The sequence below is a fragment of the Schistocerca cancellata genome, chromosome 4 (genome assembly GCF_023864275.1).
Source record: "Schistocerca cancellata isolate TAMUIC-IGC-003103 chromosome 4, iqSchCanc2.1, whole genome shotgun sequence".
NCBI classification, from domain to species: Eukaryota; Metazoa; Arthropoda; class Insecta; order Orthoptera; family Acrididae; genus Schistocerca; species Schistocerca cancellata.
Genome location: NC_064629.1, coordinates 133,451,236 through 133,595,414, shown reverse-complemented (window position 1 = coordinate 133,595,414; position 144,179 = coordinate 133,451,236).

Sequence of the window (144,179 nt, the reverse complement as noted above, 5' to 3'; positions counted from 1 at the left end):
CTGCAAATTAACTATATACAGATGAAAACAGCAAGTTTTAAAGTTTACAAACACATGGCGTAAATGCTCAATGTTTCGCTCTTCTGCTGTATAGCAAACATCTAAGCGGTACACGAACTCGTCTCACACGCGAATTACCATCTCTTGTATTACTGCGTTCCCTGCAGCTGTTACACAGTTCGACCAGAGTTGTTGTTAGAGCTGGAATGTAAACAGCCTCCATCACAAAGCCCCACAAGAAAAAGTCACATGGAGTGAGAGCAGCATATCTCTGACGTCAGAACGTATGACACACGAATTACCTTTTCATGCGATCTATCTATCGTTAAGAAAGAGACTGATACAAAAATGTTGACACCAAGGTGCCCATGGGGTGGAACTCCATCCCGTTAAAAATGGAGCTCTGTGGCTCTTCGGTACGATGAGATAAAAGCCATTGTTCTAACATCCCCACGTATGTTATTCTACTAACAGTTCTCTCCTCAGAAAACAATGACTCATAAACTCTGTTTTGAAGTAACACACTAAAACCCCATAACCTTCCTAGGTGTCTTTATCATGTTGCACTGTATCACGAGAATTTTGCAGACTACAGATGAGAACGTTATGTCTGTTCACCTTCCCACTAAGATGAATGGCGCTCGATGGCTTAAAATTTATCGCTGGAGAAATTACTCATATTCCACCTTTCTCTATTATTTTTTATTTAATTGTTGTTTCCATGTTGCTGCAAAATGTCATAAGCTGTTTTCTGTCATTTTGAACAAGAGCCTGAACAAGATGTATGGTGTAGGGCTTTTGCACCAAACATACAGTAGTTGACATATCCCAAGTTCTTCTCTGCCCCTACACCTACGCGACAACTAAATGGTTCAAATGGTTCAAATGGTTCTGAGCACTATGGGACTCAACTGCTGAGGTCATTAGTCCCCTAGAACTTAGAACTAGTTAAACCTAACTAACCTAAGGACATCACAAACATCCATGCCCGAGGCAGGATTCGAACCTGCGACCGTAGCGGTCTTGCGGTTCCAGGCTGCAGCGCCTTTAACCGCACGGCCACTTCGGCCGGCTACGCGACAACTCTGCAGTTCACAGATAAATACTTGGCAGAGGGTTCACCGAATTACCTTAAAGCTATTTCTCTACTGTTCCACTCTAACAAAGTCAGTGGGAAAAACTAACACTTAAACCTTTTCGTGCGAGCTCTGATTTCGCTTATTTTGTTAGATAGATCTCCCTATGTAGATTGGTGTCAACAACATATTTCCGCATTCGGAGGAGAACGTAGGAGATCGAAATTTCATGGAAAGATGTCGCCGCAGTGAAAAACGCCTTTGTTTAAATGATTGTCACCTCAACTCAAACCCGTGCCACATTCTACCCTCTTTTGCGATAATACGAAACGAACTGCAATTCTTTTAAATTTTTTGATGTCGTCTGTTTACATTATCTGGTAAGGATCCCATACTTCACAGCAGTACTCTACCAGAGAACAGACAAGTTTAGTGTTCGCAGTCTGCTTAGTAGACCTGTTATGTCTTCTAATTGTTCTGCCAATAAAACACAGTCTTTGCTTTGCCTTCCTTACAACATTACGTATGTGATCGTTCCAGTTGAATCTGTTCCCAACTATAACTCCTAGGTATTTAGTTGAACTGACGGCCTTTAGATTTGTGTGATGTATTGTATAACCGAAATTTAACGGATGCCTTTTAGTAAGCATGTGGATGACCTCACACTTTTCTTTACTTAGGGTCAATTGTCACTTTCCAAACCACACCGATATCTTGTGTAAATCATTTAGCAACTGGTTTTGATCAGTTGATAACTTTGCTAGACTGTAACTGGCAACATTATCCACCAACAATCTAAGATGGCTGTTCAGGTTGTCCCCTAACTCATCTATAAAAACTAGAAACAGCAGAGGAGCTATAACCCTTCCTTGGGGAACGCCAGATATCACTTCAATTTTACACGACGACTTTCCGTCAGTTACTACGAACTGTGACCTTTCTGTCAGGAAATAGCGAATCCAGCTGACACAATATTCCATAGGTTCGCAATTTGATCAGTAGCCGCCTGTGAGGAACGGCATCAAAAACTTATTGGAAATCTAGAAATATGGTATCAGTCTGAGATCCCCTGTCGATAGCACTCATTACTTCGTGAGAATGAAGAGCTAGTTGTGTTTCACAAGAACGATATTTTCTGGCTCCGAGCTGACTGCATGTTGGCATATGGTTTTCATAGAGATATTTCATAATGTTCGAACACACCATATGTTCCAAAACCGTACAGCAAATCGACGTCGGTCATATGGGTCTGTAAGTGATTGCATTACTCCTACTTCTTTCTTGAGTATTGGTGTGACCTGTGCGACTTGCCAGTCTTTAGGTACGGATCTTTCGTCGAGCGAGCGGTAGCATACGGTTGTTGGACACTCAGCTATTATGTAAGCATACTCTGAAAGTAATCGCATTGTAATACAGTCTGGGCCGGATGATTTGCGTTTATCAAGTGATCTGAGCTGCTTTACTACACCGAGGATATCTAAGTCTAAATTCCTCACGTCGGTAGCAGTTCTTATCACAAATTCTAGAATATTTACTTCGTCTTCTTTGGCGAAGGAATTTCGGAAAACTGTGTTTAGTATCCCTGCTTTAGTGGCAGAGTCATCGCTAACATTACCATCACTATCGTGCAGCGAAGGTACTGATTGTGTCTCGTCGCTTGTGTTTTCCACATATGACATGAATCTCTCTCGATTTTCTATCGGGTTTCGAGACAGAATTTTGTTGTGGAAACTATGGAAAGCACCTAGTATTCAGGTTTGCACTAAATTTCGAGACTCTACAACTCTGCAAGTCTACGGTCTTTTCGTTCTTTGAAATTTGGCATGTTTTGTTTGTTGCTTCCGTAACACTGCTCACCTGTTTTTGTGTAACATGGGAGGTCAGGTCCGTCTTTTATTAATTTATTTTTTATAGTTGTGTCTATTGCTGTCGATATTATTTCTTTGAATTAACGTACTTAGTTTGGAACGAAAGGAGACTGTCTCTTTGGAAGGTATCAAGTGAATTTATATTCCCTTTTTTAAACAGATATATTTTTCTTTTATTTTTAATGCATTTCTAAGTCACGGCACTCATTCTCTCTTCACCTATCTTATGGTCATTAATCCCTGTGTATCCGTCATAATACTCTGTATTTGCTCGGTTTAAAACAAATATACGGAGGTCGAGCAGCTTTTTCACAACCATTTACAGTTCGAGTGGGAGACTAATTGCTCAAAATAATTTTCGGAGAAACAATCTAGTACAAATTCCTATGAGTTTTATGCCTACTAAGGTGTAGCGCCTGGACACCTCTCGTATAGCTGTTATAATAATAAAGAGCGTCACGCACAGATGGGTCATAGTTCTACCGTAACACATGTGCTCTTGAGCTCCAGCAGCAGTTCCAGTTGGCTTTGGTACAGCGATGTCTCTGTTGCCCAGACAGGGAAATCATAAGCCGTCAAAACAATGTATTTTGCATTCGAAACTTCATCTTCTGTGCGTATTATTCTGCTATTAATTGTTGCTGATTGAATATATTAGTGTGAATGAAGGTGTGAATGCGAAGTGATGTAATAAACGTGGTAATAAACGTATAGTGCTGTGTCTGTTAACTGTGTGTATTGTAGTAATTCGAGAATTGTTTGTAATATCAAATAGCACGCAAATTACCAATGAGATCGCCCATATTGGGCGCCAGAAATGTAGTGTATAGGGAAATTCTATTCGCTGCTCTCTGGCGTGCAATAACACGTGAAAGACTAATAAGACTGCCCCACGTTGGGAGCCATTAATTAACATCAGTAATTAAATGAAATCAAACAGAATATGTTATGAGATTAAGGGACTGATAATCGAATGTAACAGATTATTTAGACGAATAAAACCTGAAACGACTGCATTTATTTCTGTAACTTTTACATACGGAACAGGGCCGATTCGACTGTGCGTGGACACGACTCGGTTATTAAGGGCAAGGAGGGAAGAATGAGTCATCTTAGCATTCTTCATACGCGTTTGTCGTGTGATGATGACGGCTGCAGATGCTGGCTCAGGACGCCGCGTTGCCTGGGAGCTTTGCGGCGCGTGTAGGCCGCTTTGCTCGTTGGCCCGTGGCTGTGCTGCGAGTGCTCAGAACGGCGTCCGTGTTGACAGGTCGCCGTGTGTTGCCGTAGTCGAAGCAGTGTAAAGCCGTCGGCACACGGACCGTGCTGTCGAACGTTAACGTCGAGCGTCCCAAGTTCAACGTGCTGCTCAACGCTCAGGAACGATGCGACTTGTGCATACGGTACGTGGCCCCAACGTGGTATACGCGATCGCAGCGCACTCCAGCGGCAGTAGAGGGATGTTTCTAGTTCGTAAATCACACTGTTTACTCAACGTAAAATTCCAACGTTAGCTCTATTAAAACGCACATTTCCTCAATCGTCCACGAAAAAGAAAGTACCATGTCCAATCAATAAGGACACAGGCTTATAAAAGTTCCATTACAAACAGTGCGGTACAAATTTGGAATACTTCTCCGCATAAGATAATCATTATTTCATCATTCCTACATTTTAGTAAAACCCCAAGGTCAGTCTTACTCGATCACTGTTCCTACCCAGTAGCAGAATCTTTGCAACATGTGAAATACGAAGCGTAAAAGAAAAAGGAGCAAAATGTCTTTGTACAAGTAGCGCAAGCTGTCCCGTAGATTAAGCCAATCTGACAAAGTCATCCCTCAAAAAAAGGTGAACTTATATTTACATAACATCAAATATTATAGTATATACTTATATTAAACTAATAATAAAGCATCAGAACCTAATAAAAACGCGAATGTTAGGAAAAAAAATTGGAAGGGTCAAGACGCGAACCACCGCCCCAACAAAGAACTCAGTGACGTTACTCATTACGCTAAACCAACAACACAAAAAAATGGCTCTGAGCACTATGGGACTCAACTGCTGTGGTCATAAGTCCCCTAGAACTTAGAACTACTTAAACCTAACTAACCTAAGGACATCACACACATCCATGCCCTAGGCAGGATTCGAACCTGCGACCGTAGCGGTCGTGCGGTTCCAGACTGTAGCGCCTTTAACCGCTCGGCCACTTCGGCCGGCAACAACACACTCTCGACATCTAATCATATTACCTTACCCTTCCTGAAAAAACCTTAATCGTAACTAATTGAAATCTAATTACAACAAACTGTACCAAGAACAATGCATTTTGGTGGATCTTCAGTGTGTCGCTTCCTTCAAATAGCCTACTCTCATAACACGCAAGTTACAATAATGATGTTTCTCATTATTTTATTGGAACGAATCACACAGTTAGCAACGGGTTTTCCAGTGATTTTCAATTCGCTGGTGCTAAGAAACGGCATATATACATATAGGCTTGAAATGAATGCCAATATGTCGCCTCACAATCCTGTACTGAAGGGAGACGGCGTGCGTGTGACGTAGGTGGCGTTGTGCCATCTCACTGGTCAACGCTCAGACGCACGCTCAGAATATCTGACATGCCAGATATTGCTCTGCACGTTCGGAAAGATTCCCGAACGTGCTATTCCACGCTATGACGTCAGAAACTCGGCACGCTCAACGCTCAGTGCTCGGATGCGCGGTCCGTGTGCCGACGGCATTACCGCAGTGTAGGAAGCAAGGCGAATGTTGGTGTAGGATGGAAGAGCCCCCACGTCCTCTTGCTTCCGTGCTGTCTACCTGCCAGCCGCGGTGGTCTAGCGGTCTAGGCGCTCAGTCCGGAACTGCGCGACTGCTACGGTCGCAGGTTCGAATCCTGCCTCGGGCATGGATGTGTGTGATGTCCTTAGGTTAGTTAGGTTTAAGTAGTTCTAAGTTGTAGGGGAATGATGACCATAGATGTTAAGTCCCATAGTGCTCAGAGCCATTTGAACCTTTTTTTTTTTTTTTTTTTTTTTTTTTTTTTTTTTTTTTTTTTTTGCTGTCTACCTACTGTCCTCTTCACTCCTCATCCATTTCCCAGCTCAACGACTCCTCGAACATGTTCCCCCTCTGAACATTGCCATTGCAGTTCCGCCCAATGAAATTTTTCAGAGTGCAATTTCCCCGTTTATGGTACTGGACAAACAGGATACATGTTACAATAGTTCAGTTACTTAAAGATAGAAGTAATTTGAATATTTATTGGGGGTTTCTAATTGTTTTCATTTAATAAACTGCTCATATGAGGGGCAATCAAATGAAAACCGGACACCCGCTGCAACGGCACCATAGAAACATTCCATTCAACAATAGTCACACATGTGTTAACACATTTATCCCACTGGAAGAGAAGACGATCATTTCCTGTTTCCCAGAATGCGGTCAGTCGCTGACGATTCCACAACTGCAACCGCACTCGTCTGACTGAAACCGATGGTCACACATGTCTTTCTTCAGGTCACCAAAGATGTGAAAATCACACCGTGAAATATCCGGGTTGTACAGAGGATGTTGCAGTAGTTCCCAACGAAATCGCTGAAGCATAGCCATTGTCTGATTGTGAGTATGGGGCAGTGCGTTATAGTGCAACAGAATGATTCTCTCCCACAGATCCCAAACATCCCCAGGGCAAACGTTGAAGTCTGCAGAGGAAACACCCCGCATCTCTCGCGCGAAACATATCCGAAGCTACACTGGTGCCCACACTTAAAGCAACAAACCACTGTTACCCCTTGTTCTGTACAATTCGCCGTATAATCATACAAAATGTCAGCAGATGTCAGTACAATCGTATTCCGCACGGAAGATTGCATTATGGTCAATGGACAACCACGTCAACGATGACGTCAGGCACTTATCAAACGGGTTAGTTCCACATCAAAAATGAATCAAATGGCTCTGAGCAGTAGGGGACTTAACATCTGAGGTCATCAGCCCCTAGAACTTAGAACTACTTAAATCTAACTAACCTAAGGACATCACACACATCCATGCCCGAGGCAGGATTCGAACCTGCGACCGTAGCGGTCGCGCGGTTTCAGACTGAAGAGCCTAGAACAGCGCGGCCACACCGACCGGCAGTTCCACATCCACAATCGCTGTGTATACAGTCACTGACGGTGCAGTATGGCACAAGAAGACACTTACCACACACTCAGCGCTGGAGGGCCATGGGGGGAATGGAAGCAGGGCAGTCGCAAACTCATGTGACCCGAAGGCTTAATGTGAATCGTTCTGTTGTTTCTCGGATGTGGTGACAATGTATAGAGGCCGAAACAGCATCCCGAAGACCAGGGTAGGGGCGACCATGCGTGATATCAAAAAGAGAAGGTCGTCATTTGGCCTTAAGGGCACCACGGTACCACCTTATTACTGCACTGCAAGTGGCATCTTACCTCGCAGCATTCACCGGACGTGTTGTGTCGAGAGAGAAACGGTGTACAGCAGGCTTTGGCAGGGTAGCCCTTATTGCCATACACCTGCTGTAAGTGTACCTCTGATGTGTTTTCACAGAAGGGAAGGTCTGGAATGGAGTCGTCAAAATGCCACCTTGACGGTCGAACGGTGGGCCAATGTTCATCGCGCAGATGAGTCCCGATTTGGTCTGCAGAGTGATTCTCGACGCATTCGCATCTGAGGGAACTTGGAATACGATTTCGGAATCCAAACATTGTGGAAAGAGACCGATATCGAGGAGGATCCTTAATGGTGTGGGCAGGGATTATGTTGACCGTTCGAACACCTTTTCATGGAATTGTACGGGTGAATCGGCAAGGTTTAACTGGTGTCAGGTATCGCGACGAAATGTTGGGACCTCATGTGCCATTGTTGCGAGATGGTGTGGACCCAGACAAAGTACGGATGGACGATCACGTTCGACCTCATAGAGCACGGGTGGGTGACGTTTTCTTAGAAACCGGAAAACACTGCACGCATGGCGTGGCCAGCTCGCTCTCCCGATTTGAATCCCATAGAGCATGCCTGGGATGCACTAGGGAGACAGGTTGCATCACTGCAGCATCCACCAACCACTCTCCAAGACTTTCGAGCAGCTCTGCAGGAAGAATGGGTGTTATTGCCTCAACATGAGACTGATGACATCACTCACAGCATGCCCCGTAGTTGTCAGGCCTCTATTTCAGTCAGACCATGCTGAGCACATTAACCAGTTGCCGGAATGTGTGTGCAAACTTGGAAAAAGGCGAAGAACATTTTTTTCTGCCGTTATGCATACTGCAGTTGTTTACGTTCTGTGATTCTGTGTTCCTTATGCGAGGGCTATCCACAAAGTACATTACGTTTTGGAATTAAAAATAAATAAAGTATTGGAAATTTTTTTTTATTATATACAGATGAAAGCCACACTTAAATACTACTTTTCTACATAGTTGCCATTTAAATTAAGGCACTTATCGTAGCGATGGACGAGCTTGGAAATTCCTTCGTCGTAAAATTCGGCCGCCTGCGCCTTCAAACACGTGGTTACCTCTTCTTGAAGCTGTGCGTCGTCATCAAAACGCTGCATAGCCAACCACTTCATCATTGCTGGGAATAAGTGGAAGTCGCTCGGTGCCAGGTCGGGACTGTACGGCGGATGAGGAAACAACTCCCACTTAAAAAATTCGAGAACTTCACGAGTGGCATTTGCCGTGTGGGCCCGGGCGTTGTCGTAAATCAGCAAGATCTTTGAGCCCAACTTTCCCCTGCGCTTGTTTTGTATTGCTCTTCTGAGGTTGTGCAGAGTTTGGCAATACCTTTGAGTGTTTATTGTAGTGCGTCTTTCCAGGAAATCCACAAAAATCACACCTTTTCTGTCCCAAAAGAGGTAACATGCATGTTTAATGGAGCTTCGGAATAATTTATTAATAGGAAAGAACAAAGTAAACACTGAAGTACACAGAATTTGGTAGATGGTTTAAAGGTAAATAACGAAAGAGTGTGCAGGGAAACTGCACGTGAAGGCGCAGGCGGCCGAATTTTACGACGAAGGAATTTCCAAGCTCGTCCATCGCTACGATAAGTGCCTTAATTTAAATGGCAACTATGTAGAAAAGTAGTATTTAAGTGTGGCTTTCATCTGTATATAATTAAAAAAATTTCCAATACTTTATTTGTTTTTAATTCCAAAACGTAACGTACTTTGTGGATAGCCCTCGTATTATTTCTACTTTACTATCACCGGTTTACGCTGTTTTGTGGCAAAATAAACGAAACCTTGCGAAATTTCTGATTGTTGCTCTAATTTTGGACACCAGTGTATTCACACAAGTTCCAGTAAGTTCATGATGACCTTCTACGCTGTGGTGGGTGTTCCGTTTTCATTTGACAGCCCCATGTATTAGCTATTAAGTTGTGATTGACCACAGAGTACTGGAAACTAAATCCTGCACAACGTGTAATAGTAATTTGAACTCCGTAGCTATATCCTTTGTATACAACAACAACCAAATAGTGGAATTATAATGTAATGACAGAAGTGATGCAACTGATCCTAGTGAGGCTGATGAAGTTAGAACATGCATGTTTAATGGAGCTTTGGAATAGTTTTTTAATAGGAAAGAACAAAGTAAACACTGAAGTACACAGAATTTGGTAGATGGTTTAAAGGTAAATAACGAAAGAGTGTGCAGGGAAACTGATAAGGCATCTTGTCGTGAAGTATTGAGGAACACAGATAATGAAGGACTGCAGGAGCTTAATGAGAAAAGGGTGAAGGATAGACTTGAGGCAAATAGTGTGCAGGGAAACTGATAACGCATCTCGTCGTGAAGAAGGGAGGAACACAGATAATGAACGACTGCAGGAGCTTAATGAGAAAAGGGTGAAAGATATACTTGAGGCAATTAATGAAGACTTACGTGCAGTTATGGTACATGCGCACTCAGGAGATGACCATTAAGGGAGCCAGTCAATTAGTGAGAATTTAAAGGAGAATGAGGGGGATAGTGAATTTGAGGAACTAGTGGAAAGACTGATTACTGTAAAAAGGGAGGTGTTAGAGTTAAATAAGTGCTTTGATATTTCAATGGGCAGAGTGAAAAATGTTAATAGGGTGAATGGTTACAGCAATCCTACAAATAAATGTCATCTCCAGACTCAGAGAAGGTTTTGATAGAAGGGAAACTGTACACTATTTAGTAGAGAAAGATGAAGTCAGTAATAGCGGAAAAGACAGGATAATCAGTGATTAACTTGTTGATAAATGGTGAAGAGGTGCAGTGTTTAGATGACAGCAGTAGTGAACATTGTGCTGTTAATTCAAAGTGGTTAGATGCCTTATCTGATAAGGAAGAATTGGTATTAATACCTGAAAAGGGTATCCAAACAATAGTTGCCAATGGAAAAGTAAAGAAGGCTGTTAAATAAGTAAGTATGTTACCCAATAAGATAAATGGTATCCAGTTCTATCATAACTTTATGATAATTCCTGGCTTGAGCGCTAAAATGTTGATTGATATAGACATATTTAATAGATATGAAGGCAAGTAGAATTTTAATGAGGATTCTGTGGGTCTGGAAAAAATGGGAAGAAGTGACGACTGAGGAAAGGGACAGTATTCCTCTAAGAAACTGTAGGAAGAGTGAAGAACTGGAAGAGTATGCTGAATGTGGTGAAGAAGTGGGGGTGGATTCAAAGGAATTAGAAACGATCTATAATAAAACAGTCTTTAAGATGGAGGATTTGCATGAGTTAGATAGGAGCCGAGAGTAAAGACCCCTGAGGCTGTTGCACTCTTCGCAATGCTATGTGACTGACGATCAACAGGCACTCAAGTTATTGGCAATATTATTCAATTTTGCTTGCATATTGTCAGTCTTCATCATCTATAATTCTGGACAATTTCTATCATTTGTAATCTGTTGTGTCTAGACAAGACAGTCTAGACACAGGGTGAGGTTACCGAGGGGCACGCGTCACACACGCCGACTGGCGTGAAGTCTGGAACAGGATAAGTTATGAATGCTAATAAGAAAAGTATGCAGCTCCTCGAATACTTAACTTTATTCCATCATTGTGGTACATCGCTCTTGACGATACAAGTGAGACTATCTCCAGATACGGTTAATTACAATCACTGTAAGGCTAATGGCGCCTTGCTAGGTCGTAGTCATGGACTGAGCTGAAGGCTATTCCGTCTCTCGGCAAATGAGAGAAAGGCTTCGTCAGTGTAGTCGCTAGCAAAGTCGTCGTACAACTGGGGCGAGTGCTAGTCCGTCTTTCTAGACCTGCCATGTGGTGGCGCTAGGTCTGCAATTACTGACAGTGGCGACACGCGGGTCCGACATGTACTAATGGACCGCGGCCGATTTAAAGCTACCACCTAGCAAGTGTGGTGTCTGGCGGTGACACCACATAATCCTCTTCGCTGTCTAGGAAGTGTAAAAATATTGAGGGGTGTTTTGCTGGATTCTATAAACAGAAATATAATGAAATTCAGAGTCAAGAAAGGTATGAAATGATTTTGAAGACTATAAATGATATATGTGGTTTATAAGGAAACTATCGGAGAAATAAGGTGACTAGTTGCAGAAGGGCATGTTTTTGTGTTGAAAAATGATTAACAGGTTTTGGAATAGTGACGTAAAACGTACCAGATGCGACTAATAGAATGAAGTACTAAGTGTATGGAAACTGTTTGGAAGAAAGGTAACTGACTGTAAAAGGATGGATTGTTCTGATGGGAAATGGATAATGGATTTTGCAGTAATAACGTGGAAAAATTACCTGATATGACTGCTGAAACAAAATACGTAGTGTGGAAATGTAAAAGATTTATGGAGAACTAGGAATAGACAACACAATATTAACATAACTGATACAATTGTTAGAGAGTAAGAACGAAAGAACGTAATATGATGAGTTTTGTTAATCACTTCATGATAATTTGATGTAATCTGTTCAGTATTAGACTAAAGGCAATGTGGCCTGCCTACAATATCTAGGGCTGTATATAAAACTGGATGTGGAATCTCTTAAAAATAATGGTAACTATGTAATGTGAATTTAATAAAGTTATTTGTGCTAGATTTAAGGTTTTTGGTAATTATGAAGAGCCAACATAAAATAAATACTCTGAACTACTGCTTTACCAGCATCCTGTTTTGCTGACATTATTAAAATTTTCTCATTGTATAAAGAGTTGTATTTTTTCCAGTATTTTCAATTTTGAGTCACTTTAGAACACCAGTTAAAGAAGAATTCTCTACTTACTTTCATTGAGGAGAGTAATTAAAATATATAAAGACGTAATTCATTATGTATAATTTTAGAGAAGGCGTGTACACTAATATCTGTCTTACAGGAACACACAACGTAAAATAATAGTCTTCGACGAAACTATGTTTACAGGAAAAATCGCTATGTAATTCAAGCTTGGGCTGTGCTTTAAGTGAAGGTGTAGAGTTATGAAAGCACATAAATAAGGCGCCATGACGATGTACGAACAATCATTCCAAATATAGAAGGGCATTAATAAAATGCTGATTATAAGGTAGGAATACTTTTATCCGTATACATGGATGCACTATAAATCGAAAAATTTATGACGGAATTAAATTGATTAAATTATAGAAGCTCAGCACAGAGCACATAAATAAAGAATTTGAGATTTCAAAAAACCGTAAATTCGAGGTTTAAATAAAGTGCTCTAAATGATTGTAAGTATTATGAAACACTGAAGGCAAATTTGTTGTTGGACAGAAATGTTGCATATAACTTAGCTTTGTAAAGAATGTTTGACAAAAATAAAAATTTTGTAAGACAATAGGATAGATTACTATTAGATCTGCCAAGTCTGAATTAAGCATTACGTACTTTAGTTTACTAACTTGTGTCTCAAAAAATTATTGGAATGTTAGAAAATAGTCAGAAATCTGTACAATTATTAAAAATCTGTTTGCAATTTTTTTATAATTGTATGAGGTGTGAGGCGTAGCGTCTTTTCATCATTTCTATAGCAGTTAACGACAGCAAGTAGCCTCCAGCACAAATGAGTCATAGTTCTACTGTAACAGATGTGCTTTAGTGCTTCAGCACCAGTTCCAAGAAGCAGCTGCTGTGGCCGAGCGATGTCGCTATCGTAGAGACTATAAATCTTAAGCCGTCAAAACAATGTATTTTGGTCATTCTTTCTGTTTTTCGTCTTTACTTAGTTTCTTTAAAATTCGTGGAGGTATCTTCTGTAGAATTCAGGGTCGCCAAATATTGAGAATACAGCACATCTTCCAACAGTTCGTACGTCAAATTTCTCAGTTTAACTACTGTCAACGCATTAGAAAGGTGCAGTGTCCTGATGAGAAATGGCCTGTCTCATCCAATTTGTTTCGAACGTTTGTAGTATTCCTTACCTGTTCGTGACGTTTGTTAAATAATAAGTATGCCGAATGTCTTCTGCTTCCTTGAAAGCAACAGTCTTTCTGGAAGGTAAATTCAAACGCTTCTTTTTGTGTGGGACAGCCGGCTTTGATTCAAGCCTTACAATGCCGTTTAGTTTCTGGAGCGAAGAAATTTTTGCACATTGTCAGTTGCATACATCATTAACAGATGCAATAACGGCTTAGAAATTCTTTTTCGCATTAATTAGTGATTATCTCTAAACAAAAGTGGCTGCTGTCTTCACAGTGATTCGCCGGCCGGTGTGGCCGAGCGGTTCTAGGCGCTTCAGTCTGGAACCGCGCGACAGCTACGGTCGCAGGTTCGAGTCCTGCCTCGGGCATGGATGTGTGTTACGTCCTTAGGTTAGTTAGGTTTAAGTAGTTCTAAGTTCTAGGGGACTGATGACCTCAGATGTTAAGTCCCATAGTGCTCAGAGCCATTTGAACCATTTCACAGTGATTCTTACAGTAAATTCTTTATTCACAATTTAGTGAACTCTTTCTCTTCAATCTATTGTGGCATGTGCTACTACGTACACATTTAATTTCCAATAGCCGATACCACACTGTGCACGTTTTCTATGTTTTAAAGTGTGACTGCAGTTTCTACACTTCTTTTTTGTAGTTTACCTTCATGGGAAGTACGCCACATTGAAACTAGACCACACGTTTCCTGTCTATTGGAAATGAAGAAATCAGTATCTTTTAAACCTTATGAACACACGTAGGGTAGTTCATTCGTTTGAATGAAACTAAAACAAATAGTTAATTTAAGAGATCTTTCAGATAAAACTATTCGCAGATTAGGTTTAAACACGACTTCCGTTGCAGTGCAATATGAACCGACATAATTACTTTTATATCAGCGCCATCTCTTGCGCAAGTCGAGTACTTTAATTCTCGCCCTAATACTCTTGTTCACAGTAAACATTTTTTTCGGTCTTAGGTGCACTGCAAATTAAGAATGTGTCACCAGATGCGTTTCGCTTTAATAGTGAAACCAAGACACGGATGATTCTATAACCATTTTCCTTATAACGCATGTTTTCCACAGATTTATTCTTATATACACTGACGAAAAGAAATCACAAAGCCAAGGAGTTGTGCGACATAAATGAAAGTTGGTAAGCATTTTTTCACATCTGAAAGATGATGTATATTCAAATTTCGCACCGGACGCATAAGAGTAGTATTAGTAGCACCACTATGAGTACGCAAATGAGGTATGCTTTAACTACACACTATAACGGTAGTGAGCGTTAAATACCTTTGAGATTAGACATTGTGAGTTGATGTTAATCAAGAAAGCCTTTAAGGCCACAAAAACGCCATTATCAACACCTCACTAAGTTTGAACAAGGTCGTGTAACAGGGCTACGAGATGCTGGATGTTCCTTCTGTGATGTCGCAGGAAGACTTGGCAGGAATGTAGCCACTGTACATGGCCGCAGGCAGTGGTGGTCAAGAGAATGTTCGGTCGCAAGAAGACATGCCAATGGGGGGCCACGTGTCATTACCGAGAGAGAAACGCATCGTGTTTGGTTTATGGCTCTGGCGCACTTGACTGCACCTGCTGCAGCAGTTTCAGCATGAGTTGGCACCTGAGTGACATAGCGAACTGCTGCAAATCGCTTCCTTCAAGAACAGCTCCGATCCAGACGCCCTGTAGCGTGAATTCTACTCATCCCAAACCACCGCCATTTGTGACTACAGTGTTGTCAATTGGGAACTCATTGGAGTGTCGGGTGGAGGTCCGTTGTGTTTAATGATGAAAGCTGGTTCTGTGTCGGTGGCAGTGATGCTTGTGTATGGTTAGAAGGAGGTCAGTTGAGGACCTAGAAACAACCTATCTCCATGCTAGACACACTGGAGAGAGTAGTATTAATAGCACCATTATGAGCATGCACATGAGGTATGCTTTAACTACACGCTGTAACGGTATTGAGCGTTAAATAGCTTTGACGTTAGACGTGATGAGTTGATGTTAATCAAGGACGCCTTTAAGGCCACCTGACCGAGCGAGGTGGCACAGTGGTTAGCACACTGGCCTCACATTCGGGAGGACGACGGTTCAAAGCCGCGTCCGGCCATCCTAATTTAGGTTTCCCGTGATTTCCCTAAATCGCTACGGGCAAATGCCGGGACGGTCCCTTTGAAAGGGCACGGCTGACTTCCTTCCCCAGCCTTCCCTAATCTGATGGGACCGATGACTGTTTGGTCTCCCCACCCCCCCGGCTACAGGCAAATGCCGGGATGGTTCCTTTGAAAGGTCACGGCCGACTTCCTTCCCCAGCCTTCCCTAATCCGGTGGGACCGATGACTGTTCGTCCCCACCCCCAAATCAACCAACCAACCAACATACTCCTGTCCGGGGTGCGATTTCGTATGACAGCAGGAGCACTTTCATGGTCATCTCAAGCACTCTGACTGCAAAACTGTGTGGTTAAAACGGCTTTGTTTGTGAATGTGGTGTTCTGTACACATTAATTACGGCGTGAAATATATTATGTGTTTTGAAGATAATCGTCTTTGTTTCTCATTGCTAGCAGAGTGTCCGGTTGAAATACACCAACGGAAAAAGACGCAACACCAAATGATAATTAATGTAGAGTCCTGTAATTTCTTGAATAAATTTGTCTGAGTAACATTTTCAAGTGATTAACACTGCAAGACCACAGATTAAGGCAAGCGCAATATAACGTATTGCGAATGTGAAATGCTGGTACTTTAATGACCGGTTGGTTGATTGGTTGGTTGGTTTGTAGATTAAATGGACTAAGCTGCGTGATTATCAGTCCCTTTTTCCTTAGTCACACAGGTCTCGAAGCAAACGATACTCCAAAACAATCCTATCGCCTGAAATCCGGGGAAGATACAAAATGCGCAAAACTGCGTGCGTAACCACACTGAAGTAGAAAGCGAAAGTAGGAAGCCCAAAATTTGAAAACATTAAATAAAAGCAAAAAAGTGGTAGAAACTGTTAAAACAATATAGCAGACGGCCTGGGCTGGCTGACCGGAAGAATAACAAAAAATTAGCCAGCCACTATGCAACACACACAAGGCGAGAAAAATATGGATGGTGGAAAGACGAACACCAAGTCGAACAGGTAGCACTAGAGGGAGCGAGAAAGAGTTAAAATACACGTAGGGCGAAGGCTTGATAGATATGGCAAGATGCCCACCCTAAGATTGGGGGCTAAAAAAAAACCAGTCGAATAAAACTTAAAACTAGATCAGCCGTTCAGGGATTGTCATCTAACACCATAGATAGTGCGTGAGAAAAGTTAATAGTCCGCCTCAGGTTGGCTAAATTTGGACCAGTGTCAAAGCGAAACTGATGTGGGTCCTTGCATCGTGGGAGGTGACTGTGAGGCAGCCAAGTATGGCCCATCCGCAGCTGCCAAACGACAATGGAGACCTTGAGAGACGCTCGTATGGAGGACCTCCAAACATCTGTCGTCTCCTTTCTCAAACGTAACCTATTCGGCAAAGTCAGAGCCCAACAATCTTCCCGCGTAATACCGATCGAAGATCAAATACCGGTATGCCGATCTCCAGACGCTATTTACAAGCAAACTCTTCAGCTAGCCTATCGCCAAATTCATTTCCCGGGATTCCGACGTGTCCCCTGGTACATACGAAGACCATTGACCATCCACATTGCTCGAGGATCTAAACGGACTCCAAAGGCATGGCGATGATAGTGGAGGTCGAAAGCATGTAAGGCACTCGAGGAGTCGCTACAAATGAGGAAGTACACCCTGGTGTAGGAACGGATATGCTCAAGACCGTGAGAGATACCTACCAACTCTGCAGTGAAACCACTGCAGCGATCTGGCAAGGAGCACTGTTCACTATGTCCTGCATGAGCACCCGGAAGAGAGGTGGTAGAGGGAAAGACTGGAGTTCAGTGTGAAGGGACCAGACACGTACTGAAATTGTAATCCCTGACCTGACCCGCCGTTGTGGGAGATGGTTCGCCATGTTAGGGAACAGGAGATGGTAATTCAGATGTTTAGGAGAGCTAAGAATGTGCGTGGTGTGATTTGCAAGCAGTTGTTGTCCCCCGATGTGCAATGGAGGAACCCCAGCTTCCGTAAATACGCTGTTCACAGGGCTCGTTCGGAAAGCTCCCATCTCAAGTCTATCTCCACAGTGTTGTATAGGGTACAGCATCCATAATGCTGAGGGCGATGCTAAACCATACGCTAGACTCACACAGTCAAGATGAGACTGTACAAAGGCATTGTACATATGCAACAGCGTAGGGCAGTCTGCACCAAAGTCGGTATGACTTAGACATCGAAGAATGTTAAGATACTGCCAACAATTTTGCTTTATCTGACGACTTTTGGTGTGCCTAGTTAAGCAGGCGTGTAAAACCAGTCCCAAAAAAACGGTAAGAGTGCCCTACCTTAAGGAGATGGTGATCAAGATGAAGTTGTGGTCGCGGGTGAACTGTATGACGGCGACAGAAGTAATGACGCAAGACTTGGTGGCTGAAAACAAAAAGAGAGCCCATGACTGCTCCTTTCGTATGGGTCCCTGCAGTCGACGTTCAGCTACACCAATAGTAGATGAGGAAAACGAAATTCAAAAGTCGTCACCATACAAGAAGGGTGATACTGAGGACCCCACAGCTGCCGCAAGACCGTTAATGGACTCTAAAAAGAGTGGGATGCTCAGTACAGACCCCTGTGGGATCCCATTCTCTTGAATATGTGGGTGGGGGGTGGGGGGACTGTGTGAAACACTGATTCGCCCTCCGAAGAGGCGGAACGACGAAAATCTCTCTGTATAAAAATAGGGAGTGAGCCCCAGAGACCAAGTTGTGTCATAGGCTTTCATCAGGTGAAAAAAGACAGAAATAAGGTGATGACGACGGGCATACTCCAAGTATACCAAGTTGTCAGTGGTGGAGCGACCTTGGCGAAAACTGCATTGGAATGGAACCAAACGGCCCCGAGACTCAAGGACACAGCGCAACCGCCAGCTCAACAAACGTTTCAACAGCTTGTATACGACGTTGGTGAGGATAATAGGACGATACCTGTCCATATGATCTAGCCTGTTCTTACCAGGTTTTAGCACTGCAACGATAATACTTTCTCACATTGCGATGGTAATTCGCCATCGCTCTGGATATGGTTGAAGACGGCAAGGTTTTGGCGCTGGTAATCCGCTGACAGTTAGTTAATCGTTTGGTGGTGGATGCAGTGTGGGCCAGTGGTTGTGTTTGGATGATGTGCAAGGGCACTAAGAAATTCCCAATTACTGAATGGAGCACTATATGGTTCAGGGTGGTGTGTAGTAAAAGATAGGTGTTGTCGTTCCTCCTTCTGTTTTAGGGTATGAAAGGCAGTTTGGTAATTCTCAGATAGAGAGATTCGAACATAGTGCTCAGCGAAATGATGTATGATTGCATCTGGGTCAGGATATACAAGCCCATGTGTCGAAATCCCAGGTATACCTTCTGGGGTCTGATATCTGTAAAGGCACCTGACCTTAGTCCAAACCTGGAAAATAGAGGTTCGTATTCCAGTGGTGGACACATAGACATACTCTTCCCAGCACACTGCTTCTGACTGTTTATTAGTTGACACGGAGCCGTTTGAAGGCAATGAGGTGCTCCATTGATGGGTGTTGCTTATGACATTGTAGGTTCCACCTTGATCCCTATTGGCCACAGTGATTTCCAGTGATCACCAAGGTACTGTCTTGTGTTGGGGGCATCCTGAGGAACAAGAGATTGCCGATTCAGCTGCAGAAACATTGGCTGTAGAAACATTCTGCAACACCACATCGATGTTACTAAGCAATGGGGATCCAACAGTGGTAGCAGAGGTGAAAGTGTTCCAGTCAACCTTGGTAAGAGCCCATCTGGGCAAGCGTCCAGGTAAGTGACTCTAGGGGATGGACAGGAAGAGTGGAATGTGGTCACTGCCACACAAGTCCCCACGTGCTCTCCAGTGTATAGATAGTATTTATTTATTTTATTTATTTATTTAACCTGATCAGATTAGGACCATCAGGCCGTCTCTTACATCAGACCAGTGTTCCACACATGCAGCATTTCACACATCAGAGTTACATCATGACCATAGTTTAAATGAGAAAATTAGCTTACTCTAGTGACAATATGAATAAAGAGTAGTGACTAAGACCTAATAAAGTAAATGCGGCAGTATTTTTACAACAGGTGCTATACATACAGATTATGATAAAAGCAATAATAATAACAGTAAAAAAAATCAAATAATAATGACAAACATGAAAAGGATTGGCAATAGTAATGAAGGTTTGTGCAGATGTACATAATATCTTGGTGAGTAAAGTAGATGTTTACTAGTGTAGCGAGTTTTGGGGAAGGGAGATTTAAGGAGGGGGAAAGAGGGAAGTAATGAGGTGAAGTGCATTCATGTACAGAGGAAGGCATTACTGTTGCTTAAGTAAATACGTCATTAACTGTTTTTTGAAGCCGGACATGTTTTTAAGTTATCTAACATAACGAGGGAGGTTATTCCAGAGTCGGGTTCCGGCTACTGTAAAGGACTTGGAGAAGGTGACTGAGCGATGCAGTGGAACGGAGAGGATTTTATTATAATGGGAACGTGTGTTTCTGTCATGCATATGCATATGCATATGCTGGTGAAATGTGATCAAAAAGTCGAACGTCACAGATATAGCGGACAGAAGGCCGGGACTGCAAACTGGAAGATCAGTGGTAAAGTATGTGCCATTTTCCACACTGTATCGAGTGGGGGCACCAGTATTTAGGAGACAAAGGTCGAGTTGAGGTAGTTGATTCTGTACATCTCCACCACAGGCACTAATCTTGGTTCGAAACCAAATGGGTTATGGGCACTGAAATCACCCAGACGTAGAAAAGGTGGAGGAAGTTGAGAAATTAGTGCAACCAATAGATTTTATGGTACTTCATCTGGAGGGAGGTAGATGTTGTAGATGGTAATTCCTGTGTTTTTCTCATTCTGATAGTGAGAGCTTCTAAAGGTGTTTGAAGGGGCACAAGTTCGCTATATACAGAAGTAACAACATACAATCATACTCCTGTTGTAGTCATTACTATGTTTGTAATATCCCCAATAGCCACGACGGGCAGGGTTCTGCATTGCTGGAAACCAGGTTTCCTGAAGAGCAACAGACAGCAGGTGTAATGCTTAAGAGTTGTTGTAGCCGAGCCAGGTGGTGGAAAAACCGCCACAATTCCAATGGAGGATGACGGTTTCTGTAGTCTAGTAAGGCATGAAGAGACCAAGTCACCCGCTGCCACCAGTTGAGTGCTCATATCTAATACCATAGCTGCTGAGGGGTCGGCGAGTTCTAGGTCATTGGTGAATGCTAGAATCTCCAACTCGTCCTCAGATGTGGAACTGGTATGGAGTGATGGTGTGGGGGCCACTGGAGTCTCCTGTTTCTTGACAGTTTTATTTTCTGGCTATTTGCCCTCTCGCTGCTCTGTAGGAGCTTACTGGGAGGGCTTCTCCGAAATAGCTTCAGGGACAGATGAAGACCATGAAGCCCTTCAATCAGCAGCTTGTGGCTCCTTCAGCCAATGGATTGTGTCCACTCTTGCATGGGTGGAGACCTTGGAGGGTAGAGTCCCAAGGGACCCCTTCCATCCAAGAGGAGCTAGAGGAGGCGGTTGCTTCTTCAGCTGTGGAGTGGGGACCGATATCCCTGGCGTTTGGGGCGGCATTCCTCCCAAAGAAGGTGCTGGGGGTCAACGGAAGTAGAAGTTCCTTCAACCACGAAGGGGGGATGTAGTCGGGCAGCCCTGAGGGCACACTGTAGGAGGCATAGACGACGGGACTACCATCACCAGTGAGGGCAACGTCGTTGTAACTGCAGCATAGGATGATATCAGTCTAATTGGGTTCAACCGGTCGTATTTCCTTTTGCCTCTTGGTAGGTCAGCCTGCCAAGCGTCTTGTATTCCATAATACAGTATTTCTCTCCTTTTGAAGAACTGTGCAGTCCAGCGATCATGGAGAGTGGTGTTCTCCACAGTTGACACAGGTGGGAGGAGGGGCATATGGAGTATTCAGATGCAATGGACGTCCGCAATCTCTACATGTGACGCTGTAATTGCACTGCGAAGACATGTGTGCCTGAAATTCCAGCACTTAAAGCACTGCACAGGGGCGGGACGTATGCTTTTACATCACGGTGGTATACCGTCACCTTGACCTTTCCAGGCAATGAATCACCCTCAAAGGCCCAGATAAAGGCACTGGTAGCAACCGTTTTATCTTTTGGTCCCCTATAGACGTGCCAGACGAAGTGAACACCCCATCGTTCTAAACTGGCCCGTAGTTTTTCTACGCACTACAGTAGGAGGTCTCGATGAAAAATAATTCCCTGGACCATGTTTATGCTTTTATGAGCAGTGACTGAAACAGGAATATCACCCAGCATGTAACAGGCGAACAACGCCTTTGTCTGGACTGGGTATGCTGTCTTAATCAGGACTGTCCTATTTCTCATTTTGGACAGCGTCGCCACTTCTCCAAACTTATCCTCTAGGTGTTCAACAAAAAATAGAGGCTTTGTACCCATAAAGGAGTCCCCATTGGTTCTGCTGCAAACAAAGTACCGAGGGGAATTTGGCTCTTTTGTTTATGTAGCCATAGATTCCTCCCATAGTGTAGCTAGGGAGAGGAACGATTTGAGGTCGTACTTCTCAGGATTGAACTGTAGCATTCATTTCTTAGAGACTGCTGTATACATTCACCCACCAGCAAAAGATTGCGGGTCATCTGCCCTGATACCTCCCACTCCGATCAGAGGTTCTCTACATGGGCACCATGCAGCCAGTTGCTCTGGCCATTGCCAGAAGTTCTGGTGCTCCAAGCAGACGAGTATCTACTCCTTCACCCATGTGGGGTGTTTGCATCTCAGGCATCAGCAGTGCGATCCCCGTGTTGTCAGGGGCTACAACAAAGAGGGTACATGATGACCCCTCCACGATGGATTGGCTTCTGTGCTGGATATTGGGTGTCAAAAGATCCATCGTTATCATGGGGGCAGAAGAGGACAGCAGACAATGGATGGTGATGATGCACACCACAAGGTGTCCTTGCCAAAATAGCTGGATTACAGGTGCAGTTGCGGAGCCATGACAATAATAGGTGCAGAAGGTCGCAATACATGATGAATATATGATCGACCACATAAGGCGTCTTTCCCCAAACGGCCTGAACTTTGGAAAAATTTTGAAAATGTGGAGGTCAAACCCTAAAAGGGAACCACAATAGATTAGGCCGAAAAGTAAGAGACTGTTTTTAGTCACCTCTTACAACAGACAAGAATACCTTGGGCCTGTCCTAAACCCTGAACCTGCAGGGGGTAATAACCTGTGTATCTGCCAGAATGTTCAATGCAAGCATGCAAACGTCCATTAACTGTGTTGTGGAGGTGTCAGGTGGCAGATTGTTGGATGGAGTTCCACGCCTGTTGCACTTTGTCGGTCAATACAGGGATAGTTAATCATTTTACTTGAATCAACTGTGGGTTCTTTATGAAACATTATAAATTAGCCAAGCAAACACTATTTTTGGCCTTGTTTCACAATTTTATTATTAATGTTATTTCACAACCTATGTTTCGGGTTATAAGCCCATTTTCAAGTATATTAATGATTCCGAAAGATGATAATGCACACATAAACATGACGACAACGCAAAGATAATCATCTCAACTTCTTAAGGTATCGATCCATAGCTTAATTTACGATTACGTCAATGACGATTTTTTAAAGAAATTACATACATTATTACACATTCAGCAATTAGACTGCAGTGACCAGACTAAAGCTATGCATCAGCCCAGAAGTTTTTATCTACGATGGACTGGGGCCCAGGCAATACTCATCTGCATTTTTCTTTTCTCTCTTTGGGCCTGTTACCCCCTGCAAAGCGGGGTCGGCCGTGTTATTACGGATTTGGCAGTGTTAGTTGCAGAGGGTGGCCGGATGCCCTTCCTGCCGCCGCCCCAAACACTCTGGGATGGAAGTCTGCATCTAGTGTAAGCCATGAAATAGTGTGAACGTTTTCAAATGTGTGTGAGTCATGTAACCGAGGCGGAAAGTGGGGACTAATCAAGTATTCACCTAGCGGGATGTGGAAAACCATCAAAAAACCACATCCAGGCTGGCCAGCATACCGGCCCTTGTCAGTAATCTGCCAGGCGGATTCGATCCACGGCCGGCGCGCCTACCCGAGTCCAGGAAGCAGCGCATTAGCGCTCTGGGCCACCCTGGCGGGTTGTATACACATCTATCTTTTAATTTCTAAAATTTCAAATTGGTTGACTTGTCCCCCTTTTCTTCTGTGTATAAGACTTGTACATCTATTAAGCATTTGTGGTTATTGTTCAAGCAATGTTCTGCAAAGGCTGAATCAGGCTTCTTCAATCTCCAGCTTCTGTTTTGTTCTTTAAGCCGGGTACAGATTAACCTCCCTCTCTGTCCAAAGTAGCAAGACTGACACTCACGGCATGTGATTTTGTAAACCCCACTTTTTGTGATAGGTGGTTGTTTGTCTTTTGCATTGAACAATAAACTACCCTATTGTCTGAGGGACATAGAAAAATACAGAGAAACCCTTTGCCTTCAAGATGTTACTCACGTTATTTGATGTTTTCCCTATAAATGGTAATCTACACAATTTCTTTTCCAGTTTGTCTGCGTTTTTTATTGGGGACAGTAGGTACTTGTCTTGCTTCTTCATCTTTTTACCTAAAATTTTATCAACGGTAATCGGGTCAAATTCATTATTTGTGGCTATTGTTTTTATTATCTTAAGTTCCTGATCAAAGTCTTCTTGGGACGTAGGGATAGAATGGCGACAGTGGATCATGTGATGGAATGCTGCGTGTTTGTAGGCTGTAGGATGTTGGGAAGAAACCGGGATGAAGTGTCAGTAAAGGAACCTATCCAGTAAATTTTAACTTTATGGTTAGTGTCTTCTACCTTTAAGCTAATGTCCAGGAAATTTATGCTGTTCCCCACCCCCCCCCCCTCCCAACTCCATGCTGACCTTTATGTTAGTGTGCCATTGGTTCACATTTTGCACAGATTTATGGAGTTGCCTACTGAAAACTTTCCACATACAAAGAATATCATCTACATATCTGTATCAAACCACATGTTTCGCCAGTGGTTCTCTCTTAAGAAAATCAGTCTCCCACTTGTCCTAGAACATTTCTGCTAGTAAGGGGGATAAAGGTGAGCCAATTGCCATACCATCTGCTTGCTGATAATAGCTCCCTTGAATGTTGTTTGTCTGTGATGCTGGAGTTATCGTTAGATGATGTCCAATATGCTCTCGATTGGAGACAGATCTGGAGATCAAGCTGGCTAAGGTAACACTCGGATAGTTTGTAGAGCATGCTGGGTTACAACAGTGATATGTGGTCGAGCGCTATCCTGTTGGAATGCTTTGCATGTATGGCTGCTCAACAGATCGAATCATTAGACTTGGCGTACTAACGTGCAGTCAGGGTGCGTGGTATAAGCACGAGTGTGCTCCATATGAAATCGCACCTAAGACCAGCGTGCCTTTCACGCAGACTGACTGGTAGCAGGCTCTCAACTGGTCTTCCTCCAACTAACACACAGCCATCATTGGCACTGAGGCAGAACCAGCTTTCATCAGAAATCTCAACAGGCATTCACCCTGCCCTCCAATGAGCTGTCCATTGGCACCACTGAAGTATCGAATGGCTATGAGTTGGAATCAGGGAGCTGGATGGGAGCTGTCCTTGAAGCAACCAATTTGCAACAGTTCGTTATGTCACTGAGGTGCCATCTGATACTGAAACTGCTGCTGCAGATGCAGTACAATGCGCCAAAGCCATAAACCGAACACGATGGGTTTCCCTCTCGGTATCGCGGAAGAAGCATCCAGCTTCTCGTAGCCCTACTACGCGACTTCGTTCAAACTCAGTGAGGTGTTGATAATGGCGTCTTTATGGCCTTAAAGGCATTGTTGACCAACAATAACTCACCACATCCGATGCCAAAGGTAACTAACGCTCACGACCGTAACAGCGTGTAGTTAAAGCATACCTGATTTGCATCCCCATGGTGGCGCTACTAGCACCACTCTTATGCGACTGCCGTGAAATTTGAACAGACATCATCTTTCAGTTTCAGAAACACGCCTACCGACATCTGTTTGCGCCGCACAATTCCTTCTTAGCGTTGCGATTTTTTTCCGTCGGTGTAGTTTGGTTGCACATTTACTATTCGTTTAAAGCAGGAAATATCAAACATTTCAAACATTAGTTGTTATACAACAGATATGTGGATGAACAAAACCTTTTGAAATGTGGTTCCACAGTAGAACCCTGAAGATTAATTGGATAACTGAATAACTAATGAGAAGGTACTCAATCGATTTGGGAACAAAGAATTTTATACCACATCTTGACTAAAAGAATGGATCGATTGATGGGAGACGCCCTGAGACATCAAGGAATCGTCAGTCGTCAGTTTGGTAATGTAGGGAAGTGTATGCAAGGGGGGGGGGGGGTCAAAAATTGTAGAGCTAGACAGCTAGACCAAGCCTTGATCACAGAAAGCAGGGTCAAATGGTTGTGGGATGTAGCAGTTATGCATAGATGAAGATGCTTCCACAGGATAGAATAGCAAGGACAGCTGTATCAAGCAAGCCTTTGGTCTAAAGACCACAGCAGCACATAACAGGTGCCGTGTCAGATGTTAATAAAATAAAAAGTTATTCTATTATCTGTTTATGAAGCTCTGTAAATAGCTACCTGACACTGATAAAATGTTACGTAGCTTATCCTACCTTCATTCAATACGAAACTTGTAACTGCATTGTAGATAATGACTGAAGAAGGGATTCGGTTTCCTCGCCCATGCTTTTAAAACATCATAAGGGGGAAAAGCACAAATACACACACACATACACACACACACACACACACGCTATATTCTGTCTACCTACCCACAAAGTTTCAATATCATGAAAAGGTCATTAACTTCCAGTATTACGGCAGTAGTCAATGCCTTTAAACAGAGAACTCGCGATGAATACAAACGGGCGCAATTTCATAGAGTGCCTTCCACGCTTCGCGAGCAACCGGTGAGAGGAAATCAACAGGTGCTTACAATCCAGCATTTGCCGAACGAGTTAAAGGGGAGGTCTGCGCGGTGAGGGGGCGCGAGCGACCGATTAATGGCCCGGGCTTTGATCTCTCAACCTTCGCTGCATTCCCACTGCAGCCCAACGCAGGAACAAAGGAAGCTTCTTTCTTTTCTCAGTGTAGCATTAGTTGAGCTCATGCCTTCTGCGGCTTGAGAGTGGTTGCTCTTTTTGCTCTCATCCTGCTTCTACGAATGCGAATGTTCTCATAAAATGGTTCTGAATTACGTTGCATCCTATGCACAGTCGTGTCCATGAACGTGGTCTTTTTTTTTACTAGACTTAACCGTGCTGTTTAATGCCCTCCATCTTCTTAAAAAGTTTAATTCTTCTTCCACAACGTACTTTATTGGATAAAACTTTCGTATGAAGTATGCTGTCAATATGACGAAAAGCGTGAGGCAAGAAAGCCTCTAACGTGCCAAAGACGCAATTATGAACACCTCACTGTATTTGAACGAGGTCGTGTAACAGGGCTACGAGAGACTGGATGTTCCTCCTGCGATACTGCAGCCGCGCCGGATTAAACAGGCGGTCTGAGGCGCTGCAGTCGTGGACTGTGCGGCTGGTCCCGGCGGAGGTTCGAGTCCTCCCTCGGGCATGGGTGTGTGTGTTTGTCCTTAGGATAGTTTCTACATCTCCATCTACATTTATACTCCGCAAGCCACCCAACGGTGTGTGGCGGAGGGCACTTTACGTGCCACTATCATTACCTCACTTTCCTGTTCCAGTCGCGTATGGTTCGCGGGAAAAACGAGTCTGAAAGCCTCCGTGCGCGCTCTAATCCCTCTAATTTTACATTCGTGATCTCCTCGGGAGGTATAAGTAGGGGGAAGCAATATATTCGATACCTCATCCAGAAACGCACCCTCTCGAAACCTTGCGAGCAAGCTACACCGCGATGAAGAGCGCCTCTCTTGCAGAGTCTGCCACTTGAGTTTGTTAAACATCTCTGTAACGCTATCACGGTTACCAAATAACCCTGTGACGAAACGCGCCGCTCTTCTTTGGATCTTCTCTATCTCCTCCGTCAACCCGATCTGGTACGGATCCCACACTGATGAGCAATACTAAAGTATAGGTCGAACGAGTGTTTTGTAAGCCACCTCCTTTGTTGATGGACTACATTTTCTAAGGACTCTCCCAATGAATCGCAACCTGGTACCCGCCTTACCAACAATTAATTTTATATGATCATTCCACTTCAAATCGTTCCGCACGCATACTCCCAGATATTTTACAGAAGTAACTGCTACCAGTGTTTGTTCCGCTATCATATAATCATACAATAAAGGATCCTTCTTTCTATGTATTTGCAATACATTACATTTGTCTATGTTAAGGGTCAGTTGCCACTCCCTGCACCAAGTGCCTATCCGCTGCAGATCTTCCTGCATTTCGCTACAATTTTCTAGTGCTGCAACTTCTCTGTATATTACAGCATCATCCGCGAAAAGCCGCATGGAACTTCCGACACTATCTACTAGGTCATTTATATATATTGTGAAAAGCAACGGTCCCATAACACTCCCCTGTGGCACGCCAGAGGTTACTTTAACGTCTGTAGACGTCTCTCCATTGATAACAACATGCCGTGTTCTGTTTGCTAAAAACTCTTGAATCCAGCCACACAGCTGGTCTGATATTCCGTAGGCTCTTACTTTGTTTATCAGGCGACAGTGCGGAACTGTATCGAACGCCTTCCGGAAGTCAAGAAAAATAGCATCTACCTGGGAGCCTGTATCTAATATTTTCTGGGTTTAGGTTAAGTAGTGTGTAAGCTTAGCGACTGAAGACCTTAGCAGTTAAGTCCCATAAGATTTCACACACATTTGAACATTATTTTGCGACACCGCAGAAAGATTTCGCAGGAATGTAGCCACTGTACATAAATGTTGGCAGCGGTGGTCACGAGAATGAACGGCCACGTAGAACTACCGAGAGGCGTATAGCTCTGGCGTATCATACTGCATCTGCAAGAGCAATCTGGGCAGCAGTTGGCACGTCAGTAACACAGTGAACTGTAACAAATCGGTTCTATGAAGGATGGCTCCGAGCCAGACACCCAATAACGTGCATTCCGCTAACCCTCAGCAAACAGCCATTTGCGACTTCAGTGGTGTCAAGCGGGAGCACATTAAAGGGCAGGGTGGAGGTCTGTTGTGTTTTCTGATGAAAACTGGTTCTGTATCGGAGCCAGTGATTGCCCTGTGTTGGTTGGAAGGGGGTCAGTTGAGGCCCTGCAAGAAATCCCTCTCAGTTCTAGACAAACTGGACCTACACGTGGACTTACAGTCTGGCGTGCGATTTCATATGACAGCAGAAACACTCTCACGGTTATCCCACGCACCTTGAGTGCAAAATTTGTACTTCAGTCTCGAGGTTCGACCTGCTGGCCTGCCATTCATGAGCAGCAGTCTAGGAGGTGGGCCGGCCGGAGTGGCCAAGCGGTTCTAGGCGCTTCAGTCTGGAGCCGCGCGACCGCTACGGTCGCAGGTTCGAATCATGCCTCGGGCATGGATGTGTATGATGTCCTTAGGTTAGTCAGGTTTAATTAGTTCTAAGTCTAGGGGACTGATGACCTCAGATGTCAAGTCCCATAGTGCTTGGAGGCATTTGAACTATTTTTTGTTTGCCTTCGCCTGCTCGATCAATGGTTCCATTTCCTATCTAGCACATATGGGACATCATCGTGTAACCTCCCCCTCACTTATCGACCTTAATGACAGTGAAAAATTAAACCGCGTGCACCTAATGGAAATTTGGGAAAAGCAATAGTCACCGAAGTTAATTTGTTGGTAAAGAGGGAGGAAAGGGTTACATCTAAATGAAAGGAAAAATGCAAATGAAATTGGTGGAAATTAATTTTGAGAAAAGGGTAAAAGTAATAAAGAACGTAAATGTGCTGTCGTTACGTTAACAATTAATTAGCGTTAATTATATATTTGAGATTTGGGGAAAATTACGGTCGCCAGTCCTATGGACAACTACTACAATAACTGAAAATGAAAGATTAATGCACATATAATTAGCACTAAAAGCGGGCCAACAGAAGGTTGACACGTGTTGTGTGAAAACTGAATGTTTGTCAGAAGTAATAAATTTCGCTACACTCTGACTTAATTTAGCAAAAGAATTAATAAAACCGGAAAATTGAAAGTTAATTTAGTGACTGATATTAATAGTGAACTTTGTTTCTGAAGCACTACGAAATTCAATAAAATAAGGTTAGTCTTGGGCTACCTCAACAATCATTTCAAAAGCTACTTGAATCTATGCAATTTAGAAATAAGAGATTTAACTTTGCACTTGAATTAAATGATTCTAAACAATTAACAATAGTAAAATTTAGTACGTACCAAGCTGAGCTGCAGTCACAAGTAAGCTAAAATATGGTAACAAAACTCACACTCTTAATTTCTGCTTGTGTAATCTAAATATTGTAGCCAGCTATGAATACTTTAACTGAACTTTGAAATTAAAGCAGTGAAATGGAATGATATTACTTTAATGCTGGCGTATGAATTTCAACGGCACTCGGGTTCATTCCAGAAAAGGAAGGGACCCTGCTTGGTAATGCAATTTGAACAATGAGCAACAAAGGTTCATGCTAAGTTGCTGTATTTTTCTGATGCAACAGTTTGAAAAGCTGACGTCTGCCATACAGTTCTAAAACTTTACTTGCTTTTAGTCTTCCTTGTCGGTTGATTGAAGGTTTGCAGTCGTCGATCGGAGAGGTGGCGACAGTCACTCATTGTCGGCCGTCGCTGTTGCAGAAGTTGGCGCGCCTCGCGCCTTCTTTTCGACACGGTCACCAGGCGAAACGGGCTCTTGATGTGCGCCAGCTAATGCTTCCCATCCGCGACACCGTGTCAGAAACTATCATAGCAAGTCGAGCGCAATAACATGCTGCCAAACTCCGAAAGCGCGGTAACTCGCGGGAGCGTCACACAACACACCTGCTCCACTGCCCTCCTCCAGCCAGACTCTCCCTGCTCGCGCTCCATGCGGCAGAGTTAACACTACCAAAGATCCTAAACACTGTGGTTCTCCACACGACCTATCGATGTAATCGTTCGATAGCATAGTTTTCCCTAGGCCAGACTCAGCGTAAACATACAAATAATATTTACAAAACAAACCAATTATACATCGCCATAAATGCATATATATATAGTAGAACAATTACAATATATAAAGACACAGAAATGTCATATCTTCAGGTAACAAAATAAGGAAAAAAATTTATAGTACAATAGATGGAAATAGGAGGATATGCATTTCCGGAGTTACAATCGGATGACAACTCCAGAGTCATCCACAACCGGCATTAACCGCCTCTGTATTGACCAACCAAGTGCAACAGGCATGGAACTGCATCCCATAACCTGACGTCCGGCACCTATAAACCACAATGCACGCACAGTTACATGCTTGCATTGGACATTCTGTCGGTTACACCGATTGTTAAAGCACCAGCATTTCACATTTGCAGTGGTCTTGCCATGATAATAACTTAAATATGTTACCTAGAGAAAAGTATTCTCCAAATTTCATTACTCTAAATTAATTATTTTTTGGTGTTGTGGTTTTGCCCGTCTGTGTATTTTGTTTGTTTGCAAGTATATGCCAGCAGTACTGGTGCGTACTGACATAACGCACCACGTCACCACAGCACGTCGCTACAGGAATGTGCAGACCATTGCTAAAGTGGATCACCACGCGCCCATTCATCTGCGGCAGAAGCGGAATGCTGCAACCGTGTAAGGCGAATTCAGACCGCTAAATACATGATCTGGAGTGGGCTGACAGAGCTACAACATTTCCGATTCTGTCGGAAACGAATCACGGCACGATACTTCACTTTATCAAACGACTGAGCCACTTTGTTTTCGATACTTTAGTGGTGTGCTGCAGAATTTCGAAGCTGATATTTCAATATTAACCACACTACAGACATTTACCAGTATGAAAAACGAAATATAACGTTTTCACAGAGATAATTAAAACTTCGTGACTGTTCTTCGCATAGTAGTTCCACGTAGGCATTGTAGATTTACCACTCATACTACGAAGTCGGGACGGAAAATTTGTACTGATTGGACGTCTCTGACGCCCAAAACAACAATAAATGAACACACCACCGCATCGTTCAGAGGCGTCTGTGAACATCCGTCGGTTTCTACATCTGTTTAGAACTAGACGACAAGAGTGTATTCTTAAATCCAGAGACATTTACTTAAATAAAAACCGATTCATAAAGCTAATAGTTTTTATGTATACAGATTGAAGCAGCGGGCGAATATTTGTACCGAAGCCTAGTGTCCTGCTGGCTAGGCAGGTGCTTTAGCCACCTTGCCACCGCGGTTCACACAATTGCACGGATTACCCCTACACGTCTCTCTTCTCGATCCAAATCTCACTGCCACTCCAGTCTACTTTAAATTCCTACTTAAACACGAACAAAATTGCCGAGGCTATCCATGTTCCCGAATAGCACCTCAGCATCGAAGGTAAAGAGGGATCCATGCTGAAACTAAAGTGCGGTTTGTAATCTACCCCTCCTTCCTACTTCCATCTATTGTAAAGAGGTTCAAAAATGGTTCAAATGGCTCTGAGCACTATGGGACTTAACTTTTGAGGTCATCAGTCCCCTAGAACTTAGAACTACTTAAACCTAACTAACCTAAGGACATTACACAGATCCATGCCCGAGGCAGGATTCGAACCTGCGATCGTAGCGGTCACGGGGTTCCAGACTGTAGCGCCTAGATCCGCTCGGCCACACCGGCCGGCTTGTAAAGAGGGATCCATGCTGAAACTAAAGTGCGGTTTGTAATCTACCCCTCCTTCCTACTTCCATCTATTGTGCAAATTAATAAGCAAAATATTTTATGAAGATTTGAGAGGAGCGAAGATTACAGTAAACGTCCTAGTTCATTTAACTAGTCATGTTGCGTTGGCTCCAGTTCTTGTATAGGGTTCTGATTCCTGAAGCTGAAAAAGTCAAATCAAGTCCTCACGGTTGGTTTGAAGTAAATAAATCAGTCGTTGTTGCAACATTTATTTTTCATTTACATTTTAGTACATCATACAGTCTTCTGATTTTTCACATTTACAAAGTCGAGATTTCATTGTTCGCACAAAAATGCATCCGATCACATCAGCCTGGCATCTGCTTTTCGTACTACTTGATTTACGAGGGTTGTTTTTTTAAGTAAGGGACGTTTTTATTTTTAAAAAAGATACAAATACTTTTGTAAAAAAAACTTTTATATTCTGATTCTACACACTTTTACCTATTTTTCTACATAGTTGCCATGTTTATTTAAGCACTTGTCATACCGTACAACAAAGTTTTTAATTGACCTGTCCAAAACTCAAAAAGTAATACTGGTATCGACAACTACTGTTGAGGAAAAGTAATGATAGATGAGGATGTCCCGTCACAAGGAACATATACAAATGAAATTATAAAATTTGAGAGACATCACTGGTCTCATACAGATATGATTTTATGTTTATAGACTGAGGTGACGAGTGAAGATTTTTAGCTTAGTGGCTAGCTCACCCGCCCAGTAAGCAGGAGAGCCAGGTTCGATTCCCGGCCTTGGTACAAATTTTCACTCGCCGTTTCAGTGTATGCACATAAAATCATATTTTTATGGGACCAGTAAAGTCTCTGGAATCGCGTCACTTCATTCTAACGGTTTTTCGTACTACACCAAACATCCTGCTTTCTAGTCTTAAATTTAATATTTCTACTGCGTAGACAAACAGATGGAACATTTTCAAAGATGTTACCAATGGAATGTCTTTAAAAGGAAAACAATATAAAGGTTTCCAGGTCACCCTCTTGCCGAGACGCACTGATAGCAGCGGAAGTTCGTCGATACAGCTGCATTCGGTTACAGTACTGATGCAATTTCCTGTTGCATGGAAGAGTGCGCCAAGCTAACGCTGTTACCGCTCTTCGACTTTCGTGACACTATTAGTAGTTCCGTATACCTCTTTTATTAATACGAAATAAAGTCTGCTACGACGTCGTCTCGCAGTCTGGGCGCCGAGGCGCGTCCCCACCTTTATCACATTAGACAAGCCCATTCCTCCCCTAGTTCTTCCACTAGCAAGTCCCCAACAAGATTCTTTCTCATTTCCTGAATTCTCGATGAGTAACATATCTCTACATTTTATACGTAAATATACGAAGTTACAGATGAGGAAATACACACAAAACACGTCTAAAAGGAATGAATACTCAACAACAGAGTAGCATTCTGATCATATAGGCACTCTCATCGATATTTGATACAGAAATCGGGGAATAAAAAGAAAAACCGATTATCGTTATTTGCTGTAGGCCTAATACGTAGAAAAATTGGTAGGCTCCTACGGAAACACGCCAGCCAATGATTTTCATTCGCTCCATCATAGACGAAAGATGATGTGGTTTACGGTGTTAGAAATTATCTGTTTTTCCGAAAACTAATGTACCGCATACGTCCCTTTAACGTTCCCTGTCATTCCAGTGACATGGAAACCCACTACAGTTATGCCTATTCTCCGTGAGACACAATGCGGTGTGTGGCGAAGGTTTCTTTCGAATGGGATGCACTCCCTTCTCCCCGCCTTTTCCTTGCACCATGCCGGCCGCCGTGGCCGAGCGGTTCTAGGCGCTTCAGTCCGGAACCCCGCTGCTGCTACGGTTGCAGGTTCGAACCCTGCGTTGGGCATGGATGTGTGTGGTGTCCTTAGGTTAGTTAGATTTAGGTAGTTCTAAGTCTAGGGGACTGATGACCTCAGATGTTAAGTCCTATAGTGCTTAGAGCCATTTGAACCCTGCATCATTTTTGAATGGTGTGGGAGAAGAATGACTGACGGTACATTTCCTAATGAACTGTATTTCCTTTGATTTTCCCGTCGTGGTCATTTGTCGAGGCGTGTATATGGGTGGAAGTAATATTTTCCCAGACTCTTCCCGGAACATACACTCTCGAAATTCCAACTGTAAACCTCTCTGTGATTCACAACGCCTCTTTTGTAACGCCTGCCACTGAAGTTTGTAGAGCTGTCATGCTCTCTCACCGAACAAACGATCCCGTGACGAAACGTATCACTCTTCATTGAATCGCTCTCCCTCTCTCACTCTCTCTCTCTCTCTCTCTCTCTCTCTCTCTCTCTTTTTTTTTTTTCCTGTTGATCCAACAACCCGCAAAGGGTTCCTGACTGATGAGCAAGAATCGACAGAACAAAGTGTTTGTAAGCCACTTCTTTCGCGGATGAATTACATTTACTTAAGATTGTGCTACAGCCTGGCATCTGCTTTTCCTACTACTTGATTTACGAGGGTTGTTTTTTTAAGTAAGGGACGTTTTTATTTTTAAAAAAGATACAAATACTTTTGTAAAAAAAACTTTTATATTCTGATTCTACACACTTTTACCTATTTTTCTACATAGTTGCCATGTTTATTTAAGCACTTGTCATACCGTACAACTAAGTTTTTAATTCCCTCTTCAAAGAATTCGGCCGCCTGCTCCGACAGCCAAGAGTTCACGGCCGCTTTCACTTCATCGTCGTCTTTGAAGTGCTGCCCGCCAAGATGGTGTTTCAGGTACCGGAAAAGGTGAAAATCGCTAGGAGAAAGGTCGGGGCTGTATGGTGTGTGGTGTCACCGCCAGACACCACACTTGCTAGGTGGTAGCTTTAAATCGGCCGCGGTCCATTAGTACATGTCGGACCCGCGTGTCGCCACTGTCAGTGATCGCAGACCGAGCGCCACCACACGGCAGGTCTTGAGAGACGTACTAGCACTCGTCCCAGTTGTACGGACGACTTTGCTAGCGACTACACTGACGAAGCCTTTCTCTCATTTGCCGAGAGATAGTTAGAATAGCCTTCAGCTAAGTCCATGGCTACTACCTAGCAAGGCGCCATTAACCATTTCTAGAGAGAGTCTCACTTGTATCATCAAGAATGCTGTATAAAAATGATGGATTAAAGTTAAGTATTCCAACAGCTACGTACTTTTCTTTATAGCATTCATTACGTATCCTGTTTCAGACCTAACGCCAGCCTGCGTGAGTTGACGCGTGCAACTCGGCCTCCTCTAAAAACAGTGTTGGCAATTCTGCCGACACTTAATGGTGCATGGTCCAAAACTTCTCAGCTAAAAGAATCAATCACATCCCGAATCTTTTGAGAGGTGCGAGGCCTAGCGTTATCGTGCAGGAGCAAAACTCCTTTTGTCAGCATGCCGCGCCTTTTGTTTTGAATTGCTCTGTGGAGCTTCTTTAGAGTTGCACAGTAGGCATCTGAGTTGATTGTCGTTCCTCGTGGCATAAAGTCCACTAGCAAAACACCGCGCCGGTCCCAGAACACAGTTGCCATAATCTTGCGCTTTGACAGCGTCTGTTTGGCTTTGGCCTTGACGGCTGAGGTTGTGTGTCGCCATTCCATCGATTGTCGCTTGCTTTCGGAAGTGATATGGGATACCCATGTTTCATCTCCAGTGACAATTTGACTCAACATGTCATCCCCTTCTTCCTCGTAACGAATCAAAAAGTCCAATGAAGCGGCAAATCTCTTTCCTTTGTGGTCCTCTGTGAGGAGTCTGGGTACCCACCGAGAACACAGTTTCTTAAAGTTTAGGTTTTCAGACACAATTTTGTACAAAACCGATCTTGAAACTTGTGGAAATTCCAAAGAAAGAGTGGAAATTGTGAATCTTCTGTCTTCACGAATCTTTGTTTCGACTGCAGCCACCAAATCATCAGTGATCACAGAGGGCCGGCCTGAGCGTTCTTCGTCATGGACGTTTTGACGGCCATTTTTAAACTCTCTAACCCATTGACGCACTTTACCTTCACTCATTGCATTCAAGCCATAAACTTCTGTTAACTGACGATGAACTTCTGCAGCTGATAGGCTTCTAGCGGTCAAAAAACGTATCACTGACCGTATCTCACACGCGGCGGGCGATTCAATAATCGTAAACATTATAAAGTAGCACAGCGATGCGTACACTTCAGCTACAGAGCTGCAACTTGCATCAGTGTGAACGGGAAGAATGCCGGCAAGTGGCGCGGTGGCTTGTTGCGGCGTCCGCGTGAACTACGGGACTATACGCGCGATCGGCCCTTACTTAAAAAAACAACCCTCGTATGTGGTAATTCCACTTCACGTCACTCTGGATAGTTACTCCTAGGTATTTTAAGGAAATTACAGTTTTCAATGATTTGTTACCAAGAGTGTAATCGAAAAATAGTGGGCTTCTCCACCTATTTATGTGGAATAGTTAAATTCATTGACATTCAGGATCAACTGTCAGAACCTGCACGAAACGCCGATCCACTGCAAACCTTCCTCCAGGCTGCACACGTCTTCTTGCGATGCTACATTCCTGTCTACAACCGAATCGTCTGCGAACAGCGAACGTTGACCGGTAGATCTACCCAGATACTTACCTGCGTGGCAGATAGGTACGCATGCGGCGCCAGCGACTCCCGGGTTGAGGGCAGGGGATGACTGTTGGACTACTGCTGGATCGTCAGTTCTTATCTTGTTACTGAAACATCCGGACGCTGATTCGCAAGTACAGCTCTTAACTGGGTTTCTAGACCTTGACTTTGATGTGGAAATTTGATTATGTGTGTTGTTGTTTAACATGTTTATGGTTTTCTTAATTGGTATTGATTTGAGCCCACTTTTCTTGGAGTCATAATATTCGCTGTCTTCTACGTGTCCCAGAATCAAATAGACATCGATCTTAGTTTCTACACGGAATATGGACGTCTGTCTAGTTTGTGACTGGCTACCACATCGAATGTCCTCGCGGTTCTAGGCGCTTCAGTGCGGAACCGCGTGACCGCTACGGTCGCAGGTTCGAATCTTGCCTCGGGCATGGATGTGTGTGATGTCCTTAGGTTAGTTAGGTTTAAGTAGTTCTACGTTCTAGGGGACTGATGACCACAGATGTTAAGTCCCATAGTGCTCAGAGCCATTTGAACCATTTGAATGTCCTCATACTACTTGTCGAATGGAGGAACCGTCGACGGAACCACGATAAACAACAGACTTACGCTAATATCTCGAATTTTTAGGCAAGTCACGTATCACCGAGCTCTACTGGGCGGGTAATCATCAAATGATAAATGAGTAGCCAAGTCTGGTGATTCAAGCAGTACGTTCTTCGGACAACGTCATTAAGACGTATAGAAGTAAGGGTAATGGGAAACCTAATGATCATGGCTAAGATTTCACATTAAGCAAGTCTTGATATCCAGCGTTCAGTTTATTAAGATCTAGCCGGTCACGTCATTGTATTGTATTGTATGGAACTGAGGACCTAGGAACGACAGAGAGGCTTCGTCCCCGCCGTAGCCCTTAGTGGTCCACAACCCTCATCAGGCTACAGCAGTCCACTCACCCCACCGCCGCCCCACACCGAACCCAGGGTTATTGTGCGGTGCGACCCCAGTGAACCCCCCCCCCCCCCTCGCCGGCCATGGTGGCCGAGGGGTGGCCGAGCGGTTCTAGGCGCTACAGTCTGGAACCGCGCGACCGCTACGGTCGCAGGTTCGAATCCTGCCTCGCGCATGGATGTGTGTGATGTCCTTAGGTTAGTTAGGTTTAAGTAGTTCTAAGTTCTAGGGGACTGATGACCTCAGACGTTTAGTCCCATAGTGCTCAGAGCCATTTGAACCATTTTTTTACCCCCCCCCCCCCCCCCGGCAACGTCTCACACCAGACGAGTGTAACCCAAAATGTTTGCGTGGTAGAGTAATGATTCTGTACGTGTACGTGGAGACAGTGTTTGTGCAGCAATCACCGACATAGTGTAACTGAAGAGGAATAAGGATAACCAGCCTGCATTTGCCGAGGCAGATGGAAAACCGCCTTAAAAACCATCCACAGACTGATCGGCACACCAGACCTCAACACTAATCCGCCGGGCGGATTCGTGCTGGGGACCGGCACGTCTTCCCGCCCGGAAAGCAGTGCGTTAGACCGCACGGCTAACCGGGCGGCCGTCACCTCCTTCCTCAGAAGCCGGCAAAATCGAGAGAATACGCGTCGCGCGTTTCTCAGAATAATTGCGCAGTTTCTTAAAAACAAAGTTATATCAAAATGGGTAGCGACCACCGAGAGCGGAAGAGAACATGAGCTTAGATTTCAACGTTCTACAGACAATGATGTCTTCGACACGTAGCTCTGGCATGTACTGGACTCGTGCAGCCTAGATCCAAGTTGCAACAGTGAAAATAATTATACAAAAACGGCGACTATGCTCACTCACCGGTATCTCTCTGCTGACGACTTAGGCCTGTTACACGAACTACACTACTGGCCATTAAAATTGCTACACGACGAAGATGACGTGCTACAGACGCGAAATTTCACCGACAGGAAGGAGATGCTGTGATATGAAAATGATTAGCTCTTCAGAGCATTCACACAAGGTTGGCGCCGGTGGTGACACCTACAACGTGCTGATATGAGGAAAGTTTCCAACCGATTTCTCAGACACAAATAGGAGTTGACCGGCGTTGCCTGGTGAAACGTTGTTGTGATGCCTCGTGTAAGGACGAGAAATGCGTACCATCACGTTTCCGACTTTGATAAATCGCCTATCGCGATTCCGGTTTATCGTATCGCAACATTGCTAATCGCGTTGGTCGAGATCCAGTGACTGCTACCCGAATATGGAATCAGTGGGTTCAGGAGGGTAATACGGAACGCCGTGCTGGATCTCAACGGCCTCGTATCACTAGCAGTCGAGATGACAGGCATCTTATCCCCATGGCTGTAACGGATCGTGCAGCCACGTCTCGATCCCTGAGTCAACAGATGGGGACGTTAGAAAGGCAACAACCATCTGCACGAACAGTTCGACGACGTTTGCAGCAGCATGGACTATCAGCTCGGAGACCATGGCTGCGGTTACCCTTGACGCTGCATCACAGACAGGAGCGCCTGCGATGGTGTACTCAGTGACGAACCTGGGTGCACGAATGGCAAAACGTCATTTTTTCCGATTAATCCAGGTTCTGTGTACAGTATCGTGATGGTCGCATCCGTCTTTGGCAACATCGCGGTGGACGCACATTGGAAGCGTGTATTCGTCATCGCCATACTGGCGTATCACCCGGCTTGATGGTATGGGGTGCCATTGGTTACACGTCTCGGTCACCTCTTGTTCGCACTGACGGCACTTTGGACAGTGGACGTTACATTTCAGATGTATTACGACGTGTGGCTCTGCCCTTCATTCGATCCCTGTGAAACCCTACATTTCAGCAGGATAATGCATGACCGCATGTTGCAGATCCTGTACGGGCCTTTCTGGATATAGAAAATGTTCGGCTGCTGCCCTGGCCAGCGCATTCTCCAGATGTCTCACCAATTGAAAACGTCTGGTCAATGGTGGCCGAGCAACTGGCTAGTCACAATACGCCAGTCACTACTCTTGATGAACTGTGGTATCGAAGCTGCATGGGCAGCTGTACCTGTACACGCCATCCAAGCTCTGTTTGACTCAATGCTCAGGCGTATCAAGGCCGTTATTACGGCCAGAGGTGGTTGTTCTGGGTACTGATTTCTCAGGATATATGCAGCCAAGTTGCGTGAAAATGTAATCACATAGCAGTTCTAGTATAATATATTTTTCCAATGAATACCCGTTTATTATCTGCATTTCTTCTTGGTGTAGCAATTTTAATGGCCAGTATTGTAGATCGTTGTAGTTAGTCAAGGAAACACAGTCTATGCCCACAGATAAAGCTACCCACTTAATTACCAAAAATTCCTTACACTCACGCATCAACAGTCACAGCTAACAATCACAAACCATTATCTGGCCTACTACTACACGACCACGCCGCCGCAAAGAATTTTTTCTCACGGCTTTCTGAGATACTTTTTCCTCCGCTGCAAAGTGGGCAATCGCTTCAAAACCTGAATAGAACAGAAACGGAAAAGGTGGCTGCAATAATACAAATCAGAGTGTCGAGGGGCTCCACATTAAACGTGGAAACAAAATCTCCTGTTGGAAACGAGTGGGGAAATAAATCAGTAGCGTTCATTTCAAATGAACCATCCTGACCTTCACTATAATTGTTTTGGGAAAGCTACGGGAAATCTGAATGTCGATAGGTAGGCGGCGATTTGGACCACGTTCACCCCAATGTGCAGCCTGTCAAACAACACCCACATATACTACATGCACATTTATACTCTGCAAACTACTGTAAAGTGCATGGCAAAAGGTACGTCCCATAGTATCAGTTGTTATTGTTTCTTCCCGTTCCGTTCACATGCGGAGCGCGGGCCGAACGAAAGTTTAAATGCTTTCGTGCATTCTGTAATTAACCTAATCTTGTCTTCACCAACCCCGTGGCAGCGATATGAAGAGAACCGTAGTACGAGATTATTACTAGAGTCATCCTTTAAAGCCGGTCTTTCTCAGGAGACTTTACGTCTATATTTTAGAGTCTGCCAGTTCAGTTTCTTCAGCATCTTGTGGCACTCTGCGACGGGCCACATTCGTGCTGCCCTTCTCTGTGTATGTTAAATAGCGCCTGTTAGTCTTACTTGGTATGGATCCCACACACTTGTACAGTATTCTAGAATGGATCGCTCGAGTGGTTTGTGAGCAATCTCCTTTGTAGATTGACTGCATTCCCCCAGTATTTTACCAATTTACCGAAATCTACCAATTGCTTTACCCACGACTGAGCCTATGTGATCATTCCATTCCATATCCTTCCAAAATGTTACTCAAAGATGTTTGTGTGAGTTGTCCGATTCCAACTCACTGATACTGTAGTGATAGGATACTACGATTTTTATGTTTTGTGAAGTTCACAAATCTACAAATCTGAAAAATTAAAGCAAGTTGTCAGTCGTTGCACCACATTGAAACCTTATCAAGATCTGACTGAATAGCCGCGCGAGATTAGCCGAGCGGTCTAGGGCACTGCATTCATGGACTGTGCGACTGATTCCGGCGGAGGTTCGAGTCCTCCCTCGGGCATGGGTGTTTGTCCTTAGGATAATTTTGGTTAAGTAGTGTGTAAGGTTAGGGACGGATGACCTTAGCAGTTAAGTCCCATAAGATGTCACACACATTTGAACTTTTTTTTTATCTGACTGAATATTTATGTAGCTTCTTTCACTCAGTACTTTACCATAGATAACTGCCTCATCTGCAAAAAAGTGAGACGTTACTATTAGTATTGTCTGTAAGGTCATTAGTGTACAAGATGAACAGCAAAGATCCCAACACACTTCACTGGATTACACCTGAAGTTACTTCTACGTCTGATGACGACTCTCCATCCGCGATAACATGCTGTGTCCTCATGTGTCCTCCCTGCCAAAATATCCTCAATCCAGTCATAAATTTCGCTTGCTACCCCATGTGATCGTATTTTGATAATAAGCGTAGATGAGGTGCTAAGTCAAATGCTTTTCGGAAATCAAGAAACACTGCATCTACTTGACCTGCTTTGTCCAATGCTTTCAGTATGTCATATGAGAAAAGTGTGAGTTTGCGGCGATGCGGGTCGCTCTCTCACTATCCTTTAAACAGTCAGTCCACCGACCTGGATAGGTTTCAGATCGTCTGCCCCTTCACTCTGCGATAGTAGATACTGGTTTAGCCGACAAAAGCAGCCCTGACGAAAAGTTAGCAAAATAACTGCCACCGAAAGGTCACATAATTCCTTTCCATGGGCAGCATCTAAAAGTTGGTTAAACTATCGGTCGTTCGGGATTCTTGCACGACTCGTTTAAAAATTGTCTAAAATTTCCTGTAAGCTGGTTTATTGTCTTTAAAACACAGAAGATGGCTATCAAGTCCTAATTTAATATCCCGACACTAATTATGCAATGTTACTAACTGCATCTGTAACAAGTTTACACACAAAAGCAGCCAGAATATATTTAGACCGACCCGATATTTTAAACGTCCTAAACAGTCACTGACCAACCACTGCTTGCGAGGTAACACAGTCAGTCGTTCTGTAGTGTTCTTGTACAGAAGTGCCCGCCATAATGTCTCGTAATTTGCACGAAACACGCAAGGCGGAGTTTATGTGCGACTTGAAATGTTCACAAGCGAAATTTCCTAAAATAAATCATTCACAAAGCTCAAACTTTCTCAAAATATTCAACACGGTAGTCGCTTTTCATCAACTACACGGTAACCGATCAAACGCTCGGATTTCTTCATTTTCGTACAAATTTTATCAGCACCATGTAACGTATGTGTTCACCAGAACACAGCTCCAGAGCGACTATTTCGATCCATATATCTGAGGTACAAAGCTTTTCTCAAACGCGCGGAAAATGTTGAATTCCTATTGGCTACTATGTTAAGCAACCAATCACATCATCTTGAGCATTTCTGTATTCGCGGTATTTCTAATGTCAGCCAATCAGATTACCACTCGTAATTTAGACTAGAAATTTCGTAATTTCGAAACTAGGTAAAATCTAATGAAACAAAATACGATTCCCTTCCACAAAATAAATTACTATTAAATTTAATACTCAACGCCTCTTCTGGCTGCCTTTTACAAAATCTAACTCACTCGGGCGTACGTTACAAATTCCCCTATTGCACAATAACTTTCTCACGCATACATTTACATAGTTTTAATACAAAATCACACTATCCCTTTACGTGAGTCCTCTGTTCACTCTCCCAGTCTCTCCAAAAACACTCATACAACCGAAACACGAATAATAATTTCCCAAAGTACTTTCAATTATGTCAGAAATCTGTGATAATGAGGATCAAAAAACTTCAGAAAACTAGATATTATGAACTTATCTTGTCAGTTATAGTTTCAATTAATCCTATAAACGAATACCTTGCAGTGCCTAACTCAGTTTCACAATGCATGGTTATTATGTGTTTTAGGTAAAAATTTATATCTTCCAAAACATGGAAGTTATTGATTTGAAATTTTAACAGTATGGTTGTGTTATCCACAGAATTTTGTCCATAAAGTATGAAAAACACCGATTATCATTTAATAGTACTTTTTCAGATTCAAAGAGAGTATGTGTAACGTAGTGCATGCAGTGTTAGGAAAGTACACAGCTCGGCCGGCCCAGTAGCCAGCGTCAGCTGTGCGAGCGTAAAAACCAAAATCTGCTCTCCTCTCGGCTCGGTTGCAAGCTATGCTTTCAATGAAGGGTGACGACTCGTAATAATTTGCTACCTTACAAATCGGATTTCGCATGTTCGATGTTTTCGAAATCCGGGCAGTCTGCCATGCAAAAGGTAATTTACACTCATGCTCATAAATTAAGGATAATGCTGATACATGGTGAAACAACGCTGTGGTGGGCGGTTTGCGTATTTAAATCACCTCGGTGTATGACGATGCGGTGCATCTGACCTGCGGTCGTCGCACCGTGGCGCTGGCAGCAGTCCACGTACGCAGAGGTGTGTTAGTGCATGTCAGAGTACGGTGCAGCGAGTAAGTATGGAGACGTTCTCAGACGCGCTAATGGTGACTGTGTTGAAAATGGCTCAAAGAAATATTGATAACGTTACGAGAGGTAGACTACTAGGGTGACTGTAGGCTGGTCAAACACAACAGGTCGCAGCACGGGCCCTCCGTGTTCCACAAAGTGTAATCTCAAGATTATGGCAACGATTCCAGCAGAAAGGAAACGTGTCCAGGCGCTACAGTACGGGACGTCCACAGTGTACAACACCACAGGAAGACCGATATCCCACCATCAGTGCCCGCAGACGGCCACAGAGTACTGCAGGTAGCCTTACTCGGGACCTTACCGCAGCCACTGGAACAGTTGTGTCCAGGCACACAGTCTACAGACGAATGAACAGACATGGTTTATTTGCCCGGAGACCTGCAAGGTGCATACCACTGACCCCTGGTCACAGGAGAGCCCGTAAGGCATGGTGTCAAGAACACAGTACATGGTCATTGGAACAGTGGTCCCAGGTTATGTTCACGGACGAGTCCAGGAATAGTCTGAACACTGATCTGACGTGAACCAGGAACGAGATACCAACCCCTTAATGTCCTTGAAAGAGACCTTTATGGAGGTCGTGGTTTGATGATGCGGGGTGGGATTATGATTGGTGCACGTACACCACTGCATGTCTTTGACATAGGAACTGTAACAGGTCAGGTATATTGGGACGTCATTTTGCACCAGTATGTCCGCCTTCCTTTTCAGGGGTGCAGTGGGTCCCACCTTGCTCCTGATAGATGATAACGCACGACCCCACCGAGCTGCCATCGTGGAGGAGTACATTGAAACAGAAGATATCAGGCGAAAGGAGTGGTCTGCCTGTTCTCCAGACCTAAACCCCATCGAGCACGTCTGGGGTGCTCTCGGTCGACGTGTCGCTGCACGTCTTCAAACCCCTACGACGCTTCAGGAGTTCCGACTGGTACTGGTGCAAGAATGGGAGGCTATACCCCAGCAGCAGCTCGACCACCTGATTCAGGGTATGCCAACCCGTGGTGCGGCCTGTGTACCTGTGCATGGTGATTATATCCCATATTGATGTCGGGGTACATGCGCAGGAAACAGTGGCGTTTTGTAGCACATGTGTTTCGGGACGGTTTTCTCAACTTATCAACAATACCGTGGACTTACAGATCTGTGTCGTGTGTGTTCCCTATGTGCCTATGCTATTAGCGCCAGTTTTGTGTAGTGCCACGTTGTGTGGCACCACTTTCTGCAATTATCCTTAATTTATGAGCATGAGTGTAGTTCTACATATCTCATTATGTTTCAGTTTAGGATATGTTCTAAGGGTCTTCAATAAACTGATGTCAATGTTATGGGATGGTAGCTATGTAGATCACCAACGCGACTCCTCGCTCATTCCCGGCGTCTGGACTCGGACTCGGCTATAAACAGGGACACAACACCTGAAATACCAGAAGTCGAGACATCGAGTGGATCTGACACCACAGTTCGCAGCAACTGTAGAACGGTCGAAGTAATTTGCGCAAACTGGAATCGTCAGTTTGGCTGGTGACCTGAAAACATACCTTCAATCAGTCACGGCGAATACACTATCAAAAGTCACAGCCTCCCTTGTCTTACATGGCGATGAATAGCAGTAAATCTTATCTTCCGTACCAGTAGCAGCTACAGGTGGCAAAGCCATTCCGCACGCGTTAATCAGGCTCGACTACGCTACCTGTTGCTACTCAGGAGCGGTAACAGTGTCTGTGAAGCAGTGAAGCGAAAGATAAGCGTTATGGCTGATACGGGACAATCGTACCAATAAAATGCACTTATTTTATAAATAAAACAGTTGTCTCATTTCAGTTTTTTTCAGGAGGCCAGCCAGGTACGAGATTCAGCTTTTACGCATAAAATTTCCGTTACTGTTCTTGTCATCTTCTTCTGGCACAGCAGGCAACGAAGTTTCGTGAGCTCGCTGCCTACGTTCCAAATAGGTTCATAATCATGATTCTGCAGTCTACCCAGTCATCTCGTACACAAGACTTTTATACAGGTTGATTTCGTGATTATGTTACAATCTTTCAGGTTTGAAGGGCAGGGTAAATGTTCCAATCCGAGTCGAAGGTGAAAATTCACACAAGTTGCTCCTCAGCGTAGCGCAGCGCTCAAATTAAGAGCCCCAACTTCCGAACCCTGATCATGACATACAGAATTCACTTCTCTTCAATGGCCACAGATTATTTCCTTTGTTTACGGACTGGAAACGGCTCAAGTACTTGAAGTCACGAAGACTGCAAATCCTAAGTCTACGGTAGTACAATAATGAATACTACTTACGTGCACAACTTTCGCAAGCTGCTACACTTACAACAGTTGTTCAGAATGGGGTCTCCCAGCGTCAATGCAGGCATGATATCGTCGCTTAAAGTTCTGTCACACCCATTCTAATATCCCCTGTTTCGTCTGAATAGTTTGGCACACAGCGAGAATTATTGCCAGGAGATCCTTTTCAGCCTCGACAGGCGTCTCGTACACAAGACTTTTCACATGAAGAAATCATGGGTGTTGAGATCAGGAGAACGTGATGGCCACGAAACAGAACTTCCTCTGCATATCCACCTGATCTAGGTGTTCACAAACTCTCAGTCAAAGTGAGCTGTTGCTCCACCATGGTGGTATCACATCCATTGGCGGATAACAGCTGAGATATCGTCCAGGAACCTGTATAGGACGTCTCTGATAAACACTGTGTTCATGGTGTTTTTAAGCGGGGAGCAAGAAGAAACTGCCCTAGTATGTATTCATTGAGTATGCTTTCCTTCACGCTGATTGATAATAATCTGTGTTGATGTGCCTTCACAACTGTTGCTTGGGTGGTTTCAGCGGTCAATGAGTGACTATTTAGCATTCCGTCTCTAGTGAAACAGGTTTCATCATACCCAGGCAAGTGAAGAGCGACTGCAAGGCATTGCTAGAATCATTGACAGAATACGGCACGAGGTCTGTACTCAACAGGAGTCAATGCTTGCACTTTGTGTGCATGGTAGGAGTGAAGTTGCATTTCCCATAATACTTGCCAAACAGTACTTTGCTAAACATTCATTTCACATGCTACTGATCTAGTGCTGACTGTAAGCACCTTATCCGCTAGAACAAGCACTGCATCTTCTAAGTCTACTCTTAGAGACATCGTCTCGAGATCCGATGTGAAGCTGATGCACAGTATGTAACAGTTCCGTTAGAACTGCTAGTCTGAAATTCCAAATAGCAACGCTATTTCGTGGCGGGTTGCGGCGTTTAGAAAGTCGAAGAGCTAGCACTGCTGCAGCAGGTATCCTGTCCGCGAATGTCGCAGTATGTGTCTGACACTCGTCGGAAAATGGCAGTGAAGCAGTAAGGCAACATCAAGTTTCTTGAGACCTCTAGCGTTTTTGGGCGAGAATTCGTGGAATTTTCCCCGGATATCGAGAGGCTGCTCCTCAATAACGACACTCCAGCCCACAAAACGAAGATTACGTACGAGTTTTTGGCCAGCAAATGGAATACAGTGCTGGATCAACCACCATATTCGCCGGATCTGGCCCCAGCCAACTTCTGCTTGTTCCCCAAAATGATGTTGGCAATAACAGGGCACCGTTATGACGCAGTTAAGGACATCCAAGAAAATTGTACTCCATTACTAAATACAACTCCAACAAAGGACTACAGTGGCTTTTTCAAAACACTTTTAAAACGATTTCGGCTCTGTTTGGTTAAGGAGGAGACAATTTTGAATAAATACAGTGATTTTGTGAACATAATCCATGACTTTTATCTTTCATAGCACAGTCCTAAGGAAACTGGGACACACTGTGTATGTCGGGATATGCAGCAGATGGTGGTGTCCGCTACGCTCCACTCATCTAAGAACTGAATATGATTAGAATAGCCACTTGGGAAAGTGAGGTGTGAAATTAACATTCTTTGTGGGTGTGCTCTTAGGATTAGCAACATTTCGGAATCCAATATCTTTCGCGAGTGATTGAAGGCTTATTAAGACTGGATTAGAAATCTCTGTTGCATGTGAAGTTTTTCAGTCTTGTGGCAGTTTCAGACAACCACTGGGCGACCACCGCGGGTTTTACCTTCCCATAATTCATGTTTAAATTGCAGACTTATCCTATTCATCTGAACCATCCAATTCTTGATTTGTGTGGCCATGTTGCCCGTAGTTGCTTTACAGTTGTTGAGGGTATTTTTCATCTGTCGTTGCAAGTACAAAGAGGCGCATTTTTGTAGTTGCGCCGGTTTCTAGTGGCCGAGCGGTTCTAGGCGCTTCAGTCTGGAACCACGCAATCGCTACGGTCGCAGGTTCGAACCCTGCCTCGGGCATGGATGTGTGTGATGTCCTTAGGTTAGTTGGGTTTAAGTAGTTCTCAGTTCTAGCGGACTATGACCTGAGATGTTTAGTCCCATAGTGCTCAGAGCCATTTGAACCTTTTTTTTTTTTTTTTGTAGTTGCAACGGCAGAACAAAAATACCCTCAAAAACCATCCAATCTTTGTCAATATTTTCACGGGTTGGATCAGTATTGACCCATGTCAACAACAATTAATTTTCTTGTTCTCTGCGAATCTTGTAGTCGCACAGACTCTGTAATAATCTGTTATTTATATATGCTAGCAGGGAATTTTGTAATATTAATGTGGACCACAGTTTCATATCATAGTTGGATGAACACATTGTTTGTTATTTTTTGTGACGTACAGTTGGTAGGGTCATCCCTCTCCTATTATGTATCCGTTGCACGACACCGTTTCCATTAAACGCGCATGAGTCCATGGAGAACGAGCGGCCAGTACAGCCGGTGTAGGTCATTTTGACATCCGCCAAGTCATGTCGAAGGCTCAGCTGTATCCTCACTCTACTTCTAATGTATAACAATAAAAATCAGTAAGATTCTTTTTAAAACGGTCGAATCAGCGCTTCTGGTAAACATTCAACAAAAGGCATCCAAGTCGTACAAAACTTATCATACTCTTCTAATATTGCAGTTGGTGTTTCATACATATTTCTTCATCGATCAACCAACACCACAATGTTTACCTTCTAAACGCTTTCATCTGCACTGGTAGTTTTAGATTTTACTTCACATGACTTTGCCTCAACATCTTTGAATTCATTCACCTAATTTTGATTGTTGTAAGTTGAAGAGCTGAATACTGATAAAACTTCGCCAATTTTCGAAATATTTCCGTTGATGACTATCCGTCGAAAACAATGATATGTCAACCCAAGTATTCTAATGTATTCATTTGAATGAAGTACATGCAGCGTTACTACTTTAAAAATCTGTGTGTACAAAACTGTTCCACAAATCAAGGTGACAAGTTTGCATTTCGTTTACATTACTGTGAAACAAGGAAAGTAACTTCGACGTTACAAATCCCATGTTTTTCTCTTGTGTGCAGAACTTAAGGGCCAGACTTTTGCGTGATGTGTCACTGACAAGGAACATAGCTCGTTGAAAATAGGAGCGTACATAGAAAAAAAACTTCTACAATACAGTACAGAATGAAAATGAAAGTAATACACAGTGTGACGAACAGAAATGACACTTTTGTTGAAAGACAATAATCACACTGATGTTACCACGATTTATGATCGTCTCCTAGACATTACACAAGGCAGGACATGGTTCTTAATAGTGAGTGATCACCTAGGAAAGCGATGCATGTTCTGGAACGTGCACCCACGCTTGCCATAGGGTTGTGGTAGGGCGCTCCATTCCTCACCCAGCGCGGCTGACACGCCTTGGTTTGCTTGGTGGGTTGGTTGGTTGATTTGTAGACTAAAGGGATTATAGGGACTAAAATGCATGGTTATTAGTCTCTTTTTCCTTAGGCCCTTATTGCACTAGACCGCCAGGCGGCGCAGCCAGCCACGCCAGATTGTTATGAGCTTATTAGACTAAGGCAGGCAGTGGCGCCGCCAGAAGCTGGCTGCCTTGCCCCGACACCACAGAACAAGAAAAAAGAGAAACGCAACTCCTGTGTTAAAAGTGGGAAACACAGACCGACAGCAGCGCCTCAAGTGGTATGGAGATGGACTAAAATATGAAAACATTGCGGGTTGCATCCCCCCCCCCCCCAGTTTACTTACGTTGTAGGTCTTTATTTTTCTTTTACTTCTATTACCTTATTTTTCTGGGCGTGCTATGTAATTATTTTGGCTGGCATCATAATAAAATAATTGAAACACAGCTATAGCACACTGTACTACAGCAGAGAGAAACCTATTCAGTAATATTTTCAGTCTATTTTTGACGTTTGCGTCTGACAGACAAGAAAACATGATAGGAGCAGCGACTGTCAGGCCTAGACGTCAAAAATAGACTTTTAAATTGACATCCTTATATTGTTATGTATCAACATGTAAAAGCTCCAGCATGTTTTATGGTTCATAAGAACTAGATGCAACACTTGAAACTGAGAGTAAGTCGAAACAAGCTTGTAGTGTAAATAATTGAAGCAAAAGAAAAATAGCATTGTAGCAGGTAAACTGGACTACAAATATTCCTGAATAATGTCATAATTTTTACGTCATACAAACTGCTGGATCAATGGAGAAAAAAAGCCTATTATTAAGAGAATAAGCAGCAGTTAAAGAGGTTTAATTAAGAAATATTTATCTCAGTATTAATTAATGAAGAATTCTAAAAGTTGTTACAACTATGTTTCAGGATTATAAGTTCTGAGTAACTGCCCAGCAAACTTGCACTACTGACCATTAATTTCTTAAAGGTCCTACATCTTTCTACTGTAAATCCTTCATCACAAAACAGAAAACGTCAATATCAAGTACCAAAAGCAGGAAAGGTGGATAAAAACAGTGAAATGAAAACAAAACTTACTTTTTATTTCTCAAGCACACAAGAAAAATTTTCTTTTAACTGTTCATTAACACCAGTTTCACTTCTGGTATTAGCAGCTGTAAAATGAACAGTTGCCATAGCACCACTGGTGCTTGGTAGGCCCAATTCATTATTAACAACAGTGTCACCTGATTCACTACCGATTTTGGCAATTTCACAAGCAACACCTGTCACATGTTTTGGAAACACACCCCTGTTCAGCCTATGCCTACTTTTATTCATAAAATCTTCTTCGAAAAAATGATCTTCACAAACAAAATAAGAAGCACAGTTCACATTTGCTGACAGTTTACAAACACTCTTCCACTTTAGAAGCAACTCTTGAGGTTGGTTTGGAAACCAACCTGTAGAAATGCTTGTTGCAAATTTCTTCCGTTGAACTCAAGTAATAGCCAGATGAACAGCCAGGCAACTCGCAAGAGTATTTCATTGTCAATCTGTTGTGTTGAATATTCTGCAAAAAACATAAAAGTCTTCATTAAATAAAACTACTACAGACATATCAAAGTTATTTAAATAAACAAACGGAAACCATACTGCTTAATCCACAATAGAAGAGAATACATTTCATTTATAGGCCACGAGATTATTTAATGAAAAATTAAATGTCTTACCTTACAATTAATTGGGGACGTTTTCCAGCAGGGAATCTCTTCAATTCCACGGTGAACTTTATGAATTTATGTTTATAATGAAGATGAGTAGTATGTAAATATGAAACAAATACAAAGACGACTGTAACCGAGGACCACAGACGTCAGTGCAGAGCAAGACGATAGAATATTTCAAAACAACCACCACTGGAGTTTAGACAGCTCTCATTGGTCAATGCCAGCTTCGTTTGACCCCTAGCGCCTCTAGTGGTCTGGAATGGAACTACGTGGCTTGTTGCCTCTTCACCCATATAGCTTTCACCCCCGTGCCCGCCACCACATCAGCCACCACTGGTGGCGCAGAGTCTCGGCGGGGCACTGAGTCAAATGGAGGCTATTACATTGGGTCGCCAGTCCTGCCACCACTACTCGGTTTGGCCACCGCGTCATCAGTTTTCCGTGCACTTGTGACCAGGGAACATGTCGCACAACAGCTATACATACATGTTCCTCCTAGCACTTTTAATGAAAAGGAGAAGTCGAAGGGAGAGGAAGAGGCATGTACACCCTATGTTATCGTTAAGAGAATCTAAAGCGTTGTATTATACTCTTTTTGATGAACTGTGTTTGAATGACAACAAGTTTTTTTAATTACCTACGAATGTCTAAACCGTCTTTCTTTGGGTTCTTTTCGTTAATGAAGGCTGATATTACCGGGAAAGAAACGAAAATGAGAAAGTGTATCTCACCAGAAGAAAAACTCGTAGTCATTTTGAGGTAAGTAAACCGATAAATTGTATTGAAAGTTATTAAATTATTTGCTTTAAATACTTACAAAGGCTATTCCTCTCAACCGAGTACCGCTTCTCAAAATCCGGTATGAGTTAACAAATAATTTCATTCCAAGCATTGTTTTAGCTGCTTATTACTGTAAGCTCCAGAACTGGTTTTCCAAACTGCGGGACGTTGTTCAACTGCACAAATGGAATCTTCGGTATTCACATGTGTGTCCAATAACTTCTAGCATTCGTTCAGTGCTTCTTCCAGCTTCATGTTTTTCCCTTTTGTCGTTTCTACACTTTCACTCCTTTCCACAGTGACACTCTGCAGTTCACTAGACACACTGAAGCAAATGAAATAGTGCGCAGAAACGTGTGCGAGGAAAACAGACTGCTCGATTAGCGGGAACTGCCCAACTACCGTAGCCTGAAACAACGAGTGACTGTTGCGCCACCGGTGGAGCAGATGACTACGGCCTAGTGTAAAGCCTAGTTTACACGACGACATTGGGTTGCGCCACTCGTTGCATGGAATGAGTTGCACGCAAACGGTTTCATATTTGACTGTAGACACGGCGAAACCAATATACACTTCAGTTTCGTCGTTTTGTGGGTTCCTGAGTCGCGTCTGAAATGAAAGTTTTGGCAGCTGCATGTCGCATGAGTTGTGATGGAGTTAAAGCTTGTTGCGTGGAATCGCTGCATGAGAAAAAAATAAGAAACGTGTTTCGATTCGTAACTGGATGAAGAAAAGACGTCAGCTCGGTTGCTCAGCATCCTTGTTGAAATAATTTATAATGGAAGACCCAAGAAGTTCTTTTAATCATTTTAGAATGTCTCCAGAACTGTTAACGTTTCTTCTAAATAGCCGGCCGGAGTGGCCGAGCGGTTAAAGGCGCTACAGTCTGGAACCGCACGACCGCTACGGTCGCAGGTTCGAATCCTGCCTCGGGCATGGTTGTGTGTGATCTCCATAGGTTAGTTAGGTTTAAGTAGTTCTAAGTTCTAGGGGACTTATGACCACAGCAGTTGAGTCCCATAGTGCTCAGAGCCATTTGAACCATTTTTCTTCTAAATAGAGTAAATTATGCGATAAGGAATAAAGATATTGTAATGCATGAAGCACTGTCGCCAGAAATGAAATTACATATATCATTGAAAGCATTATAATCGAGAACAGTCGGCATGCTATTAGATGCGGTTTTAGTTGGTAATGAAGCTTTTTCATTAACACCAATAATTATTAACAGTAATAATTATTAACATTAACAGCAGTAATTATTCGAATCAGGCCGCATTAAGAAGAGATGATTTGCAAACTACTCTCTTGAAGATAGATCTGTACAGTGGCAATATTTCAAAATTCAAACATATGTGATTGGGGAGCACTGCTGCGACGTTTTAAATAGATGAATATTGAATGAAGAATGTAGCTTCTTGATTTTCGTAGCCTTCCCTCGTGTCAACACTATTCCTTAAAAACAAGATCGGTCAACTCGAACGTGGGATTTTAGTCTTGTAGACAAGAGCATTCCTACAGCTAGAATTACATTTGCTCGTATTTTTCTTAATTCAGTTGTATATGTGCTTCTAATTCAATAACTTTTGCCCTGCAGCTCAGATATTGTCAAACTATCTGTGTTCTGATCGCACGTGAGTGTCTCAGAAGCAGCAATATGTTGCTTATTTCTGTAATCAGCATCATTGAAATCCCACAAACACCTATGCAAAGCATAGATATCCAAAAAGCGAACGTTATTCTCCGTTCCCCACTTCATATTTCAGGTTGTCTACACTCAACGAACACACATAACCTGAAAACTCATGCAACTAGTGTCGCCAAAGTGGGAACACGCCGAAACTGTTTAGTTTCACCGAAGAGTTGCACAAACGCGTGGCGGGCACGCGCAGTGGCCGGTTGCGCAGTTGCCTGCAACCTAGTGTCATCGTGTAAACTAGGCTTCATAGGAACAGCAGTGGCGTGGCTGGCTGTGCCGCCAGGCGGCCTAGTTTAACAAGGCCCTTAGTCACGCAGGTCTTGGATTAAAACGACACCCCAAAAGAATATTGTTTAACAACACCGAAGAAGAAAACGAAAGTAGCAAGCCAAAACTGAAAACATGAACTAAAAGGTGTTGAAATAACTAGAAGGTGTTGAAATAATATGTCAGACGGCCTGGGCTGGCTGATCACAACAATAAAAAGGATGACCCAGCCACTCTGCAACACACTGAAATATCCAGCCTAAAAACACAAGGCAAGAGAAAAACAGATGGTGAAAAGACGAACACCAAGTCGAACAGACAGCACCAGATGGAGAGAGAAAGAGTTAAAATGCAGGTCGGGTGAAGATCTGAGGGATAAGGCCAGGCGCCCACCCTTAGACTGAGTGATAAAAACCTCTCTCTCGAATAAAATTTAAAATAAGATCAGCCGTTGAGGCATTGTTATCTAACACCATAGCTAGTGCGTCAGGAAGTTTAGAAGTCCCCTCAGGGCGGCTAGTTTGGGACAGTCCAACAAGATGTGGACTACTGTCAACGAAATGGAAATGAGCGTTTGGCGTCATTGGCCGGGAGGCCCCTTACGGGGCAAGTCCAGCCGCCTTGGTCTTATTAAATTCGACGCCATCTGCGCGCCGGATGGGGATGAAATTATGATGAAGACAACACAACACCCAGTCACTGAGCTGAGAAAATCCCCGACCCAGCCGGGAATCGAAACCGGGCTCTTAGGAACCACTGTCAATGGAGAACGGCAGCGTCAGTGGGGCTGGTCAGCCAAGTATGGCTCCTGGGACCAGCTATTCGTGAGCTGACGCAGTGTGCTCGTCCAACGTCTTCTTCAAAGACGAACCTATCTCCAAAATATTGAATGCAGGACTCGACAGGAAGTTGAAGGATCCGTCCCGATTACGTACAGTCCTCAAATAGCGATGAGAAGCGTCCGAGATGATAATGGTGCGAAACAGGATTTATTCACCACCTTGATGGACAGTGAACTGAACACACTATCATTGATCAAAGTTTAATTCCAAGTATCCAGCAGTCCAACTTATTAGCGCACCACGTTGCTCGGTATTTTGTATTATTGGACGCCTAGAGGCCAAAATGATGAACGTATAGAGACTATTGTTTACTAGCTTGGTCGACACATCCCACGCGGTTGTCTCCGTTTTTACATGGTCTAAACTTGAAATTCCCTTTCAACGTAAGCCGTATTGTCTCGTCACGATTGGAAACACGACGCGCTCTGCTGGACTGGGTTAAGAATAATAAGAATTTCGTGTTGCCCAGTGGCCGGGAACAAGTCTTTCAATAGGACACCACTTCGGCGACTTGCATGTCTCTAATCTACTCAGTCATCGAATCGGGAAAGAGGACCTGCTTTTTAACGACGAATCCGAGCCACGTGTCGTTCCTGGTACTCCTCACATTGTCGAGAGATAAAAGCTAGATTAAATGTAAACTGAAAATTTCGTTATTCCGGCAGGTATTCCATTCCGAGACGTCTCAGTTTCCAGGCACGATTGCCACTATGCTACCAGATCTGACTCAACTACACTGTGAATGCAAGTTTACTTTCTGTTCTATTACACAGGAGTACATACAAAGATATTTTCTATGTTTAAAAGAGTATTGGCAAGGACGTTTCCGATAAAAAAATGTAATACGTAAGCGTTGTCAAGTACAACATTGTTTGTATATGATTGATTTAACGTATATTGGACCTGAAATCGTTCACCCTAATTCATTGTAATTGAATCAACTGTGGGTTCTTTTTGAAACATTGTAAGTTAACTAAACAAACACTGTTTTTAGCCTTGTTTCACAATTTATTATTAATTTTTTTGCACAACTTATGTTTCGGGTTATAAGACCATCTTCAAGTACATTACTGACTGATTCCCAAAGATGATAATGCACAGATAAACATGATGACAAGGCAAAGATAATCTGAACTTCTTAAGGTATCGATCTATAGCTTAATATACAATTACATCAATGAGCAGTTTTTTAACAAATTACATACATTATTACACATTAATCAATTACACTACAGTGACCGGACTAAAGTTTTGCATCACCCAAGATATTTTTAACTACGGTGGACTGGGGCCCAAAGTTTTGCTTCTATGCTGCGGTTGTGAAACAAGGCTAAAAAACAATGTTTGTTTAGTTAATGCAACCTAATTTGGACTGCTCACCTCACAAGCCTTATGTGGCGGAATAGCGGGACTTTTCTTCATCTACCCTTCACAAGGGATTTCTGTTCGGGGATTACTTTCGTAGTGTCTCCTTTCTACTATCTACGGAAAAAATATAGGAGACATTTTGCAGTCCGCGTGAACAACAGTAGCGCTACAGATTATGCCTGTAGCTTGCGGTAGGACACGTCATTCCTTCAAATCCCGATAACTCGAACGGTTAGATCCATTATTTCCCGCCTGTAAAGTTATTTAAAACGGTTATAATCGGCGCGTATTCACGATGCGCTAGTCACGTATCAGACTGTAAATTGAGGATATGCTGGAAAAAATTCTGAAAAAATTTAGAAATACTGGTAAATTCCAACGACAAGGTGGAGGTAGTAACGCCGTAATACACTACTGGCCATTAAAACTGCTACACCACGAAGATGACGTGCTACAGACGCGACGTTTAACCGACAGGAAGAAGATGCTGTGATATGCAAATGATTAGCTTTTCAGAGCATTCACACAAGGTTGGCGCCGGTGGCGACACCTACAACGTGCTGACATGAGGAAAGTTTCCAACCGATTTCTCATACACAAACAGCAGTTGACCGGCGTTGCCTGGTGAAACGTTGTTGTGATGCCTCGTTTAAGGAGGAGAAATGCGTACCATCACGTTTCCGACTTTGATAAAGGTCGGGTTGTAGCCTATCGCGATTGCGATTTATCGTATCGCGACAATGCTGCTCGCGTTGGTCGAGATCCGATGACTGTTAGCAGAATATAGAATTGGTGGGTTCAGGAGGGTTATACGGAACGCCGGGCTGAATCCCAACGGCCTCGTATCACTAGCAGTCGAGATGACAGGCATCTTATCCGCATGGCTGTAACGGATCGTGCAGCCACGTCTCGATCCCTGGGTCAACAGATGGGGACGTTTTCAAGACAACAACCATCTTCACGAACAGTTCGACGACGTTTGCAGCAGCATGAACTATTAGCTCGGAGACCATAGCTGCGGTTACCCTTGACGCTGCGTCAGAGACAGGAGAGTCTGCGATAGTGTATTCAACGACGAACCTGGGAGCACGAATGCCAAAACGTCATTTTTTCGGATGAATCCAATTTCTGTTTACAGCATCATGATGCTCTCATCCGTGTTTGGCGACATCGCGGTGAACGCACATTGGAAGCGTGTATTCGTCATCGCCATACTGGCATATCACCCGGCGTGATAGTATGGGGTGCCATTGGTTACACGTCTCGGTCACCTCATGTTCGCGTTGACGGCACTTTGAACAGTGGACGTTACATTTCAGATGTGTTACGACCCGTGGCTCTACCCTTAATTCGATCCCTGCGAAACCCTACATTTCAGCAGGATAATGCACGATCGCACGTTGCAGGTCCTGTACGGGCCTTTCTGGATACAGAAAATGTTCGACTGCTGCCATGGCCAGCACATTCTCCAGATCTCTCACCAACTGAAAACGTCTGGTCAATGGTGGCCGAGCAACTGGCTCGTCACAATACGCCAGTCACTACTCTTGATGAACTGTGGTATCGTGTTGAAGCTGCATGGGCAGCTGTACCTGTACACGCCATCCAAGCTCTGTCTGACTCAATGCTCAGGCGTATCAAGGCCGTTATTACGATCAGAGGTGGTTGTTCTGGGTACTGATTTCTCAGGATCTATGCACCCAAATTGCGTGAAAATGTTATCACATGTCAGTTCTAGTATAATATGTTTGTGCAATGAACACCCGTTTATCATCTGCATTTCTTCTTGGTGTAGCAATTTTAATAGCCAGTAGTGTAATTTCTATAGTTGGACTGAGAGGAAAGAGTTTTATACTCCCATTTGAATACCTAATTGCGTAACGACAATATAATCGAGAGTTACAGAGGGTAACAGGCATCAGTAGCAAGAAGTAGTCAGATAATCTAAAACCCCAGGTACACAGTGGGACAAGAAACGTGGATGTGTTTTTAGGGCAGCTTATACCGCCTTACATAACTGATGAAGGGCACAGGGATATCGTAATATACGACAATGAATGTTCTGAAATTCTCCCAATCACGCTTAAAGGAGATTACAATATTAGATAAGCTTCGCAACTAAGATTGCAACTTCATAGCCTACGAAAGGAGAAAACGCATACAGCATACTCGAGTGTGAGAGGATCTTACAACGTTCTCAGAAGGAACATTCTGAAGAAAAAAGTCTTTCAAGAAACGCTACAGACCAATGGCTGAAGAAAGCAGAATTTACGGAAGAGATCGAACAGAGGCAAGGGGAGAACACAAAAGGATAATAATGTAAATGAAGCACTATAGAATGGCAAAGCATATAAAGAAGTCTCGCTTGGGAGGTTAGTGGAGACACAAATGAAAGACAGAGAACCATTGGCAGTAAGATCGAGCAGGGTGGAGAAATGGCTAGCACACTAGACCCGAATTCGGGAGGACGACGGTTCAGATCCACGCCCGGCCACCCAAATTTATGTTTTCCGTAATTTCCCTTAACTGCTCCAAGCAAATGACGGTATGGTTCCTTTGAAAAGGCACAGTCGATTTCCTTCCCCACCCTTGAAATAATACGAGGTTGTGCCCCGTCTGTTGTGACCTCCTTGTCGACGGGACGTTAACCAAAATGGTTCAAATGGCTCTGAGCACTATGGGACTTAACATCTGAGGTCATTAGTCACCTGGAAGTTAGAACTACTTAAACCTAACTAACCTAAGGACATCACACACATCCATGCCCGAGGCAGGATTCGAGCCTGCGACCGTAGTGGTCGCGCAGTTCCAGACTGAAGCACCTAGAACCGCTCGGCCACAACGGCCGGCGGGGACGTTAACCCCTAATCATTCTTACGGCAATAACGTCAACACACTTACCACAGAAGAAACGCAAATATGAATCGTTAGAGATATATTGGAGACAAAAATTGTCTGACGTTTAAGAAGATACCAAAATGGTCACCGTGGAAGTTGAAAATCGAGAAACAGAAGCAGCCTCGGAGTTACACCGGAAGGAGCTACTTACTGATGAAAAATAATATTGAAAAATAAAATAACGATATGATGTTGCTCCCAACAAAAAGCGTAATCTGATTCGGAATTTGAAGACTTTTAGCAACAAAATGATCCGCACCAGCTGGACCGAGCGAGAGGTAAATGGCTCCGCACACTGTCAGACAAGTAAATGATCCTGTAGCGCAACAGGTTGAACGTTATCAAGAGAATGGCCCTCGTTAATGAGTCCAGGGTGTTGGTACTTATAAAAAGCGTTAAAGGTTTAATATTGAAAGTGGTTTTCATCTAACTACTGAATTAAAAGTCTTGGCCAAATCAACCCTTGTTTACTATCATCATTGTTCGTAAGCACATGTATGGCCAAGAAAGCAATAACTGTACATTAACTTGAACAATTAACTTCAAAGTGCAAGGAACTACCAATTTTGAAGATTGCAAAGCTGTTAAATCGAATGTAGATTGGTTTGGCAAAGTCTTCAAGGAACAGGTGTGTCGGAGTCATCATCGTCTCAGCAGGTCATTCTCCAAAATACATAACCGTGTGTTGATGCGCAATGATTAGCCCGATGGTACCAGAATGTCGTATGAAATCCATATGCAAAAGACATAGTCTGCTCGGTCATGAATCAGCCCTCGAATCTCTGATCGATTGTTAAATCATGGAGCCTAACGAATTTTAAGTGCAACAGACTGAAAACGCTGCGGATTGCTTTCCTAAGCCTATGTTGCCAGATAATCTCACCACAGTTCTGCTAATCAACCTGTCACCGTGTGATTGGCTGATCCCTAGAAGTAGAAGTGTGACCTCCACCGCATATCCGAGGTCAGAAAATCTGCTTCTCTTCGTCTCCAACCTCAAGCTTCTGTTTCCATGTCCTCATCGTGAGTATCCTATTCCACGTTCTTTTCCAGAGTGTCCAAAAGTATTCCACCTTTCCTCTCTCCTCTGCAAAAGAACAAGCACTAAATAAAACTCCACCAATCAGAAGGCTTCGTTAAACATTGACCAATGAGATAACTTTTTAAAACAGCAATCCGATGCCCCACCTAGCGAATATTTCGTAAATTATCCAATGGGCTTCCTTCCGGCTCAAAGTTTTCTGAGAAAGCCGAGCTCCAGACTTCCACTTCTCAGAACTTCTAGAAAACGGAATCTTGAACTTCCAATTACAGATATTTTTATAGAACAGCCAATTGGCTTACTTCCAGCCTTGCAAAAGAGAGACATCTTTATTCCACGTGGCATTGCTCTTCCTCTCCCATAAAGGGAAAGGAAAAAATGGTAACAACAAACAGCCGTCAAAACCTGGTCGCATTACGCGGTTCTTCATACTGGCTCCTTTTAGACAGACTCTGGGACCCCACAGCAAATGGCTGCATCTCGTGCAATCTTGATCACTCGCACCACGCCGGGACTGGTCCCGACAGTGACTACCAGATGTACTCTGTCCGGGTCACTGCATTTGCTTCCAGTGGCCCGACTAAGGGCTGCCTGTTCTCTCCAGGGACCTCTTGGGGCTGGCTGGTAGAGGTCGCCCTCCTCTCCTTCTGTAAGGACTTATCCAACTATCGGGTCAAACCCGCGTCTGGCCATCCTGACTTAGGTTTTAAGTGATTTCGCTAAATTGCTTCAGGTTAATGCCGGGATGGTTCCTTTGACAAAGGGCATGGCAGAGTTCCTTCCCCATCCTTCCCCAATCCGAGGTTGTGCTCCGTCTCGATGTCGATGGGACGTTAAGCACTAATCTCCTCCTCATTCAAGTCTCTGTCAAACTCACACAGCACAACAAGCACAGGGCACGCAATTAACTACAGAGATATAAAGAAATGAACAGATATGTTAGCTGTTCGTTCTTTGCAGTCACCCATATTATCAGCATCAGACATTCATTGACCAGTAGAAACATGATACGGATTTCCATAGAATGAATCAAAAGCAATGATATGTTGAACAGAATTTGACATCAAATGATAGTTTAAAAGCGATCATATAATGTACAAAATTTTTATTTAATTTTATTTCTCGCAAAGTATAGCAGAATGAGAAATATATTGTATTCATATTAGATGTTCTGTCCTTTTTTTTTAATCTTTTATTGTATTAAATAGCAGTATTTCTTCTGTATTATTTTGCTTCTGTTGTAGATTCTTAAGATGAATATTGTATGGCTGAAACTGGTAATTTTAACTAAAAATTTTTGCGATCAGCACAATTTTAAAAAACTTATGCGGTGATATATGAGACATGTCAATCCACGAGTTGCCTGGCGCCTTTCAAACTCTCCTGATTGATTCATTCTGCTGTTACTGCTTCTCTACTGACAGCACAATACTCCCTCATCCATTTCTACCAGTGGGTCCGCCTCTCATGACATCCGGTGGTCAATTCTGCATTACATAGGGATGTCGGGTCACTTTTGATCAGGTAGGGTATTTCCATTCACAACCAGTTTTGCCCACTAGACCCTTTCCAAGTAAGATATTGTCTGTGCAGCAGGATGATTTCAATCTTTCAGTGTTCAGATCGCTCAAGGTCTTGCAACTAGCACTCCTAGTTCCCAAGCTCCTTGCACTACTGCCTTCTGTCACCCCTTTTTCTAAGTCCGCTTATAATCACCCACCACCTCACCTCCAATTAATCTCTCCTATACAACACTGAATCTCCAACTTTCTCTCCCGCTAAACTCTTATGCTCTTGCCTACATGTCCACACGGCTCCTCACCCTCTAGCTCACTCTCATGCACCATGTCACACTGCTGTTCACAATCACTGCCCAGTCATACTCCAATTTCCTTTTCCATGTACTGTTCACACTCTTGCTCTCTCTTCTGTGACCCCTTCACACGCCCATCTGCATCTTCACATCGCGCACACAACACTCAAACTCCCTCTCTCTCTTCCATACTCTGCTCGAACTCTCACTTTCAGTCACTCAATCCCTCATACTACATCTCTCTTTCTCCCTCTCCATCTCTCTCTCCCTCCCTCTCCATCTCTCTCCCTCTCCATCTCTCTCTCTCTCTCTTCTCTCTCTCTCTCTCTCTCTCTCTCTCTCTCTCTCTCTCTCACTCACTCTCTCTCTCTCTCTCTCTCTCTCTCTGTGTGTGTGTGTGTGTGTGTGTGTGTGTGTGTTTGTGTGTGTGTGTGTGTGGTGTGGTGTGGTGTGTGTGTGTGTGTGTGTGTGTGTGTGTGTGTGTGTGTCTTTCACTCTCCCACTCTTGCTCATTCACCCCCACTCACCCACTGACCTTGAATACACTGACACTTACTACTGACGCCTTCACTGCCCCAATATATTCACCCCCACTATGGCACCTCTGCTCACCCTCATCTTGCCCCTCACGTTCTTGCAATCCCTCTCTGGAATCTACAACACACCTTCTTTCTCTACCCCTACGTCTTCACAATCCTAATCTCTCCCCCCCCCACCCCCCCCCCCCCCCCGCCACTCACCTTTCATATTTCAACTTCCTCTCCTGCACCCCACTCTAACTCTGCCCACAGTCACCTGCACCCTCATATAACTGCTATTGTTCCCCAAATCCTAATAACCCCCACTCTCTCACCCATGCACCTCTCACACTCCTGCTCACTCTTCCATGTGCAATAGTAGTAATGCAAGCCACTCATATACGAAGGCACATTATGTACATGTAGCTATATATAAATTCACTGTGGGCAGGCCCACATTTTGCCAAGGTTGTTTCGACTTCACAGCAGAAGTATCATTGGGAAGCCCATGCGCATGCTCCATATTGTCCTGATCTCTCTCCATGCGATTTCAATATTTTTGGAACCCTGAAGAAAGACATTTATGGTCATCGGTTTGCTTTGGACGAAGAGGCGCACTCCTGGGTACAATCATAGTTCTGTAGGTAACTATAAACATTTTTCCAATAAGGATCGACCATTTTGTCTTACAACGGTGTAAATGTATTAACAGTTCGACGATTACTTTTGAAATTTTTTTGGCTGTGGCGGACTAGCAAGTAGCACACTTGACTCCAGTCCTGGAGTCCCAGGATCAATTTCAGGTAGGGGAGGGGAATTTTCATAGCTCCAGTCCCACCAGGATGAGCCCAGATTCATTGAGACCGCTTTCATAAGGATTAACGGAACCTTTTCTGGGGACACAAGGAGGCTGATGAGAAGCACCCGCCACCCTTCACCCTACTAGTGCCACTGCCAATAGAAAAGCTGCACTCTGCCTGCAGTCAGGCCAATATTCCGTTCATGGGCTTGCACCACAGACTTCACTTTTTTGTCTTTTTATTCAATTTTTATTTCGCCTCATTGTTATCAGTATTGGATTATTATTATTATTATTATTATTATTATTATTACAAAAAATTTTACTAATAGCATTACTTGTGTCCATATTTCCTGGTCTCTCTCCATGCGAAGAAATGTAAAGATGTCAGAGCTGCTAGTTTACATGTCTACAGCTTATTAAAAGAGTTAGATCTCATAGGATAATTGAACCAAAATTTGGATCAGAAGAGACAGCCTCTTACCATTATCCTCATTTTTATTAAGTTCGGAAATCTCTATCGTAGGGAAGAGTGACATATCTAGAGGGTAGTGTACCTAGGAACACACGATGTTCTGTGGTCGGTGCTTCAGTTTAGTGGCTGATTTTAGGATCACGTGAAGGAATGATGGTGTTTAGTCTGTGGGGCGCTCAACTGCGCGGTCATCAGCGTGCGTACAAAGTCCCAATTTTTACACAGTCCAATTTTATCGCAGTCCAATCGAGATACTGTCACGAATGATGATGGTGAAATGATAAGGACAACAGAAACACCCAGTCCCCGGGCAGAGAACACCCCCAATCCGGCTGGGAATCGAACCCGGGACCCCGTGATCCAGAGGCAGCAAAACTAGCCACTAGACCACGGTCCTCGGAGACGTGAAGGAATGCACACTAGAGCGCCATAAGGAGTTCCCTCCATTTTCTAAAGTTTTTGTTGTTGTTGGACGTAAGTTACTGTTTCTTGCAGGTTTTGTAAATATTTCGCGTTCTACACATTTAAATGCTCTATCTTGTGTGTGTAAGGGCATCCCAGCGAAACTTCTGCAGCGTACTCGAAGCAAGCTTGGCAACATGTGATCAGGCCCACATGTTTCGACTAAGCTGCAGTCGTTTCGCTTGGAAAAGCTTACACATCATTTAACACCGATCTATCCCCATACGATTTCCGTATTCTTGGAGCTCCGATAAAAAACATTTGTGGTAATCGACTTGCTTCTGACTAAGAGTTGTAGGCCTGGGTACAGTCATAGTTCCTTAGGCAACCGCAAACATTTTTCCATGGAGGCATTGACCGTCTTGTCTCACAGTGGGACAAATGTATTTACAGTTATGGCACTTACTTGCGAAATAATGAACGGTTTACTTAATTTGTTTTGCATCTCTCTCGTTTTCACTTGACTGCCTCTTACAGTTTCTGATAGCTTCTGTTTCAAAGTGTGCTTAACTTGTAATAGGTTTTTGATAATTCTGCTTAATATGATTTCAAGTACTGATGATTGGTGTGTAGTACAGTAATAATTTAACAGATAGACTAATAAATAAATTACTGACCAGATTTTCTTGATTGCAACTCTTTTAATCCTTTATTTACTGGCGGGACGTACGAGTCCTGGCAGGTTCTGTGCGGAATTATGTAAGTCAGCAGTCAATTAGACATGCAGGGACAGAATAGTCCAAATCCATTCAGTTTTTGCTTCCTACGCCGCATGTCAGTACAGCCTGCACGTCATACCGAAGCCTATACATGGGCCTGGAATGTGAACAGCTGTATTGCGAATGAGTGCTTGGTGTTTGAAACAACAGTGTAAAGTGTCGTAAATAATAGTAAGGTTCATATGTGAATTGAAATGGGTGATACTTTTTGAGTAGTTACCTTCATTTACACTAATGTTAACTTGGATAAAATATCGATACAGTACCATCGTAATATTCAGTTGTAAAATAAAATATGATTGGGACTTAGCAGCCCCGTCAGGTCCAAGGCAGTAACTTCCTTCAAATTATCGTGGAAATGAAGTATGCAGTGCATCCAAAAACCAGAAAGATGGAACAAAAGCCTGCCGAAGTGGCCGAGCGGTTCTAGGCGCTTCAGTCTGGAACCACGCGACCGCTATGGTCGCAGGTTCGAATCCTGCCTCGGGCATGGATGTGTGTGATGTCGTTAGGTTAGTTAGCTTTAAGTAGGTCTGCGTTCTAGGGGACTGATGACCTAAGATGTTAAGTCTCATAGTGCTCAGAGCCATTTGAACCATTTTTTTGACGGAACAAAAATCGAAATGGGGGCACTGACAGTAGCACAATGTTATAATGAACGCGTGGATGGCGTAGATAAAGGTAACATGTTGGGATCTCTTCATGAAATAGACAGAAAATCAAAAAAGTATTGGTACAGACTGTTTTATGCAGTGGTGAAAATGACTCTTATGAATTCCTATATTTCATATTGTGACATAAAAGGGACATTTCCTTTGATTCATTTCAAACGTAGAACTATACTTGTTCTGCTCATACTTGGAAAGCAAATGTCCAAAAAAATCGGGGAAGGCCCAAAACGGGTCAAAATTCTCCTTTTTGAACTCCAAAGAGAAGAAAGACAGCATTTTCGGTACCAAACGACGTATTTTTTCAAAATACAGTATCTCACTGGTCAGATCAAGAGGCAGATGTCAACTATGCTCATCTGCGAAGGTGGAATCAAGACCCCATTGAAAACGTACAGAGTGTAATATTTTTTGCGTGTTAGTGAAAAAACAACAGTTTTTATAAATACCACCTGAAGCAATAATTCTAGCTGTATGATTCTCTTGGGAGTTTTCAGTCCCTAATGTACGTCGCCTGTCTAATCCTGTTGGAACTTACAAGCCATCTGAACACTGTAAGTGTTTTAATGACTTTTTATTATTTTTTAAATAAATAAAATAATTTACTATTACCTCAGTAACAATTCATCTAATATTAATGTAAACATTTTGATCCCTTATTTTATATTTTATACATTTACAGTAAATAAATGGTTAAATAAAATCTAATATTTGTATCTATGTACATGACCATGTTGTACTTTGCAAAACATTTTCGTATTTGGAAAAACCTTAATTTTCGCGAGTAATTTCTTTAATTACTGAAAAAGACTTCAGCACACCTAATATTGAACCGAGAAAATTTATTAAACTTATATCACAGGGCTGGCTAGAGGCGATCTGCAAAGCGTACCAAGGAACAACACTCCCCCCCCCTCCCCCTAAAATTAAAGTCCGCCCTTAAGTTCACAGGTATTCAGTGTTTCATTCCTTTCTATCTTTTCTTGATTACATTTCGTGCCAAAGATACATTTCTGAGGGTAATAATCAGAAAATATACAGGGTGTTACAAAAAGGTACGGCCAAACTTTCAGGAAACATTCCTCACACACAAATAAAGAAAAGATGTTATGTGGACATGTGTCGGGAAACGCTTACTTTCCATGTTAGAGCTCATTTTATTAATTCTCTTCAAATCACATTAATCATGGAATGGAAACACACAGCAACAGAACGTACCAGCGTGACTTCAAACACTTTGTTACAGGAAATGGTCAAAATGTCCTCCGTTAGCGAGGATACATGCATCCACCCTACGTCGCATGAAATCCCTGGTGCGCTGATGCAGCCCTGGGGAATGGCGTATTGTATCACAGCCGACCACAATATGAGCACTACGAGCACGAAGAGTCTCTACATTTGGTACCGGGGTTGCGTAGACAAGAGCTTTCAAATGCCCCCATAAATGAAAGTCAAGAGGGTTGAGGTCGGGAGAGCGTGGAGGCCATGGAATTGGTCCGCCTCTACCAATCCATCGGTCACCGAATCTGTTGTTGAGAAGCGTACGAACACTTCGACTGAAATGTGCTCCATCGTGCATGAACCACATGTTGTGTCGTACTTCTAAAGGCACATGTTCCAGCAGCACAGGTAGAGTATCCCGTATGAAATCATGGCGGTAAATCGAGGAAGTACAGTACATATTGACGAAACTAAAATGAGCTCTAACATGGAAATTAAGCGTTTCCGGACACATGTCCACATAACATCTTTTCTTTATTTGTGTGTGATGAATGTTTCCTGAAAGTTTGGCCGTACCTTTTTGTAACGCCCTGTAAATAATATGCCGAATTCTGGCGTGTGACGAAATTACAATGCCGTATGAGATGGAAAATCTGGTTGCCTTGTTGGATAATTAAAGAAGTCCACGACCCGGCCTGCATAGTACATTCCTTAATGGATAATAACAAACTCTGTGCGTGGTATGGACTTTCCAAGAACAGCAGGCAGCCAAATAAAGGATTAGCTTAAATACATCACGTCAGCGAGGAACGTCGCTGATACCGATCCACTACGCTCTGATTTATTTTGCTCGCAACGCCGGGAAGGGCAGGATTAACGCCGAGCGGGGTTTTTTATCTCCCTGTGCAGACGTGCGCTGCCTGGGCACGGAGCGGCATCAATGTGCAAACACTGCGCCGCCAGGGCTGCTAACATTAATGTGGCAGCCGTTCCACCTCGATTACTGATCTCTTTCCTAACCACCGAGCGATAATCTCTATCGTCCGCAGCTCGTGGTCGTGCGGTAGCGTTCTCGCTTCCCGCGCCCGGGTTCCCGGGTTCGATTCCCGGCGGGGTCAGGGATTTTCTCTGCCTCGTGATGACTGGGTGTTGTGTGATCCCCTTAGGTTAGTTATGGTTAAGTAGTTCCAAGTTCTAGGAGACTGATGACCATAGATGTTAAGTCCTATAGTGCTCACAAGGGAACCTCCCCATCGCACCCCCCTCAGATTTAGTTATAAGTTGGCACAGTGGATAGGCGTTGAGAAACTGAACACAGACCAATCGAAAAAACAGGAAGAAGTTGTGTGGAACTATGAAAAAAATAAGCAAAATATACAAACTGAGTAGTCCATGCGCAAGATATGCAACATCAAGGCTAGCGTAGGCTTAGTAGCGCCGTGGTCCCGCGGTTAGCGTAAGCAGCTGCGGAACGAAAGGTCCTTGGTGCAAGACTTCCTTCGAGTGAAAATTTTACTTTCTTTATTTTCGCAAAGTTATGATCTGTCCGTTCGTTCATTGGCGTCTCTGTTCACTGTAATAAGTTTAGTGTCCGTGTTTTGTGACCGCACCGCAAAACCGTGCGATTAGTAGACAAAAGGACGTGCCTCTCCAATGGGAACCGAAAACATTTGATCGCAAGGTCATAGGTCAACCGATTCCTCCACAGGAAAACACGTCTGGTATATTCTATACGACACTGGTGACGGCATGTGCGTCACATGACAGGTATATGTTGTCGACCCACCTAACTTCTACACTTGGCGAATGGGTGAAAAGATTTTTCTACCTTGCCCGATTTAGGTTTTCTTGTGGATGTCATAATCACTCCCAAAAAAGTGATGAAAACATAAGAGTTTGTCACATAAACTGCAACAAATGAATGCAACTGTTTCACAGTCGCACAGCTTTCACTGTACTCTGTCAAAACATATGTTTTTAACGTTTTCAAATTTTTCTGTGTGCACACTGTCAAATCCTGCATATGTCCAAGCAAATCTGAACATGTCCTGGAATTTTGGAGAGCGAAGTTGATTATGTGTGAGTACCTGAACTTTGATAATTATCTGAAAATAAAAAATTAAACTTTTCGCTCCAGGGAGGATTTGAACCAAGGACCTTTCGTTCCGCAGCTGCTCACGCTAACTACGGGACCACGGCGATACTAAGCCCGGATTTTCCTTGATGTTGCCTATGTTGCACATGGACTACTCAGTTTGTATATTTTGCTTATTTTTTTCATAGTTCCACACAACTTCTTCCTGTTTTCTCGATTGGTCTGTGTTCAGGTTTTCAAGGCCTATCCAGTGTGCCAACTTATAACTAAATCTGAGGGGGGTGCAACGGGGAGGTTCCCTTGTCAGAGCCATTTTTGATAATCTCTATCAGAAAATAAATTATGTACCTGACTTACGTGTACGTATGACGCCTTAGTTCAGTATTACATGGGTTGGCTAAAATGTAGTGGCAACACTGTTATAATTCCAGACATATTGACAGAATTCACAGTCTTACATGCCCTCAGAATAATCGTCCCGCATCTCGATCACCTTCCTCACCACACAGATGGAAGACAGCGTATACCGTTAGCGAATCCATCTCTATCTCTCGTAAGGACCCACGTAAAGCATAAATGATGTCTTCAATTGTGCTGTAGGGCGCTCCACGAGACTGTTCTTTTATTATGGAGAACAGGTCGTAGTCGCACGGACTCATATCGGGTGAATACGGTGGATGTTCCATTATCTTCGACGCCTCACATACGCACGAGCTCCTGCACGGGGTTCACAGTGTGGCATCGAGCCTAGTCATGAAGGATTATGGCATGCACTGCCAGAAGGTACTGTCGTTTTCTTCTGCGTGCGGTACGAAGGTGATGTAAAAAATTACGGCCGACCGGTGTGGCCGTGCGGTTCTAAGCGCTTCAGTCTGGAACCGCTTGACCGCTACGCTCGCAGGTTCGAATCCTGCCTCGGGCATGGATGTGTGTGATGTCCTTAGGTTATTTAGCTTTAAGTAGTTCTAAGGTATATGGAACTGATGACCACAGATGTTAAGTCCCATAGTGCTCAGAGCCATTTGAACCATTTCAAAAAATTACTGTAGGAGGTTGCAGTGACCGTCTGTCCCTGTGGCACATGCAGGAGTAAATCTTGGATATCGTAACCACAACAACCATCACTCTGGTAACAGTTGATTCACGGCGTACATGTTGTGGGCGAGGAGAACCAAGGTTTTCCCCTTCATTGGGGAGATCTTGAATGACATGTCTCCCGAAACACCGTCACCCACTCGCCACCATGCGATATGGCAGTGCTGCATCACCACACGCCTTACGCAGTCCCCAAAAACATTGTTGTGCACTCCGACCCCGTGCCACTTCAATTTTGATCCACGCACGTTTTTATGTTTCCTAAACATACCGTTATGGCGCTTGAACTGGCCTCCCGCCCTTTCATACAGTATGCACTGCAACTGGCTCAAACACAACCATCACCACTCATTGCACTACTTCACCTGAAATTCTATCAGCTACAGACAGCGCGCATGCCATTCGACGCACATTCTTTATGTTATGGCATTGTTGCCACTTCTTTATACGCAAAACTAGTATAAGTAGCTGCTAAATAGTTCAGAGCTTTGAAGGTCGAACTTAAGGAATTTTTTGTCCCTGTTAACGTCTGAAATGAGTTTCACTACAGCGGTGGGATGTTCTAAAGTCAGTAGGTAACGCGGTTACCTCTTTCGTAGCATCCAGCAGGGGACGTTATAAGAAACTCCTGTGCCTACGTGGCGACGTTTGTAGGACTGTTAAGTGCAACTTGGGCTGCATCCAATCAACTGGGGTGCGAAATACTGGATGAGATTAAGGAAAGTGGATAGTTCATCACATCGGTTCAGAGAGTTTCGGAACCTGTACAGAAAATTGGAATAGAGATCAACATAAACATCATTTCCGTCCATTTATTGCTCATCGAAACCACACATTGCATGTTGTACCACCATACAGTGAAACCTTCAGATGTGGTGGACCAGACTGCTGTACACACCGGTACCTCTAATACCCAGTAGCACGTCCTCCTGCATTGATGCATGCCTGTATTCGTTGTGGCATACAATTCACAAGATCATCAAGACACTGTTGATCCAGATTGTCCCACCCCTCAGTGGCTGTTCAGCGTAGATGCCTCAGAGTGGTTCGTGGGTCTCGTCGTCCATACAGCCCTTTTCAGTCTATCCCAGGCATGTTCGATAGGGTTCATTTCTGGAGATCACGCTGGCCACTCTAGTCGAGCGATGTCGTTATCCTGAAGGAAGTCATTCACAAGATGTGCACGATGGGGGCGCGAATTGTCGTCCGTGAAGACGAATGCCTCACCAATATGCTACCGATATTGTTGCACTATCGTCGGAGGATGCCATTCATGTATTGTACAGCCGTTACAGCGCCTTCCATGACCACCAGCGCCTTACGTCGGCCCCACATTATGCCACCCCAAAACAGCAGGGAACCTCCACCTTGCTGCTCTCGCTGGACAGCCTGACTGTGTTGTCTCCAAACATGTTTCCGACGATTGTCTGGCTGAAGGCATATGCGACACTCATCGGTGAAGATAACGTGATGCCAATCCTGAGCGGTCCATTCGGCATTTTGTTGGGTCCATATGTGCCGCGCTGCATGGTGTCGTGGTTGCAAAGATGGACCTCGCCATGGACGTCGGGAGTGAAGTTGCGCATCATGCAGCCTATTGCGCACTGTATAAGTCGTAACACGACGTTCTGTGGCTACACGAAAAGCATTATTGAACATGGTGGCGTTGCTGTCAGAGTTCCTCAGAGCCGTAATCCGTAGGTAGCGGTCATCCACTGCAGTAGTAGCCCTTCGGGGGCCTGAGCGAGTCATGTCATCGACAGTTCCTCTCTCTCTGTATCTCCTCCATGTCAGAACAACATCGCTTTGGTTCGCTCCGAGATGCCTGGACACTTCCCTTGTTGAGGGCCCTTCCTGGCACAAAGTAACAATGCGGACGCGACCGAACCGCGGTATTGACTGTCTAGGCATGGTTGAACTACAGACAACACGAACCGTGTATCTCCTTCCCGATGGAATGACTGGAACTGATCGGCTGTCGGACCTCCTCCATCTAATAGGCGCTGCTCGTGCATGGTTGTTTACATCTTTGGGCGGGTTAAGTGACATCTCTGAACAGTAAAAGGGACTGTGTCTGTGATACAATATCCACAGTCAACGTTTATCTTCAGAAGTTATAGGAACTGGGGTGATTCAAAACTTTTTTTAATGTGCGTAGATAGTTTCCAGATGACCTCTGCAAAGTAATACAGTAATACAATCAGTCGGGGTAACTTTGTAGCACTTTTCACCATTTTTCGAATATACTGGTCGCGAAATAAATTGTACATCAGAACAGATATATGCAACATTTTACATCTATAGTTACTGAGTCCTTGGAAACGTGAATATATATGCTAACTATGCCCTATAGGAGAAAATTTCAATTTTAACACTGGTACAAAGTTACAGTCATTCAGGATAACTTTAGACCTGTCTTAAAAAACAAAAAGTTTTTCCTGCATCCAATACTCTGGGTTAGTTTGTATCGTGCCAGACGGAAATCAGATGTTCATAAGAAGTAAAAACAAACAGTATTAATTCAGTGCTGCTGGGTTACTTTGAAATGTCAAGATATTTATGAAGACCTGGCATTGGTCAACTTACACTACTGTCACCAGAAGCAAGTAGTTGGAGCAGCAACCATCTGAAACCGAAGTGGTAAGTGCTACAAAGATACGACTGGTAAAAATTTACCCTGAATCACTGTAACAAATGTAGTTGTGAGGAATTGGAATACCTGAATACCTACTGCCTCCATGATGGGAAACACACAGAAACAGAACGTAGCAGCACACATGAAACATTTTCCTGCTTGAAATGTTCACATTAGTTTGGTTAGGACGTACAATAAGTTGTAGTTCCTCGGTTCACTGCCAGTGTCTATTGTTCCAATGAAACGAAATTAATTTTGACATGTGACTTACTTCATTGCTTGTGTTGACATGCGTCTAACCTCATTGCTCTAGTAACATCACACACTTAGCACCCACTGTTTAGCATTCATTGCAGACTGCGCAAGCATCGTAACATCAGCTATTTAGTTGTCCATCACGGACTTGGTTTCTGGCACAGTTCAGTGGAAGTGTACTGAAATGCGGAGTTGGTAGATGCTCATTTGCTGTACGGATTAACAGATGCAAATAGCCGTGTCGGTCAACGCTTGCATCGGGAGATTTCCAGAACGTCGCTGTCCAGACAGGGGGACTTTTGCAGCAACTGATCGTCGTTTTAGGGAGCATGGGACGTTTAAGTCCACTACTCGAAATGGGGAGGAGGCCTATGAACAAGACGACATTGCAACTGGGGGAGAAACTCGTTTGCGCAGTTGACAACACCAGGTTCAGCTTAAGATAATTAGCTGCAACAAGTGATGCTGACCACATGACTGTCTGAAGAGTGCTACATGAGAACCTAATGCATCCGTATCATGTATAGGGTGTAAGGGTTCTATCAGCAGCTGATATTCCTGCACTGGTAAACTTCTGCGGATGGTTCATTCAACAATGTGTCAACCACCAGTTCAATGCAAACTTGCTGTTCACGGAAGAGGCTTTGTTTCAACGTGATCAGAGTGTAAATTTTCACAGTCAACTTGTATTGGCTGTAGAGAATCCTCACGAAATTGTACTGTCACGTCATCAACAAAGATTTTTTGTCAACGTTTGGGCGGCCTCATGTTCTTCCACCCAGGCGCAACGGAGAAACCAACCGCACTTTCTCGGAGAATACTATACCTGTTCTGCTAGCAAATATGCCTTTACGAGTGCGACCAGTTATGTACTTGATGCACAATGGGATTCCTTCTCACTTTAGTGTTAATATTTGTAGGCCTCTAAATAGCAAGTTTTGTGACAGGTACAGGTGTATCAGTTACTTGGCCTCCACGTACTCCAATCCAAAACCCGCGAGATGTATGTTTGTGGCTGTATTTGAAAGCTCCTTCGTAAGGAATCCCGGTACAAGATGTACGAGGTGTACGTGCCCGTATTGCAGAAGACTTAGAAACAATGCGCAATAGACGTTACAGCAGAGCATCAGGCATTCAGTGCGACTGCCCGTTGATGCATTTATCCTAGCTAACGGAGGGCATTTTGAACATTTCATTTACAAGCATGTTTCATACGGTGCTGATACATTCTTTTCCCGTGTGTTTCCTCTATTAACGTGCTAAGGAGTTGTAGAAACAGAGCTTTAACGTGGAAACAATGCATTTCCGGAGCCATCTTAATGTAACATATTTTCTTACTTTACGTGCGAGGAATTCTACCTGAAAGTTTGGCCATACCTTTCTGTTGCACACTGTATATTTAATATGTAACAAGCAATGAATCATGCATTTGGCTCCATGTATTCAGTACAGTCTTTGTTGTTGTGTCATGGAGCCTAACCCGTACATCTTCTGTACTTTGACACGCAATTCTCATCCATATAACTACTAAAAACAGGCTGGCAAGTTCATATTGCACGCTAGGCTCCACCCGAATATGTGTTGGGTTGGGACGCACACAACTAGTGCCTCTTCTCCCTCTCAGCAGCCTGTGCGACTTTCAAGCACGACCGCCGCCGGTACACCAGTACGAAGACACCTTGTATTGACCCCAGATTGCGCCCACGAAACGACGGCGTGTACCTGTATACGCTCTAGCTTGTGGTAACAAGAAAGTGTTTTCCTGGATTCTTTCTCGCTGCGGCCCGCAGTAACTTCGGAAGGATTCCTGCCACTCTCGTGAGTCCACAGAACCCACAATGACCGGGTGGGAGAGCCGAACGTCATCTTTGACAAATTGTTTCCCGCTGCTCTGTAGCGGTCTTATCACTACAACAGCTGACTGATTTGGAAGTAGAGAGACAGTTTGTACCTTCTGACATCGTCACTGCTGGTGTCAGAACAGTTGGAGGATGCTATCATCATTACAAACGAAGTCCGAGTGTCGACAGATCGAGAGGTGTCGAGACTTCGCATCCGGAATCAGCATCTCCAACAACGCCGTTACTAGTAGCTACCAGCATGTAGGTACTGTAAGCATACTGGTTTTACGTCTGACCTCTTTCCTCTTTTCATGTACTGATTTTGCGTCTGCCGTCTTTCCTCTTCTCGTGTACTGATTGAAAGTGAGTATATGTTGGGGAGGTACAGACAAGTGTAAGTGTCAGACGAGTGCAGGAGTTGCCGTGTATGTCATAAATTTAAGGGCCCGCCAGGGATTATAGGTAGTAGACATGTGGATTGGCGTCAACCGAGTGCTTGTGTCATGTGCGGAGCTTTTTCTCTTCCTTCTCATTTGTTGCCGGAACTGCTTCTGCTTCTACCTATGATTATTTACTCCTGTTAGGTGGTTCGAAGCTCTGGTACAGGGCTGATAGGATTATAAAAAAATGACCAATGTATCAACAACTACTGTATGGTTGCAACAGTTCCTCTGGCAGGATTTTTTATGTTCTCATCAGGCAGATTCTCATTTAAAACTGCGTAGTATTGCGTTGGAATGCCACACGGATGTTAGATGGGCCATTGACCATGATGTCCTCACTATACTGCTCCAGACCACACGAATTTGGGCTGGGTCCTTGGCCATGATGCCATCACCATCCTGGTCCAGACCTGTCGAAGGACAAATGTTGGAACCAGTATGGCGAATTATGGGCGGAAGTTCATAGATGTCATTACGGGTAATCTTAAAAAGTTCCAAGGGAAGAAATGTGATGCGGAGAATGTCCTAGGTGCGTAATACGAGGGCTATTCGTAAAGTAAGGTCCGATTGGTTGCGGAATGTAAATCACTGTGAAAATCAAAAATATTTTATATACAACAGTTAACTGCAAATGGTTCAAATGGCTCTAAGCACTATGGGACTTAACATCTGAGGTCATCAGTCCCCTAGATTTAGAACTACTTAAACCTGAGGGCATCACACACATCCATGCCCGAGGCAGGATTCGAACCTGCGACCCTAGCAACAGCGCGTTTCCGGACTGAAGCACCTAGAACAGCTCGGCCACAGCGGCCGGCAGTTAACTACATCTTCCAGCAACTTCTAAACATAGTCTCCGTTCTGACTTATACACTTATCGTACTGTTGTATCAGCTTTCGGATATCTTCGTCACAGAAGGCAACCGCCTGTGCTTCCCGCCAATTCCCTACGCTGGTCTTCAGCTCGTTGTCTGTGCCAAAATGTTGTCTTCATAGCGAGCGATTCGTATCAGCAGAAATGAAACTCAGGGGGAGTCAGTTACGGGCTGTGTTGTGAGCGATCAAACATTTCCTATCGAAAACGCTGCAGAAGCGTCTTCATTGCCCCTGCAGAGTGCGGCCTAGAATTCTTGAAGAAGGAAACGCATGACAGCTATGTTATGTAGGCTGCACGACATCAGGCGAAATTTCTCACCAGCCCCTCATACTTGTCAGGTGACACTATTTTCTAGGCATCTCTATGCGCTCACTGTACGCTCAGAACTGAAAAGCGCGACGTGACTCGATCGATAGGCATACTAGAGACACTGCCCAACGCATATGTGCGTAGCTTCATCGAATATTCACTGCGGTTTCCACTTCGCGCCCGATCTGACCTTACTTTCCTAATAGTCCTCGTAGGAGTTGAAACACAAAGTTATTCATAAGTAGCTTGGGATTTCAGAGGACGACTGTACGAAAACTACAAGACCTACAGAAAATAGACACATATCAGTGGATCGAGCTCCTCATGGAAGTTTGTAACTCACATTGTAGGAGATTGATATGGTCGCCATTTGTGACGTGGCAAACGTCTGTATGTGCATGCAAGGTGCTTGACTGCCGAACTACAGCAGTCCATATAGGAGTTGTCTGTCTGCAGACACAAACTGATTTGAAGTGACAATACGGAGCATATAATTTCTCTACATATTCTGACACGCGTGCCCCTAGTGCAACTGCACCACAGTGTGTACACAAAAATAAATTCCGAGAGATGCTCTATCCACCCATATGTGTCATTTTTCTGTATATTTGTGCTTTTTGTGCAGTTATCTTCTGGAACCTCAGACATACTCCTGAATAACCCTGTAAGGTAACACTGATTAGAGTGAAAGGAGCGCCAGTGGCTAGTTGCGAAATAGAAGTCAAAATAAGATTGCACAATTTGAAGCTGGTAGAAGGCCTCTGGGTAATCAAATGCATCAGTGATATCACAGGGTTTATGGAGCATAATATCTAGAATGATTCTCTCTGCGAGGATACGTGAAGTTAAAATGGTTCAAATGACTCTGAGCACTATGGGACTTAAGATCTGTGGTCATCAGTCCCCGAGAACTTAGAACTACTTAAACCTAACTAACCTAAGGGCAGCGCACACATCCATGCCCGAGGCAGAATTCGAACCTGCGACCGTAGCGGTCACGCGGTTCCAGACTGAAGCGCCTAGAAACGCACGGCAACACCGGCCGGCGTGAAGTTAAAAACTTTGGGCAATATATTTCCAAGTTGTCATACATTGACGACGTAATGACTTGTATTTTGTTACGCTTAAGGCTGTTGGGAGCCATCAAGGGCACTCCAGTATAGGAAATCAGAGACAAAATGCAGAGAGCGGCAAAAGTGGTAGCATACATCTACTGCAGTGTTTGAGGTGTACTGAAGGGGGTTACAAGCAATGACCCAGTGTATGTTGACACCCATGCCATGGCGACGTGGTTACCACATGTGGTATTTCAGAAGTTCTGAGTAGGGCTCAGTCAAATTGGTATGAATGGCTTCCATGCGCGGTATTCGCGTACAATACCCCATACAGCCACGAATTATACATCACTTGAATTATGTTTCGGTAGGGATTCTAACATACCTGGTATATTGGAGAGAGATCCGGAAGGTGTTACTTATAATTACGATGATTGTGTACTCGAATTAAAAAAGAAAATGAGACAGATGTACAAATTTGCCAGAGATTATAACAGACAGTGTAAGGAGAAAAACAAAGAGTACTACGATAGACACCAGAATCCGAAAGATTTTAAAACGGGTCATAAAGTCATATTGTACGATGAAAGCGTTAGAAGGGACAGAAGCAGTAAGCTATACACGCAGAGGCGTGGCACATACAAAGGGCCCAGATGTGGACATTACGTTTAAAGAGAAACAAATTTTTAACGGTGCTTGCCAGTAGGTTAAAGGAGTTCTGTTTTGACTAAAGTTCAGTCTTGATCACACCATTTATGTTACAATGATATAGGTCACCGGTTTCGGTTATTTTTACATAACCATCATCAGACCTGTGGATTAATTTTAGGAAATACCATCCTAAGGGAGCCATGGTATTTCCTAAAATTAATCCACAGGTCTGATGATGGTTATGTAAAAATAACCGAAACCGGTTACCTACATCATTGAAACATAAATGGTGTGATCAAGACTAAACTTTAGTCAAAATATAATAATCTATGGATCACTGTATTCCAAAAACGTTTAACAAAATTGTATAAAGGAGTTCTACTGAAACAGAACTTTTCTCTTGAATTTCAGATGAGGAAACTGATGGGTGTGCTGCAGCTTGTGAGCTGTACTGCCAGAGTGTACACACTTGGACAATTTCCGGATTTTAGTATAGAGAAATTTCCTCCATCGCCGGGCTTATATTATGACAGTATTAGCAAGGTGCAAATCTACAGTGTGACATGGAAAATCATTAGTTGTATTAATGTGGGAGAACTTCAGGGAAAAGCTGATGAGCAGAGAGACTGATGCATTTATCGGTAAGATATTGTAAACAGAAGTAAATAAGTTTGGGAATAAGCGTTCGCGCGTGTACCGCTGTAGAGCAAGCCTTAGAATGGCATGTCAAAAAGTTCCAGACTTCTCAAGGTGTAATTGGACAGCTAATCAGGCACGAGACACTTTGGAAACGAGGCGTCTTAGCCGGCCGGAGTGGCCGTGCGGTTCTAGGCGCTACAGTCTGGAACCGAGCGACCGCTACGGTCGCAGGTTCCAATCCCGCCTCGGGCATGGATGTGTGTGATGTCCTTAGGTTAGTTAGGTTTAATTAGTTCTAAGTTCTAGGCGACTGATAACCTCGGAAGTTAAGTCACATAGTGCTCAGAGCCATTTGAACTATTTTTTGAAGCGTCTTAAATTTTATGTATGCTATTAGTAAAATATTGTTTGGGACATTATATGAACAGGATACCTCCTACTTCAAATAGAAGACTGATTTAACAGAAAACGAACAGAGGCAATTGCTTAAGTTGACCAAAGAGCAAGTAACAGTAGTAAAAGCAACTCTGACGAGTTTCGATCATACAATAGCTAGCCATCGACGCAACGAGAAAAGATTGCTAAAAATATGGGGAAACTCCTTAGGCAAATGAATGAATATGCTAATTGTATTGATCAAAAGATAGAGCACTTAGGTGTGATCACTACTGTTAATGAACAGTTAATACAGTTGGTATCGATTCACACTGAGATAGAAAGGAATATGAGATGCTAATTTCTACCACAGCAAATGCTCAGAAAAGAATACAGGAACCTCTCGTAATTAATCCAGTGCAAATGCTTAGGTACTTGAGTTTCATTCGGGATGATATTAAAGACAAGAAGTTATGAATTGCTCTTACAGAACTGGGCGGGTACCAGTTATTACGCCCAACCGATGTTGATGCAATTATGTCTGGCCGTATACCATACTAAGTTATGAACTGAATGTGCTAGTAGCAGAAAACGAACTCTTTAATCTGTAAAAATTATTACCCCTATCTTCTGAAACTGATGCAAGTCAAGGTTTATTTATGTACATACAACCAGAAAAACATTATTTCTTATTTGATGAATCCAAGCTGGACTATGCAAGACTGAGTAATGAACAACTATTGTGTAAAGAGATAGATCGCTTTCGCAAAATTTGTAAACAGAAGTTTGTTTTAGTGTCCACATATTATCACCAAATATGTGAAGCAAGAGTGTTGCAACCTGTAAGAGTAGTTCCCAAAGAGTGTATCAAAAAGTCTGCGAAACTAAATGGTAGTGTTTGGACTCCGTTGAGTTAGGACCAGTGGTGATTCGTTGCTCCAAAAGAGGAAGGCTTGACAATTTTGTGTAGTGACAACAAGCCAACAGACGTACTGGTGAAAGGTACAGAGAAACTAAACACTCTATGGAAAATATAAAAAGTATGGAACACAAGTGTTCATATAGTCCCAACAAATAATTAGAATTAATGTGACAAGTAAAGACGTAGTGTCAGACTTAAACATGGAGATTGATTGCGGTATTATAAATAAGGAAATGAGGAACATTTCTGAGCTACAGTTAGACATGTCGTTAGAACATGTAATACAACATTTAGATGGCCTTAAAGTAGCGGGTAACAAAATAACAGACGTATAAGAGGAAATGGCTTCCCAACAGCATTATAGTTTCTCAGAAATACCTTGGTATCATTACTCGTTCTGGTCTTACCTAGGAGATGTAATACTTAACATTACGTTTATATCTTGTTCGTGCAAATGCTGCCAATGTTTTAGAGCTTGCTTTAAGTATATGTGGAAAGACGTGTGCGATGCTTGTATGGCAGAGTGTGTGTGAGGACAACCATAGTAAACACATGTGTAGGGTCAGAAAAGTCACACACATTCGTAGCAGTCATCCTCATCGGTCAAGCAGATGAAATAGTGGAAAGCGTGATGAAGGCTCCTTTACGTCTGAACGCAATGAAGAAAGAGCCGCGTTACCTGTGACGCCTCCACAAAGGCACTGCAAAACTCCCTTAGTACGTAAGAAATTTCTGTTGTGAACCACATAAGTAAAATATAAATAATAATTTTGTAAGATTGTTTGTTCTCTTTCAGATTTATTATTGTAATGATGACAGGTAATGTGCTGTATTGATACGTCTATGCATAAGTGATGTGAAGAAAAATACGTATGGACGTTTATATGTAACATAAAAAAGAGAGAAAAATATTGATTTTTGTTATGTATTTATATCTGTAAGGTAAAAAAACGAAAAGTTGACTAGCCAACGATTTAAATTTATGTTCTATGTAATGTATATCTTCACAAAAAAGAGCCAATGTTTCACAGTCATGCTTCTATGCGTATGTATCTGTGTGTATATAAGTGCAGTGAAAAATGAAATAATTTTTATGTTGATGTTTACATGTGTGCAAAAGTGATGTCAAATACGAACTTTATAAATTGCACAATATAAAGAATCACAGTAATTAACCCAGAATTCTATAATGTCATTTCTACAGCAAAGATGTTTTAACTACAACAGAATTCAGATTACAAATCTAGTGCCAAATAATTCTAAACAAATTTTTCCCATGGGATGGAGATGTCATACATTGACGACGTAATGACTTGTACATTTTTACGCTTAAAGCTGTTGGCAACCATCAAGGCCACTCCAGGGTAGGAAATCAGAGACACTACGCAAATAGCTGGCAAAAGTGGCAGCATTTAGATTACCAGAGGTAAATACACTCCTGGAAATGGAAAAAAGAACACATTGACACCGGTGTGTCAGACCCATCATACTTGCTCCGGACACTGCGAGAGGGCTGTACAAGCAATGATCACACGCACGGCACAGCGGACACACCAGGAACCGCGGTGTTGGCCGTCGAATGGCGCTAGCTGCGCAGCATTTGTGCACCGCCGCCGTCAGTGTCAGCCAGTTTGCCGTGGCATACGGAGCTCCATCGCAGTCTTTAACACTGGTAGCATGCCGCGACAGCGTGGACGTGAACCGTATGTGCAGCTGACGGACTTTGAGCGAGGGCGTATAGTGGGCATGCGGGAGGCCGGGTGGACGTACCGCCGAATTACTCAACACGTGGGGCGTGAGGTCTCCACAGTACATCGATGTTGTCGCCAGTGGTCGGCGGAAGGTGCACGTGCCCGTCGACCTGGGACCGGACCGCAGCGACGCACGGATGCACGCCAAGACCGTAGGATCCTACGCAGTGCCGTAGGGGACCGCACCGCCACTTCCCAGCAAATTAGGGACACTGTTGCTCCTGGGGTATCGGCGAGGACCATTCGCAACCGTCTCCATGAAGCTGGGCTACGGTCCCGCACACCGTTAGGCCGTCTTCCGCTCACGCCCCAACATCGTGCAGCCCGCCTCCAGTGGTGTCGCGACAGGCGTGAATGGAGGGACGAATGGAGACGTGTCGTCTTCAGCGATGAGAGTCGCATCTGCCTTGGTGCCAATGACGGTCGTATGCGTGTTTGGCGCCGTGCAGGTGAGCGCCACAATCAGGACTGCATACGACCGAGGCACACAGGGCCAACACCCGGAATCATGGTGTGGGGAGCGATCTCCTACACTGGCCGTACACCACTGGTGATCGTCGAGGGGACACTGAATAGTGCACGGTACATCCAAACCGTCATCGAACCCATCGTTCTACCATTCCTAGACCGGCAAGGGAACTTGCTGTTCCAAAAGGACAATGCACGTCCGCATGTATCCCGTGCCACCCAACGTGCTCTAGAAGGTGTAAGTCAACTACCCTGGCCAGCAAGATCTCCGGATCTGTCCCCCATTGAGCATGTTTGGGACTGGATGAAGCGTCGTCTCACGCGGTCTGCACGTCCAGCACGAACGCTGGTCCAACTGAGGCGCCAGGTGGAAATGGCATGGCAAGCCTTTCCACAGGACTACATCCAGCATCTCTACGATCGTCTCCATGGGAGAATAGCAGCCTGCATTGCTGCGAAAGGTGGATATACACTGTACTAGTGCCGACATTGTGCATGCTCTGTTGCCTGTGTCTATGTGCCTGTGGTTCTGTCAGTGTGATCATGTGATGTATCTGACCCCAGGAATGTGTCAATAAAGTTTCCCCTTCCTGGGACAATGAATTCACGGTGTTCTTATTTCAATTTCCAGGAGTGTAGTAACACTAGAGCCCTGCAAATTGCAGCCACTCTGGGCAACTGTCCCAAGGGAAAAGTTTCACTTTAGACAATTAACTGGTAACTCCATCCATCGCTTAGATGTTGTTGTAAGGCATCACGGCAGAAGATGCCAACGAAAAGGCGCGTCTTAGCAGGGATAGCAAGCTTGATACTTGCTCCTGAGAACAGCAACGTCATTAATTTACACAGGTTAGAGTACTAGTACAGCAGTCCCCACTCACAAAAGAACTGAGGGTGGACCAAGTGACGTAGACACTGTTGTTGTTGGCTACATAGGAGTGGCAGTGGCTTATAGCTTTCAGCCGAACGCTGTCCATACCAAACCTGGAGTTTGTTAATGTAAAGTGCAGAAGCATCTCTACCTACCGACTTGGTGAATGAGAGGCCGGCCGATGTGGCCGAGCGGTTCTAGACGCTACGGCGGTCGCAGGTTCTAATCCTGCCTCGGGCATGGATGTGTGTGATGTCCTTAGGCTAGTTAGGTTTAAGTAGTTCTAAATTCTAGGGGACTGATGACCACAGCAGTTAAGTCCCATAGTGCTCAGAGCCATTTTTTTTTGGTGAATGAGAGGAATCTAAATGTGGTTGGCCAGAAGCTCCCTGGTATAGAGCGATTCAGCAGACTGGTCGAAGTTTGTTAGGTGCCAGTGGATTGGTTGATCGACAATAGGAAGGGAGAAATAGTGCACCGCCACGATTCTTTAAAAACCCAGTTTTTTGTTTTATATATATATATTTACAGGGAGTTGTCAGTCAGATCGTTGGGGTGCCGACTCCGTGTCGCTCGTGGCCAGCCTCGGTAAGCTCCAACATGTCTGCTTTTCTCACTTGGAGTGCTGCTATCAACTTTAAGGCGGGGGGGGGGATGACATCAAACGGGCCCACTTGGAGCAGGAGAGGCATCAAAGGACATTTTAATTTACAGTATCTATACTTTTACAAATAAATTCGTCAAACTTTGTCAGCATCATCAGGAAGGATTCAGAATTCACACTTATTGCAGTGGAAGTTTGAAAACATAACAAAATAATTTTTTTTACGTGTGAAATTTCATAATTTTTTTCACTTACTAATGGCTGCATTTGTTGCTATAGGTACACTTTTCTTCATAAGTTAGAGAGATTCTTCGATGAATTTTGCACAGCATACATACCGTACTCACAGGTGTATGAAACTCTAGAATTTATTTAATTTATGAAAAAACCGAATGAACTGTTATATTTAAACTTCATGTTTAGAAAAAATACAAATTTTATAGTTAATTACCTCAGTTTTTACCACAGTTTTTAATAGATTTGGAAAATTCTAGAGTTTCATGCACCTTTAAGTATGGTTTGTATGCTGTGCAAAATTCATCGAAGAATCTCTCTTACTTATGAAGAAAAGTGTACCTACAGCAGCAAATGCTGCCATTAGTAAGTGAAAAAAATGAAGATATTTCACACGTAAAAAAAATTATTTCGAATGTTTTCGAAATTCCACTGCTAAGAGTGTGAATTCTGAATCCTTCCTGGTCATGCTGACAAAGTTTCATGAATTTATTTGTAAAAGTATAGACAGTGGAAATTAAAATGTTCATTGGTGCCTCTCCTGCTCAAAGTCGGTCCGTTTGACGTCCTACCCCCCTTAATCTTGACATGCAGCCAGTGTTCGCTACTTCTGTTAGCGATCAGACCCGTGGATTCATAGAGTGACTTCTGCTATGCAACCAACTGCCCTCTTTGCTTTTTCTAATGCTTTGAACTAACCTTCAATGTAGTAGTCACTCTCGTAGCTAATAAATAGTGTTCATCGGACTCCTAAATTCCATGAGTCTCCTGCTGCAAGCACCCTATCGAGTCCCAAAATTCGTACCTTTTGCAGGTGTCCTGTGACAATGTTTGGCGCTGGTCCCCAAGACATCAACATGCCTTCACCGGGAATTTGTCTTACTGCATTTCCTCCTCACAGCTCGGAAATTGGAGATTTATGTCAAACTCCCTGTCTTCCTGCTATCCTGTGTTAGGACAGGAAAAATTATTATGATCGGTAATTCGACTGTAGTGAGTCTATTGTGGATACTTCTTGGTAATAGTTCACGTTTAAGTTCTACTGGCCGAATTCTTGTCCTTGCGTTTTGCTTAGCAGATTTTACGACGTAATGTTGTATAATGTGAGGAATGTGACGAATATATTGATTATAAATGAAGTTAATGCAGACAGGTATATATTTATAGTGAATATGCACAGGTTCTGTAATTTTAGCTAGATAAAACGGGTACGGTGTAAAGGTTACGTAATTCCACAAAACCTCTTGGAATCCGAAAATCCTATTACTACGAGCTGGTGTGACAGTGCTATAGAATGGACGAGTGAATCTGGTTGACTCACAGTTTTTTATACACCAGCGTTGCATACAGACTTTTTGGGACAGCATGGAAAGTGCTGCATGAAGCAGCGAGTGTACTACGTAAAAAGTAGACCTGAGTGTGAAGAGTGTGGACAAAGTAACCATTGGAGTCAAAATGTCAGATATTCCAGTCCCTGTTAACAACCACGTGCATGGTTCTCAGACTCTACCTGTGACTGGAAGAATATCACGTATAGAGGGACTTGTGGTTCCTTAATCTGAGTAAGTGTGTTTTCAAGCTAGCCTTCGTCAGAGGAGCACCACGCTAAATGTGGGGACCGAATTCCTTCGAAGGGGGAAGGTATGTCGTGGTGTGGACGGAATACCACGACGCAGAAGAATCTCGAGACAGAGTCATCCGCCGGCCGGAGTGGCCATGCGGTTCTAGGCGCTGCAGTCTGGAACCGAGCGACCGCTACGGTCGCAGGTTCGAATCTTGCCTCGGGCATGGATGTGTGTGATGTCCTTAGGTTAGTTAGGTTTAATTAGTTCTAGGCGACTGATGACCTCAGAAGTTAAGTCGCATAGTGCTCAGAGCCATTTGAACCATTTTGAATTTTTGAACAGAGTCATCCATTTAACATCCCAAAGGCACATGACTGATTACACCGAACGGCGTTACATCAACGTGTGGCAAGACTATTCATTGATGCAGCATTCCATCAATCGGCAGTGCATACCATCAGCGCCAGGCAGCAGAACAACTCTGCATGAAGATACTGTAAATACATCTACATAGACATCCACATTCCGCAAGCTATCGTACAGTGCATGGCGGACACTACCCCGTACCACTACTAGACGTTTCCTTTCCAGTCCCACTCGCAGATAGCCGAGGAAAAAAGACCTATATGCCACCGTACGGGTCCTAACTTTTCGTATCTTCGTGGTCCTTACGCGAAATGTATGTTGGCGGCAGCAGGATCGTCTTGCAGTCTGCTTCAAATACCAGTTCTCTAAATTTTATCGATAGTGTTACTCCAAAATAACTTCGTCTCCCCTCCAAGGATTCCCATTTAAGTCCACCATGCAGCCCCTTAACTCTTGCGTGTTGTTCGAAGTTACCGGTAACAAATGTACGAGGTGCATTCGAGTTCTAAGGCCTCCGATTTTTTTTTCTCCGGACTGGAAAGAGATAGAAACATGTGCATTGTTTTAAAATGAGGCCGCGTTCATTGTCAATACGTCCCAGAGATGGCAGCACCATACGGCAGATGGAATTTTACCCCCAGCGGCGAGAATGAGAGCTGTTTTAAATACTTAAAATGGCGACGTTTTCCTTACTTGAACAGCGTGCAATCATTCGTTTTCTGAATTTGCTTGGTGTGAAACCAATTGAAATTCATCGACAGTTGAAGGAGACATGTGGTGATGGAGTTATGGATGTGTCGAAAGTGCGTTCGTGGGTGCGACAGTTTAATGAAGGCAGAACATCGTGCGACAACAAACCGAAACAACCTCGGGCTCGCACAAGCCAGTCTGACGACATGATCGAGAAAGTGGAGAGAATTGTTTTGGGGGATCGCCGAATGACTGTCGAACAGATCGCCTCCAGAGTGGGCATTTCTGTGGGTTCTGTGCACACAATCCTGCATGACGACCTGCAAATGCGAAAAGTATCATCCAGGTGGGTGAAACGAATGCTGACGGCCGACCACATGGCTGCCCATGTGGCATGTTGCCAAGCAATGTTGACGCGCAACGACAGCATGAATGGGACTTTCTTTTCGTCGGTTGTGACAATGGATGAGACGTGGATGCCATTTTTCAATCCAGAAACAAAGCGCCAGTCAGCTCAATGGAAGCACACAGATTCACCGCCACCAAAAAAATTTCGGGTAACCGCCAGTGCTGAAAAAATGATGGTGTCCATGTTCTTGGACAACGAGGGCGTAATCCTTAACCATTGCGTTTCAAAGGGCACTACGGTAACAGGTGCATCCTAAGAAAATGTTTTGAAGAACAAATTCCTTCCTGCACTGCAACAAAAACGTCCAGGAAGGGCTGCGCGTGTGCTGTTTCACCGAGACAACGCACCCGCACATCGAGCTAACGTTACGCAACAGTTTCTTCGTGATAACAACTTTGAAGTGATTCCTCATGCTCCCTGCTCACCTGACCTGGCTCATAGTGACTTTTGGCTTTTTCCAACAATGAAAGACACTCTCCGTGGCCGCACATTCACCAGCCGTGCTGCTATTGCCTCAGCGATTTTCCAGTGGTCAAAACAGACTCCTAAAGAACCCTTCGCTGCTGCCATGGAATCATGGCGTCAGCGTTGTGAAAAATGTGTACGTCTGCAGGGCGATTACGTCGAGAAGTAACGCCAGTTTCATCGATTTCGGGTGAGTAGTTAATTAGAAAAAAAATCGGAGGCCTTAGAACTTGAATGCACCTCGTAGCAGCCAGACTCTGAACTGCTTCGATGTCTTCCTTTAATCCGACCTGGAGTGGATCCCAAACACTCGGACAGTACTTAAGAATAGGTCGCACGAGTGTCCTACATGCGGTCTCCATTACAGATGAACCACACTTTCCTAGAATTATTCAAAAAAAGGAGGTCGACTATTCGCCTTCGCTATAACAATCCTCCCAAGCTCGTTCCATTTCATATCTCTTTGCAACGTTACGCCTAGACATTTTAACGACGTGACTGTGTCAAGCAGGACATTACTAATGTTAGCCTGCCCTTGTGGCCGAGCGGTTCTAGGCGCTTCAGTCCGGAACCGCGCTGCTGCTACGGTCGCAGGTTCGAATCCTACCTCGGGCATGGATGTGTGTGACGTCCTTCGGTTAGTTAGGTTTAAGTAGTTTTAAGTCTAGGAGACTGATGACCTCAGATGTTAAGTCCCATAGTGCTTAGAGCCATTTTTTGAACTAATATTGCATGCGAACATTATGGGTTCATTTCTCCTAATCATCCGCATTAACTTACATTTTTCTACATTTAGAGTTAGCTGCCATTCGTCACACGATCTAGAAACTTTGGCTAAGTCATCCTGTATCATCCTGCAGCCACTCATATTCGACACCTTCAGCAAACAACGGCAGATTGCTGCCCACCCTGTCCTCCATATCATTTATGTATATACAAAATAATTTTAGTCCTATCACAATTCGCTGCGGCACTCCTGATCATACCCATGGCTCTGATGAACACTTGCCGTCAAGGACAACATACTGGGTTCTATTACTTAAGAAGTCTTCGAGCCCCTTTATATCTGGGAATCTATTCCGCATGCTAGTACTTTCGTTAACAGTCTGCAGTGAGGTACCGTGTCAAATGTTTTTCGGAAATCCAGAAATATATAATCTACTTATTGCCCTTCATCCATAGTTCACAGTATATCATGCCAGAAAAGGACAAGATGTATTTCATAAGAGAGGAACTTTCTAAAACCATGCTGATTCGTGGACATAAGCTTTTCGGTCTCCACGAAATTTATTATGTCCGAGGTCTGAATATGTTCTAGACTTCTGCAGAAACCGATGTTAAGGATACTGATCTGTAATTGTTTTACCCTTCTTATATGCAGGAGTCACCCGCTCTTTTTTGCAATCGCCCGGGACATCCCGCTGAGCTAGAGATTCGCGGCAGATGCGAGCTAAATAAGAAGTCAGTGCCGTAGAGTACTTTTTGTAAAACCGAACTGGCATTCCATCGGACCTGGCGACTTATTTGTTTTCAACTCTTGCAACTGTTTCTCTACGCCAGCTATGTTTATTACTTTGTCGTCCATATAGCACTCTGTGCGATGGTCAAACGACGGTATGTTTGTACGATTCTCCTGCATGAATGATTTCTTAAAAACGGAATTTAAAACTTCGGCTTTCGTTTTGCTATGTTCTACTGTCACACCACATTGGTCTACGAGTAACTGAATGGAAGCCTTCGACGCACTTAGCGATTTTACCAGGACCAGAATTTTTTCGGGTTCTCGGACAGATCTGTTGCTAAGGTAAGACAGTGGTAGTTGTTGTATGCTTCGCGCATAGAGCTTTCACAGACGCACGAATCTCTACTGGCTTTTCCCTGTCGCCATTGGCGCTTTCTCTTTTGAACTGAGATTACAACAGCCGTTGATAGACCACGGGGGATTTTTTCCGTCCTTAATCCCCTTACTAGGCACATACTTGTCTACAGCATGATTTATAGCCTATTTAAACTTCGACCATAATTCTTCTACGTCCATCATATCGGAGATAAATGACTGCAGTCCATTGTCTAAGTGAGGTACTAACAACTGGTATCTGTGTTTTCTAACAGAAACACTCGCCTATCCATGACTGATTTATTAACTTTCACAACCATAGTCGCTATGATGACATCATGGTCACTAATCACAGTCTCTATACTGAAACCATCGACAAAGTCTGGCCTGTTTGTAGCTACACGATCTAGAATATTTCCATTGCGTGTGGTCTGCCGAACTAGCTTCTCAAGACATTTTTCGGAAAAAGGTGTTCAAAAGTACTGCAAGAGACTGTTTGCCTGTACCCCTGCAACGAATACATAGACATCCCAGTCTACAGGTCGACTCGGTAGGTTAGATCGCCTCAAACTAGTATTGCATGATCTGAGTATTTACGCGCTACTGACCGTAGACTTTGCTTGAATGACTACAAGTGTCATAGCGGAAACTGATGGCCGGTAAAAATATCCAACAATTAACTCAGTTTCAGCTACACCTGTTGTACGTGATCAGGTAACTTCACTGTCGCACTCAGTTTCAATCTCAATAGAGAGGTCCTTCTGATAAACGTTTCATGACTCGATAAATATCTCAGAGCTTTCTACTTCGGGTTTTAACCAGCTCTCGGACCCAAGAATAACTTGAGCGTGAGAACTTTCCTGCAGCGCTGTACGAGGTGCATTCAAGTTCTAAGGCCTCCGATTTTTTTTCTCAGGACTGGAAAGAGATAGAAACATGCGCATTGTTTTAAAATGAGGCCGCGTTCATTGTCAATACGTCCCAGAGATGGCAGCACCGTATGGCAGATGGAATTTTACCGCCAGCGGCGAGAATCAGAACTGTTTGAAACACTTAAAATGGCGACGTTTTCCTTACTTGAACAGCGTGCAATCATTCGTTTTCTGAATTTGCGTGGTGTGAAACCAATTGAAATTCATCGACAGTTGAAGGAGACATGTGGTGATGGAGTTATGGATGTGTCGAAAGTGCGTTCGTGGGTGCGACAGTTTAATGAAGGCAGAACATCGTGTGACAACAAACCCAAACAACCTTGGGCTCGCACAAGCCGGTCTGACGACATGATCGAGAAAGTGGAGAGAATTGTTTTGGGGAATCGCCGAATGACTGTTGAACAGATCGCCTCCAGAGTTGGCATTTCTGTGGGTTCTGTGCACACAATCCTGCATGACGACCTGAAAATGCGGAAAGTATCATCCAGGTGGGTTCCACGAATGCTGACGGACGACCACATGGCTGCCCGTGTGGCATGTTGCCGAGCAATGTTGACGCACAACGACAGCATGAATGGGACTTTCTTTTCGTCGGTTGTGACAATGGATGAGACGTGGATGCCATTTTTCAATCCAGAAACAAAGCGCCAGTCGGCACAATGGAAGCACACACATTCACCGCCACCAAAAAAATTTCGGGTAACCGCCAGTGCTGAAAAAATAATGGTGTCCATGTTCTGGGACAGCGAGGGCGTAATCCTTACCCATTGCGTTCCAAAGGGCACTACGGTAACAGGTGCATCCTACGAAAATGTTTTGAAGAACAAATTCCTTCCTGCACTGCAACAAAAACGTCCGGGAAGGGCTGCGCGTGTGCTGTTTCACCAAGACAACGCACCCGCACATCGAGCTAACGTTACGCAACAGTTTGTTCGTGATAACAACTTTGAAGTGATTCCTCATGCTCCCTACTCACCTGACCTGGCTCCTAGTGACTTTTGGCTTTTTTCAACAATGCAAGACACTCTCCGTGGCCGCACATTCACCAGCCGTGCTGCTATTGCCTCAGCTATTTTCCAGTGGTCAAAGCAGACTCCTAAAGAAGCCTTCGCCGCTACCATGGAATCATGACGTCAGTGTTGTGGAAAATGTGTACGTCTGTAGGGCGATTACGTCGAGAAGTAACGCCAGTTTCATCGATTTCGGGTGAATAGTTAATTAGAAAAAAATCGGAGGCCTTAGAACTTGAATGCACCTCGTATATTCGGAAACTTTGTTACGAATACTTCGACAATTTACCGATAAAATTGTGACAGTTGAAGTGTCTTTAGTCTGAGAGCGGTCCATCTGCATATCGACTGGTGACTGTTCATCCGAGTACCTCAAACTACTGCCTAGCCTAAAAAAACCCTATGTGTACTCCACAAGTACTTTGCTACGCAAGTACGTGCTTACTTAGTATGGTGTACCACTGACCTATCAAGGGGAATCCTACAATTCCCCAGTCGATAATGTAGGTCTAGAAATCTCAAATAGGCAAGCTCGGTGGTCTAGCAGCAGCAAAGAGCGAAGCAGCCAGCGAAGATTTTGGCAACCTGTGTGTCACGTCAGCTTCCTCCAGCCAGCTGCCAGCAGCACTCCTCAGGGTCTGAGGTTCGATGCTGCCGGGCTGCCCACAGAATCCATGAAACCTTTTCCTAGCCACCGACTGCGCCGCCCTTGCCGCTGCGCCGCCAGCAAAAAAATGGTTCAAATGGCTCTGAGCACTATGGGACTTAACATCTGAGGTCATCAGTCCCCTAGACTTAGAACTACTTAAACCAAACTAACCTAAGGACATCACACACACCCATGCCCGAGGCAGGATTCGAACCTGCGACCGTAGCAGCAGCGCGGTTCCGGACTCAAGCGCCTAGAACCGCACGGCCACAACGGCCGGCGCGCTGCCAGCACTGCTCAGTGCTTCGTGAGCGCGGTGCCTTTCAGCAGTGTGTATGGCCTTAAGGTTCTACCGCCGCAGCTACACCGATATGAAGACACCATCAATCGACACCATGCTGCACCCACTAAATGAGGTGCACACCTGTATCTGCTCCAGCTTGATGGGATAATAAAGACCTGAAATCTGTCTATCTTGCCACGGCCACCTTCAACTATCACGGATTCATATCTCCCTCGCGTGCCCATCGAATACACAACTCCAGAGTGGGAGAGCAGAACATCATCCTGACAACTGCAAGAATGGCTCCTCAAGCCTTCATCACTGCCTAAGTAAGATGGCGACCGAGTTCGTCGTGGAGTAACATGTCCCCCCATTGGGACGCAGTTTTTATAGGTTAAAATGAAATGGCTCTGAGCACTATGGGACTTAACATCTGAGGTCAGCAGTCCCCTAGACTTAGAACTACTTAAATCTAACTAACCTAAGGACATCACGCACATCCATGCTCGAGGCAGGATTCGAACCTGCGACCGTAGCGGTCGTGCGATTCCAGACTGGAACGCCTAGAACCGCTCGGCCACAGTGGCCGGCTTTCTAGGTTAAAGTTGAATATAGACACATGTATTTATTTTTGCAGCCACATTTCTCGTTTACTAATTAGATATTCAAAATTTAACAGAGATAGTGATTAAAGTATTTGTAGTGTGTTACATTTAAATCTATATCTATATCCATACTTCGCAAGCCACTGTGTGGTGCGTGGTGGAGGATGCCCTGTACCACTACTAGTCATTTCCATTTCTATTCCATTCGCAAGTAGAACCAGGAAAAATAAGACTATCTATATGCCTCCACATGAGCCCTAATCTCTCTAATTTTGTCTTCGTGGTCCTTACGCGAAACGTACATTGCCGGCAGTAGAATAGTTATGTAATCAGCCTCAAATGGCGCCATCCGTGGTGGCCGAGCAGTTCTAGGCGCTACAATCAGGAACCGCACGACCGCTACGGTCGCAGGTTCGAATCCTGCCTCGGGCATGGATGTGTGTGATGTCGTTAGGTTAGTTAGGTTTAAGTAGTTCTGAGTTCTAGGGGACTGATGACCTCAGAAGTTAAGTCCCATAGTGCTCAGAGCCATTTTTAAACCTCAAATGGCGGTTCTCTAAATTTTCTCAGTGGCTCTCCTCGAAAAGAACGTCGCCTTCCCTCCAGGTATTCCCATTCGAGTTTCCAAAGCTTCTCCATAGTACTTGCATGTTGTTCGAACCTACCAGTAACAAATCTAGTAGCCCGCCTCTGAATTGCTTCTATTTCTTCCTTAAATCCGACCTGGGGTGGATCCCAACCACTCCAACAGTACTCAACAATGGGTTGCACTAGTGTCCTCTGCGTGGTCTCCTTCCTAAGATTGTCCTAATAAACCTAAGTCGACCAGCCGCCTTCTCTACAACAGTCCTTACATGCCCATTCCATTTCATATTGCTTTGCAACGCTGCACCTAGATATTTAATGTCTAGCAGCACACTATTAATGCTGTTCTCGAAAATTATGGGTTTGCTGTTGCTACCCATCTGCATTAATTGACATTTTTCTGCATTTAGAGCTAGCTACCATTTCCCACACCAACTAGAAATTTTGTCTAAGTCATCTTCTATTCTCCTACAGTCAGTGACGACATCTCACTTGACACCACAGCATCGTCAGCAAACAGCTACAGACTGTTGCTTATCCTGTCCACCATATCATTTATGTACGCAGAAAATAACAGTCACCTGTCCACCACCCCAGCAGAGAGGCCGTCACCATTCCACAGATCAATCGCGTGTCAGTTTCTCGAGTCACCTCTGTTGTTCCTTGCGCGTCAGCAGACCGCACCACGTCGCGCCGTGCTGTACTACACCTCACCAACAGCAGCGGATTCCGTCGCGTCGGCAGCAGCCGCCAGCTGTCGGTTCTTGCGTTTCAGCATGCAGCACTGTGCCAGGCAGTGCTATGCCTCGCCACACCGCGCAACGCAGCACATCGATGTCAGCAGCTGCAGCCACCACCTGTTTTCTCCGCTGTCGATATAACAAGATGAGTTGACCAGGCAGATAATGACAGCAACAGCTACGTTCGGCGCTATTCCTCCACGCTCAGGCAGCAGGGGGTATCACCTAACGCCCCAAAACGCGCAGATACCAGAAAAGAAACGATAAGCCCAAAGATTTCAGTGGTTGAAGACATCCTTACCGATACCGCAAAGATGAAGTAAAGTCGTATGGCAAAAATGGCTGCGAGACCCCGGAGGGCAGGTTCAGCCGCCTAATTGGAAAGGTTTTCCCTATTCGTAGCACCTGCAGGCACCTTTCCTTCGCGAAGTACGAGAACTGAATGTATAAGTGTCTCTGGTAAGTGTAGGTGACTTAATGGGTGTGTGTGTGTGGTGTAGTGTCACGTTCAGAAATGTTCAAATGTGTGTGAAATGTTATGGGACTGCTAAGGTCATCAGTCCCTAAGCTTACACACTACTTAACCTAAATTATCCTAAGGACAAACACACACACCCATGCCCGAGGGAGGACTCGAACCTCCGCCGGGACCAGTCGCACAGTCCATGACTGCAGCGTCTCAGACCGCTCGGCTAATCCCGCGTGGCGTGTCACGTTCGTGTTGGAGATGACGAGAGAGGGTAGATTGCGAAATCCAGTGCCAGCACCTAGCCCACTCCTCTTGAAAAGTACCAAGCGGGCCGCCAACTTCGACGTCCCCATCGAACTCAACAGCCACATGCCATCACTTCATGAGACACTGCAGAGAGACTTGAAACTGATCCAGGACACTGGTGCAAGGGCTGGTGATCAGAAACTTCACGCCACCACCTCCTCTCTCCAGCCGGCCAAATAGCGGCAATTAAAATTTCATCCACCACCAGGATCCGAATCGGCTTACCTCTGGGCCGAGCGTCACCCCACAGGCATGCGATAGCGACTTCTTTTTTCTTTTTTCTCGGCCACGGAGAGAAGGATCGCTGAGGTTAAGAGTAAGATCTCATCCAGCATATCGCCAATGTCAGGAATCAAATTTGGAGCCTAGCAGTGTTGACAGCAAACGTAGATGGCCAAAATGAGATTTTAAGTAAAGAAAACATTCGCATGGAACAACAACTAATTGTATTTCACGTTTCACTTACACAACAAAACGTAGTGTCTGAAGACGCGCTCTGCCGTTCTCGTCTACAGGGTCAAATTGACTTCCTCCAAGAGGAGAACAGCGGACTAACAGAGGAGACAGCGAATTTACAGGCAAATTGTGTTCCTAATGCAAATGCCACGATCGATTCTTGAGCAGTAATGGGATCTCCAAAGGCAGGAAGAGGAAAACATCAAGGTATGATTGAAAGGAAAGCAAATTCCGGCCGTTCGTATGGGTCTGTGGCAGCGGCAGGCATTGACAGTGTATTTAAAACTTGTATCCAAATCGAAGGCAAAATTCGTGAGGGGACAATTTTGTTCATTCAGTCCACTACACAAAAAGATTCCAAGACCGTAAGGAGAACGGAAAAAAAGCTCGGAAGTAATGTAATAAGAAGAACACCAAATTTGGTGATAGCTGAAACGGAGTAAACTGCCTTACACTCAAGCAGTAAACACAAAAAGTTATTGACTTAGCTTGCGAGGAACAGTATGGGATCCTTACCAGACAGGTTTGATGAAAGATATCGAAAAAGTTGAAAGAAGGGCAGCTCGTTTTGTGCTATCACGAAATAGGGGAGAGAAGGCCACAAATATGATATGAGATATGCGGTGGAAATCATTAAAATAAGGGCGTTCTTCGTTGCGGTGAGAGCTCGCACGGAAATATTTAAGGGTTCGTTATTCCCTCGCGCTGTTCGAGAGTGAAGTAGTGTGAATGTGGTTCGATGAACCTGCTGTTAGTCACTTAAGTGTGATTCGCAGAGTAGTCATGTAGATGCAGGTGTAGACGCTAACAACTAATGCGATCTGGTGGCTCTTCTACTTTTCACAAAAAACTGCAACTCACCATTCAAATATCCACCGATGGTGTGTACGTGCATCTCGATGGATAATAAGCATATATGATTTTGAAATACCGAAAAATTGCTCACTCATTGACGTATTAACACTTGAGGAAAACAGTATTGCGATATCGAAAACCTTTTATGATATACTAAGCGTATCCACAGCAAGTCGAATATCGTTCATGAAACTGACAACTCTTGCCCCCGGCAGATACGCGTACGTGTGGTAGATTGCCTGAAAGCCCATAATGAAGACTAAGGTGCATGCTGGGACTTCAATACGACGCCACGATGTCGTTCGGCAGTTGTTCAATGGCTCTTTGCGTGTCATGGAAGCAACATATTGTTGTGCTCTCGATAGCTTAGTGAGGGCCAAGTTCTCTGCGATTTGGTAAGTGGAAGGAAATGTCCTATTTATACAAATGTATCGAGAAATGTAGCCATCATGTATTAAAGAGAAATGGGTGGCTGATACAACGAGGTAGTCAAGGAAACAATGGATTCACTGATCATGATCCCGCATCACGAGAGTAATGTATTCGGGGACCAACAACGCCTAGTTGAAAGACAGGTTGCTGCTTAAAACCTTCGTATATCATTCACCGCTCCAATCAGCTACAGAGTGATATTTCTCGTTTTTCCAACGAAACATTGTCCAGTTTTTCCAGAATTTCGGGACAATTTGCAAGACCAAGATAGCATAGAAAAAGAAATGTAATTATTTAGCACTCTGTATATATTTACCATAGATACTGTACACTGGCTAATCGAATACAAGATCGTATTTTTATGAAATCTTCTCTACTAAAACACATGACTTGTAACACCGTGAACTTTTTCGGTAGAATTGCAAATTACGTGTAAGAGACTTTCCGAAGCTACTCATAAATAAGGTCGAGGTCATGTTTGTGCGTGGGGAAACTTTTTAGAACGAATAACTTTTTTCCTTCATGAAAAAGACTTACATTCAATGTCCAACATTTTAGTTTTCTCGCTTATTTAGAATTTTTGCTGTTAAACCATGTTACAACTGCATTTCATCCTAGCCAGGATCTATAGGTCCCTAACCTGAACGTGTGTTATGGACCCTAGCAGAACAACTTTTGTGAAAACTAACCTGTGAAAACAGAGTTTTAGAGCAATGTTCGAATTAGTAAACTGCAACGCAACATTTAAGGGGTTTATTTAGTTTTATAAAACCTGACTATATATTTTGTGAATTACTGCATTGATTAGGTGAAAGAAACGAAAAAACTGAAACTTATTCCACTCGGTTTATTGAACCACCCGACAGCCGTGCGGGGTAGCACGCATTTTCTAGGATTCTGCGATTCGCAGCCGCAGTGTATCGAAGCAGCACGGCGGATTAAGGACGAGGTCCGGTGTGCCGTATAGCCTAAACACAGACTGGTGTGGTACACGAACTTCTCCCCAGGTGGGAAGTGGTGGCGACAGGGAGGGCATCTCTCTACCACAAACTTCGTCAAATCCAGATTAACTCGTCCACCCTGCGGAAGTTATAGGATAAGGCCAGTAAAAATAAGAGAAGATGGTTCAAACTCACACTTATTAATATCGCCATCAGCAGCTACATTTCATAAAATAAGGACGAAAAATCAGTCCGGGTAAAAATAAGAGACACTTTTACAAGTAACATACCATAGTTACTTATATGCAAACAAGTTTGCTAGGCCAATGCAAGACAACAAATGGAAGGAGTCAACCAAGAAAATTTTACGTATACTCATTTCAAGTAGAACACTTTCCCAAATAAACGGCCTTAAAATGAGAGTATTAAATAGTCATATTAGCTAATTGGTTTGTTCCTACGCTTCATACTAATGAAGCTACTTACAAAATCTTCACAATTTAACTGTCACAAGTTATCACTTTTATTACTGAACTTACACAATTTTGAACCAGTCTTTTGATCAACTTAAATTATGAAACACCTTTTTCCACAGCTGTTTGTGATCCCATGTGACAGAAAAATTGTCAAAGCGATCTCAATATTAGAAAATCTTTGACATTCTATGGATCCTAGTGTGGCTGAAATAAGCTATGGAATAAATCAACATTCCACAAATTGTCCTTACTTCCAATTGCAAAAATCATGTTAACCATTCTCTTAGAGATCGTTTTGGTTTTGTCAACTGTAATGTGACGCGTTTTCCCGAGTGACCTCGAAAATTCAACGCGAGGGAAGTTTTGAGAGGTGAATGTTGGCTAAGTCACATCATCCGTCCAGTCAAAAATTCATCGGGTAAACCCATGCATTACGTCTAAGTCTTTTATGATTATAAGGGGGAGCCTACCACACTATTAAAACAAACAAATTTTTTTATTTTCAAGTTTTTTGGTGTGGGTGTCTTTGTGGAAGGTGACCCTAGGCTCCAGCCTTGCTCCTCACTAGAATGTGTATGGTAGTCAACGAACAGACTGCCTCGCTTATCTGCATGCACGCACGCACGCATCGTGACTAGAATAGCCTCATTGAAAAGTCTCACAAAAAGAAAGTTTAGTTTTAACGTGTCATCAACAACGGTATCATTAGAGACGGGACACAAGCTCTGACAGAACAACGATGGCAAAGGAAATCAGCCGTGTCATTTTCAAATCGACTGTCCCTCGGCATTCACCTTAATAGGTGTAGAGAAATCAAGGAAGCAATAATCATGTTAAGATAGATGCTTTTTGCGGATGATACTGTGGTATATCGGAAGGTTGTAACAATGGAAAAATTGTACTGAAATACAGGAGGATCTGCAGCGAATTGACGCATGGTGCAGGGAATGGCAATTGAATCTCAATGTAGACAAGTGTAATGTGCTGCGAATACACAGAAAGAAAGATCCCTTATCATTTAGCTACAATGTAGCAGGGAAAGAAAAGGTAAACCTACGTATCTAGCATTTGTAGACCTAGAGAAAGCTTTTGACAGTGTTGACTGGAACACTCTCTTTCAAATTCTGAAGGTGGCAGGGGTAAAATACAGGGAGCGAAAGGCTATTTACAATTTGTACAGAAACCAGATGGCAGTTATGAGAGTCGAGGGGTACGAAAGGGAAGCAGTGGTTGGGAAGGGAGTGAGACAGGGTTGTAGCCTCTCCCCGATGTTATTCAAAAAATGGTTCAAATGGCTCTGCGCACTATGGGACTTAACATCTCAGGTCATCAGTCCCCTAGAACTTAGAACTACTTAAACCTAACTAACCTATGGACATCACACACATCCATGCCCGAGGCAGGGTTCGAACCTGCGACCGTAGCGGTCGTGCGGTTCCAGACTGTAACGCCTAGAACCGCTCGGCCACAGCGACCGGCGATGTTATTCAATCTGTATATTGAGCAAGCAGTAAAGGAAACAAAAGAAAAATTCGGAGTAGGTATTAAAATCCATGGAGAAGAAATAAAAACTATGAGGTTCGCCGATGACATTGTAATTCTGTCAGGGACAGCAAAGGACTTGGAAGAGCAGTTGAACGGAATGGACAGTGTCATGAAAGGAGGATATAAGATGAACATCAACAAAAGCGAAAAGAGAATAATGGAATGTAGTCGAATTAAGTCGGGTGATGCTGAGGGAATTAGATTAGGAAATGAGACACTTAAAGTAGTAAAGGAGTTTTGCTATTTGGGGAGCAAAAAAACTGATGACAGTGGAAGTAGAGAGGATATAAAATGTAGACTGGCAATGGCAAGGAAATCGTTTCTGAAGAAGAGAAAATTGTTAACATCGAGTATAGATTTAATTGTCAGGAAGACGTCTCTAAAAGTACTTGTACGGAGTGTAGCCATGTATGGAAGTGAAACATGGACGGTAAATAGTTTGGGCAAGAAGAGAATAGAAGCTTTAGAAATGTGGTGCTACGGAAGAACGCTGAAGATTAGATGGGTAGATCACATAACTAATGAGGAGGTATTGAATTGGGGAGGAGTTTGTGGCACAACTTGACAAGAAGAAGGGACCGGATGGTAGGACATGTTCTGAGGCATCAGGGGATCACAAATTTAGCATTGGAGGGCAGCGTGGAGGGTAAAAATCGTAGAGCGAGACTAAGAGATGAATTCACTAAGCACATTCAGAAGGATGTAGGTTGCAGCAAGTACTGGGATATGAAGAAGCTTGCACAGGATAGAGTAGCATGTAGAGCTGCATCAAACCAGTCTCAGGACTGAAGACCACAACAACAACATAGTCGCTCAGCAACTGGAAGCAGTTAATTCCATAAATTATCTGGGAGTAGGCTTTAGGAGTGATTTAAAGTGGAATGATCATATAAAGTTGATCGTCGGTAAATCAGATGCCAGACTGAGATTCATTGGAAGAATCCTAAGGAAATGCAATCCGAAAACAAAGGAAGTAGGTTACATTACACTTGTTCGCCCACTGCTTGAATACTGCTCACCAGCGTGAGATCCGCACTAGATAGTGTTGATAGAAGAGATAGAGAAGATCAGCGCGCTTCGTTACAGGATCATTTAGTAATCGCGAAAGCGTTACGGAGATGATAGATAAATTACAGTGGAAGACTCTGTAGGAGAGACGCTCAGTAGGGGATTTTGTTAAAGTTTCGTGAACATATCTTCACCGAGGAGTCAAGCAGTATATTGCTCCCTCCTACGTATATCTCGCGAAGAGACCATGAGTATAAAATCAGAGGGATTAGAGCCCACACAGAGGCATAACGACAATCCTTCTTTCCACGAATAATACGACACCGGAATAGAAGGGAGAACCGATAGAGGTACTCAAGGTACCCTCCGCCACACACCGTCGGGTGGCTTGCGGAGTATGGATGTAGATGTAGATAGAGTCTTGTTGTCATTCATCATTCGGTTTAAGCGATAGAAGGCGACGTGACAATAGAAACGTTTGAATTCGGGTTTATATTTAGACCGTAAGTAGAAGTTATCAATCACGGAGAGTAACGCATTGTATCTCCGATCTGTGAGACAGCTATAAGCCTTTAGTTTGACTAACATTATGGTATCCAAAACATCTATCCAAACTAATTAACAGTCACCAGGACACGCATCCAATAAAATTTCACGATGGTGTGCTGAAAACTAATGTCTCCGAATTTCTGATTTTAAACTTTTAAACCTTTTTAAATAAAATAGCGTTATTAACATTCAACATCTTTAGTCTTCATATCTACATATTTTCAACCATTTGCCGCTGGGGAACTCCGAGTTGTAGCGTGTAACATGGCGATGTAAACCGTAACAACGTCGGTGCGTGAGACAAAGCGTGCTGCAATCGAGTTTCAAATTCGAAGAGTTCGATCACACATGGAGCTCCTTCAGCATAACACGACCTGACCACACACGCGCTGCGACATCTTCAACAATACGATGCTTTGGGTTCACTGTCATCGGTCATCCTCCATACAGTCGACTTGTCCCCATCCGATTTTCATCTGTTTCCAAAATTTAAGAACTCCTTCGAGAACTTCACTTTGATAGTGATGACGCAGTGCAAGAAAAGGTGACGCTGTGACTCCGTCAACAAAGGGAAACATTCTACAATGGCGGTATGAACAAATTGGTCTTTCGTTGGGAGAAATGTGTTCGTCACCAGCATGACAATGTTGAGCAATAAATACGTAAACATTAAGAATAGAGATATAGAATGTTAATAACATTTGTTTTATTTAAAAAGCTTTAAGAGCTTGTAAAATTATGGGAAAAGTATTTGGAAACGTTAAGAGAAATATTATTTAAACGGTTAAATTAGTTTTTAATGTTATCCTGGAATGTACTACCGGATAAAAGAGCGGTTTCGGCTACCGGAACAGTCACCGCAGCTAATGAAGGAAAAAAATCTAACAATAAGATTTCGTTATGAATACATAGATATGAAAATTAAAAATCTACTTATGTCCCTTCTTCAAATGATTTTTTATACCTCTTTAACGCTGTGGTGACACGTTGGTGCTTCCCTCCACTATTACTGGTGTCCTTGCAGGTCCTCACGATCGTCCAAACATTTATTACGATGTACTTTATGCACTAATAAATAAATATTGAAACAACTTTTTAAAACTGTTCCAAATATATTTTCACACACTACCTTTACGTAATACATTCACAAGATTAATAATATTTGTTGTGGATACATTTTTTCCACAAGTCGTCATTCGTGTTTGGTCTGTTTCAGATCTCAACGCAGACAGCTACTAATCAATTAGTGCGTGCTGAATTGCTCATTAATAATCATCTGTGGCCTCGCTGTCTTTTGTTGTTGTCACAAATTTTATCGCTATCTAGCGATCAGAGAGCGCGTCTTTTAATCAACTTAAAAATTACCCCCACATCTACCCTTTACTTGTGATGTTTACAAAGATATACAGCACACAGTACTTACCGATAATTGATCATTGCCTTTTTATAAAGACTTTGGTTATCACTAAAAATTTACATATGCAAATATAAAAGGGGAGGCGATGTGTCATTACTTGTAAGGCCATATTGTCAGAGCCTTTATTTTTTGGTCTTTTGCTATCTAAATCTGTTCTCTGGGAACATGTGGTGATATGATTAATTAATTATGATAGGACCCTCTTTGATCATAACTTAACTCTAAATATTGCTTCTTACTATTACGACAAAAATGAACAAAAGTGAAACAGGTATTAATTACATAAATAGGTTATCCAATTCTTGTGTAAATATGATATTTCTTTACAGTTTTACACTCCACCTTATACAAATATGGAAAAAATATCCTAATATTACAGCACATAGACAAATGTGTACATGTAAAATTTTCAGTTAACTTTTTTCGGTTGGTTGGTTGGTTGGTTGTTTTGGGGAAGGAGACCAGACAGCGTGGTCATCGGTCTCATCGGATTAGGGAAGGATGGGGAAGGAAGTCGGCCGTGCCCTTTCAGAGGAACCATCCCGGCATTTGCCTGGAGTGATTTAGGGAAATCACGGAAAACCTAAATCAGGATGGCCGGACGCGGGATTGAACCGTCGTCCTCCCGAATGCGAGTCCAGTGTCTAACCACTGCGCCACCTCGCTCGGTAACTTTTTTCGGTCTAGTACATAAGTAAAAGGGGTAAATGTCACTTTTGTCTTTCGTTCCTTCCTTGTTAAGTTTTGAAAACTTTGGGATTAATATTGTAGGATTACACAAGATCTTTATTGACTGCAGGACGAAGGAAAATTTTGATTGCTTTTGTTGGTACCGCTGGTTGGGTACACCTGCGGGTATGACTGCCACTTACAGTATAACTACCCACAGCCAGCTATTGTCCATTGTTTGGGTAGTCATTGCATTGTCTTCACTAGTACACGTACCGTGCGACCTCGCACACGGACAACTCTTTTAACCGCGTGAAGTCCGGGATGGGTGCTTCTTAATTTTGTCTACGTAATACCCAGACTCCAACGACAGCACGGGTGTGCATCGCCTTAGGAACCCGCTGGAACATCCATTCCCAACGAAATTTTCTCTGTAGTGAGAACCGGATGCCTTCCCCAACAACGCGTCATTGTTCCACCTGTAGAGCTTGGCGTCGTTATTAGATGGCTTCCTTCTCCTGGTTTGCAGATAAAATGTATGCACTCGAAGAATGTATTCTTAACGATGCACAGCACTTTAATTTGTCACTTGGTGGGTGCTTCACTGATTTAAGGTATGTAACACTTTCACTGCGTTGCACTTTACCATCTTATCATAACACCTTTGGGAAGCCTATTCGCTGTGTCATTATTTTTTCCGATTCACACTTTTGATCAGACATATTTGCACTTCCACGTAGAACATTTGTAAACAAACTTTACATGTAGAAATTTTCATGAAGGATTAAAGTTTTTAAATCTTACGTATTTTTTACATTTAAATTAGAGGTCCTGTCTAGCATGCCATTACTAGCTAGTTCTGAGGCAAACTTCGTTCTTAAAAACTATGCCTTTTTCCCTTTTATTTATTATAGTTTTCTCTTTCAGACAAAGATAAAATGTCATTAAAGGAGAGAAGACATCCGCGAGCTGAGTCTGAAAATCATGAATATTGCTGTCATCATACAGTCAAGAACATTTCCACCACACACGAGGAGAAGATAGGAAAGGATTTCATTAAGTAACTTATTAATCAAGCTATTTGTTAAATTTTGATTATTACTAGCTACATTCATCTTCAAACATTATTCTACTTTTGTTACATTGATAAAACATTAGTCTTGATATACACTGGTGTCCAAAAGAAAAGCAATAAACCACTATTTCCCAGTCCTGTGTCCAATTCACAATATAATCGTACAAACTGTCGACAGACGTCCGTACGATCGTGTTCTGCACGGAAGATGGCGTTCTGCTCAACGGACAACCACGCCAATGATTACATCTGGGCACCTATCAAAGGGAATAGTTTTCTCCGGGTAGTCCCACATTCACAATTGTTGTGTACACAGTCACAGACAGTGCAGTGTGGCACACGGAAAACGCCTACCAGGCTCTCTGCGGCGGAGGGCCACGGGCAGAGTGTAAGCAAGAGAGTCGCAAACAGATGTGGCCGGATGGCTTAATGTGAATCGTTCTGTTGTTTTTCGGATGTGGCAACAGTTTATAGAAATCGAAACCGTATCCCGAAGACCAGGGCAGGGCCGACCATGTGTAACATGAGAAAGAGAGAACAGTTATTTGGCTGTAAGGGCACGACAGTACCGCCTTAGTACTGCACTGTAAGTACACTACTGGCCATTAAAATTGCTACACCACGAAGATGACGTGCTACAGACACGAAATTTAACCGACAGGAAGACGATGCTGTGATATGCAAATTATTAGCTTATCAGAGCATTAACACAAGGTTGGCGCCGGTGGCGACACGTACAACGTGCTGACATGAGGAAAGTTTCCAACCGATTTCTCATACACAAACAGCAGTTGACCAGCATTGTCTGGTGAAACGTTGTTGCGATGCCTCGTGTAAGAACGAGAAATGCGTACCATCACGTTTCCGACTTTAATAAAGGTCGGAGTGTAGCCAATCGCGATTGCGGTTTCTCGTATCGCGACAATGCGGCTCGCGTTGGTCGAGATCCAATGACTGTTAGCAGAATATGGAATCGGTGGGTTCAAGAGGGCAATACGGAACGCCGTCCTGGATCCAACCGGCCTCGTATCACTAGCAGTAGAGATGACAGGCATCTAATCCGCATGGCTGTAACGGATCGTGCAGTCACGTCTCGATCCCTGGGTCAACAGATGGGGACGTTTGCAAGACAACAACCATCTGCACGAACAGTTCGACGACGTTTGCAGCAGCATGGAGTATCAGCTCGGAGACCATGGCTGCGGTTACCCTTGACGCTGCATCACAGACAAGAGCGCCTGCGATGGTGTACTCAGTGACGAACCTGGGTGCACGAATGGCAAAACGTCATTTTTTCGGATGAATCCAGGTTCTGCGTACAGTATCATGATGGTCGCATCCGTGTTTGGTGACATCGTGGTGAAAGCAACTTGGAAGCGTGTATTCGTCATCGCCATACTGGCGTATCATCCGGCGCGATGGTATGGGGTGCCATTGGTTACACGTCTCGGTCACCTCTTGTTCGCATTGACGGCACTTTAAACAGTGAACGTTACATTTCAGATGTGTTAGACCTGTGGCTCTACCCTTCACCCGTTTATCATCTGCATTTCTTCTCGGTGTAGCAATTTTAATTTCCAGTAGTGTATTATCTTCGCCGCGCGGCGTGACCGCGATGTTAGAGACGCTGTGTCACGGATTGCGCGGCCCCTGCCCCCGGCGGTTCAAGTCCCCGCTCCCGCATGGGTGTTTGTGTTGTTCTTAGCGTAAGTTTCTTTAAGTAGTGTGTGAGTCTAGGGACCGATGACCTCAGCAGCTTGGTCCCTTAGGAATTCACACACATTTGAACATTCTCTTCGTGTAGATGCTGCTCCTGTCTTGGTGTCGTCCTAGTCAGCGTACTATTGGCTGACGTCGTCTCACAGACCTCTCTGCTCTTCCGTTTCTCATCGTCGTGTTGGGGCTTGTTACGCCGGAATATTCCTCCCCCAAAGCGACGGACCGTCGTGTACGGAGCGTGACAACGGCGGGGCAAGCAGGAGGGTGGACGCTTCGCGGAACTGGAAGCTGTGGCTGCATGTGACGTCAAGTTTCCGATCGTACCCCGCCATCCGGCCTGTGCTCTGGCGGAAAAGTTGCGCGATAAACGACCAGAAGGGTACGCATCCACCTCCTGAGGGCAATAACCAGATGTAGAAGGCGTCGGTTGCTGCGGTATGGGTGGCTCCAGCACCATCGGTAGGGAGAGAGGAGGCGAAGGAGGCGAAGGCTCCGTCTCCATGGGTCCGTCGCGCGGTGTCGTGATGACCCCCTCCGGTGCCAGCTGTAGCCGCGCTGTCCTCCACGAGATCCGTGAGTATGAGGGAAAAAACACAGAAGGACCACCGTGCATATGACAGTGGCGAATTGATCGTGATGTCGGCGCGTCAAGTCATCTGTACCTGAAACGACATACACTACTGGCCATTAAAATTGCTACACCGAGAAGAAATGCAGATGATAAACGGTTATTCAAAAAATGGTTCAAATAGCTCTGAGCACTATGCGACTTAACTTCTGAGGTCATCAGTCACCTAGAAATTAGAACTAATTAAACCTCTCTAACCTAAGGACATCACACACATCCATCCCCGAGGCTGGATTCGATCCTGCGACTGTAGCGCCTAGAACCGCACGACCACTCCTGAAGGCTAAACGGGTATTCATTGGACAAATATTTTATACTACAACTGACATTTTCACGCAATTTGGGTGCACAGATCGTGAGAAATCAGTACCCAGAACAACCACCTCTGGCCGTAATAACGGCCTTCATACGCCTGGCCATTGACTCAAACAGAGCTTGGATGGCGTGTACAGGTACAGGCCCATGCAGCTTCAACACGATACCACAGTTCATCTATAGTAGTGACTGGCGTATTGTAACGAGCCAGTTGCTCGGCCACCATTGACCAGACGTTTCCAATTGGTGAGAGATCTGGGGAATGTGCTGGCCAGGGCAGCAGTCGAACATTTTCTGTATCAAGAAAGGCCCGTACATGACCTGCAACATGTTGTCGTGCATTATCCTGCTGAAATGTATGGTTTCGTAGGGATCGAATGAAGGGTAGAGCCACAGGTCGTAACACATCTGAAATGTAACGTCCACTGTTCAAAGTGCCGTCAATGCGAACAAGAGGTGACCGAGACGTGTAACCAATGGCACCCCATACCATCACGCCGAGTGATACGCCAGTATGGCGATGACGAATACACGCTTCCAATGTGCGTTCACCGCGATGTCGCCAAAGTCGGATGCGACCTTCATGATGCTGTAAACAGAACCTGGATTCATCCGGTAAAATGCGATTCGTGCACCCAGGATCGTCGTTGAGTACACCATCGCAGGCGCTCCGATCTGTGATGCAGCGTCAAGGATAATCGAAGCCATGGTCCCCGAGCTGATACTCCATGCTGCTGCAAACATCGTCGAACTGTTCGTGCAGATGGTTGTTGCCTTGCTAACGTCCCCATCTGTTGACTCAGGGATCGAGACGTGGCTGCACGATCCGTTACAGCCATGCGGATAAGATGCCTGTCATCTCGACTGCTAGTGATACGAGGCCGTTGGGATCCAGTTTTTTTTCTTTTTCCTTTACTGAACTTCAATTCCCCCCGAAGGGGGCGGGCTGGCAGCAGGTTAGTATTCTGCTCTACAGCCTACAGACTTTTTTAAAAACGGAAGAAGAAAAGAAACAAGAAAAACAGGCGATAAAACGGTGACTTAAAGTGTAAAATGGCGAAAACTGCGGAAAGTTAAAATAGAAAGCAACATAGTAGACACACAATTAGAAAAAAACATGGCGACAGTCTGGTTTCTGTTCGCAAGAGATAAAAAATCACACCCAGCGACAGTATGATGGCCGTTCGCAACACTCCCCAAAAGACACACAACACGGAACACCCACTGTAGGGATCCAGCACGGCGTTCCGTATTACCCTCCTGAACCCACCGATTCCATATTCTGCTAACAGTCATTAGATCTCGACCATCGCGAGCAGCAATGTCGCGATACGATAAACCGCAATCGCGATAGGCTACACTCCGACCTTTATCAAAGTCGGAAACGTGATGGTACGTATTTCTCGTCCTTACACGAGGCATCACAACAACGTTTCACCAGGCAACGCCGGTCAACTGCTGTTTGTGTATGAGAAATCGGTTGGAAACTTTCCTCATGTCAACACGTTGTAGGTGTCACCACCGGCGCCAACCTTGTGTAAATGCTCTGAAAAGCTAATCATTTGCATATCACAGCATCTTCTTCCTGTCGGTTAAATTTCGCGTCTGTAGCACGTCATCTTCGTGGTATAGCAATTTTAATGGCCAGTAGTGTACATGCAAGCGCCAAGTCGACGGACGATTTCGCCTCGCGGCCACCGTCTGCTGCCGCTAAAAACACTGTAAAACACAATATCATGCGGCGCGAAGCGATACTTGCGGCTTTCCTTAGGCGTCGGATGCTGAGGAGCGTGGAGCAGGTCGAGCAGTGTCCGTTGGCGGCGGCCGTGAAGCAATTCCGCCGGCGACGGTCCATCTCGTGGGTGCGAACGATAGGAGGCGAGAAACAGTTGCAATGTTTGATCCCATCCTCGTCGCCAATGTAATATCGTGCCCACTCGTCTAATATAGGGTGCGTAGGAAGCTGTTTTCTCGGATCGCTAGACAACAGTTCAAGTAAATCATATCAATTGTGTTTAGTACAGTAAGTCAAATCTACAATACAGGGTTATTACAAATGATTGAAGCGATTTCACAGCTCTACAATAACTTTATTATTTGAGATATTTTTACAATGCTTTGCACACACATACAAAAATTCAAAAAGTTTTTTTAGGCTTTCACAAATGTTCGATATGTGCCCCTTTAGTGATTCGGCAGGCATCAAGCCGATAATCAAGTTCCTCCCGCACTCGGAGCAGCATGTCCCCATCAATGAGTTCGAAAGCATCGTTGATGCGAGCTCGCAGTTCTGGCACGTTTCTTGGTAGAGGAGGTTTAAACACTGAATCTTTCACATAACCCCACAGAAAGAAATCGCATGGAGTTAAGTCGGGAGAGCGTGGAGGCCATGACATGAATTGCTGATCATGATCTCCACCACGACCGATCCATCGGTTTTCCAATCTCCTGTTTAAGAAATGCCGTACATCATGATGGAAGTGCGGTGGAGCACCATCCTGTTGAAAGATGAAGTCGGCGCTGTCGGTCTCCAGTTCTGGCATGAGCCAATTTTCCGCGGGCTACGCGTGAAACTTGCCCGCACGCGTTCAACCGTTTCTTCGCTCACTGCAGGCCGACCCGTTGATTTCCCCTTACAGAGGCATCCAGAAGCTTTAAACTGCGCATACCATCGCCGAATGGAGTTAGCAGTTGGTGGATCTTTGTTGAACTTCGTCCTGAAGTGTCGTTGCACTGTTATGACTGACTGATGTGAGTGCATATCAAGCACGACATACGCTTTCTCGGCTCCTGTCGCCATTTTGTCTCCCTGGGCTCTCGAGCGCTCTGACGGCAGAAACCTGAAGTGCGGCTTCGAATGGAGCTACAGCGAATTTATGAAATCGCTTCAATCATTTGTAATAGCCCTGTACTTTGCGTATTCACAAGGTGAGTCGCAAGCAAATGGACACATGTAAATAATCAATGTCCTTAAGTATACACATTCAATGCAAGCAAAACAATTCAGTTCATAATTCACAGCTCTTGCGTTATTATGACGGTTCGTATTCCACCGAGGCCGCGGCTGGGCGGCGTGGCGCCTATATTCTCTTCGTGTAGATGCTGCTGCTGTCTTGGAGTCGTCCTAGTCAGCGTACTATTGGCTGGCGTCGTCCCACAGGTCTCTCTGCTCTTCCGTTCTTCATCGTCGTGCAGGTGCTTGTCGTTACGCCGGAACACACTTCAGTTGTCGTTGGTCCCGTTCTTGCAGGATCTTTCTTCCGGCCGCAGCGATGCCAGAGAGTCGGTGTTTTACCGGATTCCTGATATTTACGGTACACTCGTGAAATGGTCGTACGGGAAAATCCCCACTTCGTCGCTACCTGGGAGATTCTGAAATCTTCATAACCTGCCATTTTAGTAGCAGTAACCGACCTAGCAATTGCGCCAGACACTTGTTGTCTTATATAGGCGTTGCCGACCGTAGCCCCGTATTATGCCTGTTTACATGTCTCTGTATTTGAATACGCATGCCTATACCAGTTTCTTTGGCGCTTCAGTGTACATGAGATCAATGGAATCGACCACGGATAAAAACGTTCTAAGTCGTAAGTCAGAACTGCGACGAGTTTTTCACGTATATGTGTCGATAACCGTCATTTTACTATTCTTAACACGTCAACATGTGACATCGGGTTACCCCAACATCTTGTCTTATATAAATATTTTTCGAAATATTTTTACAACCCTCCGTGTTTTGCATTGAAAGGTTGCGGGTCAAGGACCTCCACTGGAAGTCTCTTGTATTCCCTGCGTCCAGTATTTCTCTAAAAAGGCTTCTTCGGATTCTCCGTATGTGCGATAATTGTCGGTTTCTTGGCTTCTTCCGCGGCCCATAAACGGGTGTCGCCTTGAATCCATCCTACAGCGCATTGGATTTTGTTATTCGGAGCAATGTCGGGATAATATGTTCCTAAATGCTGGCATAAATAACAATGGGTGTGTCTTTTTCAATTCCTGCGAGAAGATCGTTTGTTGACGGCATGGCAGTGTTCGGAAACGCTGGCACATTCGCGTAATTATTTGCAAATTGTTTCGGTTCGCCTGTATCATACTCTCTGATCGTCGCAAAACCGTGTTCGCGCGATTAGCTTCAACAGCTGACCAATTGTGGTTTGTAGTTACAGACGGGCCGCTTGAAGTGTTCTTTCCGCTTGTTAACTCAGGGCGAATTTTACCTTTGATCGTTTTCATCTCATTGTCAATTTTAGCAAGCATTTTTGTTTCACGCTCACTAATTATTTCCTCTACGGCCTCAACGTAAGTCCTGTGTTCCTGGGTGTACTTTTCTGTGAGAGTGGTGCCACTGTCGAATATTCCCGCTTCGGTTCTTTTTTTTAATTTCTGCACATCCTTCTTAAGCCCTTCACATTCGTATTTTAGAAATGTGTGACCAGTTTTAAAAGACCAACAGCTTGCGTGAGCTGTGTGCGTCCTGTGACAATTCCCCGCAAATCGATACAAATTCGGCTACGTTTGTTTACACAGTCGGTCATATTTTTGTGCTCACTTTGCAACTCTTCTTGCACCTCTACTACCTTTTGTACTTGGTCTGTACCATTTTTCCGTTCATTTTCAACGTCTGGTAACTTTTGGCTTAACTACGTATTCATACTAGAAAACTTCGTGTCAAGTTCGTTGGTGCTCCCCGTTAGACCTGTATTTCAGTTCTTACGCAGATCAGTAACTACCGTATTGACTTTTTGTTCTACCACGCTGACACGACTAGAAACTTTTTGATCGAGATTGTTGACTTCTGTTGCCACAGTCTCGAATTCTGAAGTTAATTTTGTGTCCTAGCTACTGACTTTGTTCGCTAATTTCGTATTATCTGACAGTAACCCGCTAGTTTCAGTACTTCTTTTTGTGTCATTTGAACGTATACCAGCATTTTCTGAACGTACGTTGGTCATTTCTGTACGCACGCTGGACATTTCTGAACCCATTTTTAATATAGCCTGCAATATTTGGTTACTCTCTATCTCACTCCTACCATTACGTATTGATCTATCCACATACTCATTCTTGCGAGCTCGCATCTTTCGTTCGAAACTGAGTCGTGAAAATTTTCATTGGCAGTTCCATTACTTCTTTCTCCATTATTATCAAACATTTCACCTTCCTACCTTGATCGTGGATCGGTCTCATCAAGCGTGAGCCACGTATTATCCCCAAAATGCACGTGTGATTCAGTAATAATAGTGGAGTTTAATTGAATATTATCATTATTTGGCAAATTAGCGCCTTGTGGCGAATCACTATTGTCATCTCTTATTGGAAAATTTGTCGATAGTTCAAGATTTTCGTTTTCACTATTATTAATAGTTATTTGTAGCTTGTTGTTGGGTTCCATTTTTGACAAACACACGTAATACTTGAATATCTAAAAAGTGTTTTTGTATCTATAGGAATTACTTTTAGTCGCTACATGATGGTATATAATTGTGACACTATTACGTAACAAATACTAAGAGAATACACATTACAAGGTTGGACTTCGTTGCTTGCTACAAAGGCTGGTAAATTGAACAAGCGATAGTATCGTAGCAGAATTGCTCTCACATGCATAAAATACAACAATACTCTTGATCCTACCTTGAAATTTGTCTTATTGACGTTTCCTGGTAATTCGGAATTTCTTAATTTCCAGTGTATTTGGATGGTTTAAATGTTTCTTGTTCCCAATAATTACTGACTTTTTCGTCCTTCTTCCTCATATACTATAATATGTAACAAAAAATAATTGTTAGTACAATGTCGATCTCCTAATTTTTATTGTAGTTACACATAAAATGTTTGGAAATCGGGGTCCCTGTTCGGTCGCCATTGGAAAATTAAGGAAAAACGATTTTTAAATGACAAGGGAAATATTATTCAAAGCATTCAGTGATTTTGTAAGATTATTCTTTAATGTATTATCGGATAAAAGAGGGGTTTCGGCTATCCGAACAGTAACCGAAGCTAATGGAGAAAAAATTGAGCTATAAGAATTCATTATGAATACATAGATACAAAAATTAAATATGTTCTTTTGTCCCTTCTTCAAATGACTTCTTATACCTCTTCAACATTGCGGTGACACGTTGGTGTTTCCCTCCACAATTACTGGTGTCCTTGCATGTCCTCACGATCGCCCAAATATTTATCACGATGTACTTTCATGGACTAATAAATAATTATTCAAACAACTTTTTAAAACTGTCCCGGATATATTTTTACACACAACCCTTACATAATGCATTGGCGTGCGTAAATTTTTACACAAGTCATCATGTCCGTCTGGTCTCTTTCAGATCTCAACACAGACAGACAGCTACTAAGTAATTACTGCGTGCTGGATTGCTAATTAATTATCATCTGTGGCCTCGCTATCTTCTATTGTTGTCACAGATGTTATCGCTATCTAGCGGTCAGAGAGCGCGTCATTTAATCAATTTAAAAATTACTGCCTCAAGTTTTCCCACAAAAAAATTCTGAGGCATTACGTTTCAGCATACCCTCGTACATTAAAATGAAATGTTAGTTAGCGAAAGCATAATTGTAAAGTTTGCAGAAATATAAAACATTAATATCTCAGAACTCTTCAAGTTTGTAACAGAAATAACGTGCACAGATGAATAACAAAGGAGTAAGATAAACTTTCTGTTGCTCTGATCCTTCCCGCTGCCTGAGTTTCCAGGGAGCTGAATTTTCACCAACGGATCTATACTCTGTAGCTCCGCGTACAAGTTCATTTAGCGACAGCAGCAGTTCCAAGTTAATTACCTTCTTTCTTGCCAGATTTTATTACTGTATCTTGCCAGGTTTTATTACTGTATTTGTTTTCTCGCATTTTTAGGATTTTATTCCCCTTTGTTTACACTCGATACTGATAAAACTCACTTATGTTTATACAGTGAAACACATCCCACGTAACGTATTTTCTAGATTCCATATGGAGAGTGTACCAGCAAAGTTTTAGTGAGAAGTGTCAAAGCGTTTACAGAAAATATAGATATTTAGATGAAGTATAGAAGTCATTTACATCTGCCCTACCACTGTAGTTCTCCGTCCGCGTACAAACGGACTCTCTTTCAGCTGACAGTATTACAGACAGATTGCTGTTAGCGTGACAGGTGATTCTTGTCGTTTGCAATAAGTGAACATAAATGAAATGTATTCGCAATTGCGAATATGAACAACCATCAGCTGTATAAGGGAATGACGATAATAAAAATTCCTGGCGGATCAGGACTCTAATGCGGATTTCCCGTTTCTCCAAGCGGTTGCCTTACTTCTTTTTTATTTTGTTTGTTATTGTTCATTGTGGACGTCACACGAGACCCGTTGAAGTTCGTTGTGGATCCTTTCACTCAGTTTTTGTAGTGCAGAAACCAGCCAGTTGTCTGACCGTACACGCTAAGCTACCGTGCCGGCAACCTTTAAGCTACGTGGTCGTGCGTTAGCGTTCTCGCTTCCCACGCCCGGGTTCCCGGGTTCGATTCCCGGCGGGGTCAGGGATTTTCTCTGCCTCGTGATGACTGGGTGTTGTGTGCTGTCCTTAGGTTAGTTAGGTTTAAGTAGTTCTAAGTTCTAGGGGACTGATGACCATAGCTGTTAAGTCCCATAGTGCTCAGAGCCAGCCCTTTAAGCTATGCGAGTACGACTCACAGTCAGATCCAAACTTCCATACGTCGTCAGTCATGTGTTTACAACCTGTACTCGTACATCCATTACGCATATTCCCGTACAGGCGAGACATTTTACTTCAAAGTCGCTAGCCCGGTGTCCGTGGATAAATACAATTGTGCAGTGCCTGTGTTATTGCGAATTACGATGCAATGTTCCTGAAGTCATGTATACATGTCCCAAGCAACCGCCACTGCAGCGACTACAGTCGTTATGAAATACATGAAATTTATTCGCAATTTCGAATGTGGACAACCTTCAGCTGTGTAAAGCACTGACGACAAAAAACAAAATTGTGCCGGACCGGAACATGGATTTCTAGCGTATCGCGAGCGGTCGCCTTACCATGAGGCTATCAGAACACGACAGACAGCCACCACTTCCATTTATCGTGAGCTATGTGTCTACAAACAGTACTCGTACATTCATTATGTATATTCCCGTGCAGGAGAGACACTGTAATTGAAAGTCCGTTGGCCAGTGTCGGCGGATAAATACATTGCAGTGCCTTTGTTGGTTCAAAAAAATGGTTCAAATGGCTCTGAGCACTATGGGACTCAACATCTTAGGTCATAACTCCCCTGGAACTTAGAACTACTTAAACCTAACTAACCTAAGGACATCACACACACCCATGCCCGAGGCAGGATTCGAACCTGCGACCGTAGCAGTGCCTTTGTTGTTCATAAGTATGATTCAGTGTTCCATTATACAGCTGATGGTTGTTCATTTCGCAATTGCAAATACGTTTCATGTATTCATAACGGCTGTAATCGCCGCAATGCGTGTTCCTTTGGACATGTATGTTTCGTAAGGAACATTGCATCGTAATTCGGAATTACACAGACACTGCAATATCATACCGACAGCGAACAGATGTCGAGCTATGTAGTTCATCGTAATTGTCGGACAGGGAGCCGCAAATCTCATCTCCAGTGAAACGTAGCAAAGTGCAATAGTTTTCCAAGGAGCAGGTGTTGTTGTTATCTTCAGTCCTGAGACTGATTTGATGCAGCTCTACATGCTACTCTATCCTGTGCAAGCTTCTTCATCTCCCAGTACCTACTGCAACCTACATCCTTCTGAATCTGCTTAGTGTATTCATCTCTTGGTCTCCCCCTGCGATTTTTACCCTCCACGCTGCCTTCCAATACTAAATTGGTGATCCCTTGATGCCTCAGAACATGTCCTACCAACCGATCCCTTCTTCTGGTCAAGTTGTGCCACAAACTTCTCTTCTCCCCAATCCTATTCAATACTTCCTCATTAGTTATGTGATCTACCCATCTAATCTTCAGCATTCTTCTGTAGCACCACATTTCAAAAGCTTCTATTCTCTTCTTGTCCAAACTATTTACCGTCCATGTTTCACTTCCATACATGGCTACACTCCATACAAATACTTTCAGAAATGACTTCCTGACACTTAAATCTATACTCGATGTTAACAAATTTCTCTTCTTCAGAAACGCTTTCCTTGCCATTGCCAGTATACATTTTATATCCTCTCTACTTCGACCATCATCAGTTATTTTGCTCCCCAAATAGCAAAACTCCTTTACTACTTTAAGTGTCTCATTTCCTAATCTAATACCCTGAACATCACTCGACTTAATTCGACTACATTCCATTATCCTCGTTTTGCTTTTGTTGATGTTCATCTTATATCCTCCCTTCAAGACACCATCCATTCCGTTCAACTGCTCTTCCAAGTCCTTTGCTGTCTCTGACAGAATTACAATGTCATCGGCGAACCTCAAAGTTTTTATTTCTTCTCCATGGATTTTAATACCTACTCCAAATTTTTCTTTTGTTTCCTTTACTGCTTGCTCAATATACAGATTGAATAACATCGGGGAGAGGCTACAACCCTGTCTCACTCCCTTCCCAACCGCTGCTTCCCTCTCATGCCCCTCGACTCTTATAACTGCCATCTGGTTTCTGTACAAATTGTAAATAACCTTGCGCTCCCTGTATTTTACCCCTGCCACCTTTAGAATTTGAAAGAGAGTATTCCAGTCAACATTGTCAAAAGCTTTCTCTAAGTCTACAAATGCTAGAAACGTAAGTTTGCCTTTCCTTAATCTTTCTTCTAAGATAAGTCGTAAGGTCAGTATTGCCTCACGTGTTCCAGTATTTCTACGGAATCCAAACTGATCTTCCCGGAGGTCGGCTTCTACTAGTTTTTCCATTCGCCTGTAAAGAATTCGTGTTAGCAGGTACTAAATACAAATATATAGCATAGTAAAAAACAATTATGAACAGATTTCGAATAAGTCCGCAGCAGTATGATCGTGTAGTGCATAAGAAATCCAACGGCCTTGCCACAGTGGTAGCACCGGTTCCCGTCAGATCACCGGAGTCAAGCGCTGTTGCACTGACTTGGGTAAGTGACCTTCCGGCCTGCCGAGCGCTGTTGGCAAGCGGGGTGCACTCACCCATTGTTTGGTAAATTGAGGAACTACTTGATGGAGAAGTAGCGTCTCCGGTGTCACAAACTCACATACGGCCGGGGGAGAGGTGTGCTGACCACACGACCCTCCATATCCACATCCAGTGACGCCTGTGGGCTGAGGATGACACGACGGCCGGTCGGTACCGTGGAGCATTCGTCGCCTGTTGGGGCGGAGTTTTAGTGGATAAGAGAAACTACGGATATTTAAGTGAGGACAGGACGCTCTTGTTAAGAAACTGGTGTTCGCGCGTTTCGAGGATGCTCGGTACAATTTACAGGATGTACATGATAGTAACCTACTACGTCATGCACATCTAATTTATCGCGACATAGATTACAGTGATTTCAAGGGAAGCAGTGGATGGTTGTATAAATTCAAACAGTGCTACAGAATTGTAAGGTGAGACTGGTTTGATGCAGCTCTCCATGCTACTCTATCCTGTGCAAGTTTCATCTCCCAGTACCTACTGCAACCTACATCCTTCTGAATCTGCTTAGTATATTCATCTCTTGGTCTCCCTCTACGATTTTTACCCTCCACGCTGCCCTCCGATACTAAATTGGTGATCCCTTGATGCCTCAGAACATGTCCTACCAACCGATCCCTTCTTCTGGTCAAGTTGTGCCACAAACTTCTCTTCTCCCCAATCCTATTCAGTACTTCCTCATTAGTTATGTAAGGCGTAAGATAACGAAATTTCACAAATAAAGTGTTAACTTGACAATGCACAGCAAACTGCGGAATCGGCCCGAAAATTATTAGATGAGATAAAGAAACTTATCCCATCGTTCAGTATGGAATTTATTTTCAACTCCATACACGTACCCCATAGAAGGCTGATCTCTACACTTGCCGCACCCTCATTTTCTGTCGCCCTCCTGACGCACATGGTGAGCCATTAGCAGTTAATGTTTTTCCTGTCATAACTGTTAAGAAGTCCGCACCTCGTGGTCTTGCGGTAGCGTTCTCGCTTCCCGCGCACAGGGTCCCGGGTTCGATTCCTTCGTGGTCAGGGATTTTCCCTGCCTCGAGATGACTGGGTGTTGTTGTGTCGTCTTCATCATCATCATGCATCCCCATTACGGTCGGAGAAAGCAATGGCAAACCACCTCCGCTAGGACCTTGCCTAGTCGGTGGTGCAGGTCTCCCGCATCGTTCCCTACGCTCCTCGGAGTATGGTACCTCATCATCATCATCATCAACTGTTAAGAAACACTTTCAAATGAGCCTTACAAAAGATTCAACTTGCCGCCTCGCACTCAAGGCGTTCCTTGTCATCAAAGCAAGCAAATCTTCATAGTATGTCCCCGATGGCCCAATAGAGACCGACCGCCGTGTTCGTTATCTGGCAATGGCGTCATATGGATGTGGTATGGAGAGGCGTGGGGTCATCACACAACTCTGCCGGCTGTTGGGTTTCTTGATCTCGGAGCCGCTACTTCTCACTCAACTAACTCCTCAGTTGGCATCACGACGCGGAGTGCACAGCGTTCCAGTCCCAGCAAGAAAAAAAGAAGGCAACGAGTTACGTGGCCGAAATATTGTGCCAGAGCGACACAAACAAAAAAAAAATGGTTCAAATGGCTCTGAGCACTATGGGACTTAACATCTATGGTCATCAGTCCCCTAGAACTTAGAACTACTTAAACCTAACTAACCTAAGGCCAGCACACAACACCCAGTCATCACGAGGCAGAGAAAATCCCTGACCCCGTCGGGAATCGAACCCGGGACCCCGGGCGTGGGAAGCGAGAACGCTACCGCACGACCACGAGCTGCGGACGCGACACAAACATTCGGCAGTAGACCCGATTATTCCACATGTCAAGGAAAAAATCCTTTGCAATGCCGGGAAACGAACCTAGGTTCTCTGCATAGCAGAGTCTGGCTAGACAATCTGACGAAACAACTAAGAACCCAGAATGGGAAAACGAATTGAAAGGAAGTTTCACTTGTTGAGTGGGCGTGTGACGTTATTTCAGTGATTACAAAATCTAGTCATATTTATAAAAAAAAAAATAACAATACGATCCCACTTGTTAGTATGACGTCGCACTCCCTCTGGCCTGGCCTAAATTCATTTGGGAAGGGTGCTTTAATGCCGTTCTATCCTCTCCTGAGACATGCTGTTGTAGCTGGCCTTTGATATCCTGGCCACTGTCACTGTGATGAAATTGATATCTGAGCTGGTGCCACATGTTCTCGGGAGGACGACAGTTGAATCCCGCGTCCGGCCATCCTGATTTAGGTTTTCCGTGATTTCCCTAAATCACTCCAGGCAAATGCCGGGATGGTTCCTCTGAAAGGGCACGGCCGTCTTCCTTCCCCATCCTTCCCTAATCCGATGAGACCGATGACCTCGCTGTCTGGTCTCCTTCCCCAAAACAACCCAACCCCACATGTTCTGTCGTATACAGGTATGGTGGTCTCGCTGGACACAGGGGTACCTCAACATCACGCAGACAATTCATAGAAAATCGTGCCACGTATGGGCGAGCGTTATCCTGTTGAAACATGACACCACGATTCTGTCGCATGACAAGTAACGATAGCTGTTTCCTCAAGAACCTCGCGAGCTTACTCGGCAGCCGTGGATTCTGCAACGGAAAATAAGAGAGGCTTCTGAAATAATTAAACGACCTAACACCGTGAACAGTGAGGATGGCTACAAGTTACCTTCGACCTGGCTGCCAGTGACTGCAGCCCGCGGAACGCGTGTGTTCGCCAGCCAGCAGCATCACTTGACCCGAGCTAACAGTAAACAACGGTCACGAGAGAACTGCCTCGCTGCAGGAAAACACTACGTCCGGGATACAAACTCCCGGTCTGCTATTGCCTTCTAATCACCAGCGAGAGATTGTCTTCCAATCATTTACCAGAACGGGACAGGCAACAGCTAGCCGTAACGCTACCATCTGCCGATCGCCTACTAGGGTTGCCTTCAAATCAGCCACTAGAGTAGCAAAGGCAATAGCGTACCGTGCAGCCACGCCCTCCACAACGACCTCTTCAAATTATCCAATGACTTCCCAGGTATGTGACGTCGTTAGCCACCACATAACCGAAAATGACAGTATAAAAAGGACGGCAGCAACTCGTTCGATACGTCGGCAGTTTAGCTGTTTTAGCAGCTTACAATGACACGGCCCAATCCCCAAAATTATTTTACTCAAGATAGATGATTTAATCATTTTAGAAACAGGACAAATTTCGGTAGATCAAATGGTACAGCATGTACAGCAACAGAAATGTAGACGGAATATTGTTACGATCAGTGTGTCATCCACTGGCCTTATCGGGATACTAGCACTGGTTGCTGCAGTTTACTTTTGTCACTCTGGCAAAAGAAGCAACTGTTCATGAGATTATAATGAAGGAGTGTATTGTAACGGAATAGGTCCCTTCAAAGAAGTCGTACAGTCGATGAAAGATGCCTTTATTACTCATATTGATTAATTGACGCCTTTAGGATTTATTTCTATGATCAGGTATCTAAGTGCACAGAGGGTCATAGGATACGAGCCGACAGTCTGTCAACTTACGTTACATATACATCTACTAACGCTCATGTTATATAGCGCTGAGGGATCAAAAACAAAAGACGTCTGTTCTTTCGGATATGCCCGAGAGAACGAAAACCGTATATACAGGTACATGGACACTGACGGCAATTAAAAGATCATTTAGAGCAGTTGCACTCTTCATCCGACCTTCTGCGGGAATCAGCGTGAGGCTGCAAACAATGAGGGTAGTGGACCGGGGGCGCTACGTATGTAATGCGCGACAAGTTGCGAATTTGGTTTGGACAGGAAGTATGCTTAGATAACCGACACGATGGAGGTGACTGCTCGCTTAAAGTGGAAAATCCGGGTTTGAGTCCCGGTCCGACACAAATTCTCACTTGCCGCCACTGAATATATCTCAATGTCCGATTGTAGCTACTGTCGGAATTTCAATTTTCGCCTTTTATGTTTCAAGCGGACATTGTACGTAAACACAGGTGAATATAGGGACGTGACAGAGTGGCAAAAAGAGGCAAACGTATCTGTTTCTGGTTTTGTTCGTATTTCACAGCGGACTGTTCACCATGTCTACACGCAGTGGAGTCACACACGTGGCCGCGAAACGTGACGTTAGAACTGTGCCCGGTAAAATACCCGACTGAGAGTGACCGGTGACGCGTTTCACTGCTTGTGAATCAAAATCACGTCCAAACCCGGCAGTAATTGCTGCAGTCAGTGAATGAATGTCGATCCCAACATGTTAGCGAGAAAACAATTGCGACGGACATTTCGAGTCGGTCACCTCTCAAGTGTCCTTTGCTCACACGGGCACATAAAGGCAACAGTAAAGCTCCTCGGGCTGGAAGAACATGTGACTGCTTTCCTGAACATTCCCACACCCTATCACAGCTCAACTGACCTGCAAAATCACTTACTTGAACCCTACGGAAAATATGTAGGACATGTTGGAACAGCGCGAATAACGCTTATTTGAGCATCCACGCAATCTGGTAGATTTGTTTGGTTAAATCCTCAGCGAGTGGCTTACCCTGGATGCGACGTACATGTACAACCTTCTGGACTCACTTCCTAACCGAATCACAGCGATTACAAAGTCCAGGGGTGGAATTACACAACATTAAATGATGCTTGTAACTGTTTCTCTAGGAATGACTATTTTTATTCGGTGAGTTTATACGCTGTAAACGCTGTATTCTTTTAACGGAACATTTGTTATCGTGGAAGGCAGTACCAAACAGCAAAAATCTACTATAAAAAAAAATTACTGGCAGCTGTACATAATGCACCTTGTAAGATACTCAAATAAAACAGGGGTTGACAGATCTAGTGTAGACTTCAACACAGACGACATACGTGCCGTATTAAAGCTGGGGAAAAATACCTTTTCTTAATCTAAGCCCTTTTTAAAGCGATATAACACACATAGAAATTCTATGTCGAGATGGAAAACACCTAAATTGCATTTTAAGGGCGACATATTCACAAGGCACAACACACTTCTGTCGTTCACTGCAAAACGTAAATGGTGGTCTGAAAATGAGAGATGTGGTACGGCGTCTTGCTATTACACATACTCCTCTACACGTATGTTTCGGCAACATCAAGGCTTGACAGAACCTATACCGCAACTGAATTGATGTGAAAGGTTACAACGTCATCCCGGTCAGCTTCTTCTCGTAATCAATAAAGCGAAAATCATATCTAGTCCAAAAAAACATTGGTAGAGGACACAGGAAATGAAGTTGTACCATAGGTAACGTTTGAGTTCAGTGCTCGTTACCAGTCTTGGGTGCACAGGAAACGTGTCTGTCGTGAGGTGGTTGATTAGAGGAAAACAACGCGATGACTGGTATCAAGAAACTACATAAAAAAGATTATAACCTTCAGGCTAAACGACGACAGGAGAAATAATATCGAATAGTGCTCTCTTCTAACTAATGAGCAGCAAGCTAAATTATGTAACAGGGAAGCTCGATCATGCGATTTATAAATAAAATTAAAAAAATCAAATTGTAGTTTAAAGAAAAAACATCGCATACATGGATTACAGGCATCTACCAGATGAGAAGAGGAGCATTTTTACATTACAAGGGAACAAAAAAGATGTAAACAAATGCATACAGGTAATGTACTTTCTGCAGCTGGGTCTAAATATGTTAGGTGGGAGGAGCCTAAAGATCATTTCCAGAGAAGTGGGAGGAGCATAAAGATCATTTCCAGAGGCTGTATGGACCACAACCACAATATAAAAACAGCATAACAGTTACAAGAGTAACGTATATCTACCACTGATGATGTTGCTATACGCGGACTCGAAATTCATATCCAGTGTCATGGTGACAAGGTTAAAACAATCCCTTTCAGACATCCTCTGACCCGAACAGACGCATAGCTCATCGAACAAAAGCGTCATAGATGTAATTTGTTCCTTAAGAGCCACATCATTCTTCTCTTGGTAGTATCAGTCACAAACTTTAGGGTTAATGAATATCGATTTACAGAAAAGCCTACGATATAGTCAGCCGCCAGTACTTAAGGAGTACATTACACAACATTTCAGATTTACATAAGCGACAATACTTTAATGCTACCAATCTTTTTCTAAGGTACAAATAAACCGATATTTTACAGAAGCATCCATAATCCAACGTTCTGTCAGAGACAGTTGCATTTTATCAATAATTCTGTTCATCTCCCCGTAGCCATAAAACCGTACGTTCATCTAGTGCATTTCGCTTCGCCATCAATACCTGCCTGATGATGTGAGCATAATAAAACTTACGGAGCCCTAATACATGGCGAAACTGTCGCATATAGTGGTCGTATTACAATAATTTCCAATCAAGAATAACTGCCAAGATGAGAAACATAGAAGTAGATATCCTCAGTGTCGCAAAGCAGCTTATATCACCTAATACGAGGTGCATTCAAGTTCTAAGGCCTCCGATTTTTTTTTCCGGACTGGAAAGAGATAGAAACATGCGCATTGTTTTAAAATGAGGCCGCGTTCATTGTCAATACGTCCCAGAGATGGCGGCACCGTACGTCAGATTTTACCGCCAGCGGCGAGAATGAGAACTGTTTTAAATACTTAAAATGGCTACGTTTTCCTTACTTGAACAGCGTGCAATCATTCGTTTTCTGAATTTGCGTGGTGTGAAACCAATTGAAATTCATCGACAGTTGAAGGAGACATGTGGTGATGGAGTTATGGATGTGTCGAAAGTGCGTTCGTGGGTGCGACAGTTTAATGAAGACAGAACATGGTGTGACAACAAACCGAAACAACCTCGGGCTCGCACAAGCCGGTCTGACGACATGATCGAGAAAGTGGAGAGAATTGTTTTGGGGGATCGCCGAATGACTGTTGAACAGATCGCCTCCAGAGTTGGCATTTCTGTGGGTTCTGTGCACACAATCCTGCATGACGACCTGCAAATGCGAAAAGTGTCATCCAGGTGGGTGCCACGAATGCTGACGGACGACCACATGGCTGCCCGTGTGGCATGTTGCCAAGCAATGTTGACGCGCAACGACAGCAAGAATGGGACTTCCTTTTCATCGGTTGTGACAATGGATGAGACATGGATGCCATTTTTCAATCCAGAAACAAAGCGCCAGTCAGCTCAATGGAAGCACACAGATTCACCGCCACCAAAAAAATTTCGGGTAACCGCCAGTGCTGAAAAAATGATGGTGTCCATGTTCTGGGACAGCGAGGACGTAATCTTTACCCATTGCGTTCCAAAGGGCAGTACGGTAACAGGTGCATCCTACGAAAATGTTTTGAAGAACAAATTCCTTCCTGCACTGCAACAAAAACGTCCGGCAAGGGCTGCGCGTATGCTGTTTGACCAAGACAACGCACCCGCACATCGAGCTAACGTTACGCAACAGTTTCTTCGTGATAACAACTTTGAAGTGATTCCTCATGCTCCCTGCTCACCTGACCTGGCTCCTAGTGACTTTTGGCTTTTTCCAACAATGAAAGACACTCTCCGTGGCCGCACATTCACCAGCCGTGCTACTATTGCCTCAGCGATTTTCCAGTGGTCAAAACAGACTGCTAAAGAAGCCTTGGCCGCTGCCACGGAATCGTGGCGTCAGCGTTGTGAAAAATGTGTACGTCTGCAGGGCGATTACGTCGAGAAGTCACGCCAGTTTCATCGATTTCGGGTGAGTAGTTAATTAGAAAAAAAATCGGAGGCCTTAGAACTTGAATGCACCTCGTAAAGGCAACACTTCTGGTCCAGATTGTATACCAGACAGGTTCCTCTCAGAGTATGCTGATACCATAGCTCCATATTTAGCAATTATATACCTAAAGACTGGAAAATTGCTCAAGACACACCAAAACCCAAAAAGGAAAGTAGGAATAATTCGTTGAATTACAGGCCCATATCACTAACGTCGATTTGCAGTAGGGTTTTGGAGCATAAACTGTATTAGAACATTATGAAGTACCTCGAAGAAAACGATTTATCGACACACAGACTGCACGGATTCAAAAAATATCGCTCTTGCGAAACACAACTAGCTCTTTATACTCATGAAGTAATGAGTGCTATCGACAGTGGATGTAAAATTGATTCCATATCTTTAGAGTTCCAGAAAGTTTTCCACACCGTACCTCACAAGCGTCTTCTAAGCAAACTGCGTGCCTATGGGATATCGCCTCAGTTGTGCGGCTGGATTCGTGATGTCCTGTCAGAAAGGTCACAGTTCGTAATAATAGACGGAAAGTCATCGAGTAAAACAGAAGTAATATCCGGTGTTCCCCAAGGAAGTGTTATAGGCCCTTTATTTTTCCTGATCCGCATAAACGGTATAAGAGACAATCTTAGAAGCCGTCTTAGATTGTTTGCAGATAATGCTGTCATTTACCGTCTTGTAAAGTCATCAGATGAGTGAAACAAATTACAAAATGATTGAGATAAGATATCTGTGTGTTGCGAAAAGTGGCAATTGACCCCTGAATAAAGAAAAGTGTGAAGTTATTCACGTGAATACTAAAAGAAATCCACTGAATTTCGATTACGCAATAAGTCACACAAATCTGAAGGCTGTAAATTCAGCTAAATACTTAGGGATTACACTTACAAATAACCTAAACTGGAACAATCTCATAGATAATGTTGTGGGTAGAGCAAACCAAAGACTGCGATTCAATGGCAGAACACTTAACAGGTGCAACAGGTCTACTAAAGAGACTGCTGACACCACGCTTGTCCTCCCTATTCTGGAGTATTGCTGTGCGGTGTGGGATCCGAATCAGGGACTGACGGATGACATCGAAAAAGTACAAAGAAGTGCTGCTCGTTTTGTATTATCGCGAAATAGTGGAGATAGTGCCACAGACATGATACGTGAATTGGAGTGGCAATCATTAAAACAAAGGCGTTTTTCGTTGCGACGGGATCTTCTCATTAAATTGCAATCACCAGTTCTCTCCTCCGATTGCGAAAACATTCTGTTGGCACCTACCTACATAGGAAGAAATGATCATCACGATAAAATAAGAGAAATCAGGGCTCGCACAGAGAAATTTAAGTGCTCGTTTTTCCCGCGCGCTTTCGAGAGTGGAACGGTAGAGACACAGCTTGAAGGAGCTCATTGAACCCTGTGCCAGGCACTTTATTATGAATAGCAGAGTAATCGTGTGCACAGATAGAGAAACAGCGAGGGTGGAGAGCAAATATGAACAGTGACGAAACACAACTCTTGTGACTCAATGAAACCGAACATCCCTTCATCGAATGTGTTGGAGTGGAAGCGTTCCACGAAAAAAAATCGTACACGACCTTAATAACACCAGTTGCAGAAATGGCAGAAAATTTGGGAGACGCTGTGATAACGAATGGTAGAGGGAAACAGAATATCATTCAAAAAATTGAACTCGTCAACACACTGGCTCTGTCCTACAAAGCTGTACGTTGCGCTAGTTACAATCATTGATAGGAAAAAGATAATCATAATTCTTGAGATTTTGCTGGCGTAAACAGTATTCCATTACGTTCCTGGATTGCAGCCAGATAACGTCGACTTCTTGCCACGATATTTCGGCTGACAACCATTCAGCCATCCACATATAAGTGTTCAGTACTGGAGATTGCTAGCTCAGAGCGCTACCGTTATACCAAAAACGGGCATTTGCACAAAGGCAGACGCTTCATGAGTGACCTCTGTCGAGTTTCATGCCCTCTTCTAATATTGCTCCATCTATGGCGCGCAGATTCATGCGTAATGTCAGTAGTATATGCGCGCTCTCTTATCGGAATGCACCCTCGCGGAGTTACGATTCAGATGTCAAAATTATGTTGGCGATATATGGATGATGGTTTTGTGCCGGACGGAGTGGCCGAGCGGTTCTAGGCGCTACAGCCTGGAACCGCGCGACCGCTATGGTCGCAGGTTCGAATCCTGCCTCGGGCATAGATGTGTGTGATGTCCTTAGGTTAGTTAGGTTTAAGTAGTTCTAAGTTCTAGGTGACTGATGGCCTCAGAAGTTAAGTCCCATAGTGCTCAGAGCCATTTGAACCATTTTTGATACTTCTGTAGTATGGCCCGAAGGTGAAAAAGAACTGTCACGATTTTTGGCAGCATCTGAGTTTTATCCAAGAGACTATCAAATTTACTATCGAAGTGGAGAAGCGCAGCTGTCTGCCATTTCTGAACGTCCTGGTTAGTCGGAAAGTGGATGGATCATTGGGGCATTCCGTTTAATATAAGCCCTCACATTACGACCTGTATTTGCAAGCGTCTAACTGCCACCACTCATCACAAAGGGCGTTCTTCGAACGTTGGTGCACTGGGCACATGTTGTGTCTGATACAGACAACCTTGCAAAGGAGCTGGAACATCCCAAGCTAAGCTCAAGGATAATGGACATTCTCCACATCAGATCAGCACAGCTTTGAGAAGAAGAAACGTGACCACCCACTAGACCAAGAGAAGAAGGAGCGGTACAAGTCCAGGGCGTTCCTCCCGTACGTCGGCAATATTTCGTCTAAATAAGGCAGAATCGTAAGGAAACATCATGTAAAAGTAATCTCCCGCCCACCTACAAAGGCTTGTGCTCTTCTCGGTTCGGAAAAGGACGATCGGAGACTGCACAAGGCTGGAATCTACAAAACACCTTGACAGTGAGGCAAAGACTGCATTAGTCTGGCAACACGAACAGTGCGTGAAAAATGAGTTGAACGTGATCACCACAATCGCTTTTCACAGCCTGTTAAGTTAGCCATAGCCGACCATTGTATGTCCACAGGACATTCCATGGATTATTCTGCCACGGAAGTCTTGGCCTCTACGAGATCCTTCTGGGATGCAATTGTTAAGGAATAGGTGGAAAAACGTTTAGCGCAAGATTTTATTAACCCTCATGGTGTATTTTAACCGGATAAGGCACGGGACCCGGTGATTTCTTTAATTTCTTCAGAAATAAAACTTGATGACCATTGACACGTCACAGAAACGTTCAGCAGAAAATTCCATGACAGATTAAAAACAAAGAGTTAAACTGGAAGAGGGCATGGTTCAAACCATCAGCTCACATAGTTCATAGACGCTCTCAGCGGCATGTTTGTTTATCATTGATTTAATCTTAAAATCATCGCGTTGCCACGAAATAAAACAAACAAGACATCCATATTAGTTGCATTGCGGTATGGTTGACACACCTAAAATTGAACAGTAGGTTACATCTACATCTACATCTACATTTATACTCCGCAAGCCACCCAACGGTGTGTGGCGGAGGGCACTTTACGTGCCACTATCATTACCTCCCTTTCCTGTTCCAGTCGCGTATGGTTCGCGGGAAGAACGACTGTCTGAAAGCCTCCGTGCGCGCTCTAATCTCTCTAATTTTACATTCGTGATCTCCTCGGGAGGTATAAGTAGGGGGAAGCAATATATTCGATACCTCATCCAGAAACGCACCCTCTCGAAACCTGGCGAGCAAGCTACACCGCGATGCAGAGCGCCTCTCTTGCAGAGTCTGCCACTTGAGTTTGTTAAACATCTCCGTAACGCTATCACGGTTACCAAATAACGCTGTGACGAAACGCGCCGCTCTTCTTTGGATCTTCTCTATCTCCTCCGTCAACCCGATCTGGTACGGATCCCACACTGATGCGCAATACTCAAGTATAGGTCGAACGAGTGTTTTGTAAGCCACCTCCTTTGTTGATGGACTACATTTTCTAAGGACTCTCCCAATGAATCTCAAGATTCAATTAATTTTATATGATCATTCCACTTCAAATCGTTCCGCACGCATACTCCCAGATATTTTACAGAAGTAACTGCTACCAGTGTTTGTTCTGCTATCATATAATCATACAATAAAGGATCCTTCTTTCTATGTATTCGCAATACATTACATTTGTCTATGTTAAGGGTCAGTTGCCACTCCCTGCACCAAGTGCCTATCCGCTGCAGATCTTCCTGCATTTCGCTACAATTTTCTAATGCTGCAACTTCTCTGTATATTACAGCATCATCCGCGAAAAGCCGCATGGAACTTCCGACACTATCTACTAGGTCATTTATATATATTGTGAAAAGCAATGGTCCCATAACACTCCCCTGTGGCACGCCAGAGGTTACTTTAACGTCTGTAGACGTCTCTCCATTGATAACAACATGCTGTGTTCTGTTTGCTAAAAACTCTTCAATCCAGCCACACAGCTGGTCTGATATTCCGTAGGCTCTTACTTTGTTTATTAGGCGACAGTGCGGAACTGTATCGAACGCCTTCCGGAAGTCAAGGAAAATAGCATCTACCTGGGAGCCTGTATCTAATATTTTCTGGGTCTCATGAACAAATAAAGCGAGTTGGGTCTCACACGATCGCTGTTTCCGGAATCCATGTTGATTCCTACATAGTAGATTCTGGGTTTCCAAAAACGACATGATACTCGAGCAAAAAACATGTTCTAAAATTCTACAACAGATCGACGTCAGAGATATAGGTCTATAGTTTTGCGCATCTGCTCGACGACCCTTCTTGAAGACTGGGACTACCTGTGCTCTTTTCCAATCATTTGGAACCTTCCGTTCCTCTAGAGACTTGCGGTACACGGCTGTTAGAAGGGGGGCAAGTTCTTTCGCGTACTCTGTGTAGAATCGAATTGGTATCCCGTCAGGTCCAGTGGACTTTCCTCTGTTGAGTGATTCCAGTTGCTTTTCTATTCCTTGGACACTTATTTCGATGTCAGCCATTTTTTCGTTTGTGCGAGGATTTAGAGAAGGAACTGCAGTGCGGACTTCCTCTGTGAAACAGCTTTGGAAAAAGGTGTTTAGTATTTCAGCTTTACGCGTGTCATCCTCTGTTTCAATGCCTTCATCATCCCGGAGTGTCTGGATATGCTGTTTCGATCCACTTACTGATTTAACGTAAGACCAGAACTTCCTAGGATTTTCTGTCAAGTCGGTACATAGAATTTTACTTTCGAATTCACTGAACGCTTCACGCATAGCCCTCCTTACGCTAACTTTGACATCGTTTAGCTTCTGTTTGTCTGAGAGGTTTTGGCTGCGTTTAAACTTGGAGTGAAGCTCTCTTTGCTTTCGCAGTAGTTTCCTAACTTTGTTGTTGTACCACGGTGGGTTTTTTCCGTCCCTCACAGTTTTACTCGGCACGTACCTGTCTAAAACGCATTTTACGGTTGCCTTGAACTTTTTCCATAAACACTCAACTTTTCCATAAACACTCAACATTGTTAGTGTCAGAACAGAAATTTTCGTTTTGATCTGTTAGGTAGTCTGAAATCTGCCTTCTATTACTCTTGCTAAACAGATAGACCTTCCTCCCTTTTTTTATATTCCTATTTACTTCCATATTCAGGGATGCTGCAACGGCCTTATGATCACTGATTCCCTGTTCTGCGCTTACAGAGTCGAAAAGTTCGGGTCTGTTTGTTATCAGTAGGTCCAAGATGTTATCTCCACGAGTCGGTTCTCTGTTTAATTGCTCGAGGTAACTTTCGGATAGTGCACTCAGTATAATGTCACTCGATGCTCTGTCCCTACCACCCGTCCTAAACATCTGAGTGTCCCAGTCTATATCTGGTAAATTGAAATCTCCACCTAAGACTATAACATGCTGAGAAAATTTATGTGAAATGTATTCCAAATTTTCTTTCAGTTGCTCTGCCACTAATGCTGCTGCGTCGGGAGGTCGGTAAAAGGAGCCAATTATTAACCTAGCTCGGTTGTTGAGTGTAACCTCCACCCATAATAATTCACAGGAACTATCCACTTCTACTTCACTACAGGATAAACTACTACTAACAGCGACGAACACTCCACCACCTGTTGCATGCAATCTATCCTTTCTAAATACCGTCTGTACCTTTGTAAAAATTTCGGCGGAATTTATCTCTGGCTTCAGCCAGCTTTCTGTACCTATAACGATTTCAGCTTCGGTGCTTTCTATCAGCGCTTGAAGTTCCGGTACTTTACCAACGCATCTTCGACAGTTTACAATTACAATACCGATTGCTGCTTGGTCCCCGCATGTCCTGACTTTGCCCCGCACCCGTTGAGGCTGTTGCCCTTTCTGTACTTGCCCGAGGCCATCTAACCTAAAAAACCGCCCAGCCCACGCCACACAACCCCTGCTACCCGTGTAGTCGCTTGTTGCGTGTAGTGGACTCCGGACCTATCCAGCGGAACCCGAAACCCCACCACCCTATGGCGCAAGTCGAGGAATCTGCAGCCCACACGGTCGCAGAACCGTCTCAACCTCTGATTCAGTCCCTCCACTCGGCTCTGTACCAAAGGTCCGCAGTCAGTCCTGTCGACGATGCTGCAGATGGTGAGCTCTGCTTTCATCCCGCTAGCGAGACTGGCAGTCTTCACCAAATCAGATAGCCGCCGGAAGCCAGAGAGGATTTCCTCCGATCCATAGCGACACACATCATTGGCGCCGACATGAGCGACCACCTGCAGATGGGTGCACCCTGTACCCTTCATGGCATCCGGAAGGACCCTTTCCACATCTGGAATGACTCCCCCCGGTATGCACACGGAGTGCACATTGGTTTTCTTCCCCTCTCTTGCTGCCATATCCCTAAGGGGCCCCATTACGCGCCTGACGTTGGAGCTCCCAACTACCAGTAAGCCCACCCTCTGCGACCGCCCAGATCTTGCAGACTGAGGGGCAACCTCTGGAACAGGACAAGCAGCCATGTCAGGCCGAAGATCAGTATCAGCCTGAGACAGAATCTGAAACTGGTTCGTCAGACAAACTGGAGAGGCCTTCCGTTCAGCCCTCCGGAATGTCTTTCGCCCCCTGCCACACCTTGAGACGACCTCCCACTCTACCACAGGTGAGGGATCAGCCTCAATGCGGGCAGTATCCCGGGCAACCACAGTCGTAGTCCGATCGGGGGATGCGTAGGACGAGTTGGCCGTCTCCGACAAACCCCCATCCGGACCCCCACAGTGATGCCCATTGGCAACAGCCTCAAGCTGTGTGACTGAAGCCTACACTGCCTGAAGCTGGGAGCGAAGGGATGACAACTCAGCCTGCATCCGAACACAGCAGTTGCAGTCCCTATCCATGCTAAAAACTGTTGTGCAAAGAACGTCTGAACCAATCTACAGAGAGCACAAACAAATCGACACAAAATTTAAACGGTTATTAAAATACAAGATTGCCTAGTAAATGCAGTAATGCTGCTACTTGCGCACTGCTGACACACTGCTCGGCGGCGGAAGGAGACTACGTGATTTTACCGCGAAATTAGAGGTCCAGGGAGATGCTTATAGTTGAAACCAGTTGTTAAAGACATAAATACCAATAAATTAATGTACACTCTAAGATAGAAAAAACGACACAACACGAAGGAAATATCAGAATGGGATAGAAATCGGTAGATGTGATGTGCACGTACAGGCAAACAAATAACTACAATTTCAGAAAGATCCCCCCTGCGGGTCCGGGGTAAGAATAGGCCCGAGGTATTCCTGCCTGTCGTACGAGGCGACTAAAAGGAGTTTCAACCGTTTCGGCCTTCCATGTGATGGTCCCCCTTGGGGTTTGACCTCCATTTTTCAAAATTCTACAGAAGTACGAGCCTTTTGGGGAAGGACACCTTACATGGTGTACCACTGGTCCTAAGTGCACTAAGACCTTGGCACTCAGCATTGCACCAGCATTGTAACCATACCCACTATTCCTCAAATTGGGCCTAAACGCCTGATGGGTTGTCAAAGTTACGCCCATAGTGCATCTCCATCTGCACCAGCGATCATGATGGACTTTCCATGGCACCAGAAATCCAGCACGGTAGCCAGCCCGTTGTGGTGGGGTCGTCATGTACCCTCTAGGTTGTAGCCCCCTGACAACACAGGGATTGTACTGCCGATACCTGAGCTGCACCCTCCCCACGTCGGCCAAGGAGTAGATGCCCGTCTCCTTGGGGCATCAGGACTCCCGGCAATGGTCATCCTGCCAGGTGGCCCTTGCTGCGGCTGGGTGGCGCCCGTGGGGAGAGCCCCTGGTCGGAGTGGGTGGTATCGGGGCGGACGTTTCGCAGATGAAACGTCACCACGTATCAGGTCGCTCTGCGGCCGAGTCTTTCAAAAGAAAAGGTACCGTTTCTAGTTCTGGTTCTCCTGCCCTTTCCCCCTTGGCCACTCCATGGGAGGAGGGACAGGCCCGCCGGCTTGGGGCGAAGTACTTCCCCCGCTATTTGGTCTGTTCTCGAACCGATGGGGGGACATTCGCCACCTCCAAGCCCATGTTCTTTGTTCAGCACATTGAGGACATCTTAGGGGAAATCGAGGCTCTCAGCAAGATGCGTTCAGGGTCCGTTCTTATCAAGACCACCTCCGCCACGCAGTCGGCGGCGCTCCAGGCTTGCGACCGCCTAGGGGACATCCCAGTCTCCATTGTCCCACATCTGGCACTAAATAGGACGCAGGGGGTTATTTTTCATCGTGACCTCCTGCTACAATCTGATGAGGAGCTCAGGGCCAACCTGGAGCGCCGAGGCGTGCATTTCGTCCGGCGAGTCCAGCGCGGCTCCAAAGACCGTCGCATCGACACCGGGGCCTTTATCCTCGCCTTTGAGGGGGACGTTCTCCTGGAGAAGGTAAAGGTGATGTGCTACCGGTGTGACGTGCGACCCTACGTCCCGCCTCCTATGCGCTGTTTTAGGTGTTTGCGCTTTGGGCACATGTCGTCACGGTGTGAGGCTGAGCCCCTTTGTGGCGATTGTGGACGTCCTCTTCGTGAGGAACATACATGCACCCCACCACCTCGGTGCGTTAATTGTCCTGGCGTCCACTCGCCTAGATCCTCAGCCTGCCCCGCATATCAGAAGGAGAAGAAGATACAAGAAATTAAAACTTTGGATCGGCTCTCTTATTCTGAGGCCAGGAAGAAGTATGACCGCCTCCATCCCGTGCCATTGACCACTTCGTTTGCCTCAGTTGTGTCCACTCCTTCCGCGGTATCCTCACCCCTATCCTGTCCCCCCTCCGCCTCCTCCGCACATCAGGGAGCTCTGCCTCCGCCTCCCAAATCCCTCCCTTCCAAATCCTCCTCCCCCGTGGCCCCCACCCCCTCTGCCCCAGGGGCCACCCTTCCTCCTCCTTCTCCCCCCACGCCACCTGAGAAGCGATCCTCTTCTCAGGCGTCCATCGGGGAAACGTTCCGGATCCCAGCTTCCGAGGTCCGGCGTTCCAAAACGGACCCCGCGCGTGAGGACCTTCTTCGGGTCCAGCCCACCATCCCTGTGCCGTGCCTTCCAAGAAGGCCTCCAAGAAGAAGTCTCTATCCCCCTCTCCACCCCGGCGCGTTTCGTCTGACGCTCCATCCGTGAGTCGCTGCTCCCGGCCGTCCTCAGTTTCGCCGGGACGCTCTGCTGCCAGGCGCTCAGCTGGCCTTTCGTCGGCAAATGATGCTGCCCCTCCTACACAACCAGGGACAGTGGCCGCAGCTGGCGACGAGTCGATGGAACCGGATCCGCCTCCCGTCGGTTGTAGCGTTGTTCCCTCGCAACCTGGCCCTCCGCGGCCGTCGAGGTGACCAGCTCTTCCCCCGTCTCGTTCCCCCGACTTTTTGACTAGCGATGGCGCTGTTTCATTGGAACATAAGAGGTATTCGATCTCATCGGGAGGAATTACAACTGCTCCTCCGCCTGCACTGTCCGCTCGTCCTTGGACTCCAGGAAACCAAGTTGCGCCCGACTGACCGTATTGCCTTTACCCACTATACCTCGGAGTGCTATGACCTCACCCCTGTGGACGGTATCCCAGCTCATGGTGGGGTCATGTTGCTCATTCGGGACGATGTCTATTACCATCCCATCCCATTGACCACCCCACTCCAAGCAATAGCTGTCCACATTACTCTTTCTGCTTTTACTTTTTCAGTTTGTACCATCTACACTCCACCGTCGTCTGCTGTTAGTCGGGCTGACATGATGCACCTGATCGTTCAGCTTCCCCCGCCGTTTTTATTGTTTGGCGACTTCAATGCCCATCATCCCCTTTGGGGCTCTCCTGCATCCTGTCAAAGAGGCTCACTCTTGGCAGATGTCTTCAACCATCTCAATCTTGTCTGCCTCAATACCGGCGCCCCGACTTTCCTCTCGGACTCTACTCATACCTACTCCCACTTGGACCTCTTGATCTGTTCTACCACTCTTGCCCGTCGGTTCGAGTGGTATGTCCTTTCTGACACCTATTCGAGCGACCACTTCCCCTGTGTCGTTCGTCTCCTGCACCACACCCCATCCCCACGTCCTTCGAGCTGGAACATACTGAAAGCTGACTGGGGACTTTACTCATCCCTGGCGACCTTTCCGGACCACGATTTTCCCAGTTGTGACAGTCAGGTCGAATACCTCACGGCTGTTATCATCAATGCTGCCGAACGTTCCATTCCTCGTACTACTTCTTCTTCACGTCGCGTTTCCGTCCCCTGGTGGAACGAGGCTTGTAGGGACGCTATCCGTGCTCGACGACGTGCTTTACGCACCTTTCGCCGCCATCCTACGTTGGCGAATTGTATTGAATACAAGCGACTCCGAGCGCAATGCCGTAGAGTCATCAAAGACAGCAAAAAAGCTTGTTGGGCCTCTTTCACCAGCTCCTTTAACAGTTTTACTCCCTCTTCCGTCGTTTGGGGTAGCTTGCGCCGGCTGTCGGGCATTAAGGCCCACTCCTCGGTACCTGGCCTGACCTCAGGTAATGCGGTCCTTGTTGATCCTGTGGCTGTCTCCAACGCCTTTGGCCGCTTTTTCGCGGAGGTTTCAAGCTCCGCCCATTACCATCCTGCCTTCCTTCCCAGGACAGAGGCAGAAGAGGCTCGGCGACCTTCCTTCCACTCGCTGAATCTGGAAACCTATAATGCCCCCTTTACTATGCGGGAACTCGAACGTGCGCTTGCACTGTCCCGGTCCTCTGCTCCGGGGCCAGATGCCATTCACGTTCAGATGCTGGCACACCTTTCTCCGGCGGGCAAAAGCTTCCTTCTTCGTACCTACAATCGCGTCTGGACCGAAGGTCAAGTCCCCATGCGTTGGCGTGACGCCATTGTTGTTCCAATACCCAAACCCGGGAAGGATAGACACCTTCCTTCTAGTTACCGCCCCATTTCTCTTACAAGCTGTGTCTGTAAGGTGATGGAGCGCATGGTTAATGCTCGGTTAGTCTGGATTCTTGAATCTCGACGGCTACTTACTAATGTCCAATGCGGCTTTCGTCGCCGCCGCTCCGCTGTTGACCACCTTGTGACCTTGTCGACATTCATCATGAACAACTTTTTGCGAAGGCGCCAAACGGTAGCCGTGTTCTTCGACTTGGAGAAGGCTTATGATACCTGTTGGAGAGGAGGTATCCTTCGCACTATGCACAGGTGGGGCCTACGCGGTCGCCTGTCCCTTTTTATTGATTCCTTTTTAACAGATCGAAAGTTTAGGGTACGTGTGGGTTCCGTATTGTCCGACGTCTTCCTCCAGGAGAACGGAGTGCCTCAGGGCTCCGTCTTGAGCGTAGCCCTTTTTGCCATCGCGATCAATCCAATTATGGATTGCATTCCACCTAATGTCTCAGGCTCTCTCTTTGTCGATGACTTCGCAATCTACTGCAGTGCCCAAAGAACATGCCTCCTGGAGCGCTGCCTTCAGCGTTGTCTAGACAGCCTCTACTCATGGAGCGTGGCAAATGGCTTCCGGTTCTCTGAAGAAAAGACGGTTTGTATCAACTTTTGGCGATATAAAGCGTTCCTTCCGCCATCCTTACATCTCGGTCCCGTTGTTCTCCCATTCGTGGACACAACTAAGTTTCTAGGGCTCACGTTGGACAGGAAACTGTGTTGGTCTCCACATGTCTCTTATTTGGCGGCCCGTTGTACACGTTCCCTTAATGTCCTCAGAGTTCTTAGCGGTTCATCTTGGGGAGCGGATCGCACTGTCCTGCTTCGCTTGTATCGGTCCATAGTCCGATCGAAGCTGGATTATGGGAGCTTCGTCTACTCGTCCGCTCGGCCGTCCCTCTTACGCCAGCTCAACTCCATCCACCATCGGGGGATACGTCTTGCGACCGGAGCCTTCTACACTAGTCCTGTCGAGAGTCTTTATGCCGAAGCTGCCGAGTTACCGTTGGCCTACCGGCGCGACGTACTGCTGTGTCGGTATGCCTGCCGGCTGTCGTCTATGCCCGACCACCCCTCTTACAAGTCCTTCTTCGCCGATTCTCTCGACCGTCAGTACGGGTTGTATGTGTCTGCCCTGCTGCCCCCCGGAGTCCGCTTCCGTCGCCTGCTTCGACAATTGGATTTTGCCCTCCCTACCACCTTCAGAGAGGGTGAGAGCCCGACACCACCTTGGCTCCAGGCTCCGGTTCATATTTATCTCGACTTCAGCTCACTCCCGAAGGAGGATACTCCGGCTGCAGTGTATTGCTCACGGTTTGTCGAACTTCGTGCTCGACTTGCCGGTCACGCCTTTATTTACACCGATGGCTCCAAAACTGACGATGGTGTCGGCTGTGCCTTTGTCGTCGGGGCTGCCACCTTTAAATACCGGCTCCTCGACCAATGTTCCAGCTTTACGGCCGAGCTTTTTGCTCTCCATCAGGCCGTTCAGTATGCCCGCCGCCACCGCCATTCATCATATGTACTCTGCTCTGACTCACTCAGTGCTCTTCAGAGCCTTGGAGCTCCCTATCCGGTCCATCCCTTGATTCAACGGATACAGCAGTCCCTCCATTCTTTCGCTGATAATGGTGGTTCTGTCAGCTTTCTGTGGGTTCCCGGACATGTAGGAGTGCCTGGGAATGAGGCTGCGGATGCTGCAGCCAAGGCTGCAGTCCTCCTGCCTCGGCCAGCCTCCCATTGTGTCCCGTTATCCGACGTTCGTGGGGATGTATGTAAGAGGCTTGTGTCGTTGTGGTGGGATGCTTGGTCATCCCTCCAAGGAAACAAGCTCCGGGCAGTAAAACCGTTCCCAACTGCTTGGACAACATCCTCCCGACCATCTCGGCGCGAGGAGGTCCTTCTGACCAGGTTGCGGATTGGGCATTGCCGGTTTAGCCACCGCTACCTGCTCTCCGGTGACCCAGCCCCGCAGTGCCCTTGTGGTCAGGCATTAACAGTGCGCCATGTTTTATTGTCGTGTCCCCGTTTTAGTCAATTTCTTGTTGTCCTGTCTCTGCCATCTACTTTACCGGATGTTTTAGCTGATGACACTCGAGCAGCTGCTCGTCTTCTGCGTTTTATAACTTTAACTGGCTTGTCCAAAGACATTTAATCTTTTTACTTATTTTGTCTGCATCTTTGTCAGGCCCTTCTGGTGTCCCCTCCATCCCCTTGAGTTTTACTAGATTCCATGTGCTCTAACAACAGTGACTGGGCGCTAATGACCTCAGCAGTTGAGCGCCCTTAAACCCAACAAAAAAAAATCAGAAAGATTGAATGATTTATTCAAGAGAATGAGTTTCACAAACTGAGCAAATCAATAGCATTGTTCCATCTCTGACCCTTGTGCTCTTCGGCCTGACATTGACTGACAGAGTTGCTGGATGTCCTCCTGAGGGCTACCGTGCCAACTTCCGTCCGACTGGCTCGTCGGATCGTCAAAATCCCGAACAAGTTGGAGGGCGCTACCCATAATGGTCCAGACGTTCTCAACTTGGGAGAGATCTGGCGGCCTCGCTGGCCAAGAGTAGCTGTGGGAGGCACGAAGGCAAGAAGTACAAACTCTCACCGTGTGTGGGCGGCCATTATCTTTCTGGAATGTAAGCCCAGGATAGCTTGCCATGAAGGGCAACAAAACGGGGCGTAGAATATCGTCGATGTACAGCTGTGCTGTAAGACTTATAGACCATATATTGGATTTCCTGGCTACAAACGTGCAAACAAATCAAAATCAAAAAGCTTTTAAAATAGACCTTTACAGGACCAATTGTTTAAAAGAGTTGGCCCTTCAATCCGAGTATGCCATTTAAACATAGAAGGTATTAGCCGAGATAAAAGCGAGTACTTATCTAAACTCGTTGTTGAGAATGATATTGACGTAGTTCTAATCCAGGAAACTCATGCTCTAACTATGGAAGAGCTGCGTAGGAGAGGTAGGATCCGAGGCTACGCTCTTATGGATGCTACATATCATAGTGTGTATGGTGTTGCCACCTATGTAAGGAGCAATATCGAGCATGCTCGTATCATTTCAACAAATACTGAAAATGAGATCCATTATGTCTCTATGCAAGTGGAGGAGAAGACCATTATAACTAATATTTACAAACCACCAAATGTGCCATGGCCACTGGATGTTCTGCCAATTACTGCCCACTCATAGCTTTATGCTGGAGATCTTAGTAGTCACCGCTGGCACTGGAACTATGCACGTGCCAATGAGTCTGGTATTGTACTCAACGACTGGGCTGAAAGTGAAGATCTATACCTGGTTTATGAAGCTAAGGATCTGGGAACTTTGTGTCCCGAGACTGCAGAGGGCACCCAGTGCCTATACCCAGAAAGGTCATACCTAATTTTCCACACAGCCAGCACAGGCCAGTAATCCTCAATATGGGGCTCTCTGTCCCAATGGCTAGATATTATACTACCCATATGGAATTTCCGCAGGGGTGATTTGCGGAGTTTTGCTGACCTTTATATATATATATATATATATATATATATATAAATACCATAACCTAAAAACTACCCTCGATTCGTCAGGGCTGTTATTACTGCTGCTAAGAAGTTTATGCCTTGTGGATACAGAAAGGAATATATACCAGGCTGGAATGAACATTGTGAACAACTTTATGAACAGTATGGCGAAACGGGTGGCAGCGATGTTGCAGACAACCTCCTCCAAAGTCTTGACGCTGCTAGAAGAGAACGATAGTGTGAGATGGTAGAAAACGTAAACTTCATTCAAGTAGAAAGGCATGGAGTCTTCTGCGTAAGCTTGGCGGAGCCTCCAGTAAACCCGGGCAGACAGTTGGTATTTCAGGTAACCAAATTGCTAACCATATACGTAGTTGAAACATCTAGATCATCCCGTGACAAAAAACATACTTCTAAAAAAAAAAACAAGAACTCACCTCTCTAAAAGCTCAGTGCCCTAACGAATCCAATTTCTCTTCACCATTTACGCTGGCTGAATTGTATGAGGCCTTGAAACAAACTAAACATGGTAAAGCGCCTGGTCTGGATAATATACACCCGGAATTTCTGATAAACATGGGTAATGGTGGAAAAAAATGGCCGATCCGCTTTTTCTCTAACATCCTTGATAGTGGATCACTGCTCAGCGAGCTAAAGAGAACAAAAATATTGGCAATTTTGTAACCAGGTAAACCAGCTGACCACCCGCAAACCTTCAGACCAATTTCCCTTTCGAGCTGTACTTATAAACTCTTGGAGAGGCTCATCTATAACAAAATCAGCAGCTTCATTCTGGAACGTATTCCAGCTGTGCAAGCGGGTTTCAGGCCACAGAGAAGTTGCTGAGACCAGGTACTAGCCCTAAAAATTTTCAAAGAGGCTGGTTTCCAAGAAAACTCGAAGACATCTGTCTCGTTCGTAGACCTAACTGCGGCATATGGCACAGTCTGGAGCGAAGGGATGGTATACAAATTACTAAAAACAATCCGATGCCGAAAAACTGTAACTCTCATCAACACCGTGGTAAACAATAGATATTTCCGTGTTTACTTGGGAGAGAATGTGAGCAAGGAGAGGAAATTAAGTAATGGTCTGCCACAGGGCTCTGTCTTACCCCCTGTTATTCAACCTATATACACTCCTGGAAATGGAAAAAAGAACACATTGACACCGGTGTGTCAGACCCACCATATTTGCTCCGGACACTGCGAGAGGGCTGTATAAGCAATGATCACTCGCACGGCACAGCGGACACACCAGGAACCGCGGTGTTGGCCGTCGAATGGCGCTAGCTGTGCAGGATTTGTGCACCGCCGCCGTTAGTGTCAGCCTGTTTGCCGTGGCATACGGAGCTCCATCGCAGTCTTTAACACTGGTACCATGCCGCGACAGCGTGGACGTGAACCGTATGTGCAGTTGACGGACTTTGAGCGAGGCCGTAAAGTGGGCATGCGGGAGGCCGGGTGGACGTACCGCCGAATTGCTCAACACGTGGGGCGTGAGGTCTCCACAGTACATCGATTTTGTCGCCAGTGGTCGGCGGAAGGTGCACGTGCCCGTCGACCTGGGACCGGACCGCAGAGACGCACGGATGCACGCCAAGACCGTAGGATCCTACGCAGTGCCGTAGGGGACCGCACCGCCACTTCCCAGCAAATTAGGGACACTGTTGCTCCTGGGGTATCGGCGAGGACCATTCGCAACCGTCTCCATGAAGCTGGGCTACGGTCCCGCACACCGTTAGGCCGTCTTCCGCTCACGCCCCAACATCGTGCAGCCCGCCTCCAGTGGTGTCGCGACAGGCGTGAATGGAGGGACGAATGGAGACGTGTCGTCTTCAGCGATGAGAGTCCCTTCTGCCTTGGTGCCAATGATGGTCGTATGCGTGTTTGGCGCCGTGCAGGTGAGCGCCACAATCAGGACTGCATACGACCGAGGCACACAGGGCCAACACCCGGCATCATGGTGTGGGGAGCGATCTCCTACACTGGCCGTACACCACTGGTGATCGTCGAGGGGACACTGAATAGTGCACGGTACATCCAAACCGTCATCGAACCCATCGTTCTACCATTCGTAGACCGGCAAGGGAATTTGCTGTTCCAACAGGGCAATGCACGTCCGCATGTATTCCGTGCCACCCAACGTGCTCTAGAAGGTGTAAGTCAACTACCCTGGCCAGCAAGATCTCCGGATCTGTCCCCCATTGAGCATGTTTGGGACTGGATGAAGCGTCGTCTCACGCGGTCTGCACGTCCAGCACGAACGCTGGTCCAACTGAGGCGCCAGGTGGAAATGGCATGGCAATCCGTTCCACAGGACTACATCCAGCATCTCTACGATCGTCTCCATGGGAGAATAGCAGCCGGCATTGCTGCGAAATGTGGATATACACTGTACTAGTGCCGACATTGTACATGCTCTGTTGCCTGTGTCTATGTGCCTGTGGTTCTGTCAGTGTGATCATGTGATGTATCTGACCCCAGGAATGTGTCAATAAAGTTTCCCCTTCCTGGGACAATGAATTCACGGTGTTCTTATTTCAATTTCCAGGAGTGTACCTCCGATCTCCCCAATACCAGGTCAACAAAATTCTACTACGCGGACGATATCGCTCTTGCTTGTAAAACCAAGGATCTAGGACGAGCGGAGACAATTCTCACCGAAGATCTAGCCGTTATGAGCGGCTACTTTAGAAGTGGCGTCTTAAACCCAGTACAAATAAAACTGAAGTACGTACAATCCATCTGACAAAGAAACAAACCAATGCGGAGCTCAGAGTGAAACTTAACAGAAACACTCTTTGCAATAACAAGTACCCCAAGTGTCTTGGTCTCACACTTGATCGCACCCTTTCGTATACAAACATCTTGAAAATACTGCTGCCAAGATAAAAACTCGTGACAATATCATTCAAACATTGTGTGGAATGACGTGGGGAGCTTCAGCAGATACTTTGCGCACATCATCCATTGTGCTGGTCGTCTCAGCAGCATCCGCATGCAAGTTATGCTATTCAAATGACCTTCATGGCAATAAGAGATGGTTTCTAAATCAGAGTGAAACACTGTACTGTGACCTCACGTTACAATTGCTGGCGGTCGTCCAGACAGTAAAAATTGGTAATACCCATAAACGATCATCACAGTAGGAGGTGCCATCAGCGATAGCAACCTCAGCTGTGAGACTTCCATTAGAATTTGATGACAGTCTCCATGTTACTATTCATCGTACAATTTGGGTAAGAATACATGAGACTCCGTTAAATGAAAAAATCCGTGAAAGTCTCACAATTTACTGTAGAGAGCAAAACGTTTTAGTTTACGCTGAATTCACATCTGTGTGTTTGGATTCAAATTGGCTGCTAATGCGGGAGATGTATTTCAAACCATTCAGATAATCACATTACGTTTATAGTAAGGGTCGGCACTGCAATAGCTGCTACAATGAAAACATATACTTACTGAGAGGCTCAATAGATAATATTTTCATTCTAACACAAATAATCACATACGTAACGCAGAAGAAACTCTTAAACTGAATGCGCTGTGTACTGAACATTCTAAATACTATTAAAATTGCTACACCAAGAAGAAATACAGATGATAAATATATTATACTAGAACTGACATGTGATTACATTTTCACGCAATTTGGGTACATAGATCCTGAGAAATCAGTACCCACAACAACCACCTCTGACCGTAATAACGGCCTTGATACACCTGGGCATTGAGTAAAACAGAGCTTGGATAACGTGTAAAGGTACAGCTGCCAATGCAGCTTCAACACGATACCACAGTTCATCAAGAGTAGTGACTAACGAATTGTGATGACCCAGTTGCTCGGCCACCATTGACCAGACGTTTTCAATTGGAGAGAGATCTGGAGAATGTGCTGGCCAGGGCAGCAATCGAACATTTTCTGTCTCAAGAAAGGCCCATACAGGACATGCAACATGCGGTCGTGCATTATCCTTCTGAAATGTAGGGTTTCGCAGGGATCGAATGAAGGGCAGAGCCACCGATCGTAACACATCTGAAATGTAACGTTCACTGTTTAAAGTGCCGTCAATGCGAACAAGAGGTGACC